At 43.5% G+C, this 112,721-nt stretch overlaps 2 protein-coding genes across 2 annotated transcripts in view; one reads left to right on the top strand and one right to left on the bottom strand.

The window, feature by feature from the left end:
* Window positions 1-5,078, bottom strand: part of si:dkey-56m19.5 (uncharacterized) — a 10,922-nt gene extending 5,844 nt beyond the window's left edge. Inside the window, exon 1 of the mRNA XM_048546187.2 lies at window positions 4,893-5,078. Coding sequence (XP_048402144.1) covers window positions 4,893-4,983 — 91 coding nt within the window. The 5' untranslated portion in view covers window positions 4,984-5,078. The remainder of the gene's footprint in view (window positions 1-4,892) is intronic.
* A 26,374-nt stretch (window positions 5,079-31,452) lies between these two features.
* dync1li2 (dynein, cytoplasmic 1, light intermediate chain 2) lies at window positions 31,453-111,754 on the top strand. Its single transcript, XM_048546279.2, has 13 exons — window positions 31,453-31,585; window positions 34,048-34,121; window positions 34,628-34,744; window positions 51,852-52,082; window positions 69,717-69,883; window positions 77,319-77,412; window positions 79,546-79,681; window positions 80,031-80,142; window positions 81,818-81,877; window positions 85,521-85,562; window positions 94,159-94,261; window positions 108,645-108,764; window positions 111,330-111,754. The coding sequence occupies exons 1-13, from the start codon at window positions 31,500-31,502 to the stop codon at window positions 111,437-111,439; spliced, it is 1,452 nt and encodes a 483-aa protein (XP_048402236.1). The 5' UTR covers window positions 31,453-31,499; the 3' UTR covers window positions 111,440-111,754.
* Window positions 111,755-112,721: the final 967 nt, after the last annotated feature.

Raw genomic sequence — 112,721 nt, 5'->3', positions numbered from 1 at the left:
CAAAGTTGAAGTCAGCTCACTAGTTCAAAAATATATAGTTGTTTCATCTGAAATAGCCCTTTGCTCTGCACATCAGTAAATAAGCTGATTAGTACCACTGTGGGTCTGTTGGCAAATAGTGGTCAGCTATTAATGCAGATTTAATTTGAACTCCTCTTTTCCAAGTGGTATCAAGTTTATAGACTTCAGTATCATACAGGGATGAGGTCCACATCACTATAAATGGCATTTGTGATTTAACATTAAACTAAGGTCCCATGAGAAGATCAAGCAGTGACATGGAGACATTTCTAGTTAGTGAAGTGTTGCTGTATGTTCAGACTGCCATATAGAAGGCCACTCAAAGAAAAACAAAGACCATCAGCTGAGACCACAATCCTAAGAAGGGCAGAATTCTATTTGACTGAACTTGAATTCACTCATGGCTAGCAATAAAATTCAGACACTCCTTGTCTTTTAGACACACATTGGGTATCAGCAAGGCAATCATTGTGCAGGCCTCATTTCCCTAAGGTGGCATCTCTTGAATTGCTGAGTTTGTACAGGTACAAAAGTTAGGAAGGTATAGTTTGCTAGGGAACACTGATAGTTCCAAATCAGGAATGATGCAAAGGGAAGATTGGAGATGGATGCTTCTATGCATCTGCTGCCCTTACCCTTCTGAGGGGAAAGGAGGGTTGGCAATGAATGGGTAGAGGTGGTGGTAGTCATGAGCAAGGCACAAGGCAGTGACAGAACAGGCTACACGCCTTGGCTGTTCACCTCCAATGGCCTGCAGCTCACCCAATCAGGAGCATCCTTTAGGTCAAGGGAAACAGGTACTTGAAGACAGGAGAAAGTGGAACAACAAGGAAGACCAGTGGATCTGCTGCCAGGTGGTGGCAGCCAGGATGTTAAAAGGCAGTGGGCTAGTGGCATTATGTTCTGAATGTGAGTTTGCTCACTGAGCTGGAAGGTTAGTTTTCAGATGTTTCGTCACCATAATGAAACGTCTAGCTCAGCGAGCAAGCTCACATCCAGAACCTCAACTTGAGCTACAAATCTTCTCAAAACTCGCTAGTGGCATTATCATTGGATTGTTAATCCAGAGACCCAGATAATGTTCTGGGTTTGAGTCCTGCCACAGGATGTAGTAGAATTTGAATTTATTGAGTTAGGAATTAAGAATCTAATGACCCTGAATCTATTGTCAGGAAAACCAATCTGGTTCACTAATGTTCTGAGTGTAAGGGGTCTGCCATCCTTACCTGGTCTACATGTGACTCCAGACCCACAGCAGTGTGAATGCCTGAACTGCCCTCTGGGCAATTAATGCTGCCTGGTCAGTGACACCCTCATCCCTGCAGGAGGGAAGAAAGAATTTAGGTGACACCCCACCTACTATCACATTTTGATCAAGGCAGACCAATACCTGATCAGGTGAGTGCTGGATGCCTAGCAATTGAACTGTGGCAATCATTGAACTGCTAAGTCCATGGGAGGTCATACAACCACATCTGGATTTTGTAATAGCTAGGTTATCAACTTCTTCCCCACTGAAAGGGCACAGGTCCCAAACAAAGAGGGCTAGAATGGGAACAAAGGTCAAAAGGCACTTGTTATTCCTTCAAGGAAGTTATCCCTGCACACCACTACATCAGTAGGAAATAAGCAGCTTCAAGGGCACTGAGTTGAACTGATTTAATGCACTAAGTGTAGGCAATAGAAGAAGTGTGAAGTATTTCTTAAAGCGATTGTATGGTGTTGATATCCAAGACCATCAGGGCGACTAGTTGATTAGCTACTGGAAGCCAACATACAGGTGTACCAGCAATTAGAGAGGTGGTAATAGCCTTGACTACAGGACAATTGGAGCACAACAGGGAGGGGTGTGGCTACTTGCCATTAGAGCTTGGTGAGGCTAATTGTGGAGCAATGTGAAAAAAGGGACTTAGCCGAGAACAAAAAAGTTCAAAGTTTGTGGTAGGACAGCCTAGGTGAGATTAAGGAGCACTAACTCAGTATTCTCTGGAGTTCAAGGCAAGGCAACGTTATTAAAAATATTCTGTGCTCAAACATGGTAGAAGAACGTACTGAAGGTGACTAGTGCCAGGGACAATTTTAAAAAGATCAGCATTAAAACAGATGAACTGTATCTTCCTTCGTGAGGGCAGAGTCTGGAGTTGTCTGCCCAAGGAAACAGCAAAAATTAGTCATGAGACTGACTGAAAGATAGCGATAAGATAAATTCTAAGTACAAGATCAACTAGAAATCAAGTTCAGTGGGAGAGTAGTGGGCCACAGTGCCTACTCAACTGAAGTTAGTACACACGTCTGCTACTATTGACAACATTCACAAAAGCTTCCTCAAGACATGATGATCTAGAGGGCCAAGGTCAGTAGATACATGAGAACTTCCAGAATGTTCCCCAAGCCACCCATCAGCCAAGTGGAAATACCACTTCCTTCAGTCATTAGGGACTAGTCCTGGAACTCCTTCCTAAGGAAGTGGTGGGTTAAGCTGCAGCACATTGGACTAGAGTTGTTCAAGTCAGCTCACCAACAACCCTTTTCTCAAGTGAATTAGAACACAAAGTGTACATAAAGTGCTCAGGAAGGATCACGACTTAAAATGTTAATTTTTTTTCTTCAGATGCTGCCAGACGCACTGAGCTTTTCCAGTAGCGTTCTGTTTCTGTTCCCTATTTACAGCGGCCACAGAGTTCTGCGTTTTTATTAAAAACCCCTACTGCCTTAAGTAAATTGGTGCAAGGAAACACCTCCCACAGATTAGATTCAGGGAGTTTTCCCACAGTTTGTTCCCCCTTAAACCAAGCTTCCCCTCCCCCAAAACAAAGCCCTAACACTATTTTTTCTGAAAATTTCCATTTACAAACACTCCATCAAGCCTATTAAAAAGGTTTTAGGCAATTAAAACGGGAACAAAGACCAGTGGAAGTGACTGAATTAAATAAGTCGCCAGCCATTCAGCACATTTGCAAATTCATTGTCAGCACTGGTCTCGCCTCATCCATCACCGATTTGGTTTTTTTTGGGGGGGGGGGGGGGAAAGAAGAGAAGAGTGATCTAAACTCGGACGCATTTGCTGTCCTCCCGTTCCAGCGGAGAGCCGGGTTTAAAAACCGTACGACTCATACTCCAGTCTCTCCTAATGCACTTAAACCAAATGTACAACCGAGTGCCCCGACCAATCAACAGACATTTCTTACACCCGAACTCGGCGGCACGAAGCCTTATTCCGAATTTGTAAAGTAGTGATTTTAGAGCAGATTTAGTGCTTTATATTCAGCGTTAAGCCTTTAGGGACTTCCAATATTAAAGAGTGGACAAAAACCATAAAGCAGAGTGCGGGCGGTGGAGGCGCGTGACAGCCCTCCCTCCCGTCTCCCCACCACCTTCGCCTGCCCCACCCCAACCACATTTCTCACCTCCCCCCACCTATCTACCCCTTCCCAAGGGAGCCCCAGCTGGTATGGGTAAAGCACGGAGTATGGCAGGGAGGGGGTCCACCGGCAGCAAGGAGCTGCATTCTTTACCCACCGCCCCCACCCCGGGGTAGGGGCGGGATGTGAAGCATTTACAAACAGCCCTGACCCTCGCTGCCCGGAGCGGTTCGCTATACAAGTCCCCAACATGAAGCAGGTGGTTGTGGGGGGAAAGAGGGAGGGAAGAAAAGAAACTGGACTCCAAACAGCCACCACACCCTGGACCCTAACCCCAGGAAGCAGCTCACTGAGCTCCCGGGACTAGGACACAGACTCCTTACTCCTGCCACTGGAGATTCCCAGCTATTCCAACTGCTAATAAAATCCACCCCCAAAAATCCAACAAGCACAAGCAAGCGATCGCTGACTTTAACAGAGAGAACAGCTCCAGTTCTCCCTGAGCCACATGGTGGTGTGTTGGGGGGGGGGGGGGGGGGGAGAGAGGAGAAAGGTTGATGTCTCTGCCCCCCCCCCTCCAAACACGGACCTGGGATCACGTGCCCTCTCCTGGGGGGGGGGGGGGAGGAGAGAAGAAATAAGATTTCCCAGCCCACTCTCCCCTTGGGTATGGATCAGCTCCTGCCCGGGCTGCAGCGCCGGCTCTCTCATCCACCACCCCACCCTGTCCGGGGGGGGGGGGGGGGGGGGAAGAAAAGAGAGAAAAAGGAAGCTGGGAGACGCCTGAGCGGTGTGTCTCCGTTAGAGTCACAACCAGCACCACACCTCTCTCTCCCCCCCCCCCCCCCCCAAAACACACACCTCAACCAACTCCCAAATCCAACCGGGACATGAGCATCATTCCCGGGACTGAGGTTTGGGGGGGGGGGGGTGAGGAGAGAAAACGGGACAAGATGTGGGGGGGGGGGGGGGGGCGCGAAGAAAAGGAATTTTTAGTGATTCTGATTTGTATCAAGTAAGAAAGTCCGGAAATCTTGAGGGTGGTCGGGACGACATTCCTGGGAACCCACTGGATCCCAGAGCCCCACTTAACCGGGACGGCTAGGAGGGAAAGGCTGGTTCGGGGGGGGGGGGGGGGGGGGGAGGGAAAGGCTGGTTCGGGGGGGGCGGAGGCGTGCAAAGCTTTTAAAACGGGGGGAGGAGGTGGATAACGGGGACACGCAGTTTCTCTGTCTCCCCCACCGCCCCGGGTTAGTGACCGGGCACCGAGAGAACAAAGAAAACGCAAACCCAGACCCCAGTCCCAGCACCTTCACCACCCCCCCCCCCCCCCCAAAAAACACCGCACACTCTCAGTTACTGTTTCAAACCGCCCAGGCTCTGAGCAGGGCGAGCCCCCCCACCCAAACCTCACTAACATGTCACTAAAACTCAAACTCCCCGCCCGCGGTGGGCCGAGATGAGGCTCGGGCCGTGCCGCCTCCCCTGGTTGAAGGGCCGCGCACCTACCGGCGTTGGGCTCCGGCGCCCGACAGCAGCACAGCGAACTCCTCCACTCAGCCCAACGGCTCTGTAGCGACTGAGAACTAGGGCGGGACATCAGTGAGTCTCTTCCCCAGCCCACAGCCCTCCCCTTATTTATTCCAGGGGCACGCACTGGCCCCTTCACTTTCTCATTGTCTCCCCGTGAGGCGGCTTGTCCTAGCCATTACCACACTGCATTCAACCGAAACCTTGTCTACACCTCATTGGAGCTAAAACATTACCCCCCCCCCCCGACATTGAAAACGGTGGATCGGTTTTCTCCGGGCTCCTGGCCAAAACGAATGGGAACGGGGGAGGCCTTTCAGCCCATCCACCTTATCCACACCCACTACCCCACAGGTAATCAGGACCCTGAATCATACCTGGTTGTTGGAGGTTAGTCATCTGGGCTGCAGTTTACTTATTTCCTCATCAGCCACGGGGATTACTGAGGTGGCCCAGCAGTTATTGCCCTGTCCCTAGATGGAGGTGAGCTGCCTTCCTGAACCACTGCAATCCATGTGCTGTGAGTTGACCCACAATGTCCTGACACAGGAAATGCCTGTGACAGTGAAGGAACAGTGATCTATTTCCAGGACAGGATACTGAGTAGTTTGGAAGGGAACTTGGAGGTGGGGTGGCATATCTGCTGCCCTTGTTCTTCCACATAGTAGTGGTCTTCCTCAGGTAGTGTCCTCGGCCCAACTATCTTCAGCTGCTTCATCAATGACCTTCCCTCCATCATAAGGTCAGAAATGGGGATGTTCACGGATGATTGCACAATGTTTCAGCACCATTTGCAACTCCTTGGATACTGAAGTAGTCCGTGTTCACATGCCAACAAGATCTGGACAATATCCAGGCCTGGGCTGACAAATGGCAAGTAACACTCACACCACACAAATACCAGGCTATGACCATCACCACCAAGAGACTATCTAATCTTTACCCTTGACATTCAATGGTGTTAGTATCACCAAATCCTTAACTATCAACATCCTGGGAGTTATTGACCAGAAACTGAACTAGATTTGCCAAATAGACACAACAGCTATAAGAGCAGGTCAGAGGTTACGAATGCTGTGATCAGTAACTGACTTCCTGACTCCCTGAAGCCTGTCCACTCTCTGTTTGTGGGAGCTTGCTGTGGACATATAGGTTACTCAGTTTCCCATATTATATCAATGACCACATTTCAATGTTGCTTTACTGTTTGTGAGCTGATCTGGGACCCACTGAGGTTACGAATGACTCTGCAGAAATGCAAGACCTTTCTTCTCATTATGGAATTGGGAGCTTTGTTGAAGAAACACGTTGTTGAAGTTTTCATTTCTGCACTCAACAGGACAAGGGCAAGAATGACAAATTCTGACAAAAAAGATGTATACTACAGTACAAATAGGTGCTCATAGGTTGGGAAAATTTCTTGCTTGGTAAGTTGTTGTCATGGAGAAAGTAATGGGGACCTGCGGGCTTCCTATTGCTTCTATGTATTTCAAAAGAAGGCACAAAGTTTGAATAGAGATAATGGGAACTGCAGATGCTGGAGAATCCGAGATAGCAAAGTGTAGAGCTGGATGAGCACAGCAGGCCAAGCAGCATCTCAGGATGCTGCTTGGCCTGCTGTGTTCATCCAGCTCCACAGTTTGCTATCAAGGTTTAAATAGGTTCCTTTTCTTTACAGAGAACATGTTTTGTGGATGATGACATGTTGCTTCTAGCAAGTTAGCCACATTACCAAGTTGATTGATTTATACTAAATTGGTTGCTAGGGTATGTATTAGCACATTCAGGATTGATCAGCAGTTGGTGTCCAACCGTGGGATCATATTGAACAGTAAAATGTTTTGTTTTGGGTTACAACATTTAAAAGGCACCTGGATGGGTACATGAATGGGGGCACGTTTCGGGGGAAATGGGCCAAATGCTGGCAAATGGCACTAGATTAATTTAGGCTATCTGGTCGGCATGGAATAGTTGGACCGAAGGGTCTGTTTCTGTGCTGTATGTGTCCATGACTCTAACTGAAACGACAGGCTGTTTGATTCAATCAGCCAATTGCACGGATGTAGGGCACCTGACACATGAGAGTATCACAGAAATACACACACCGCATTGCTCAGTTGTATGGCAGGCAGACGTTTTGCAAAGATGGTAACATCCTATGCTATTGCTTTTAGCAGTGTGTAACAACTTGTTTAATCTACAGTTCAAAGTTTTGAAAGACTTTGTCATTACCAGTCTTAGGTGAACTGGGCATTTATCATTTCCAAATTTGTTGGAGTTTGACTGTTTTCCAAGTGCAACAAACTTGTTGTGGGCTGGAGCAGAGAACTTATGAAGATTTTTCAGCCAGGATGTTGAAAAATAAGGATTTATTGCAGATACAGAGTGCACCAAAGGAATATGCTCAAGCCTTGCACCTTTAGTGAGTTACCCATGAGCTTGGGGAGTCTCTAATTCCCTGTTGCTTTCTCCATAGTCAGTCAGAGTCAACTCTATAACCAAACCACCTCTCCTGGACTACATTGTTGTGATTGTTTGAAATTTGGCATTCTTGCACTTGTCCTGATGGGTGTAAATAAAAATCTTTGGCAACATGGCTCTCTTTTCAAATGTATTCAGGAAGCGAAGCTATACCAGATGGTATTATTCCCTCTCATCCAAACCAAATTGCCAATATTTGTCAGAGTGTCAGTGCTGAGGGAGTGCAGCACAGTCAGAGGGTCAGTGCTGTGGTTGTGTCGCACTGTTGGAGGGTCAGTACTGAAGGTGTGCCACACTGTCGGAGGGTCAGTGCTGAGCGAGTGCCGCACTGTCGGAGGGTCAGTACTGAGGATGTGCCACACTGTCGGAGGATCAGTACTGAGGGAGTGCTGCACTGTCAGGGGGTCAATACTGTGGTTGTGTTGCACTGTTAGAGGGTCAGTACTGAGGGTGTGCCACACTATCGGAGGGTCAGTACTGAGAATTACTGCACTGTTGGAGGATCAGTACTGAGGGAGCGCTGGCTCTCAGAGGATCAGTACTGATGGAGTGCCGCACTGTCGGAGAGTCGGTGCTGATGGAGTGCCCCACTGTCGGAGGGTCAGTACTGAGGGAGTGCCACACACACACACAAGCTTACACACACATATATAAAGCTATGGGGTGAATTTGCATTTGCAGATTTGTAACTGCAGATACGTTGTATTTTGATCAAAAAGCACAATATTTGTAGACAGTCAATGTAGCATTTTATAAATTCCTACTTTGGAAATAAAACTAGTCTGCCTTCCAGTTGACACACATCCAGATTCTAAACAAGGTCTCACACCTAAAAGCTTTGTCTGACCTGGGATATCACCTCTGGTATACAGAGGAAACTGATAAAACCTTAAGCTATCTCACAGCAGTGACTTGAAAGAAATTTCGGAACTTGCATATTTTTCCTTTCTAATTGTTTAAAGATTTAACAGCCATCTTTGGTTTGTTCAACGCCACATCAGTTCTACAGCTCTTTGATCTTTTGCATATAAATTCTGTATCTGATACCAGCTTTCTCACTGACACCTGAAGAAGGAGTAAGACACTGAGAGCTTGTGTCTTTAAATAAACCTGTTGGACTGTAACCTGGTGCTGTGTGATTTTTGACCTTGTCCACCCCAGTGCAACACTGGCACCTCTTCGTCATTTCTGAGGAAGGGTCACTGGACCCAAAACATTAACTGATTTTTCCTTCACAGATGCTATCAGACCTGCTGAGCTTTTCCAGCAGCTACTGTTTTTGTACTTCCACATCAGGCTGTTGTGAAAGCCCACACAACCACTACTTCAATGGAGAACCAGGGAATTCTCTTTGGTGTCCTCCAGTGTCTAAACCCTCAACACAAAACATGCTCACCGTCACCTTGTCAAGAGCAACAGGAAATCAATGGGGACCCAGTCAGTGACACCCATGAGCGAAGTTTAAGAAGTCACCTTGCTATGAGTCACCATACTGCCCGTGTGTTCTTGCTGTATGAGTTAGCTGCGCAAGACTCCTTCCATTTCAGAATGCTTCCCACTGCCTGTGAAGCGCATGAGGAACGTGCAAAGGTGCAACTGAAATGTACGTCTTTCTTTCTCCTAATGAGTGTGATCATTTTTAGTGTGGGCCAGTCTCTACAATATAGATTAACTGTACAAACAAGTGGTTAAAAGATAGCTGAGCTGATAATGTAATGGGCTGCCGGCTAATGTTCTGCCTATGAGTCGTGTCAGGTTTCAGTCTGTATGAGAGTCACCTTCTGGAGGGGTGTGAATAGATTTATTTAAACAATCTGTAAAGCTTCTCACTAAGCTTTGATGTTCTAATGACATTCCCTCCTGTCTCAACAGCACAGCTACTCTGCATCTTTCTGTGTGTCTTTTATTACTTAGTTCCCTCAATTTTCCTGGAAAATCCTGACTGTTTTTAGGGAGTGCGTTGTATGGTGGCCTCTCACCGTCTAATTATTGCTTAAATTCTATGAGTGAAAGAAAATGGAGTATTTACATAGCACCTTTTGTGACCTCAGGATGCCCTGACGTTTTACAGCCTATGAAAGTGATTTTTTTATAGCACAGTGTCCAAGTTACTGTAGGATACACCACAGCCAATTGACACACAGCGAGCCCTGCACAAACAGCCATGATGCAGTAGCTGGGTAGTCTGTATTTTCTGATGGTGTTTGGAGGATTCATGTTGGCAAGGAGAATAGTGAGAAGCTCTCTCCCAAACATGGGCCTTGACACAATTTGAAAGATGGCGTTTCTGGCAGTGCAGCATGTCACTAGGCAACCCCAAATCTCACAACTTCTCAACCTTCCCAACTCCATCAGGTTTCCTATCAGCTAAACAATGTTCATACAATTACAAATAGATGTGAAGAATGTAACGATTGAGGCAAACTTTAAATGTTTTTTTGATACAGTCACAAGAACTGATAAGCAAGCTTGGCAAATGTTTGCCAAGACCAGTTATTTGAGAATGAGATTATGCAATCCATATCTCCATATTCCACTGTTAATCTCCACTTCCCACTGCCTCCCTTTCTCAAGCCCAAGGACAGATCACTAGATCAGAGTGGGAGACATGAATACTTCCACACCTTCCTCTTCTGCCCCGTGGCCAGTCTCTCTTTCCTCACTAATACCGTTGAATGCATCGTTCCCCCGTAGTCAGAAACCCAAAGTGCTGGCGAAGATCAGCAGGTCTGGCAGCATCTGTGGAGAGAAATCAGAGTTGACATTTCGACTCCAGTGACCCTTCCTCAGAACTCCACAGATGCTGCAAAACCTGCTGAGGTCTTCCCACAATTTTCATTTGTGTTTCTGATTTCCAGTATCCACAGTTCTTTCGCTTTCCTTTTGTTCCTTCTGTACTCAATACCCACCTTTCCCTCAACTCCGTGTCTGAATCCCTCTGCTCGCCTGGACAGTTATTGCTGGGTCCTCTAGGAAGTTCCCTTCAACCCCACTCCCATTTCTCACGGTTTGCTCTCCCTCAGTGACCTCTCTGAGGCACACTGTTAGCTTTCACATGAACATTGATATCATTCCCTTGCCACCACCTCTCTCAACTTTTAAAAATTTACTTGTGGGATGTGGGCATCACTGGCTGGGCCAGCATTTATTGTCCATCCTTAATTGCCCTTGAGAAGCTGGTGGTAAGCTGCTTTCTCGAACTGTGGCTGTCCATGTACTATAGGTAGATCCTCAATGCCCTTAGGGAGGGAATTTCAAGATTTTGACCCAATGACATTGAAGGAACGGCGATATACTTCCAAGCCAGGATGGTGAGTGGCTTGGAGGGGAACGTGCAGGGGGTGCTCTTCCCATGTATCTGCTGCCTTTGTCCTTCTAGATGAAAGTGGTCGTCGGTTTGGAAGGTGCTGTCTGAGGATCTTTGGTGAATTTCTGCCATGCATCTTGTAGATAGTACACACTGCTGCTACTGAGTGTGGGTGATGGATGGAGTGAATGCTTGTGGATGAAATGCCAATCAAGTTTCTTGAGTGTTGCTGGAGCTGCACCATCCAGGCAAGTGAGGAGTATTCCATCACACTCCTGACCTGTGCCTGGTAGATGGTGGACAGGCTTTGGGAAGTAGGGAGGCGAGTTACTTGACCCAGTATTCCGAGCCACTAACCTGCTCTTGTAGCCATTGTGTTTATTTGGTGAGTGCAGTTGAGTTTCTGGTTAATGATAACCCCAGAATGTTGATAGTGGGGTTTCAGTGATGGTAACACCATTATATGTCAAGAGGCAGCAGTTAGATTGTCTCTTATTGATGTTGGTCATAGCCTGGCATTTGTGTGGCACAAATGTTACTTCTCCACTGCTTCCTCAATTCTCAGACTGTGTCCCCACCGTCCAGGGATAGATCAACTGGAATTTCCTCCAATTAAATATTGGGAAGGTCTGAACCAATTGTTTTCAGTCTCCACCACTCTCTCCCTCACCACTGATTCCATCACGCTCCCTGACAGTGGTCTGGGGCTAAATTAGACCAATCACAAAGCTACTCACCCACCTCCACACACACACACATACCTCCACACACACACACACACACACACACACACACAGTCACATGTACACGCACACTTGTAGACACACACATACAGAGACAAACACACAGTCACATACACAGAGACAAATACACACACAGACACACACATACACACACACACACATATTGGCATTTACACATTGCGCACTCACAAGTACACACATGCACAGACACTTGTGCACACACATAGGCCCCCACATATACACTTACACATGCACATCCACACAGATGCACATGCACACACTCACACACACATGGACACGGACTGAGAAATGGGTACAAAGGGACCCAAAGACACACAGAAGATAGACATTCAGACATAGAGGTAGACACAAGCGCATATACAAATAGACCATCATACAGATACAGACTTACCCACAGACATAAACACACACATACACAGAGACAAATGCAGGCACCCACAGATAGACAGACCGAGAGACAGAGACAGACACAAATACACACAGATAGACAGAGACAGACATAGACATAGATAGAGAGACACATACAAACTGAGACAGATACTGGTGCATGCAGATGGGTGCACAGAATGGCAGAGACAGAAACAGATACATACAGATACACACAGAGACAGATACATACAGATACACACAGAGACAGAGACAGATACATACAGATACACACAGAGACAGATACACACAGAGACAGAGACAGATACATACAGATACACACAGAAACAGATACATACAGATACACACAGAGACAGATACATACAGATACACACAGAGACAGACAGAGATACACACAGATACACACAGAGACAGACACAGATACACACAGAGACAGAGACATACAGATATACACAGAGACGGACACAGATACATACAGAGACAGACACATACAGATACACACAGACACAGATACACACAAAGTCAGAGACAGATACACACAGAGACAGATTAACACAGAGACAGAGACAGACACATACAGATACACACAGAGACACATACAGATACACACAGACACAGATACACACAAAGTCAGAGACAGATACACACAGAGACAGATTAACACAGAGACAGAGACAGACACATACAGATACACACAGAGACACATACAGATACACACAGACACAGAGACACATACAGATACACACAGATACACAAAGAGACAGAGACAGACACAGATAAACACAAACAAACAGATGTAGGGAAAAGTAAACACAGTGAACATTTAGAATATTGTGTCTAACTGCAACAAAAGATACAAAGACGTTAATTAGTGATTGCTGAAGTGAAAGCTCAGTTGGCATGTAGCTTTAGCCTGGTACAGATGTCTTCGGGGCTTTAGGGCAGACAGACATATGGCTTGTGCAGTTGGCACACTCCTCCAGAGGCATGAGTCTAGGCTAGGAGCAGTGAGGGCACAGCTGGCTGTGTACCTGCCCCTCCCCTCACAGAGAGCTGGTCATTGCCAATAAGCCAGTCAGCCTGCCGATATCTCACTGCACTCAGGATGCTGCTGTTGTTTCAGATCAGGGAGTTAGGAGGAAGTCAGACATAAGCTGTTTACACACACTCCAGACCCCAAGAGTCTGGAGGAGAGTTCTCGAGAACCACACAATGGTTTCGGAACCTGCTGCTTTGTTGTATCAATGAAGGTTTCAGTCTCCCAGCCTGAGAACTGAGCAGATACTGAGCTGAAATTAGTCTGGGGCGGTTAACCCTGCAAACAGGAGACACAGAGCAGGAACCAGCAGTTGGGAGGAATTGGGAAAAATTGATCATGCAAAAGGATGTGTCTGACAATCGCACAACTTTCTGGTCATCAACATAGAACCAGGAGTAGGCCATTCAGCCCATTGACACAACCCCACCATTCAATATGATAATAGCTGATCAAACAACAACATTGACCTGTATTGATCGAGCACTGTGGTTACAATAAAACATCCTAAGGTGCTTCACAGAAGCATTAAAAGGAAGTTGAGACCCACAGCTAAATTTTAGCAGAACTTAGCCAGGTGTCAATGGTGTTGAGGTTTGGTAAAGATTTCTCTCTGACAGACCAAGTGAGATTCTCACACTGTTTTTCACGGCTTGCCTCATTACCAAACCTCCGTAGCGCCATGCTCATCCCTCTCCCCAGCCTTAACACCCCTCACTCCACGAAGGTGTGCTCGCCACCTGCTGGTAACCCCTGGGATTGCCAGCGCTGCTGGAAGGTTTTAACCTTCAGCTGAGCACCCGGCCAAGCGCTGGCAATCTGGCACAGTCCTTCACTGGGAACCGAGTGGGAGGGCAACCACAAACAAACACTCACCCAGGCACATAGTGGCATGGCTGACAGTACTGTGAAAGCATTTTCTGTAATATTTATAGAGATGGATGAACCACAAGAGAGGCCGGTTGTATTTTAATGACTTCTCAAAGATATGTCCCAGAGGTCCATTTGTATTTTTGTGAATGGTGCAGACCTGCAGCTTAGCTGAGGGGTTTCAGGAAGTTCTCTCCTTGCAGTGACAGAAAATAAAAATCGGCTCCATTTCATTTCAAAAAGTGCCCATTTCATGTTTACACTCCATTATTGGACCCATACTGTGTCAGTTTGTCATTCAAGTCAGAGATCAATACATGTTTTATTGGGTCAAGTTATCAAGGAATGTGTATTTATCAGTGTGGAGCTGGATGAACACAGCAGGCCAAGCAGCATCAGAGGAGCAGGAAAGCTCAGAAATTGAGATCCGCTTCTGCCGCAGACCATCGCCTATTCCTAATTCCTTCCCCTCTGCCGCATCTGCTCCAAGGATGACGCATTCCACTCCCATACATCTCAGTTGTCCTCATTTTTCAAGGACCGCAACATCCCCCCCCACAGTGGTCGTTGAACGCCCTCGACCATGTCTCCCGCTTTTCCCACAACACATCTCTCACACTCCATTCCCGCAATAACAGCCAAAACAGAATCCCCCTTGTTCTTACATACCAACCCACAAACCTCCAGGTATAACACATCATCCTCCGACACTTCCGCCGTCTGCAATCTGACCCCACCACCCAAGACATTTTTCCATCCCCACCCTTGTCTGCTTTTTGGAGAGATCACTCCATCCGTGACTCCCTTGTTTGCTCCACACTCCCCTCCAACCCCACCACACCCGGCACTTTTCCCTGCAACCGCAGGAAATGCTACACTTGCCCCCACACCTCCTCCCTCACCCCCATCCCAGGCCCCAAGATGACTTTCCACATTAAGCAGAGGTTCACCTGCATATCTGCCAATGTGGTATACTGCATCCACTGTACCCATTGTGGCCTCCTCTACATTGGGGAAACCAAGTGGAGGCTTGGGGACCGCTTCGCAGAACACCTACGCTTGGTTCGCAATGAACAACTGCACCTCCCAGTCGCAAACCATTTCAACTCCCCCTCCCATTGCTTAGACGACATGTCCATCATGGGCCTCCTGCAGTGCCACAATGATGCTACTCGAAGGTTGCAGGAACAGCAACCTCATATTCTACTTGGGAACCCTGCAGCCCAATGGTATCAATGTGGACTTCACCAGCTTCAAAATCTCCCCTTCCCTCACCGCATCCCAAAACCAGCCCAGCTCATCCCTGCCTCCATAACCCTGTCCTTCCTCCACCTATCCCCCCCTCCCTCCTCAAGCCCCACCCCCATCTCCTACCTACTAACCTCATCCCGCCCCCTTGACCTGTCAGTCCTCCCTGGACTGATCTGTCCCCTCCCTAACTCGACACATTTACTGGCTGTAACCCCACATCTTTGACCTGTCTGTCTCCTCTCCACCTATCTTCTCCTCTATCCATCTTCCATCCACGTCCCCCATCTCCCTATTTATTTCAGAACCCCCTTCCCCTCCCCCATTTCTGATGAAGCGTCTCGGCCCGAAACGTCAGCTTCCCTGCTCCAATGATGCTGCTTGGCCTGCTGTGTTCATCCAGCTCCACACCTTGTTATCTCTAAAACTGTGAAAGCTTGTGATTTGAAATAAACCTGTTTGGACTATAACCTGGTGTCATGTGGTTTCTGACTTTGTCCACCCCCGTCCGACACCAGCACCTCCACATCATGTGTTGTGTTTGTTGATCTCAGCCCATTAACGTTAGGTTTCTATTTCATCCCACTTTCTGCTGATTATCAATCGATTCTAACCAGTAACGTCAAACAGAAACAGAGTGACATAGATTTTCTTTCTGTGGCAAGCTTATTGAGTACATCAATCCAATAGAGAGTTTGTTGACAATATCAAACCACAACAGGAATTGAGGTAGAAGCTCAGGAGGTCTCGCAGTTTCTTGTGAAGAGAGAAAACAGAGTTAAAGTTCTGAGCCCAATTTTGGAGAAGGGTCGTTGGACCTGAAACATTAACTCTGCTGCTCTCCCGACAAATGCCGCTTAGTTTAGCCAGCAATTTCTGTAATTAATTGTTATATTAACAGATTCAATGTTGCTCTCTGAATAACATTTTTTGCTGTACAAACTATGCTTAATAAAGTGATCAAACACTCAAAGAAACAACATTTTATTTTTATGTACGATATCTTGCGTCATAATATAATCAACCATTAACTGAATTATTTTTCAGTGTCTTACATCATAATATGATCAACTTTCCACATTCCTCCTTGTGAAAGAAAGAAATTACAGCTCATTTTCTCCTGTTTCCGAGACAGCGAAGTGTTGTTTGATTTACATCTTTTCCTTTTCATTCCCAATGCTTTGCTCTGTAAACCGAAGGGTCTAGGCCTGAAACGTCAGCTTTTGTGCTCCTGAGATGCTGCTGGGCCTGCTGTGTTCATCCAGCCACACACTTTGTTATCTTGGTGTTGATCAAACTCTGGTTTTCGGATTTCAAACTTTGAAATAAATTCACAGCAAAATTCTCGAAGGTAAAAGGCAAAGATTCAAATCAGTCAAGATGTGGGGGATTGTTTTGCTACTCCATTCCGACGCACAAGCACCCAGGAAAGGAAGGAAGTCGAGACAGGAGGGGAGGCAGATCATGAATTACAGGTTTTGGTAAATCCAGCGATACATAGCAGCCAGCTCATGGGAGGTCCAGTAATAGTTTCCATTGTGAAGAAGCCCAGAAACTATAGATTTCTCTCCAGGCAGGATTCTGGAGGCAGAAATGGAGGGTCCAGCTCAGTCCACAGTCCTGCTTTCCCTCTTGGGGGTCAAACAGCAACTGACTTAGAATATCAGAATAGTACATTTGAGGAAATCAATCAGTCTTGATTGCAAACATGTAACAAAAACACACATTTCAGGTGAGTGGGCTAACTGCCAAGTTGCCAAACTAAGTCTAGCTTTACCTCCCTCATTAGAGGTTCCATGGTGAGGTGATGAGGTATCTATAAAAGCATTTTTGTTCATTTTAATACAATAGAACTTGCTGTTTTCCTTTGTCCAGAGTAGACTATAAGCAGGTTGGTCATTTTTTATCCTTGGTGTTAGCATTAGCTGGAATGTCTATGTAATACAAGGTGTTCCAAAACTTCCGAAAATACAATAATGTATTTAGCCTCAGCCATTTTATACATCGGTCAAATTGTCCATCTTTTAAAAGAAACAGAACTCAAGCATGAAAATATAGAACAGAATAGTTTTATTTTAGATTTCTCTGACCATGACATATTTTTAATTACAAAGCCATCCAAACAAATAATGAATTTTCTATGATAACAAGGTGTAGAGCTGGATGAACACAGCAGGCCAAGCAGCACCAGAGGAGCAGGAAAGCTGACGTTTCGGGCCTAGGCCCTTCGTCTGATGATGAGGGTCTAGGCCCAAAACATAAGCTTTCCTGCTCCTCTGATGCTGCTTGGCCTGCTGTGTTCATCCAGCTCTACACCTTATTATCTCAGATTCTCCAACATCTGCAGTTCATACTATGTCTGATGAATTTTCCATATTCTTTACACAGGACGTCCAATAATTTGTCAGGACAAACATCTCCCTTTGGAAAACAGTGTGACATGTGGAGATTTGTGTCAACTCATTTTATTTTAGAAATTGAATTTCTTTCCAATCTTCACAATAGCAAGGTCAATTCTCAACATTGACCGAAAGAGAACCGTTATCCAAATAAACCTTAATGGGCACTTTTTTTCAGAGAGCCCTCATATTGGATTTCCTTCAGAATATTAGACAAGTACGCACCCAAATCTAATCCAGTTTTTCAGTAGCAAAGGTACTTTTAACTACTCTTCTTATTTTCTCACTTTCCCAGGCTAAAGTGTAAAATGTATTATTCTTTCTGACAAAGAATATGATAAACCTTGACATACTACAGTATCCATCCGGAAGATTGTCATGTGAAGCATCACTGAAAATCACTATTTTCATATCTTCTGGATCATCTGAATCTGGAAATGTGACAGCACATATATCAGAACTAAATTTCTTCAATTTTTTTTTGCTCCAGAACCTCCTCAACTGTAACATGTTTTAACATAGTTCCACATGCTGAATGTCAGACCCAACACTGGGTCAACTTTGAGTAGACAATTCATTCCACTACCCACAGGTTCAAACTTCCACAGGTCTGTTTCCAGCTTCAGTGCAGGATCCTCATTCTGTGAGGAGTTGGTCCTGTTTCTTGAGATGTGATTTACATATTCTGAGACTTGTTCTGCTTGATATTTTATCTTACATATTTAAAGTCCAAAGATTGAATACCAATCGTCAACAATTTTTTTTATCTGTCATACATCACTCAAATTCTGCAGAACTTCCCACAGAAAATTCTCAACATGCATCATAAAGATGCCTGATAGTTTATCCTGTGAAACCAATAACAAAATGCTCGGTCTACTTTTAACTGCTTGCAATCTGCTTTCAAGAGGAAAAAACAGCTGAGAAGTGCCATGGTCCTGATGTATAATTTAACCCATAGTCACAATTATTAAATTTGCATGAGTTCCCTTCAATATTGCCAACTTATTACAAATCTTCAAAAATAAATTCCCTTTGTAATTTTTCCATTTTTGAAAATGTAGTTTTAATTTAAAAAATGATTTATACTAACAGGAAAATATTGCTAAAGGAGCCAAGAAAATCTTTAATTTTGTTTGATGGTGGGATGTGGGCATCACTGGCTGGCCAGTGTTTATAACCCATCCCTCATTGCCCTTGAGAAGGTGGTGGTGAGCTGCCTTCTTGAACTGCTGCAGTCCAAGGTTGATCCACAATACAAATAGGGAGGGAATTCCAGGATTTTCACCCAGCAACAGTGACAGAATGGTGATATATTTCCAAGTCCAAAGTGGTGGCGTTCCCATGTATTTCCTGTCTTTGTCCTTCTAGATGGTAGAGTTGTGGGTTTAGAAGATGCAGTCTGAGGAGTCTTGGTGAATTTTCATAGTGCATCTTGTAGATAGTACACATTGCAGCTACAGGAGGGAGAGGATGCTTGTGGATGTGGTGCCAATCAAGCAGCTGCTTTGTCCTGGATGGTGTCAAACATCTTGAGTGTTGTTGGGGCTGCACCCATCCAGGCAAGTGGGGAGTGTTCCATCAGGCTCCTGACTTGTGCCTTGTAGATGGTGGGCAGGCTTTGAGCAGTCAGGGGGTGAGTTACTTGCTGCAGTATTCCCAGCCTCTGACCTGCTCTCATTGCCACCATGTTTACGTGGTGGGTCCAGTTGAGTTTCTGATGAATGGTAACCCCCAGGATGTTAAGAGTGGGGTATTCAATGATGGTAACAGTATTGAATGTCAAGAGGTGGTGGTTAGATTGTCTCTTATTGGAGATGGTCATAGCCTGACATTTAAGTGACACAAATGTAACTTGTCAGTTGTCAGCCCAAGCCTGGATATTGTCCAGATCTTGTTGCATTTGGATATGAACCATTTCAGTATCTGAGGAGTAACAAATGGTGCTGAACATTGTGTAATCTTTGGCGAACATCCCCACTTCTGACCTTATGATGGAGGGAAGGTCATTGATGAAACAGCTGAAGATGGTTGGGCCAAGATCACTCCCCTGAGCAACTCCTGCAGAGATGTCCTGGAGCTGAGACGACTGACCTCCGACAACCACAACCATCTTCCTATGTGTCAGGTATGACTCCAACCACAAGAGAGTTTGCCCCTGATACCCATTGATTCCAGTTTTGCCAGGGCTCCTTGACACTCCGTCAAGTGCAGCCTTGATGTCAAGGGCTGTCACTCTCACCTCACTCTGGAATTCATCTCTTTTGTCCATGTTTGAACCAAGGCTGTAACGAGGTCAGAAGCTGAGTGGCCCTGGTGGAACCCAAACTGGGCGTCACTGAGCAGGTTATTGCTGAGCAGGGGCTGCTGGATAGCGCTGTTACTGACACCTTCCATCACTTTACTGATGTTCGAAAGGAGACTGATGGGGCGGTAATTGGCCGGTTGGATGTGCCCTGCTCTTTGTGTACAGGACATGCTTGGGCAATTTTCCACATTGTCGGGTAGGTACCATGTTGTAACTGTACTGGAACAGCTTGGCTGGGGGAGTGGCAAGTTCTGGAGCACAAGTCTTCAGTTCCATTGCTGGGATGTTGTCAGGGCCCATAGCCTTTGCAGAATCCAGTGCCTCCAACCGTTTCTTGATATCACGTGGAATGAATGGAATTGGCTGAAGACTGTTATCTGTGATGGTGGGTGTAATTGGAGAAGGCCGAGATGGATCATTCTCTTGCCTTCTGTGCTGAGTTCTTCCATCACTGAGGTTGGGGATATTTGTGGAGCCTCCTCCTCCAGTGAATTGTTTAATTGTCCACCACCATTCTCCCAAAATGCAATTGACCATAAGATAAGGCCATAAGCCCACAAGGCGCAGGAGCAGAAGAAGATGTTTCGGCCCATTCAATGATGTTAGGACCGATCTATTACTTCACAACTCCACCTTCCTGCCTCTTCCCCATAACCCTCAATTCCACTCCTTATTAAAAATCTGCCTACTCCAACTTGTATTACACAGGACAACCCAACATTTACACCAAATGCTTGCCTAATCTTCTGGACTGATGCCTTGGGCTCTTTCTGGGTTTATGGATTTACGGGTTCACTTGATCTGAAACATTAATTCTGATTTCTCTCCACAGATGCTGCCACACCTGCTGAGCTTTTTCAGCAATTTCTGTTTTTGTTGCAGCATCTACAGCCCTCTGTGGTAAATAATTCCACATATTCATTTCCCTCTGAGAGAAAAAAATTACTTCTCATTTCTGTCTGAATGTGTGACCTCTTACTCTGAGATGATGCCCTTAGTCTAATACCTTCCCACAAGGGGTAACAGCATCTCCAGTGACTCTGTCATACCCTCTAAGAATCTTATATGTTTCGGTAAGGTCTCCTCTCATTCTTCCAATCTCCAATGAGCACAAGCCAACCTTATCATAAGATGTCCTTCTACACCGAGCATCAACCAAGTGTACCTTCTCTGAACAACCTGCAATGCTAGACTATCTTTCCTTAGATAAGGGGACTGAAACTATTCCAGCTGTGGTCTGTCTAGTGCCATGCACAGTTTTAGCAAAACCTGCCCACTTTCAAATTCCATTCCCTTTTTAAATAATGACCAACATTTTATTTGCCTACTGGGCTGTAAATACTGGAATGAAAACAGAAATTGCTGGAAAAGCTCAGCAGAACCTGGCAGAACTTGGATGGTATCTTTTTAAGATTCATGAACAAGGACTCCCAAATCTCACCATTCTGTAACTGTTTGCAATCTTCCTCCATTTAAATAATATTCAGCTCCTCCATACTTCCTGTCAATATGCACAACCTCACATTTCCCCAGCTTCTCCTCCATCTGCTAAGTTTTTTTCTCATTTACGTAACATTTCAATATCCGTCCGTCATCGTTATGGACTGTAGCCCAACCACTTATAGAATTCCACACATGGAATGCCTCCATCAAGGCAGATGTTATTTTACTTCTTTCTAAATTAATTGTTGGCGAATTCTCCCCCATTTTCAGTGAGGAACTTATCTAGTGACCCCAGCATCATGCCTTTCCATTCTTCAGTGTTTTACACAGAATTGTTTTTCCTCTGCTTGCTCTATGTTGTTGTGGATTGCAGAATCTTGTTGCAATTTACAAATTGCAAGATACATTTTTTTCCTTGTAACATCCCTTCAAATTTATTGCTGTAATATCATAGAAGGTTTTTGTTGTTGAGAGACACGCTGTGAGCTGTTATAGCATTTTTTTCTAAACACAGTTATCACTAATCTCTGATAAATGTAACGTACTTATCTTCCCATCCAGTGCCAATGTATCCATGAAACAATTAATCTGTTTTTTCCCTATAGATTCCTATCTTCTGATGCAATTAATACTTCTTTAATAGAGATAACAAGGTGTGTGGAGCTGGATGAACACAGCAGGCCAAGCAGCATCAGACGAGCAGGAAAGCTGACGTTTCGGGACAAGACCCTTCTTCAGATTCTCCAGCATCTGCAGTTCCTACTATCTCCACAACACTTTGTTAATGTTTTAATTAGAGGCATTAGATCTTGTTAAAGGAATACAATAACATCCAGTCTGCATAAACTTTAAATCTACTGCCTTAGAAACTATTGCCTTGCCGTCTTCCATGTACAGTTTCATGTGAAACTTTTCATGGACAGCCTGTTCCACAGTACAAGTATTTTACATGACATTACATCTCTGGTGATGAATGGGATTACTCCAGCTTTGGACGGCACAGTGGCTCAATGGTTAGCACTGCTGCCTCACAGCACCAGGGACCCAGGTTCGATTCCACCCTTGGGCAACAGTCTGTGTGGAGTCTGCACATACTCCTGTGTGCCTGTGTGGGTTTCCTCTGGGTGCTCTGGTTTCCTCCCACAGCCCAAAGATGTGCAGGTTAGACGGACTGGCCATGCTAAATTGTCCATAGTCTCCAGAGATGTGCAGGGTGGGTGGATTAGCCATGGGATATGCAGGGATAAAGCAGAGGGGGTGGGTCTGGATGTGGTGCTCAATGGAGTGTCAGCGTGGACTTGATGGGCCGATTGGCTACTCCCCCTCTCTCAGGATTTGATTTCACAGTGATCCACTGGTGTTTTCGTTGACTTTAGTGTGTGGTCACACACAAAGCCTGAAGCATGTAGAACTTTCAAATTCCTTAACCTTACTTCAGTCCTCATTATTTAAAGATCTTAAATGGTTCACAGGGGTGATTCTCAAACAAGATCTAACACAAAACCCGAAGGGGCGATATTGGGACAGGTGACCAAAAGCTTGGTCAAAGTCACATATTTTAAGGAATGATATAAAGTGTGAGGAAGAAGCAAAGGTTTGAAGAGTGAACTCCAGAGCTTGGGGCTGTTCACTGTTGACTCCTTGATGTCATGGCACCGTCCACAAGTCCCAGCATCTCGTGCCCCTCGGGTGGACGTTATTCACGTCTGAAGGCGAGTGATCGCAGGCTCCTCATCAACAATCTGAACCCAGCAATGCCCAATCCATCTAGCCCCTGCCTTCACCATTTATAAACTTTCTAGAATTCCTCTCCTAATCAAATCCTCTGACAACCTCATCTTTTCTGGTCTCTGTGAGTTCTGCCAGATCTACGGGCTCAGAAGTGTTCAGCAAAGGTTTACAAGGAAGTTGCCAGGTTTGGAGGGTTTGAGCTACAGGGAGAGGCTGAATAGACTGGGGATATTTTCCTGGGAGCGTCAGAGGCTGAGGGGTGACCCTATAGAGGTTTATAAAACCATGAGAGGCTTGGATAGGGTGACTAGCCAAGGTCTTTCCCCAGAATGAGGCAGTCTGAAACTTGAGGGCATTGCTTTAAAGTGAGAGGGGAAAGATTTGAAAGGGACCTGAAGGGCAACTTTTTCATGCAGAGGGTGGTCCGTGTGTGGAATGAGCTGCCAAAGTAAGTGGTGGAGGCTGGTACAATTATAACATTTAAAAGGCATCTGGATGTGTAAATGAATAGGAAGGGTTTAGAGGGAAATGCTGGCAAATGGGACTAGATTTATTTAGGATATCTGGTCAGCATGGATGTGTTGGACCAAAGGGTTGGTTTCCATTCTGTATATCTTTGACACTAACTGCCCACAATCCCTGCACTCTTCAGTCAAGGCCTCCATACGACCCCTACCCGACTGTTTAGCACTTGAATGCCCCATTTGAGCCACGACACCTGGTCAGGTGAACACTGGCCGGTGAATTTTAAGGTTTCTGACAGGTGCTCCATAACTGTGCTTCTTTCTGAAAATCTGACTCCAGTTAAGACCAGGAGTCTATCCTCATTGAACATTTTGGCATGCTCCAACAATTTAGGAATTAGCAATCTCCAAGTGGATTTTTTTGTAATCTTGCACATACTTTATATTCTTCTATTTTATATATATCCCACATAGTTTTCTATAGAGTATCCATTCTGATTTTACGAAGTTTATCATGCCTCATATCTATTTAATAGGTCATTTCCTAATATATTTTGCCCATAAACTTTGATTGAATTTCCAAACCTTCCACAGTGACAAATTTTGAGCCTCTAGCTCCAAACATTTTTATGTCTTATACAAAAACAGGAGTTGCTGGAGAAACTCAGCTGGTCTAGCATCATCTGTGGAGAAGGTGGTGTGGTGGCTCAGTAGTTAGTACAGCTGCCTCACAGGCCCAGGGACCTGGGTTTGATTCCAGCCTGTCTGAGTAGAGTTTACACATTCTTCCTGTGTCTGCGTGCGTTTCCTCCCAGAGTCCAATGATGTGCAGGCTAAGTGAATTTTCCAGGGGAAATGCAGGGTTATTGGGTGGGCTAGTCTTCAGAGGGTTGATTTAATTGATAGGATGTGATTGCATTGAAATTATTCTAAGTTATAAGTTATTCAAAGGGATAGACAGGGTGGATGCTGGTAAGTTGTCATCACTGTTTGGAGAGTCCAGAACCAGGAAGCACCATTTAAAAACGGAGATGCCATTTAGGTCTGAGATGTGGGGAAGTTGTTTTATGTAGAAGACTGCGGTCACCAGACAATCAGATGGGTTTGTACAGTAATTAATCAGAGATAGCAAGAACTGCAGAAGCTGGAGTCAGAAACAACAGTGCGGAGCTGGAAGAACTGAGCAGGCCAGGCAGCATCAGAGGAACAGGAAAGTTAATGGTTTGGGTCGGGATCCTTCTTCAGAAATGGGAATGGAGAAGGGAGCTGGGAAATAAATAGAGGAGCGGTGGGGCTTGGGGTGGTACATGGGATGATTGTTAATTTTGTTGATGTTAGTTTTGTGGTCACCATAACTAATGCTAGCTTTATATTCCACATTTATTCTTTGAATTTAAATTCCCCCAGCTGCTGCAGAGGGATTTGAACCCATATCCCCAGGATATTAGGGGTTTACTAGTCACTAGGGGGTCACCATCTATATTCCAAATTGTTCCTTAAGGGAACATTCAGCTGAGAGTTGCTCCACAGTGACACTGCAGGGCAGTTGTGGAATTGCAATAAATTGGTCATTGCTGCAGTTCAGTAAAGAACCAGAGGTGTCACTGAGGAGCCCGAGGTTGGTACTAAAGAACAAAACAAAGTTGCTGGAAAAGCTCAGCAGGTCTGGGAGCATCCATTAAGAAAAAGACAGAGTTAATGTTTTGGGTCAAGAGCCCCTTCCTCAGAACATTTCTTGTATTGATGGAGAGCACCCTCCTCCTCTCTCCCTTCAGATATCTTGGTGGCTATCATGGACTTCCACATTGGCTTATCACTGTACTTGACAAGGTACTGCATTGATTTCCTGTAGTCATGTGCAGTTGCAATAATCTCTACCATTGTTACTGCCTTCCAATAGTCCATGAGACACAGGAGCAGAAGTAGTCCATTCAGCCCATTGGATCTACTCTACCATTCAATGAGATCCTGGTTGATCTGACAACTTTCCCCATAACCCTTCATTCCATGACCCATTAAAAATCTTTCTATTTCAACCCTGAAGATAGTCAATGGCCCAGTGAGTGACAACCTTTGCAGAATATAATTCCACAAATTCACAAAACTCTGAGCGAGAGAAATTCTTCCTCATTCCAGTCATAAGTATGCAACTCCTTATTCTGAGATTATGGCCCTGGTCTTTGAAATTTTAGTGAGTGCAAGCCCAATTTCCTCAATCTCTCCTCATCAGAGAGCCCCTCCATTCAAAAACAGAAATTGCTGGAGAAGTTCAGCAGGTCTGGCAGCATTTGTGGAGAGAAAGCAAAACTAATGTTTCCAGTGCAGTGACCCTATTACAGAACTTGTAACAACCTGACTTCTGAAGAAGGGTCCAGGCCTGAAATGTCAGCTCTCCTGCTCCTCTGATGCCGCCTGGCCTGCTGTATTCATCCAGCTCCACACCTTGTTATAACAACTTACTGCACCTTTTCTGAAGTGTTTCTAATGCCAGTATATTTTTCCTTAGCTAAGGGGTCTGAAACTTCACAGTATTCCAGCTGTGGTCTCATTTGCTTTGAAATAAAAGTCAACATTCCATTTGCCTTCTGTAGCTTTTGTGATTCACGGACAAGGACTGACAAAGCCCTCTGTTCTGTAGCTTTATGCAGTCTTTGTCCATCTCAATAATATTCAGCTCCTCTATTCTTCCTGCCAAAGTGTATAACCCTGCATTTCCCCACATTATATCCCACCCGCCAAGTTTATTTCCAGCTGTTTGACCAGTCTATATCCCTCTCAGACTGTTTGAGTCATTCTCAATGCTTGCCTTCCCACATAAGATGGCAGCAGAGTAGTGTTTCTGAGCCAGGAGGTTGCCCGCTCTGTCCATTTTTCATTTCTGTAATTTTACTCTTTCTGTCCTCTTGTTATTTTCTTCTCTTTTTTGTTTTACTTAGCCCTTGGTGAAGAACTCAGTGTCGGTGTCAGCGTTGGTGGTGATGAGTGGGCCCAGCAGCATGGACTTAGGGCAGCGATGGTGGAGGTAAATTTGGGTTCCTGGTGACTTCTGTTGAGGCAAGGCCCAGTGCCAGCTCAACACCTAGTTCAGGCTTCGTATGAGGAAGGAGGTTCTGGGAGGCCGCAGCAGTGGAGTGGATCTGGCCGTTCCTCGTGACCGTTTTGTCAGCAGCTGAAGATGAGGCCTTTCAGCGTTCTTGGCAGGGAGAGAGCAGGCCTGGCCTCCTGAGCGCGTGCGGCCACTCCTTAGGGAGCTCGTGATGGTAGTGATTGTGGGTCCAAAGGTGAGTGAGGGAACCAAAGCAGGGCATCTTCAACGCTGGGTGGGCCCAGAGCAGGGCTTGAGGTGCTAGCAGCAGCATTGGCTTTCAGCAGCACATTGGCCTTCGCAGTCAGGTTAAGGCGATGCGGTAGGCCCAAACTGATAGTCCGGATGCATCGACAGGAGCGGCGGTTGCTTCCGTGGTGGTGTGGGAGGCCCAGTGTGAGGACTCCTGGAATGGACTGTGTGGGGAAGGCATGGCAAAGAAGAGGAGATCGAGAACCTGTATGAAGTGCGATCCCAGCGTGGCTAAGCACTTTCGAAAGACTCCAATGTTTGACTTTTAGCTTTATTTATTACTTTGCTACTTAATACTAAGAATTAATGTTTAACTTTTAACTTTGTTCTATCTTTCTACCTGGTTCTTAAGATTCTGTACCTAGGAACTTGTACCATAGATGATCCGTCGTGTGGCAACATTATACACATTTTACTGAACTCTTGTACTTGAGTATATGTGACAGTAAAATATAAATCTAAAAGAATCTAAGTCTATTTTGCATCATCTGCAAACTTGCCTATAAATTTCTTTTCTCATCCAAGTCCTGAATAATGTTGTAAGTAATTGCAGCTCCAGGACTTGGCCTACTCCAGTAGCTGCAGATTACCATCTGAATGTTGGATACAGTTACTGTCATGGAACCATTGGGTCATCTACTTCATAGCAGGAGACTGTTTGGCCCACTGAGTACATGCTGACTCCCACAGTGCAATCCTACTCCAGAGGAGCAGACACATGTGATTCATAGCTATTTATGATCCTGGTCCCATCTCATTTTGCAGCACAATCAAAATAAAAATATTGCATTTATAAAGCACCTTATAGAAAATTACGACCCCTCAAAACTTTACAAGCTGACCAACAAAAACAGAAGCTAGCTGTAAGAAGACAGAGGGTGGTAGTTGATGGGAAACGTTCATCCTGAAGTTCAGTTACTAGTGGTGTATCGCAAGGATCTGTTTTGGGGCCACTGCCCCAAATGACCTGGATGAGGGAGTAGGAGAATGGGTTAGTAAATGTGCAGATGACACTAAAGTCGGTGGAGTGGTGGATAGTTTGGAAGGATGTTGCAGGTTACAGAGGGACATAGATAAGCTGCAGAGCTGGTCTGAGAGCTGGCAAATGGAGTTTAATGCGGTAAAGTGTGAGGTGATTCACTTTGGAAGGAGTAACAGGAATACAGAGTACTAATGGTAAGATTCTTGGTAGTGTGGATAAGCAGAGAGATCTCAGTGTCCATGTGCATAGATCTCTGACAGCTGCCACCCAGGTTGATAGGGTTGTTAAGAAGGTGTACGGTATGTTAGGTTTTATTGGTAGAGGGATTGAGTTTCGGAATCATGAGGTCATGTTGCAGCTGTACAAAACTCTGGTGCGGCCGCACTTGGAGTATTGCGTACAGTTCTGGTCACCGCATTATAAGAAGGATGTGGAAGCTTTGGAAAGGGTGCAGAGGAGATTTACCAGGATGTTGCCTGGTATGGAGGGAAGGTCTTATGAGGAAAGGCTGAAGGACTTGAGACTGTTTTCGTTAGAGAGAAGAAGGTTAAGAGGCGACTTAATAGAGACATACAAGATAATCAGAGGATTAGATAGGGTGGACAGTGAGAGCCTTTTGCCTCGGATGGTGTTGGCTAGCACAAGGGAACATAGCTTTAAATTGAGGGGTGATAGATGTAGGACAGATGTCAGAGGTAGGTCCTTTACTCAGAGAGTAGTAGTAAGGGCGTGGAGTTCCCTGCCTGCAACGGTAGTAGACTCACCAACTTCAAGGACATTTAAATGGTCATTGGATAAACATATGGATGATAATGGAATAGTGTACGCTAGATGGGCTTCAGTTTGGTTTCACAGGTCGGCACGACATCAAGGGCCGAAGAGCCTGTACTGCGCTGTAGTGTTCTATGTTCTAAGTTGCTGGAAAAGTTCAGCAGGTCTGGCAGCATCTGTGAAATAAAAATCAGAGTTAATTCACCTTACCCAAAACATTAACCCCTGATTTTTTTTCTTCACAGATGCTGCCAGACCTGCTGAGCTTTTCCAGCAACTTCTGATTTTGTTCCTGATTTAGAGCAGTCGTAATTCTTTCAGTTTTTACAAGCTGGCCTGTCTCCACTGGCTGAACTACCATTAACAGTAAGGATAGAATCTCAACGGCACTGGTGTGGGGTTGGGGGATGATAAGGAGGATGGGAGGAGCTGCCGATTGATTTGAGCAAACACTGAAACACCAGAATACAGATGCCCATGTGAAAGCCTGTTGGTTTGGTGCACAAGTCAGATCAGTCTCAGGCCTGCGACTTTCGCTGACACAGCTAAATCCATCAGTGTGTTACCGGACCAGTCTCACCTTGACTGCATTTCCCTACATTGTATAGAACTACCTCCAACCTTGAGAAGTGACTTTAAGGGAGAGAGAAAGGTTTAGTGAAGGAATTCCAGAACTCGGCAGCCGAAAGCTTAACGACCAACTGTGGAGCAATTAAAACCAGGCAGGCAGAGGAGGCCATGATTAAAGAGGGCAGGGATCGCAGATAGTTTTAGGGCTGGAAGAGGTCACAGAGACCAGAAAAGATGAACGTGTCAGAGGATTTGATTAGGAGGAGAATGATATAAATGCTGAGGACAGGGCCAAATTGATTGGGCAATGCTGAAATCAGGTTGCTGATGAGGATTCTGCAATCACTTGCCTTCAGACACCCAAGGGGCACGAGGTGCTGGGACTTGTGGACGGTGCCATGACAACAAGGAGTCAACAGCGAAGGGCCCCAAGCTCCGGAGTTCACTTTTTAAAACTTTGCTTCTTCCTCACACTTTACATCATTCCTTAAAATGTATCGCTTTGACCAAGCATTTGGTCACCTGTCCTAATAGCTCCCCTTAGGGTTTTGTGTTATATCTTGTTTTGAGAATCACTGATGTGAAACAAGTTTTTGATTAATCATAACCTAATTAACAACCTAAATAAGGGTAGGGTATCTTATGTGAAAGGGTTGGACAGGTTCAGATTTACTTGTGGGACATGGACATCACTGGCTGGGTTGCATTTACTGCAGAAACCAGAGGAACTCCTGCAGGGGTGTCTTGGAACTGAGATGACTGACCTCATACAACCACAACCATCTTCCAACCTGTGGAGCAATTTTCCCTTGATTCCTATTGACCCCAGTTCCCTCAGGGCTTCTTGATGAGCAGCATGAACAGGAAAAGGATACTTCCACTTATGGAAGAATTTAAAACTGTTTAAAAATAAGGATCACCCATTTAAGATGAAGATGATGTAAAACTTTTTTTTAAATCACAGTGGGTCGTGAGTCCTTGGAACTCTTCCTGAAAATGTGGTGAAAGTCTTGAATGTTTTAAATGGCAGAAGTAGACAGATTGTTATTAAGCAAGGGATAAAAGGTCACATGGGGATAGGTCAAAACGCAGAGTGATCAGCTGAGGCATGCTGTTATTTAATGGCAGAGCAGGCTCAAGGGGCTACTACTCCTAAGTGCAGATATATAGTTGCATTTCTTGAGGAGTGGACAGTGTTGACAAGGGCAACGTTTATGCCTATTCCAACTGTCCTGGAATGATCATGAGTCGCCTTCCTGAACCAGGGGTGGTTTGGTTCAGCATTTGGACATCCAGCAGTTTTTCCGCCTCTCCACCTATCTTCTCCTCTATCCATCTTCGATCTGCCTCCTCCTCTCCCCCTATTTATTTCAGAACCCTCTCCCCATCTCCCTTTTCTGATGAAGGGTCTAGGCCCGAAACGTCAGCTTTTGTGCTCCTGAGATGCTGCTTGGCCTGCTGTGTTCATCCAGCCCCACACTTTGTTATCTTGGATTCTCCAGCATCCGCAGTTCCCATCATCTCTGATCACAATATCTACACTGGTCCCATGCCCCTGCACATTACCCGTAACCTTGAAATGTGCGATACTGTTTAAGATTCGTAAAGATTTCCCGCCGACACTGCCCACTTAAGTGATACACAGGACGGAGACGAGGAGACATTTCTTCACCCAAAGAGTGGTGAGCCTCTGGAATTCATTCGCACAGGAAGCAGTTGATGCCAAAACATTGCATGTGTTCAAGAGGTGACGAGATACAGCACTCGGGGCGAATGGGACGAAAGATTACGGGGAGAAAACAGAACTAGGCTCGCGTTGGAAGATCAGCCATGATCGTGCGGAATGATGGAGCAGGTTCAAAGGACTGAATGGCCTCCAATAACTATGTTCTACGTTTCCATTCTAGGTCCTGTCACGTCATCCGTATACGTCACATCTGCATGACGTAATCGCACTGCCCTTTGCGAATGGCGTCACTCGACATGACGTCACCGACACCCTCACAAGTGGTCCTGTCGCCTCAGCCACTGCCCAAACAACTGCCGAACAAAAATAACAGCTGCCACCGACGCCCAGGCAACACAAGGCGTCTCTTTAAACAATAAATCATTTTAAACATAATAAAATGTGAGGCTGGATGAACACAGCAGGCCAAGCAGCATCTCAGGAGCACAAATTGTCGGGAGCAGCGGGAAAGCTGCAGTCCATGACCTCATCGGAGAACCACGTGATCTCCCACCACCTCCACCCCCCGAGGCCGACCTCAACACCTGCCTGGATTACTGTCAGAAAAACAAAACAAATATTAACCGACATCACAGACTTCCGGAAATGAATTAAAATTGAACTGCGATTCCATGCGCAGCCTCGTTTTTCTCCTACGGTGTAGGTGAACAGGCGGGAGCCGGGGTCTCCTCCACACCCATGGGGCGGGGACCTGCCGGCGCCGGGCGGGTGACGTCATTGATCCGGGGCTCGGTGGCCAAGATGGCGCCTGTGGGGGAGAGGAAGGTTCTGGGCGGAGCGGCTGAGGGGCAGGAGGCGGCCGAAGAGGATGAGGGCCACAACCTCTGGTAGGTGTGGAGTGAGAGTAGGACGGATACTCTGTCTGTATCCTTTTTCTCTCCGGGAAGGCGCCCGGAGGGGGGTTGGTGGGCATCCTCCCTAACACCCGGGCGGGCGGGCCCTTCTCCGTCCCTCCCTCCCTTTTCCTCTCGGTCTATTTCCCTGGAGAGGCGGGCCGCGGGCGGGCGGGTTTTGTTTTTAATTTATGTATCTCCCCCTCAGCCTCCAAAGAAGTCTCTGTTTTGGTTTCTAATAACAGCCACCTTTATTTATACAATGCTTTGAACTCTGTCTGCTTTCCCCCCCTCCCCTTACCCTCCCTTCCGCTCCCACTGAAGGAAAACCCTCTGCAGGGACATCAGAAAACAAAACCCAACTCTGAGCCATGTTCCATGTCCCAAAAGCTTGGTCAAAGAGGCAGATTTTCGGGGGCTTTCTTAAAGCAGGGAAAGTAATAGAATGTAGGGGCCAGGAGAAGAGCCAATACAACTGGGGATGCTGGTGACCTGAATTAAATGAGCTACCCCCTTTTGCCTCCTTCCCCTGTGCACTCTCTCTCTCCCCCCCCCCCCCCCCCCTGCCACTGCAGTGGCAGTATCCCAGCCTCTGGGGCAGGAGGCCCAGGTTCAGCCCCACCTGTTCCAGATTTGTGTCATCACATGTCGGTGGCTCAGTGGCTAGCTCTGCTTCATCACAGTGCCAGGAGTCCAGGTTTAAAACATAGAACAGTACAGCGCAGAACAGGCCCTTCGGCCCTCGATGTTGCGCTGACCTGTGAACTAATCTAAGCCCAAACCCCTACGCTATCCCATCATCATCCATATGCTTATCCAAGGACTGTTTAAATGCCCCTAATGTGGCTGAGGTAACTACATTGGCAGGCAGGGTGTTCCACACCCTTACCACTCTCCGAGTAAACAACCTGCCTCTGACATCTGTCTTGAATTTATCATCCCTCAATTTGTAGCTATGCCCCCTCATACAAGCTAACGTCGTCATCCTAGGAAAAAGTCTGTCACTGTCCACCCTATCTAATCCTCTGATCATCTTGTATGTCTCCATTAAATCCCCTCTCAGCCGCCTTCTCTCCAATGAGAACAGACCCAAGTCCCTCAGCCTTTCCTCACAAGAGCTTCGCTCCGGACCAGGCAACATCCTGGTAAATCTCCTCTACACCTTTTCCAGTGTTTCCACATCCTTCCTGTAATGGGGTGACAAGAACTGCATGCAATATTCCAAGTGAGGCTGCAGTAGAGTTTTGTACAGTTGCAGCATGACATCACGGCTCCAGAACTCAATCCCTCTACCAATAAAACCTAACACACTGTATGCCTTCTTAACAGCACCATCAACCCGGGTGGCAGCTTTCAGGGATCTATGAACATGGACACCAAGATCCCTCTGCGCATCCACACTACCAAGAATCTTTCCGTTGACCGGGTATTCTGCCTTCCTGTTATTCTTCCCAAAATGAATCACCTCATTTATCCGCATTGAACTCCATTTGCCACTTTTCAGCTGAATTCTGCAGTTTATCCTAGTCTCCCTGCAACATTCTTCCACACTGTCCACCACTCCACCAACATTAGCGTCATCTGCAAACTTACTAACCCATCCACCTATGCTTGTGTCCAAGTCATTTATACAAATGACAAACAGCAGTGGTCCCAAAACAGATCCTTGAGCCACACCACTAGTAACTGGCTGAATATTTTCCATCAATCACCACTTTTTGCCTTACAGCCAATTTCTAATCCAAACTGCTAAATCTCCCTCAATCCCATGCCTCTGTATTTTCTCCAATAGCCTACCATGTGGAACCTTATGAAAGACTTTACTGAAGTCCATGTACACCACGTCAACTGCCCTTCCCTCATCCACATGCTTTGTTACCTTCTCAAAAAACTCAGAGGTTTGTGAGACAGGACCTGCCTTTGACGAATCAATGTTGATTATCTCCAATCAAATTGCTGCTTGCTAGATGATTATAAATCCTATCACCTATAATCCTTTCCAAAACTTTTCCTACAACAGACGTAAGCCTCACAGGGAAATAATTACCTGGGTCATTTCTACTGCCCTTCTTGAACAAGGGCACAACATTTGCAATCCTCCAGTCCTCTGGTACTAAACCTGTAGACAATGAGGACTCAAAGATCAAGGCCAAAGGCTCCGCCAAAGGTTTGATTCCTTGGAGTTTGCACGTTCTCCCCGTGTCCGCGTGGGTTTCCTCCCACAGCCCAAAGATGTACAGGCTAGGTGGATTTTCCATGCTAAATTGCCCATTGTATTCAGGGCTGTGTAGATTAGGTGGGTTATAGGGAAATGGCTCTGGGTGGGATGCTGTGAAGGTCGGTGTGGACTTGCTGGGCTAAAGAGCCGAATTCCCCACTGTAGGGATTCTATGATTGTTGACCAGGTTGAATTATAAAAAGTCTACTTTCTGCTGATGTCTCTTTTGTGTCCGCAGGACATCGATCCTGAGTGAAGTGTCTACCCGCTCTCGATCCAAATTACCCACTGGGAAAAACATCCTTGTATTAGGTAAGTGTGTGACAAATGGAATAATGTGAAATAATTGTAATGTGCCGAATATTAAAGTTTCTGCTTTATGGGTCTGAAGATATTTTGTCCTGTCACAATACGAATCAGTTGCCTCCATTTCTGTGAATGATAACTGCAAATGCTTGCAGTTAAGAGCAAATGATGTTACAAGATGGGTTACTGTCCCTTAAAACAGTAGCTTTTCTTTAAAGGCATAATTTTAGTACTGTATATGTAATTAAAGTGGACACTTTTTGAAATATGTAATCATTGCCTTCTGTAATTAGAAACAAATGCTGTAAAAATTCAGATCTGGCAACTTCAAGGGAGGGAGAAGCAGGATCCAATATAACTTTTTTGAAACTTTTGTGCCTTATGCATTGGGCAGGGCTGTCTGTATCAGCCGGCTGGATTTTTTTTGCAGTTCCTGCAGTTTGTTTATTGCTTCTGTAATGCAGCTACTGATTTTGTCAGTGTCTGCTAATGAATACTAATTCTCTCTGTAGGTGAAGATGGCTCAGGCAAGACAACACTCATGGCGAAACTCCAGGGTGCAGAGCACTACAAGAAAGGGAGGGGATTGGAGTATTTGTACCTAAATATACACGATGAAGACAGAGATGGTCAGTGAGTCATCAGTAAAAACAGCATAATGATTGTATATGTGTCTGTGTGTCGAGTTTTGCTGTGATATGCGAGGGGTTGGGTTAGAAACACATTACAGTAGAATTTGATCTGGTGTGTGATGTCTTTCTACCACGTGTTAATTTCTTGTGATTTAACTTTTTTATTTTGGTTCAGTGAAGTGAGTATTTAAATACTGAAATTGTGGGTTGACCTGATGGTTGAAAGGTGTTGAGTTTTTATTGTAAATCACTATTGGGAAAACTGTAATTGAAGTGGTTTTCCTACCTTACTCGACCTCTCCTATGTCCTGCCCACCAACCCACTGTGGCTCAACAAATATGGTCTTACAAGCGGCTAAACCAAGTTTACCTGTAGGAGGACCTGAGGATGGCTCAGTGGTTAGCCCTGAGTGGTTAGCTTCACAGCACCAAGGACCCAAGTTCAATTCTATCCTCTGGTGACTGTTTATATGGCGTTCGTACATTCTCCCTGTGTCTGTGTGGGGTTCCTCCAGTGCTCCAATTTCCTCCAACGGTGTGCAGGCAAGATGGCTTAGCTGTGCTATATTGCCCATAGGGTTAGGGGTGTGCAGGCAAGGTAGATTAGCCATGGGAAATGCAGAGTTACAGGGATAGGATAGGGGGGTGAGTCTGAGTGGAATGCTTTTTCAGAGGGTTGGTATGGGCTTGATGAGCCAAATGGCCTACTATCACACTAGGGATTTTGAGTGAAACCAGGCTTTCCTGACATGTAAACTGTTGAAATATACTTGTTAAGCCACCTGGAGAAGCTTGCAAATAACGGTTATCCTTTAAAGTTCGTATGTTTTGGAGGTACAGCTAGAAAATCAGTGATTAGACCATAAGAGAACCAGTGATGAACCAACTGATTAAATTTTTGTTTTTTAATTGTGTCACATAGATTTTTGTTTTGGAGTGGCGACGAAAGTGGTTTATGTCTTTTTTGGAGGTGGTAAAGTTTGGAATTAGAGGGAAATGGGTACAAACCAATGAGAAACCTGGAATGATATGTACTCATTGTCATGAGAGCTTTGTTATTTTCCAATTTTGTTTACTGTTTCAAACTTAATTCTGTTTTGACTTTTCCCCTGTACCAAGCATGGGCATATTTTTTTCAGTGCCACCACTTGTTGTGAAAAGTGAGATTGTTTGTTTGTCATTGCCAAGATTAATAGTAACAAATTTTGGGGCAGAGCCTTAGATGGTGAATAGTTTTCTGGAATAAATGTCCAGGATCTCTGAGTCACTCACCATGCATTCTTACGCAAGCCCATAAAAGATGGAAGGTTTGATTCCCACTGAGTTGATTTTAATGGTTCGAGTGGTCTCTGTATCTGTGGATTGAGAATATTCTTGGTTGTTACTGGAAAGTTGTCCACGTTTGTTTGTGTTTGTTGGTGAGATCCTATCTCTAATTCCGTTACAACATGATACTGCTGTCAGGTCATGTGACCTGAAAACATGCTGATTGTGGAATTGGACAGCAGGAAGAATCAGTCCCTCTGGGTGGCAAAGAGGTCATTCAAATTAATATGCAACATAAAACTTATGAAAGTATGATATCGCTGTGGACGTTGCCTCAAAGTAATGCTGATGGAAATCTGTTCCAGGCCCCTGACTTTTCTTTCATTTGTTCAGAAACTAGAGTTGGCTGCATCAATATATCCCGTGAACCTGGTTATGGGAGATGGTAGAGTCATTGTGGAATTGTATACTACTTCAAAGTTTTTTTTCCTAACGTTATCTTAAGTTCTTTGCGGTATTTTATTTCAGTATGTTTTAATTCATTCATGACTCCTAAAAATGATTATACCTGCTAAAGAACCAGGAGATAAAGTGGGACATAATTGAGTTTGGATTGACATATAGGCACCCACAGTAAAAATCAGGCTAGAATATAGTCAAAATGGCTTATTTATAGAATAGATCAGGTCCTGTACACAAGTGCAGTACTTCAGGATATAATTTAGTGTGTGCATTTCTGATGAAACGATGCTTTAAAGGATGATCTGATTTTGGCTAAGATTGAGGTATTTGCTGCGTCTTTGCATAGTTGAGGTGGACGTGAAAGATTCGGAATGGTTAGTTCTGGCCAATGAAACAGAGCTTCTGACTCCATATCCTCTCCACTAAAAAGGCAGCCTATATTGATTTACACAACATTGTGTACTTGGCAAAGTGTGAAGCTGCATGAACACAGCAGGCCAAGCAGCATCTTAGGAGTACAAAAGCTGACGTTTCGGACCTAGACCCGTCATCAGAAAAGGGGGGATGGGGACAGGATTCTGAAATAAATAGGGAGAAAGGGGGAGGCGGACTGAAGATGGATAGAGGAGAAGATAGGTGGAGTGGAAAGTATGGGTGGGGAGGTAGGAAGGGCAGTTCCCATTATCTCTGATCACATTGTGTACTTTAAGTTCCTGTTTCAAGGCTTCTGCTAAAAACTTCAAGCATTCCTCAGTCACCTGCAGATTCATTGAGGACTTTTCAGCCAGTGCGCGCTCTAAAGTTGAGCTCATCTGAAACTCTGGTCCTGTGTCCTGCCCTACTTGCATACCATGCCACATGAGTCCTCATTGGCATTGGCTGCTGATCTCTCCACGCCCTCATGTAACATTCTGTTTTGTTTAGATCACTTCAAGGCCTAAGCCCTGCTAATTTATAAGCTCTTGCAGCAGTGTAAAAGCCTTGGGCCAGTACGTTCCAGCAAGCGCTATCCTGACTTAAATGCAAAGAACAAAGAAAGTTACAGCACAGGAACAGGCCCTTCGGCCCTCCAAGCCTGTGCCAATCCAGATCCTCTATCTAAACCTGTTGCTTATTTTCCAAGGATCTGTATCCCTCTGCCTGCCCATTCATGTATCTTTCTAGATGCATCTTAAGTGATGCTAACGTGTCTGTGTCTACCACCTCCGCTGGCAACCCCTTCCAGGCACCCACCACCCTCTACGTAAAGAGCTTTCCACGCATATCTCCCTTAAACTTTTCTCCCCTCACCTTGAAATCGTGACCCCTAGTAATTGAGTCCCCCACTCTGGGGGAAAAAGCTTCTTGCTATCCACCCTGTCTATACATCTCATAAATTTATAGACCTCAATCAGGTCACCCCTCAACCTCTGTCTTCCTAACATAAATAATCCTAGTCTACTCAACCTCTCTTCATAGCTAGCCCCCTCCATACCAGGCAACATCCTAGTGAACCTCCTCTGCACCCTCTCTAAAGCATCCACATTCTTTGGTAATGTGGCCACCAGAACTGTATGTAGTATTCCAAATGTGGCTGAACCAAAGTCCTGTACAACTGCAACATGACCTGCCAACTCTTGTACTCAATACCCCATCCGACGAATGAAAGAATATCGTATGCCTTGTTGGCCACTCTATCGACCGGCATTGCCACCTTCAGTGTACAATGGACCTGAACACCCAAATTTCTCTGCGTCAGTTTTCCCCATGGTTTTTTCATTTACTGTATAGTTTGCTCTTGATTTCGATCTTCCAAAATGCATCACCTTGCGTTTGCCTGGATTGAACTCCATCTGCCATTTCACCGCCCAACTCTCCAATCGGTCTGTATTCTGCTGCATTCTCCGACAGTCCCTGTATCTATCACTATCTGTCACTCCACCAGTCTTAGTGTCATCTGCAAACTTGCTAATCAGACCATCTATCCTTCCTCCAGATCCTTTTATGTATATCACAAACAACAGTGGTCCCAACATGGATCACTGTGGAACACTACTGGCCACAGTTCTCCATTTTGAAAAACTCCCTTGCACTACAATTCTGTTTGCTGTTGCCTAACCAATTCTCTATCCATCTAGCTAGTACACCCTGGATGCCATGCAACTTCACTTTCTCCATCAGCCTACCAGGGGTAACCTTAACAAACACCTTACTGAAGTCCATGTATATGACATCTACAGCCCTTCCCTCATCCATCAACTTTGTCACTTCCTCAAAGAATTCTATCAAGTTGGTAAGACATGACCTTCTTTGTGCAAAACTGTGCTGTCTATCATCTGCCTCATCTCCTTTTCATCTTGTCTCACACTCAATGCTTTTCCTTAAAATATCCCTGGCAAAATTAATGGACCTATCATCCTCTTGCTTTCACTGAGTGTCCATCTATTTCTGTTACACCTCTAAAATACTTGGGGCTTATTTTGTGATGTAAGTGTCACTTCTACTTCATGGTATTAATTTAACAGTTAAATAACCATATTCAGCTTATCTTGCCTACTTTAAAAGACTTAGGTAATTCCACTGTTAGGTATCTCTTTTCCTGTACTGCCTTCAAAATTGTACTATTTACTTGGATGCAGTATACAGTGACCTCATTTCCTGGTGCATTCCAAACAGTCTCCAGAGCCTGTACTTAATTTGTGTCCTGGTAGTGTACATGCACAATTCTTTGAAGGTGACAGGATGAGTTGAAAGGCTCCTTAAAGGTATTCACTTTAGGTGTGGAATACAAATCAAGAAAACTGGTGAATGTTGACAAAAATCTACCCTCCGCTGGAGCCTTGTCTCCAGTTCTGGACCTTGTGTTTTCACAAGAATTTCAGGGCTTAGAGTGCACATTGGAAACAGAGAAACAAAGAAACCTACAGCACAGGAACAGGCCCTTCGGCCCTCCAAGCCTGCACCGATCAAGACCCTCTGTCTAACCTGTCATCTTATTTTCTAACGGTCTGTGTCTATTTGCTCCCTGCCCATCCATGTACCTGTCCAGATGTATCTTAAAAGACGCTAACGTGTCTGCGTCTACCACCACCGCTGACAACGTGTTCCAGGCGCCCATCACTCTCTGTGTAAAGAACTTTCCACTCATATCTCCCTTAAACTTTCCACCTCTCACTTTGAAAGATTGATCGCTTGGAGATTGATCAAATGCGACTGGGCTGTGTGCAAAGACTCCAGAAGCCTGAGATAGTAAGAACTGCTGATGCTGGAGTCAGGTAACAACGTGGAGCTGGAAGAACACAGTAGGCCAGGTAGCATCAGAGGAGCAGGGAAGTTGACATTTTGTGTTGGGACCCTTCTTCAGACATGGGAAAGGGGATGGAGCTCAGAAATAAATAGATGGAGGAAGGATGGGGAAGGTAGGTGGGATTATGATAGGTGAGTGCAGGTAGAGTGGTAGGGATTGGTCAGTGAGGTGGGAGGAGCAGATAGGTGGGAGTGAAGATGGACAGGTTGTGTTAGTTCAAGAAGGCACAGATGGGAGGCAGTGTTGGTCGTGGGATGAGGCCAGGAGTGGGGAGATTTTGAAACTGGTAAAATCCACATTTTAGGCCATGGGCTCCCAAGGTGAAATATGGTACCTCCAGGTTGCAGGTGGCATCACTGACACTGGAGGAGTTGTTCCTGTCAAGTACTTTGTAATGGCTTACTAATGTAGTTGTCAAATAGTTGCAATTTTTTGAGTACATTATTAATAGTAAAGAAATAATTTGGAGTTTCAGCTGCCAGAGTGAGAGAGAGTTTGATCTGACCAGATACTGAAGCCTGGCTTTGTTGCAATTCCCCTGATTGCTGTTGCCGTTTAAAGAAAAGTTTTCCACTGGCTCCAGAGACATCATTTGTACATTGAGGGTTGCTTTTAAGCTGTTGAACATTTAGTCTGGTGTCCTTTTAAGCATCCTATTTTTATATCATCCTTTTTCTTGCTCCATGCTACTCTTTGCCAACAGCATCCAAAAAATGTCAGGTTTTGCATATGGGATGACAACACACCCACTACCATTATCAACCTTTCCACTGGCTAAGTTGTCTGACTTCTTGTCTGATATCCAATCCTGGATGAGCAGAAATTTTCTCCAACTGTTTGTGGGAAGACCAAAGTTGCTCCCCTGAGAACAGACTCTTTTCCTTCACCCAGCAGTCTGTGACTGAACTAGACTTTTCATAATCCTTCTATCATGTTTAATCTTGAGATGAGTTCTGACCACTATTCCATATGGTATTACTTATTTCTACTTCTTAATGTCACCCAACAATACTCTACCTTAGATAATGGGAACTGCAGATGCTGGAGAATCCAAGATAATAAAGTGTGAAGCTGGATGAACACAGCAGGCCAAGCAGCATCTCCAGGAGCACAAAAGCTGACGTTTCGGGCCTAGACCCTTCTTCAGAGAGGGAGATGGGGTGAGGGTTCTGGAATAAATAGGGAGAGAGGGGGAGGCGGACTGAAGATGGAGAGAAAAGAAGATTGGTGGAGAGGAGAGTATAGGTGGGGAGGGAGGGGATAGGTCAGTCCAGGGAAGACGGCCAGGTCAAGGAGGTGGGATGAGGTTAGTAGGTGGGAAATGGAGGTGCGGCTTGGGGTGGGAGGAAGAGATGGGTGAGAGGAAGAACAGGTTAGGGAGGCAGAGACAGGCTGGGCCGGTTTTGGGATGCAGTGGGGGGATGGGAGATTTTGAAGCTGGTGAAGTCCACATTGATACCATTGGGCTGCAGAGTTCCCAAGCGGAATAGGAGTTGCTGTTCCTGCAACCTTTGGGTGGCATCATTGTGGCACTGCAGGAGGCCCATGATGGACATGTCATCTAAAGAATGGGAGGGGGAGTTGAAATGGTTTGCAACTGGGAGGTGCAGTTGTTTATTGCGAACTGAGCGGAGGTGTTCTGCAAAGCGGTCCCCAAGCCTCCGCTTGGTTTCCCCAATGTAGAGGAAGCCATGCCGGGTACAGTGGATACAGTATACCACATTGGCAGATGTGCAGGTGAACCTCTGATTAATGTGGAAAGTCATTTTAGGGCCTGGGATGGGGGTGAGGGAGGAGGTGTGGGGGCAAGTGAAGCACTTCCTGCGGTTGCAGGGGAAGATGCCGGGTGTGGTGGGGTTGGAGGGCAGTGTGGAGCGAACAAGGGAGTCACGGAGAGAGTGGTCTCTCCGGAAGGCAGACAAGGGTGGGGATGGAAAAATGTCTGGGTGGTGGAGTCGGATTGTAGATGGCGGAAGTGTCGGAGGATGGTGCGTTGTATCCGGAGGTTGGTGGGGTGGTGTGTGAGAACGAGGGGGATCCTCTTTGGGCAGTTATGGTGGGGGCGGGGTGCGAGGGATGTGTTGCGGGAGATGCGGTCAAGGGCGTTCTCAACCACTGAGGGTGGGAAAGTTGTGGTCCTTGAAGAACTTGGACATCTGGGATGTGCGGGAGTGGAACGCCTCATCCTGGGAGCAGATGCAGCAGAGGCAGAGGAATTGTGAATAGGGGATGGAATTTTTGCAGGAGGGTGGGTGGGAGGTGGTGTATTCTAGGTAGCTGTGGGAGTCGGTGCGCTTCAAATTGACATCAGTTACAAGCTGGTTGCCTGAGATGGTGACTGAGGGGTCCAGGAAGGTGAGGAATGTTTTGGAGATGGCCCAGGTGACCTTGAGGTTGGGGTGGAAGGTGTTGAAGTGGATGAACTGTTCGAGTTCCTCTGGGGAGCAAGATGCGGCTCCGATACATTCATCAATGTAACGGAGGAAGAGGTGGGGTTTGGGGCCTGTGTAGGTGTGGAAGAGGGACTGTTCCACGTAACCTGTGAAGAGGCAGGCATAGCTGGGGCCCATGCGGGTGCCCATGACCACCCCCTTTGTCAGTAGGAAGTGGGAGGAATCGAAAGAGAAGCTGTTGAGGGTGAGGGCGAGTTTGGCTAGGCGGATGAGGGTGTCAGTGCAGGGGGACTGGTCGGGCCTGCGGGACAGGAAGAAACAGTGCTGTCATGAGCTGCAGCCTTGACTTTTCCATCATTCCACCCTCATCCAAAACTTGGGCTAAGACTTGCTTGTAGAAATGTGGAGTTGAAATATGGCACACGTGACTAAACCCCACCTTTGAGCTCTTGCCCTGTAGTTTATAGAACATCAAGTATATCTCAACTAGTGGTGAGCCTTCTGAAGAAGGGTCACTGGACTCAAATCATTAATTGTGATTCACTGTCCACAGATGCTGCCAGACCTGCTGACGTTCTCTAGCAATTTCTGCCTGAGATGCTGAGAAGATGTTTTCACTCGTGAGGGAATCTCGAACTAGGGAATATAGCTCCATCTGAGTTAATATTTTAAAACTGAGATGCAAAAGAATATCTTTTCCCAGAATGTGGGAAATATCTGAAATTCTGTACCCCGGAATGTTGTAGGGCAAGGGCACAAGTGGCTAAAGAGGATGTAGGTAGATTTTTGAAATATTGAGGTTGGGAAGGGTATGAGGAGCTGACACAACACGAGTTGAGGCAGGTCAGCCATGATCTTGCAGAATTGCCCACATGCTCACATTTATTTAATGTTCTTACGTCCTCCAATGTTCAGTGAATGTTTACTAGGTGGGTTTTGACACAGGAAGCCCGTTGAATTGTCTGTCTGGATACTCACCATCCTATCTTCCATGCTGGCTGAAGCTGTTTCTTAAACACAGTGGTTACTTATGCATTCTCCCTTTTCGGCAGCCTTTGACCTTGTGTGATCCAAATCCTTTAAAACACGCATTTTCTTAATTATCAGGTGTTTGGGAAAGTATATGGTGGAATTTTGCAAAGTAAAGCTTTATATTTTTGAGGAACTGCAGTAATATTGAGTTGAAACAGCGCTGACATACAGCCCTCATTTAAACTGGATCCTCAGTACTTTGTCATATTGTCTCTCTCCTTTTAGGCATATGTTCTGTATGTGCAAAGTTAACTACTATATAATATTATCGTGTACATTTGTGAAAGAGACTCTATTTTTGATTATTTGACTTTATAATATCCTTCCAAGCAATGCACTTTGACAGCTTGTTGAGATTTTTTGGTATGCAGCAATGAATTGATTAATTGGAATTTTTTGATATTGTTGTTGATATCAAGTGTTGCCTGAGAACTTTCTACCTGTATATCAATAGTGATGTGTGATCTTTATTCACCAGATCAGGCATGTAAAATCTTACCCTTTTGAAGTAAAGCATCTGGATGTTTGACCTGTAGCTTTCAGTTAAATGTCAGCTACAAACTATGAACGAGTTTAGATTTGAACAAAAGAAAAATTAGATTTTCTAATCCACATCATGGAACCATGCAATCTTAGGAAATAGTCAGTCTTCTGTAAATGGGTTAAACCTATGGGTCTCAAAGCTCAGCAGATCTGGCAGCATCTGTGAAGAAAAAAATCAGTTAATGTTTCAGCCCTGGTGAGGAAGGGTCACCAGACTTGAAACGTTAACTCTGATTTCTCTTCTTCACAAATGCTGCCAGATCTGCTGAGCTTTTTGAGCAACTTCTGATTTTGTTTCTGATTTACAGCATCCATAGTTCGTTTGGTTTTTATTTATGTGTAAGAAATTCATTCTTGTGCTCTCCAGAACAGCCTTCTGAACAGATGTTGCTCTTGAAGTTCATCTAATGAAAAATAGATTTTATTTGAGGGGAACGTAGGTTAGGTTATTTTATTTTTGGATTAGGGTTATTCCACGGCACAACATTGTGGGCCGAAGGGCCTGTACTGTGCTGCACTTTTCTATGTTCTATGTTCTAATAATTCATGTATGTCTGTCAGTATTACATTAGTCCTTCATCATTGCATCTTAAAGACACTGCCTACATGCTCAATTTTGACGGACACAGCACTTTCTGGAAATGCGCGTACAATGAGCCATTTCATTTTAGTGTTTATATCCTTAAATTCTACAGATATGAGCTCCAATCCCATCCATCATGAGGGGAAACCAAATTGAGGAATAAAATTTCTGTTATGTAGCACTATCAATCTACTAGTACTGAGATTCTGGAAAGAAGAGAGTGGCCTATTTTAATTCTCTTTCGTAATGCCAATTGTAGTCATAAAAAGTGTCTCAGCCCAACATTCACTTGCCGCCTCTGGTCACAGAACTTGCGTATCTGGATAGATAATTGGTTTACTGAAAAGTTGTCACAGTAGCAGGTGTTGAATTGTGATGAGAATACAAATAAAAAAAAGTAACAGTTTCTAACTGTTATTTACTATCATTAAAATGAAAAAAAAAGCCAATTAAAGATATTTTCAGGTACAAATGCAAATTTGCAAGTCTGCTTAATTAACACAATAAGATTGAAGTGCTACTCACTACAGTGCATCCATCGGTTAATTAATATCATGTTGAGTTTATTCATTACTTAAATGCTATTTAGAAGCCTTATTAAGTAGAGATTAAGCTATCTCCTGGTATAGTTCTATATCTTTGTAGAATGGTATGTTTTAATTTCTTCATGCAATTATGTGGTTGCGGCAAGAGGTGTAATGATCCCTCGTGACAGTAATGGGCTTGTACCATGCAGTCGTCTTGCGACTTACAGTGATGGGCTGTTTTGGTTAAACTGACTTAGTTGTTAGTGTCAGCTTCACAGTTTTGGCTGGGTGCTGAATGACTGTTTGACATGCCTTGCACTTTGGGGCTTGGAAAAATCAACAGTAGCCAGGCATTTGTGCTGACTGAATCCAGCACAGAATGGAACATGTGGTACAGGGCAACCTGACTCCATCGTGTTTGCAAGAGGGTTACAGGGCTGCAGAAAAACAAAATTGGATGAATATGTTTATCTGACGAAGGGCCAGTTGCCTTCAAAAGAAACTTAAATTAGTAACTGAGGACTAGAGTTGCTGGTTCCTAATGGCTCAGTAAAGCTGTGTTTTTTTTAACGTCAAAAGGTATTTTAAAAATCGGGAGGGCAATCATAATTTATATGTGGATATCTTTCCTTTTATAACAAATAAATTTTAGTAAATTCCAGGGTTTTTCTGTTACATTCTATCTGAAAGTTGTGAGCAATTCAGCTATTCTGTGAAGAATTAATTCTAACATCAGTCTTAAACTTACTATTATCTAGCATTTCGCCCCATTTTCCTTTAATATTTTGGGCAAAGTTTGCCTTTAAATATCATGATGCCTCCAATCCTTCCAGTCTGAAAAATGTTAAATCTCTCCACCGTTTTTCCTTCCAACTCATTTTTCAGTGGTGCTATCTGCACCTTATATGGGATTTAGGAATCTTTTTGGTGCTTTGGGAATTACGTTCTTTCAATGAAGATAACCTTGCAACGTCCTTGATGACGACCTGTTTTTATTGGGTTTGAAGCAAATTTTGAATTTGTCATTCAGCCTGCTAACTCAAATCATGTTCAAATATATGATTGTCAGGAACTATTAATGCATGGTGCCAGTGGAGATCATGCCTGCACTCTGATCTGCTTTTAACATTTTTGGTGTCCTTTTCTATTTACTGTAACCATGATGTCTTGCAATGGCACTTTTTCATCTTGAGTCATTCTTATCTACGTAACTGCTAATGTATAAACTTTTCCTTTATTCCTTCAGGGAATGTGAGCTTTGCTGGCTAAGACAGCATTTATTGCCTATTCTTAACTACCCTTGAGAATGTGGTGGTGAGCTGCCAGCTTAAACCACTATGGCCCATTTTTGTGTAGGTAATCCAATATGCTCATAAGCAGTTACAGGAATTTGACCCTGTGGTAGTGCAGGAATGGTGGTATGTTTCCAAGTCACCATTGTGAGTGGCTTGGAAAGAAACTTGCAGGTAGTGATGTTCCTGTGTATTTGTTGTCCTTGCCTTTTTCCTTGTAGCAGTAGTTTGGAAAGCACTTTAAGGGAGCTTTGGTGAATTTTTGCAGTGCATCTTGTGGATAGTAGTAGCAGTACATACTGTTGGAGGAAGTGGATGCTTGTGAATGTGGTGCCAATTAAGCTGGCTGCTTTGTCCTAAATAGTGTTGAGCTTCTGGAATGTTGTTGGTGCTGCACTCATCCAGGGAAGTGGTCAGTATTCCATCACGCTCTCTTGATTTGTGCCTTGTAGATGGTGGACGGGCTCTGGGGATTCAAGAGCTGAGTTACTTAGTTCAGGCTTCTTGGTCTCTGATATGCTCTTGTAGCTAAATTATTTGTGTGGTTAATTCATTTGTTTTTGGTCAATGGTTGTTGCAAGATTTTGGTAGAAACTGTGGATAGAACTTGGACATCAATTTGAACTTAAACAGTCGAACAACCCAGAGCATTTCACAGACCATTATTGTGTACAATCTGGCAATTATCGTCAATGAACCAAGATTCGGTTGAATGTAGGCTTTCGGCGTCACTTGAGTGGAGGAGAGATGAACCGTAGGATCCCTACCGTGCAGAAAGAGGCCATTCAGCTCATCATGAATGCACCGACCCTCCAGAGAGCATCCCACCCTCGCCTTATTACCTTTCATTCACCATGACACCTAGCCTGGATGCTACAGGGCAATTTAGCCTGGCCAATCCACCCTAACCTGCACGTCTTTGGATTGTGGGAGGGAACCTGGCAGAAATGTGCAAAATCCACTCAGTCACTCACCCAAGGCTGGAATCAGTTTTGGTCCCTGGCATTGTAAGGCATCAGTGCTAACACTGAGCCACTGTGCCGGCCTGAGTGGAAAGTTCTACAAATTCTAAAACTGAGGTTCTGAAAAGTTTGAAGTCATAGCTACCAATGACAGGCAAAGGAAGTTGTGAAAGACCAAGACGCTGGAATTGGAGAATTTGTAGAGCTGGACGTGGCAGCAGCAAGTGTTTTGCATGCTGTTTATTGGAGCCATGACATTCTGGGCCGACATGTAAACATGCAACTTCATTAGTATGAAGTTATGAAAATGCAATAAGGTGTCAGAACCAGGACTGACAGCAACCCTTCCCCATTCAAAATAAACCACCTACTTGACAGCTGAGAGGTGCCAGTGTAATGTACATGCTGTCAATTCAGCTTGCATCAGGTAGTTTATTTCAGGATCTGTATCTTTTGGTATGTCTAGATTCAAGTGCTACATTATGTACTCGTTTTATCTATTCTGCTTTTAAGGATTAAGGTCTGCTTAGCGTTCCACCATCTGCAGGCGCTGCTATTTTCGTTAACATTTTAGAAAATGCTCATTATAAATGTTTAGCATTCAACTGTAATTAGAGAGGCGTCAAGAATGCATCAGCCCTTAGAGGTGTAGAGAAAGGATCACTGGACAGATTTTGAAAGTTGGAAATCCGAGGGTCAAGAAGCACAATTTTAAGTTGGATCATGACTGTAGACAAGAAAATGCGTATTGGTGAAAGCTAAGCCTACAAATGATATTGTCAAAAAAAAATTGACTGTGAAATGTTCCTGGAATGGCCAGTATTCCAAATTGCTCTTGGAATTGACTTGTGAAAGGGTAGTGAAGACAAGCTGTGCCAGTGGCTCCTTTGATTGGAGTAGGAGAGGGGGAAGAAATCTGTTTCCCTATTTTGTAAGCTTATGATTTCAGTGTATATGAATTTTTTGTCTATGTTGAATTCCATGTCTCCAGTGTCAAGTCTGTATCTATTCCAAACACGCCAATCCAACATATCGAATTACCCTTCCCACACTTGTGTAATGGAATGCAGTAGGATAGAAATCATGTCAGTGAGTTGGTGGATAATAGGAAGCTCAGGCATTCCTTCATGTCTGGCTATTAACTCTCAAACAGGCCACAGTATGTGGCAACGTTAAAAGGCTTAATGTAATTCATAAATCTCAAAGTGTTTGTGTTTATTTCCAGCATTGTTGATAGGAGAGAATCCCTAAGGTTTTGGAGTAGATTTGTAGTTCGGATTGTGGATGTTATAGTTAGTTGGCTCGCTGAACTGGTTCATTGTTTCGCAGACATTTCATTACCACCAATTTGACTGGGACAAACAAAGCAGAGACAAGCACAGGAATTCCTAGAAGCATGGTACTCCACGAAGAAAGTAATCAACAAACACTTAAAGCTTGACCTCATATACACTCCACTGTGAAGGAAAACCGGAAATGAGGTGACCCAGTTCAATGGACTCCAGAGTTCAAATAACAGGCGAGAAAACACAACGGCACTTCATCGGAGGCTGTACTGACGTTGATATCCAGCAGGGTAATGAAATATCTGCGAAACAACGAACCAGCTCAGCAAGCTAACCAACTACAACAGGAGAAAATCCCTTTTGCAACTTGTGCACAAACTACAGTAGGTGACTCCATACTCAAATGATGGAAGAGCTGTATCACTTGAAACTTATTGTAAGAGCTCAGGTGTTATTTTTGGAGAACACAATCTACTTATGTTTTTCAAACTTACCTCTTGAAAGTAGCTGAGATTTTTCTTAAATCTTAATTTTTGTCTTGCATCCACTTCTGAATAGCCTGTTTCCAAGCTGTATAAACTCTGCAATTCATTTCAGTAGTAGTTAGCTTTGGGTTGCAAAATGGCAGGATTATTTGCTTTTTGTGTTGAGGGACAGAACAGACATCGGCATAAAGTGAGGCTTTACAGATTAATGATGCCCCCCCCACTCCCAACCAATGCCCCCATTGTGTCAAGCAGTATTTTTGTTGGATTGGGCAGCTCAGTGGTTAGCACTGCTACTTCACAGCATCAGGGACCCAGGTTTGATTTCAGCCTCCGGTGACTGACTGGAGTTTTCACATCCTCCCCTTGCCTGCATGGGTTTCTGCTGAGGTGCTCCAGTTTCCTTCCATAGTCCAAAGGTGTGCAGGTTAAGTTGATTGGCCACACTAAATTCCCCATAGTCTCCAGGGATGTGTAGGTTAGGTGCATTAGCCACGGGAAATGCACGGTTACAAGGATAGGATAGGGGAACACTTCTGGAACGGATGCCCCTCACAGGGTCAGTGTGGACTTGTTGGGCCAAAGGGCATGTTTCCATGCTGTGGGGTTCTGTGAATCTATGATAAGATGTCTGGAATTAAGAATCTAATTGGATTCAAATGCCACCATCTGCCATGGCGGCATTTGAACTCATGTCCCCATAATGTTGTCTGGATCCCTTGGTTAACAATCCAGTGATAATACCACTAGGCCGTTGCCTCCCCAGTGGGGAAGATGGGGGGAGGAGGAGGAGGGGTTTAGGGAGGGAAGCCTAGAGCTCAGACTTCAGCCGTTAAAGACTGTGCTGCTCATGGTAGAGCAGTAAAAATCAAAACATCAGACTTAGAATATGCCCCTTAGTAATGAACAAATTCATCACGAACATCCCAGGTTTGAGATTAGATCTGTCGTGAGAACAGTATTTGATGGTTGCATGTGGATTTAATGTTGAATATGTTCATGAATAGTTCACACTTTGAGTCAGTTCTATTGCTGTAAAATAGTTACTTGACACAATTGTGATGTCCTCTAAATTAGAATAGCAAATTGATACACTCTGCCCAGACTGAAGTGGGGAGTGGCCATCTTGGTCTCTTTGGCATTGTAACCAAGCATGTTTCAACTTGTAAACACTCCAGATTGGAATAGAACCTAGTTATGCCATTGTGTGTGATTTTTATGGTGTTGATCCAATGCAGACCATTTTTTTCACATTGACTAAGATTGAAATCTGTATTTTGCTTTGTTTAAAGAAAAGTCTATGGAAGGGTGCGAATTCATTTTGAAATGCTGTACTCCAGTCCTCCTCAAAGTTTTTGAATTTGCTAATGTCAGCAACTCTGATCATGAACGAGAATTCAAGCATTAAGACTTTGGTAACTCCCATACACAACATGTTTCACCTCCCTCAATGTAATGCTCCCTCCTTCCCCTTAGGTTACTGTATTCAAGTCAATGGGTGTAATTTGAGCAACTGATGTCCTGGTTATATACTTGCCCCTCAGAAAACTGAGCTGTATTTCAACTGAGGATATATTAGCATTGCTGTTAACACTCCCTGTGAATCTGGAGAAATATACCCAATAGGAAAGCCTTTTCTGAGGCACATATGTTGTCACCCTTGCTACCACTCTTTTCCTCCAAAGATGCCACTTTTCTCAGTATCTTCAGGAGTTAATCCCACAGCACTCCTGCAACAAGCCAGTGATAGCCTGACAAAGTGGGGAACCAGCAGTAAAAATGTGTGCAATGATAAGGAGTAAGTCATATGATCCCTCTAATATGTTGCATGGCTGGGATCTTTGATCTCAGCTGCATTTTACTGCCCTAGCCACATTTCACCTTAATTTTTTTTAAGCATATAAGATTAATTCAAGCCAATAAATTACCAATGTTAAGAGTAATTATTAATTTATGAATGTTTAAAAATGTGTGTGTAGATTTTGATTGATACTTAGTCTCTTCCACTATGATGTTAAATCATAGCTGATCTTAACTTAAATTCATTTTATGCCTTGTCTAACGAAAGGCTAAAGTTCTGTTTGCTTTGTTTAATTGACCCCCCCCCCCCAACTCGAGCTTCAACAGATGTTTGGGCAGAGAGTGTTGTAGACTTGCACGTTTTTTGAATTAGGATGAGTTTCCTGACATCACCCCTGAATGACCTGGCTCTAATTTTCAATGTTCATAAAATCATAGAATCCCTCCAGTATGGAAGCAGGCCTTTTGGCCCATCAAGTCCAGACCGACGCTCCGACGAGCATCCTATCCAGACGCACCAACTACCCTATCCATGCATTTCCCACCGTAGACACAATAGGCAATTTAGCATGGCCCATCCACCTAAACTGCACATCTTTTGAGCTGTGGGAGGAAACCCATGCAGACATGGAGAACATGCACACTCCCAAGGCTGGAATTGAACCCGGATCTCTGGTACTGAGAGGCAGTAGTGCTAACCACTCTGCCAACGTGCCGCTGGGCTTTTTCAATCAAGGAAATATTTCTTCTACTACTGCCTTTCCTTAATCATCTCAAAGGCATGTAAAATGAATGTTGAGTAGTTGGCAATGGTGGGGTGGTGGTGAATTTACTCAACAAGCAGTCAAGAGGTGTCTTATTCTTGAGATATGTGCTCAAATCCTACCATGACAGCTGGGGATAATAATGATGGCCAGGTAGCTACTGAAGTTTTGTAAAAACATTATTTGTTCCTAGGGTGTGGGTGTCACTGGCTAGATCAGCATTTATTGTGTATCCCAAATTGCCTTAGAGGAGATTGTGGTGAGCTGCTTTCTTTAAGCATTGCAGCCCATGTGATACAGTGACACTAGCAGTGCTGTTAGGAATAGAATTCCAGAATTCTGATCTAGCGTCAGTGAAGGAACAGTGATTTAGTTCCATAACCTAATCTGTATGAATAATCCTAACTGTGTGTCTCTCCACAGATCACACACGATGTAATGTATGGATTCTAGATGGTGAGCTGTATCACAAAGGCCTTCTTAAGTTTGCGGTTTCTGCGGACAACTTGAAGAACACGTTGGCGGTCTTTGTGGCAGACATGGCCAGGCCTTGGACGATCATGGATTCTTTGCAGAAATGGGCCAGTGTCTTGCAAGAGCACATCGACAAACTGAAAATCCCACCTGAAGAAATGAGGGAACTGGAACAGAAATGTGAGTATTTTTTTTAATTGGTGTGGATTAGTTAAAAGTTTAGTTCAATTAGTTTCCCTGTTTTGAATGGGGATGCATTGGAATAAATGTTGCCATGCTATGTTCTAGCTCAGGTGGTGTGTTTTGCAACAGTGTTTAAGGCTAATCGCATCCAGTATTGATTTGGAGCCGTTCTTTCTATTAATAACTTTGTTTGTGACTACTTATAATGTGGTCCAGCTTCTGATGTGATCTCAGCTGCACTGATTGGTTTTGTTAACCTGGGTAGATTGGGTTACTTCAGAAATTCTGAAAAGTAATCTCCAGAAAGGTCAAAGAGATTTTTGCTTTGTTGGATTAAGTTTCTGATTTTGATTTGAGAGAGACAGCTAAAACAACAAACAAAGATAACAGCTGGAATTGTTCTGGAGGATCTTGACTTGATGTCATCCTATCTAGTTTTGACATCTTGCAGAGAAAGAGAGCCACAGTACATCAGGAAATACTGGTATCCTGCCTATTCTCCCAGAAGATCAGAAGAACCAGGTGTAGGAGTAGGCCATGGCCCTTCAAACCCTCAGCCATTCAGCAAGATCAGGCTGATTTTTTTTTTTGTGGCCCCAGCTCCACTTACCTACTATCTCACCATAACCGTTAATTTTTTTGAACAGTAAAGGAATTATCTATCTTAACTTTAAAAACATTCAATGTGGTAGCTTCAACTACTGCACTGGGTAGGGAGTTCCACAGATTCACAACCCTTTGCATGAAGAAGTTCCTCCTCAATTCAGTCCTATATCTACTCTCTCCTCTCCCCCCCCCAGTTTTTGAGGCTATATTCTAATTGCGGCCCACAGTGGAAGCATCCTGTCTGGTTCTGTCTTCTCTATTCCCTTCAAAATTTTAAGTTTCTACAAGATTCCCCCCCCCCCCCCGCCACCCCCAGAGTTCTTATTCTGTTTGTGTTTTAGATCGAATGCACTGAACTTTGCAAATGGATGATTTCACGTTCTTCAAAGATGGAGTTGTTTTCAATTCTACAGTGTTCTATTACTTGTTTAATGGTGTTGCTGGAGCTTAAGATTCATTGCCACGAGGGCATGGGTCAGCCTGGTACTTATGGTAGTGTGTCAGTGCAGGAGTTGAAATCCTGCTGTTGCAAGTTGCGGAATTAAATTCCGGAAGAGTTTGTGGGCTCATCGCCAAGAGATACAAAAAAACAATCTTGTCTCAAATATCTGTGGAAACCTACAGTAGACCCTGCTTTTGGCGTTGAGGTCAGGGCATGCTGAAGCCCAAACCCAAAGCTCCTCTGTCACAGCTCCTCGCATGTTAACTTTATTAACTTTGGATTTTGGGAGCTGGTTGATGCCGAGTGCTTTTTGGCTTCTGGAATCTGGCCCCAAAACCGAACCAAAGCAAATGTCACCTTTTGCTGGCTGATTGCAAAAGCTCTACATTCTTCATATAGGAAGCATAATTGTGTTAGAGAAATAAACTTTTTCCAACTTTACCAGCTTTACCCCTATATATAATGGTTCCACACTTCAACTGATAACATCATAGCGTGATAACAATGTGGCCGTGTGCATATTTATTAACTTGGGAATGGCCTCATGGGAATAGATGTTTCGACTCCAGCTTTCCACTCGGTGACTAATTTCCCTAGATCTGAAATCAAAAATACTTTGGTTTCCTGCCTGAAAAATCCCTAGCAGTTAGAATCATTGAACCCCCTACAGTGTGGAAACAGGCTGTATGGTCCATTGAGTCTACAACTGCCCCTCTGAAGGGCTCCCACCCAGACCTACTCACTACTGTAGCCCTGTAAGCTAGCATTTCCAATGGCTAACCCACCTAGCATGCACACCCCTGGACACTATGGGCAGTTTACCATGACCAGTCCACCAGACCTGCGCATCTTTGTGGACTGTGGGAATAAACTGGAGTACCTGGAGGAAACCCAAACGGACATTGAGAGAATGTGCAAACAGTCACCTGAGGCTTGGAATCAAACTGGGTCCCTGTGTCACTGTGCTGCCCATTTTCAGAGGTTACAGAGGCATTTGCAGAAAGTGACTCTTGTGCTGACCATGTTGCTTTGACAGCTGACTGAAATAAATAGACTGTATGAATTAAAGATGCAGCTTAATTTCAATTCCACACAATACTGTTCTAAAGGGAACTTCTTTAGCCATGCTGTCAGTCTGTATGTTTCTGGCTACTTTTGCACTATCACATCCCAAGATAACCAAAGGCCACAAGGTATTTTTTGGCTCAGTGGTAGCGTCCCTACTTCAGTACAGATTGATCAAAATATCTAGCCCAAGGTTTCTTCCTATTGGCATTTGAAAATTTGTAAGATGTAGTCTTTTTTTGAAACAGGTTGTGGTAATGTCTTGGTGTTATGTGCATTCACTTGAACCCTGTTGAATGAACCACTGTGTTGTAAATTAGTGGCCACTTTATTTTGGAGATGGTTATTTTTGTGCAGATGTAGCATCTAATTATAAATGGTTGTTAAAACCAACATTTTGTATCAGAGATAATAGGAACTGCAGATGCGAGAGAATCTGAAATAACAAGGTGTAGAGCTGGATGAACACAGCAGGCCGAGCAGGAAAGCTGACGTTTCGGGCCTAGGCCCTTCACGAAGAAGGCTCTAGGCCCAAAACGTCAGCTTTCCTGCTCCTAAGAGGCTGTTTAGCCTGCTGTGTTCATCCAGCTCTCCTCCTTGTTATCTGTAATTAATTTTGTTTTTTAGGGAACCTGACATCTCCCCTCATTCTCTATTTGTTTATATCATGTGTATGTGGCCATCTGGGCAATATTACTTACTTTGAACAAGACATTGACAACAGATAGAATGGTTATACCATGACTTGCTTTTGCCGGTGTAAAGGCATTTTAGAATTTGGTTCATTTGTGGCTAGAATCTGACTGAAATTTAGGCAAATGATAACAAACAACAGGTTCTTGCTGGATTGTACAGATCTGTCTTAGATTCACAGCTCTTAGAGCATGGACAGAGGCTCTTCAGCTCACTGTGCCCATGCCAACTATCAAACATCTATATTTTTTAATCCCACTTTCTGACACTTGGCCCAGAGCCTTGTATGCATTAAAAACTGAAAGAACTGCAGATGCTGTAAATCAACCAAAAACAGAAGTAAAGCAGTTCTGGCAGCATCTGTGGAGAAAAAAGTCAGTTAATGTTTCAGATCTGGTGACCCTTCCTCAGAACTGGTGTTTCAAGTGTTGGTCTGAATTGTCCTATAACCACACATCAACGAATACCAGTCACGTTTGGACATAGAGCAGTTTTTCCGCCGCCTTTGCCTCCACGCTTACTAGTTCAACCGGTAGCCTAACCCTCCCTCCACTGACCCCTTCACCCACCTCCAACACAAGTCCTCCTCCTGGACACCACCCCCAGGCCTCCTACCCTCCCTCGACCTCTTCATCTCCAACTGACGTCGAGATATTAACCGCCTCAACCTCTCCACCCCTCTCACCCACTTCTCCCCTGCAGAATGGGCAGCCCTCCGCTCCAACCCCAACCTCACCATCAAACCCGCAGACAAGGGAGGCGTAGTGGTAGTATGGCACACTGACCTCTACGTCGCCGAGGCCAAAAGCCAACTCTCCAACACCACCTCCTACTGCCCCCTCGATCATGACCCCACCCCCGAGCACCAAACCATCATCTCCAACACCATCCATGACCTCATCACCTCAGGGGACCTCCCACCCACAGCCTCCGACCTCATTGTTCCCCAACCCCGCACGGCCCGTTTCTATCTCCTTCCCAAAATCCACAAACCTGCCTGCCCTGGTCGACCCATTGTCTCAGCCTGTTCCTGCCCCACCGAACTCATCTCCACCTATCTGGACTCCAATTTCTCCCCTTTGGTCCAGGAACTCCCTACCTACGTCCGTGACACCACCCAAACCCTCCATCTCCTCCAGCCTTCCAATTCCCTGGCCCCCAACAGCTCATTTTCACCATAGACATCCAGTCCCCATACACCTGTATTCCTCATACAGATGGCCTCAAGGCCCTCCGCTTCTTCCTGTCCCTCAGGCTCGACCAGTCCCCCTCCACTGACACCCTCATCCGCCTAGCCGAACTTGTCCTCACCCTCAACAACTTCTCTTTCGATTCCTCCCACCCCCTACTGACAAAGGGGGTGGCCATGGGCGCACACATGGGCCCCAGCTCTGCCTGCCTCTTCACAGGTTACGTGGGACAGTCCCTCTTCCACACCTACACAGGCCCCAAACCTCACCTCTTCGTCGATTACATTGATGAATGTATCGGAGCCGCATCTTGCTCCCCAGAGGAACTCGAACAGTTCATCCACTTCAACACCTTCCACCCCAACCTCAAGTTCACCTGGGCCATCTCCAACACATTCCACACCTTCCTGGACCCCTCAGTCACCATCTCAGGCAACCAGCTTGTAACTGATGTCCATTTCAAGCGCACCGACTCCCACAGCTACCTAGAATACACCACCTCCCACCCCCCCTCCTGCAGAAATTCCATCCCCTATTCACAATTCCTCTGCCTCTGCCGCATCTGCTCCCAGGATGAGGCGTTCCACTCCCGCACATCCCAGATGTCCAAGTTCTTCAAGGACCACAACTTTCCCACCCTCAGTGGTTGAGAACGCCCTTGACCGCATCTCCCGCAACACATCCCTCGCACCCCGCCCCCACCATAACTGCCCAAAGAGGATCCCCCTCGTTCTCACACACCACCCCACCAACCTCCGGATACAACGCACCATCCTCCGACACTTCCGCCATCTACAATCCGACTCCACCACCCAGACATTTTTCCATCCCCAACCTTGTCTGCCTTCCAGAGAGACCACTCTCTCCGTGACTCCCTTGTTCGCTCCACACTGCCCTCCAACCCCACCACACCCGGCACCTTCCCCTGCAACCGCAGGAAGTGCTACACTTGCCCCCACACCACCTCCCTCACCCCCATCCCAGACCCCAAAATGACTTTCCACATTAATCAGAGGTTCACCTGCACATCTGCCAATGTGGTATACTGTATCCATTGTACCCGGTGTGGCTTCCTCTACATGGGGGAAACCAAGCGGAGGCTTGGGGACTGCTTTGCAGAACACCTCCGCTCGGTTTGCAATAAACAACTACACCTCCCAGTTGCAAACCATTTAAACTTCCCCTCCCATTCTTTAGATGACATGTCCATCGTGGGCCTCCTGCAGTGCCACAAGGATGCCACCTGAAGGTTGCAGGAACAGCAACTCATATTCCGCTTGGGAACCCTGCAGCTCAATGGTATCAATGTGGACTTCACCAGCTTCAAAATCTCCCCTTCCCCCACCGCATCCCAAAACCCTCCCAGCTCGTCCCCTCCCCCCACTGCATCCCAAAACCAGCCCAGCCTGTCTCTGCCTCCCTAACCTGTTCTTCCTTTCACCCATCCCTTCCTCCCACCTCAAGCCGTACCTCCATTTCCTACCTACTAACCTCATCCCACCTCCTTGACCTGTCCATCTTCCCTGGACTGACCTATCCCCTCCCTACCTCTGCACCTATCATCTTTTCTCTCCATCTTCAGCCTGCCTCCCCCTCTCTCCCTATTTATTCTAGAACCCTCTCCCCATCCCCCACTCTGAATGATCTAGGCCCGAAACGTCAGCTTTTGTGCTCCTGTGATGCTGCTTGGCCTGCTGTGTTCATCCAGCTCCACACTTTGTTTTTAAATGCTGTTGTTTGTTTAAAGTTAGTGTTGGAGAAATTTTGCTTGTGGCTACATCGCCATTCTTTTATCAGTGAATAGCCTTTACAAAAGATGCGAAGGTCATTTTTATTCATGACCCGTGTGTTCCCAGGCTAGTGACATCAATAGAAATTGATGACTAGCCACAGATGTGGTTCCAGTGAATCTGTTTCAGCCACGTGAACTGATTTAACAAAATAGCACCTGACTGCAATTCGGGTAAATTCGCATCACATGAGTATTTACTTTAAAAAATCAGCCACCTTTCAGTAATCAAGGAAATAAAACAAAAACATTTCAGAGATAATGGGAACTGCAGATGCTGGAGAATCCAAGATAACAGTGTGGAGCTGGATGAACACAGCAGGCCAAGCATTATCTTAGGAGCGCTCTTGTTCGCATCTTACCATTTGACCAAGTGACACCAAAGAAGTTTCAAGTTCACAGACCTTTGACCTTTTGAGTAATGAGAACATTCTTTTACTCCTTGCAATTCTGATGAAGTAGAAAGATGTGATTAACCATACCTAGATTCCATGCGACAAATGTCTATGTTAGACAATATGGTCCCAAGTCATATACCTTCTGTTTTGAATATATGAGAGAGCGATACAGTGCGATAGGTCTCTGAACATGCACTGTATAGTACATGGTATCAGTCCATTAATCAACCCCACTTCCTTGATTTTTCCCGTGTCAAAATGACAACGTGGGATGCACTTCAAAGGACTTAATTAGAGTGCTAGGAGATATCATGATAATCACTATAAATGCAAGTCATTCTTCCTTTCTTTTTGTCTCTTCCCATCTATTCACCTTGAGACAGTTGAGGCACAGTACTTTGTCAATACTTCCAGCTTTTGTCCAGCATCTTGTAATATGTTAATCAAATTTCAATGTTTTGCACATAAATTAAGGTACAGTCTTAATTTTTGCACCATGTTGAGGTAGATGAGCAATATATCTGTCTCTCATTTGGTTATGCTTGATTGAGCAGAGAACATTAGCTACATGGTCAAGAGAATTCAGTGCTGCACGAATAATGCTGTGGGATCTGTAAAAGACACCACAAACTGTATGAATTGAGATGTAAGCTATGTTTCAGTGATTGAACTTTGTGTCAGATGGTTGTTGGTTTGTCCTGGAGACTTGAACTCGTGACTAAAGCTTTTACTTGCCAATACTGAGGGAATGCTGCAGAGTGCTACATTACTCTGATGAGAAGTTAAACATCGGGCCCTAAGGATGGATGTAAAAGATTTCATGGCATGACTTGAAGAAAGTTGGAGAATTTGTCTGTGTGTTCTGTGCAGTATTTATCTCTTCAGCAATAGATTATGTGGGGAGGGGTTTCAGATTTTCACAATTCTTTGTGTAAAGCATGTTTCCTGAATGGCCTGTCTCCAACTTGAACCAAATGCTCAATTGTTCCGGACTATCTCTCCATCCACAGAGGAAGTCATCCTCCCGTCGTGCTCCTTCAACTTCCCATTTGTTTATGAGATATGGACTTGCCTGTCTCGGGCAGCATTTATTGCCCATCACTGGTTATCCGTAAGAAGAAGGTGGTGAGCTGCTGCCTTGAACCACTGCAGTTCGTTGGTGTAGGTAGACCCACAATGCTGATAGGATGTTCCAGGATTTTGACCCAGCAACACCAGGAACAGTGATATTTTTCCATATTAGGACAACACATGGTGTTGGTGATGGAGGAAGTGAATCTTTATGCTTGTGGTACCACTCAAGCTGGCTACATTTTCCTGGAAGATATTGAACTTCTCCAGTTGCATTGATCCAGACATTGTGGAGTATTCCGTAAACTTTTAGGCTCCCAACCTCCTGCTACTTTTCTCTGCCTTCTGCTTTTCCTCTGAACGCATAAACCGGTACTGGATTACAAACTAGTAAGTTCTAGGAGCTCCCAATACCTAGACCAGCCGATCAAGAGACATTCCAGGTAACCGGAATAATTTCTCTGTTTGACCTCAGACTTGGCAGCTGAGTGTATTTATTCAAAATCTATGCATCTTTGGACAGTATTCCAGACACCAAGTCAGTGTCTTTTCTTCCCGCATGCTGCTGACCCAAATGCCTGTGATACTGAGGGAGTGATGAAGCCATTGTAGCACTTCATACAAAGGTCAGGTAATTGACTCTAGGGGTCAACATCATGGCTAGTGTCCTAGCAAACTGCCCCTAGGATTATCCATAGCATTGCAGAATTACCCCTTGTGGACTTTTTTTTTGAGTATTTGTGGCCTACGTTTTGGTGCCTTCCCCTGGAAGGCATTGGGGATGGATGAGTAATCAGTTGCATTTATTCTTACTAATTGCTATGCCGGCAGGTTTTAAACTTTTTAGCAGCAGACGAGCCACTGCAAATTCAGGAAATCACTCGCAATGTATACAAGAGTATGTTGGTTTTCCCAAGACTTTGATGAAAGAATTTACGAGCAGCAGGGTCAGCACAGGTTCCCATCACCCTAGGGTGATTGTTTGATATCGGGAGTGGGTACGCATCCCGTTTTACTCCACGATGAGCTCATGCATCGTAAACAAAGCTTGTATTCTTGAATGCAATGTGTGGCTGCCAAAAAGATTACATCATATGCAGTCTTTGCTACAGAATGTCTAATCCTTTGCATGGACAGATTACCATCTGAATGAAAGCTAGAAACAGATTTACATTTTTCTTTGTCAAAATGAGACGTGATGGGTAGTGCAGCATGTTCATGCTCACCACTTGGACACTGGTATGAGATAGTCTCTTTGAGTTTTTTTTTGTCCTTTCTGAAGGCATTGACTTTTTGGGGATGGATCTGATATATTCACTTTCTATTTTTAAATGCCCTCATGCAAACTCAGGTATGCTTAATTTCTTTCATTTGTTTCAGATACTTTTTATAGTCACCTGATAAAGCAGGCAGCATAGTGATCTATCAACTTTCTCCCATTTCCTTTTGTCGCTTATTATCTTTCCTTTGTTTAAAGCCCTTCAACATGATTTGGAAACTGCGGGACAGTGAGCAAGAGTGCAAACCCTTGCTTCTTTTCCCCATTCCCCATAAGGCTAGAGAACACAGGTGTGCTCCTGAGATGCTGCTTGGCCTGCTGTGTTCATCCAGCTTCACACTTTATTATCCTTGTTCTCTTTTGTTCACTTGAGTGGTCAGTATAACTCGAACAGATGAAGGATCTAATCTGAAACAACTTACCAATTGGACCATCATCACAGCACTGATATCCTAAACCTTCATGACAGTGTCATAGTTCAGGAAGAAGGATAGCTAACTTCTAAAGATATTAAATGGTGTATATAAATACATAGACTTTTATACTTTTAAAAATTTCCCACTGAATCCTCAAAGATGCATTGCTTTTGCCTCTCCAAGCACAGTCTCCGAAGCAGATTGTGTGGTTGTTTCTTGCATGTTTTCTGCAGATTGTTGATGGGATGTGATGTAATTAAGCTACGCACTGATACTGCTTTCAATGTTTGCTCTTTCTGAAACTAAAAATAGCGTGGATTCTAGTAGCTGTCATTGGCCGTTCATAGTATTTTAAGAATTAAACAGCCTATTGAAGGCAGTGTATCATGAAACAATGGCTGGCATCTGAGTGGTTCCAAGCCAGTTTCCAAGTTAGAAAATGGAGCAGATACAACAGAATGTTGATGAGACTTTAGTCCACTGCTCAGTTTGTTTTGCTGTTGTCACAGAGACCAGGACCTTTCAAATACTATCCAACTCAAATAGCAGGAGAACAGTATAAATATTCAACTTTTATAAGCTGTTCTGAAAATACCCTGACAAAACAAAAAGTGATAGGCAGGAGTGATAAGCAAAGTAAAATTGTTCAGAGAAATGTGCTTTGAAAATTCTTAAAATTTTCAATTTATCGTGAACTGAATGTAACAGTATAATAAAGAACATGGGTTCACATTTCACTCATGTCAGGAATTACTTTACACAAAAAATGATCAGCACTAGGTGATACTACTCGTATAAGGAAAAGTGTTGAATTAGGAGCTGTTATGAGAGGAGTTAGAGTCTTTGGTATAACTATCTTCCTGATCAGTGATTTATGAAATTTGACAATGACCACGTATCCACTGATCTATTTAGAGGCTTGGGTGGAAATTCATAGACTATCATTTATTTATGAAAGTGAACACAACTGATTAAACTGCATCTGAATTAGCACCCAGAGCAAGAGACCAACAAGGCAGTGTCTAAACCTGTGATGGTTACTGTAGACCCAGACTAATCTTGGTTAAGTTTGTTAAGCATAATGACCAAATATGAGATTATTGTAAAGTGATGTTGACACTGAAGTGAAGATGGTTTGCTTGTTAATAGAGCTGTTGTAGAGAGTTTTTCTTTAGAAAGTGAGGTTAAAAATGATGAAAAAGTCCAATCCCTCCTGATTACAACAGTGCCAAATATGTACGAGAAATTTAATGGAAACCTGTTGCTGGTAATTTTCATTGTTAAAACTAAATTTGCAGCTTGCTGGTTATATTTCAGAATAACTTCACATGGCAGTCTATCTACATAAGTTGCCCACGTAGGTTTTTAGATTCAAAACTCTAAGATAAGTAAATAACTTACCAGAAGCAATTGTAGGTTTCTAAATTTATATACCAACTGTCATGTACCAGCAGTGACCCACAGATAGAAAAGAGATGGAAAGATTTGGCTAACCTGCTTGGTACTGTTTGGGGGAAGACCACTGCCAGAACATAAGACCAACTACAGTATGTTCCGCATTCAAGTGCACATGCAAGAGAGGACATTGGATCAAATATTTTATCTGTTGGATAACATTTGCAACACTGTCAAATTTCTTAAGTCCTATGCCGGTGATTAAGGATGTTTAGTTTAAATATATTAATGTCACTTTGAGTTTGGATTTTAGACCGACGACATTCTGAGTGGCGGTCTGTCTATGTAAAGGGGATTAATGATGAGCTAGGTTGGTCTTTTGGTACCATCGTTTTAATGTGCTGGAGGGCAAATGACCGAATGTTTCCTAGAGTGTTAATGGAAGTTCGCTTACATTTTTGGGTTCATGGAAGGAGAGAGAAAAAAGGCAATTTTTAAAAACTGGTTAAAAGCTCCTGAATTCAGTTTGAAAGTGTCCTTTTGAAGTCATAGAATCACAGAATTTTGTAAAACAGAAGCATGTTTGACCCATGTCTGTACCAGCTCCAAAAGGCTAGTCCCATTCTCTAGCCCTACCTCCATAACCCACTAAGTTCATTCCTATCAAATGTGTATCCAGCTGTCCCTTGAAACTCTAGTTGAATGCAAGGAAAAATGTTTCCTAGAAAATGGAGTTTGTTCAGCACCATTAAGGGAATAAGTTATCTCAGAATGTCCAGACCAGGTGTGTTTGGTTAGAAATTTGCAATTGTTTATTCAAAGCTGAGAAGGTCCAAGATCTCAGTTGTGGCAGTTAAAGGAAAAAATTATGTAACTTGCTGGATCGGAACTGGAAAACTGCAGTTAAATCATGTGACGAGGATGAGGAGTAAATGGGATTTTATTTTCAGATTTTTGAAATCTTCTAAGCTATGTTATATGTAGTTCGCTTGGCTTGTTTTGTTTTTCTTTACTTTGTATAAAAAAACTTCCATTGTTAAAACTAAATTTGCAGCTTGCTGGTTATATTTCAGAGAAAGACTGCCTTGTGAAGTTAAGAAACAAACAAATGTGATCAGTCAAGCTAAATTTCATTCTGGTTTCTGTCTTATTCAGTAACAACAACAGCCCTAGATTATCTACTCAGAACCTGGTGTGGATTCTGAGATATCGGCAAGGTGCCAACTCCGCTAAATTGACAGGTTGTGACTTAAGTAAGCCTTCAGCGATTATTGTTTTAAGTCAACTTGTTCAGACATGTTGTGACACACTTCCAGCACAGGTGGGATATGAACCCAGATCTTCTGACCGAGGTAGGGACATACCACAGTGCCAAAGACCCTTGGCCCTTCAGCAATTGTAACGCGGTATAGTCAGCCTGATCTCTCTTATAGATTGTACACCCTTCATTTTTTTTGTTCTTTGACTGCAAAACCTGGTCATCTACATGATAGTTTGGACTTGGCCAGAAATCAAACTAACACACAATACTGAGTCTGTGAAATGGGAAGTAACAGATCTAATTACAGAGGAGGTTGAAAGGAAGTGACTTGATATGTTGATATAGCAGTTTGATTTACGAGCCTGTTGCGTCTATTTCTTGTTTCATTGGATGAACCAGAACACAACCTCTGGCCATTGGCAACTGAGAGTAATTCAATTGTGTGCTTTTAATTTGAAGAATATTTGAAAAGTATTGGTAGTTTGGTGCTAATGCTAGGGTATGGAGGCACTTCATGCAGGGAATTAATTTGCTTTGCAGTGATTGCCATCTAGACTAATGAAACAGTCTTAGACAGCATCAGCAGAATCCTGTGAACAATAAGGTGAATGAAGTTCACCTAAACAAGTGAAAGTAAATGAAAATTTAAGCAAATGAGGCGTGAGAGCTACCATAGTAACAGCTGTGATAATGCAAAGTTGTGGGAATGCTGCACTCAGATCATTATTTGGGTACTCGGTGTGTAAGCCTTAATCATGCCTTAGGCTTGGACGTACAAGCGATTTCAAAACTTCAGGAATAGTTGCTATCCAAGCTCTCCTAGTTCAGCTACGACACTAGCATCAATCAAACTGGTGATGTGGAAGAATGCCCAGGCATGTCCAGTTCATATGAGAATGCAAACTATTGGGTCTGTTATCAATCGCCACATCAATCTAATCTCATACAGTAGCAAAATGATGGAAAGCATTGCCAGCAGAACTGTTTAGTGGCATTTAGTTTGTAATTTGCTCAACAGTGCTTTATTTGAGTTCTGGTAGGGTCACAGCTTCAGACTATGGTGCATAGTCCTTGGAGGGGCGGCACGGTGGCTCAGTGGTTAGCACTGCAGCCTCACAGTACCAGGGACCCCTCGGGTGACTGTGCAAACTCCACACAGACATTCTCCCTGTGTCTGCATGGGTTTCCTCTGGGTGCTTGGGTTTCCTCCCACAGTCCAAAGATGTGCAAGCTAGGTGGATCGGCCATGTTAAATTGCCTGTAGTGTTCAGGGGTGTGTCGGTTATGGGGGAATGGGTCTGGGTGAGATGCTTCAAGGGGTGGTGTGGACTTGTTGGGCCAAAGGGTCTGTTTCCACACTATAGGGAATCTAATCAATCAAAGCTAGGAGCTGAATTTCTGGGACCTGAGTCACTGCCTTTGATACCAAGTCAGCATTTGACTGAGTGTGGCATCAAGTGGCCTCAGCAAAATTGAGGTCAAGTGGGGATTGGGGAAATGAGTCTTCTGGTTGAAGTCGCACCTAGCATCAAGGAAGGTGATGTGTTATTAGAGGCCAGTGAGCTATGTCCAAGGACAGTGCTGCATGAGTACCTCAGCGTTGTCATTGGTCCATTGCATAGTCAATGACTTCTCAATCATAAGGTCAGGAATTAGGATGTTTGCTGAAGGCAACTGAGACACTCCTCTGTAGTTGGTGTGATCAGACTTGTTTCATTTGAATTCAGTCGCAATTGTAGGATTCCTGAGATGCCCTGGCATGTAGTCTTCTCCTGGAAAATAAAGTTGAGTAGCCTTGTGCACCATACGTTACAATTTTGTCAGGGATTCCATCTGTTGTTTTTTCAATTCCAGTGGATTTCTCAACTTCAATCCAAATCAGTGACACTGAAACTCAATCAGTTGGAAGATTGAGGTATTCATGTTGCAGAATGTACCTATAAATGGCAAAGCAAAGTCCTGTTGTTGCTTTTTACTTGGCTTCTTAAACCAAAGCACAGTAAAATGTAAACCCCTCTAGAAATTTAAAATAAAATCCCTGTTGATTTTATTGGAGAAGCCTGCTTGTTTGCTGTGGAAGATTGTTGCTAGGTCAGAAACTGAAACAACAATATCAGTTTTCCGAGTGTACCCATTTATAGAATTACTTGGGTTGGAGTAGAGAATATGTATATATAACTGCACTTGGGACTGCGGTGTTGTTGATAAAAGTCCAAGCTGATATCATTATTGACACTGGCTAAATAAAGGCACACCCCAGTTATGTGTCATGTTGTAAGGGGAATTTTCCTTCCCTATTGTATGACACAGTGAAACCATGTTCTATAACATGCATGTCTCTGCATTCCTCGGCGTTTGCTTGGGCTGTTACATATTTTGTGACTACCCTGAATGTGGTTTCAAGCTTGATTTATGGTCTTTTATATAACAAAAAAGCAAGCAGTGCTCGTTTCATTTTCAAACCATGTATGTATTTTTTTTGGTTTCTTGCCTCCTGCCACTCCTTCCAAACTGGCATCAGTGTGTGCACAGATTGGCCACTGCATGGTGTAATGTAACACCCATTAAGTAACTTCCAGAAAGCAAAAAAAGTGAAGGATAGGTCCAGATCCTAGTCTTTACATGCTTGAACACAAATTGAAGGAACTAGCAATGATATTGCAATCGATGTGCCACGAGCAGCTTCTAAGAATTGTGAGATAAGGAGTTCTTCAGCCTCTGATACTAATGAATATGTCCCATCAGGAAGGGAATGTTGGATTATTGGGTGTTTGTTGGTGGTTGGGCTGTGTAAACTTAAGTAGTAATTAACTGCTGCTGTTCAAGGGTTGCATCATTTGTGTTAGTTTGAAAAATAAAAAATTTCCGCACAGCAGCACTTAGCCATATTATTGTTAGGGGCAATGTGAGTGTTTCTCAGTAGTTTGTGGTCCAGATTGTGCAAGAATAATGCTGGTTTATAGGCCCTCGGCTGTCTTTGTTAAGAGCCAAAAACACTTATATAGGGGTTAACTTCCCATGTGCCAAGCCAGCTTCAAATTGAAAATGCTTTGGCATTAAGTTTTAGATGTCCTTCCTTTTTCTTCTGGTTTTGATGTTGAGGCGGCACAGTGTTTAGCACTGCTGCCACACAGCACCAGTGACCTAAGTTCAATTCAACCCTTGGGCGACTGTCTGCGTGGAGTTTGTGTGTTCTCCCCATGTCTGCATGGGTTTCCTGAAGGTGTTCCTTTAGTATCTGGGAATGTGCAAGTTAAGTGGGTTAGCAATGGCTAAAAACCCCATTCAGGTGGGGGATATGGGTCTGGGTCGGATGTTGTTTGGAGGTTTGATGAAAACCTGATGGACCAAATGGCCTGTTTTTGCACTGTAGGGTTTCTGTGATTCCACTGTTCTGCATTCATCTGTCTTTGTGATGTTGTTTGTTTCTAGTTTGTGTGTAAATGAAATGGAAACCCACGCTGTTCCAAATGTACTGAAAACAAAAAACACTAGGAATTACAGTGAGTCAGGCGGCATCCATGGAGAGAGGAAACTTTCTCATCCAGGAATCCACCCTCCCCGACTGTTGCATAAATCGTTGCACCCTCCACACTTCACATCAGCTCTGAAGAGTCATCAGGACTCAACGTTAACATGTTCTTTTTCCATGGATGTTGCCTGACAAATGTGTCTAATTCCCACCTGCTGTCTCTGTGGCACTTCTTTCCCAAGATTTGTAACAGAAGACATACAAAATTGTGAAATCAGAACACAGCAGGTCAGGCAGCATCTGTTCTTCATTTCAGGTCATAGTTGAAACAGCTCCACAAAGTATCCTGTTAACAAATTGCCCTTTATTTATGTGCACGGTACATGACACTGACCCAGCTAGCTCAGAACTGGCTCCTAGAGTGAACAGAACTCCTGACACTCTTCCTGTTTATATCTGTCAGCCAGGACTCGCTGATTGGATCAGGTTAATGGCCTCAATCAGGGAACTCATATTCTGAGATCCACCAGGCTGACCTCATTGAATAATTACAGTAGTCTTTTCCTGGAGCCATGGGTACAAAAGAGGTAGCATGGTGCTACAGAAGCCTTAAATTAAACATCAAGCTGTCCATCTTTATGTTCATAAGACATTGTCTGCGATTTTGTTAAAGCTTGACCATTTAGATATTTTCAGAGGTGGGGTTGCTACCACTGCACTACGAGAACCCCTGAGCTTGACTTTATACTTTTGTCTAATAAACCCGTTCAGAGATGTTATGTCCCACCTCTGGATCTAGTGGGACCTGAACATAGGCCTGGTTCAGAGGTAGGGATAGTACCACAACACAGCAAAAAGCCCCAAATACCTGTTCCTCCTTTTGGTACTTTTTAAAGCAAGGTGTTCAGAGATGTTACGATGCACGTCTGAAGCAGGTGAGACTTGAACGTGGACCTCCTGGCTCAGGAGTAGGGACATTACCACTGCACCATGAGGCCTCAGCTTGACTGTTTACACTTCAGTCCCATTGACCATGGGTGAAGGACACAGAAGAGAGAACCTCCAGTAGAAATGGAGGACGAAGGAAACAGGAGGTGGCAAAGGAGAGAGGAAGCTGTAAGAATGGGGTGAGGGGAGGGAAGAGAAAGGAGGTTGTAAGCGGAAGAGATAAATTTTAAACCTGTCAGCAAAGAAATACTCAGCGAACTAAGAGAATGAATTGCTTAAAATCTCTGTTTTAAGGCTTCAAACAATCAGGAGCTACCATATGGAGCAAAGTACAATGGATGTTGTTAAACTTATCTGATGTCCATGATACAGTGAAAAGGGTTCATTTTTAAATTCCTTGTTATAATCTTCATGTTTGTGTATGTAGTGGTAACTGATTAGCTGTCAGCAATCCAGAAGGTGTTAATGGTATTGAGTTTTTTATTTTGTATACATTAGCCGATTTATGCCTTTTTGTCTTTTGCCATTTTAAATACTATAGTGACTATAAAATTAATGCCTGCCTTGTGAGTTGTGGCTTAGTGTTGATGGAGGATTAATAATGATTGAGCATTTTGATAAATTATTCCAATGATGCTTTTGTGTGAATCTCAATATCTCAAGTGTTGGCTCAAATATAGAAGATATTTCTACTGTATGACTGTACCTTCTAATAAGTGAGTTGGTGAGAATAAAAAAACTCCTTAAAATCAAAAGTAGCCCATGAGCAAATTTCAAGAACAGCTCTCAAATAAATACATATTTTGACTCATGACAATTATTGTGTTGCATTTGTCAGCGTGAATTATCTGCTTAAATCTGGCGTGGAACTTTAACCCGGAAACCTCTAGCTTAGAGGAAAGAGAGTGTAATCGAGTTGAGTCAAACTGACTTGTATGAAGGCTGTGGAAGAATAAGTTCAAGTTTGGTGCAGGTAGTTTGAGCATTGTTGAAGTTAACCAACTTCCCTGGAGAGAAAATAATTGATCTATGATTCAGGAAATGACTGGAATATGTATTGTTTGTCAAGTCATATCTATGGTCAAGATTGAGTGCTTTGTGCTCTGGGTGTATCCAAAACATGACATCTGTGAAAACTGAAAAATCAAAAATTCTTTTTTAAAAAAATTTCAGTGGTCTGTGACTAGCTTCTTACATTGTAGCTAGATTTCACAGCTCAACCAATAAACTTGCTGGAGGCTGTGGATTTTTTTTTAGATGGCTCAAGTAGCAAGTACATAACTTCAGACAATATTAGAAATTTCATAATCTTAACGAAAGATTAGAAAGAATAGCCTTTTCCCTTCTGGACAGTGAAAATATGGAATAGCCCACTGGCGGTGAGTGACATTGCTTCAAAAAAAGCCACACACCACAAAGGAACAGCTTGTGTGATTGTTGAGGTGTATCTTTTTTGAATCATGAAGGAGAAGAGGGAAATGACATCCTGGATTGGAAGGAGATAATAGAAAGCTGGCAACTGATTTGAAATGGACTGAGGAATTAATGATCCAAATGTTGTTTCCTTGCACCTAATTTTGCTCCTCTTGTGTCATTTTGTATCCAGTGGTGAAGGAATTCCAGGAGTATGTGGAGCCTGAGGAAGGATCTCATGGCTCCCCGCAGAGGAGAGCTCCAGTGTCTGGTCAGGAAGATGAGGAGGTGGTTCTGCCACTGGGTGAGAATGTACTGACGCACAATCTGGGCATTCCGGTACTGGTGGTCTGCACTAAGGTAGGATTGTATTCCATCAGGCTCAGCATTGCAAAAACGAATCTCAATGTCCTGTTGTTTATAAACTGAGTTGCGTTGGAGCTTATTTAAAGTCTTGTAGCAGCTGGAGTTCTGCTGCTCAAATACGTTTCTTTTGCAAGGGTACTTTTTGATTTTGTACAAAAGTGAGGCTTGTACTCGTAATTTAGACAAAGAAAGTCCCTGGTTTATTCTTGTTTATTGACCTTTGAGCCGGCTGTGGGCTCAGTGCCTTAAACAAATATTAAGTGTGTGTATTTACTAATGGGGGGAGCGGGGGGAGGGGGTGTTGTGCCAGGTCTTGCTTTAACTCCCAGATTTGTGTCTCGCCTAAAGACCATTGCCCATGAAGCACAACTCCATTCTGTCTTCAAGAGGATGGTAAATCTCCCAGATGACATACAGTCAGGGGATAAACAAGGACATTTCTGTCAAATGGGTGCACAAATCTGGAATGTCACTACTGCTCCTATTCTCTCTCAAGGTGCATATTATTGCAGTTCTCTGTGTTGATGTTCACTGTTGCTATTCTGTAATCCAAGAAATTTCTGATCTAACAACAACATAGGGCTATGCTAACGATGAGGACTGCACTAGGTCAAGAAGGCCTGCTACCACTACCGTCAGTCAACTATGGATGGCAGTGTGAAGCCATATCCTCCTGAAAGATTTGAAAAAAGATGTGTTGCTTTTTACCATGTGTGGGAAGATGTATGAGGGCAAAATGAATGTGTTGAACTGCATTTGATTGATTTTGACAATGTGTGTGGATTAAACCATTACGTAAATACTGTGGCTACAAAGACCAGTTCCGAGGCCCGGAAACTTGGAGTGTGTCACTCACCACCTGACACCCCATTGCCTGACGACCATTCACAAGGCACAAGTCAGGAGTGTAATGGAATAATATCTACTGGACTGGATGAGTGAAAAAGTGAAAGGCACCATAGTTCCAGAGAGAGAAATAACTGGCAGTTAATTTAACCTGAGAGTTGCCATGTCTTGGGTGAGGGCCAGGTGGAGAAGCTGGGGCCTTCGCAGTGACCCCAGCTGTTGCAGGAATTAAACTGATGCTTTTAGAGACATTCTATATCATAAACTGTCAAGCTGACAGTGAACAGAGCCCCAGTGCAGCTGCAGTAACACTAAAGAAGCTCAACGCTATCCAGGTTACAGTACTCGCTTCATCAAACCCTGTCCACCACTTTCAACACTCATTTTGTTCACCACCAGTAATAGTGTTGGAACAGTGTGTTGTACAAGATGCACTGCAGTAATTCACCGTGGGTCCTTTTGCCAGCACCTTTCAGATCAATGACTTCTACCACCTGGAAGGACAATGGCAGCAGGTGCACGAGAACATGACTCACCTGCACATTTCCTTCCCAGCCCCCCATTATCCTGACTTGTAACTACATCCAGTTCTTTCCCTGTTCTTGAGTTCAATTCCTGTAACCCCTTTCTAATTATACTACACTCCAAGGATTGTAGCAGTTCAAGAAAGCAACTCGCCACTACCACCTTTTCCAGGGCACTGAGGAGGAGCAATTAATCCTGGTCCAACCAGCAACATCCAAATTCAAAAACTGGAAAAATACTGGTTATCAGTGTCCTCGCCCATCATCCTTGCTAACTTAAAAGTTGGCAGTAATGACCATTAAATATCAGTATCCCCATTCATGTCTCCCAGATTCTTTTTTTCACTTGCTGCCAACCAAAAGTGGGTTTTTTGGGATTTGGAGTGGGGGCGGGTAATGAACACCGGGGTGCAATGGTGATGCAGCTTGCTGTATGAAGACATGTTACAGGGTGATTCGGAGAGAAAACACTGAACAACTTCAGTTCTTACTATTCCTAACCTGGAACTTTGTAATTGCACAGCTCCTTCAAGTGCGGTCAGCTAACTCTGCACGATCCCAATCCCAAAACATACCTGACAATAGCTCAGTGTGATGAAGGGCCTTGTATTTCAATAATGGGAAAAATTACAGTGAGAGTTAGAGTAGCTAGTGATTAGCAATAAGTTTGAATAAGTAATTTGGTTGGAATCTGCTGATGCTTCAAGATTTTCCATCCAGCATTGCTGTTGCTAGCTGTGTCACCAGAACAGCTTGATTCAATTATTAACATTGCTAGATCTCCTAAAGCTCTGCTATATTTAAAATTGCTGGCGTGGGTTTATAGCTGAGTCACAGTGTACATGTCATTTCAACCAAGCAGGCACATTCCTTGGAGTCAATTGTTGAAGGAACATCATGGAGGATTTTTACACCCCCCACCCCCAACACCCCGTTCAACTTTAGTATTTCTTGAACTTTGAGAAGCCAATAAAAGTAAAAGGCATATATTTCATAAACCTACTGTATATGTAGTTCTGCATTCAACAGGTATGGATGGACCAGAGATACTTTTCCTGTCATTAATGGTGAAATAATGTGTATGTGCAGATTTAAACATTGTATGCTCACATTATATAAGCTGTTCTTTATTCACTCATTGGATGTGGTAACACTGTCTGGGCCAGCATTAGTTGCCTATCCCTACTTGCTTTTGGGAAGGTAGTGGTGAGCTCCATTCTTGAACCATTGCAATCCACATGCTATAGATAAACACACAATGTCTTCAGGGAGGGAATTCCAGGATTTTGACCCAGTGACAATGAATATTTCCAAATGAGTGGCTTATAGGTGGTGTCCCATGTATCTGCTGCCCTTGTCCTTCTCAATGGCAGAGTTTGTGGGCTTGGAAAGTCCTCTCTAAGGTTCTTTGAATTTTTGCAGTGCATCTTGTAGATGATACACGCTGCTGCTGTTGAGCAGCAGTGGTGGAGGGAATGAATGTTTGTGGATGTAGTGCCAATCAAATGGGTTGCTTTGTCCTGGACAGTGTCGAGCTTCTTGTATGTCATAAGAGCTGCACCCATCCAGGCAAGTGGGGAGGGAGTATTTCATCACACTCCTGTCTTGAGCCTGCTAGTTGCAGGAGGAGGAGTCCTATGGTGAATTCCTCACCAAAATATTCCTACGCTTTGACCTGCACTCATGGTCACTATGTTTATGTGGTGAGTCCAGTTTAGCTTCTGGTCAGTAGTACCCCCAGTATGTTGAGCAGTTTGATTGCATGGTGCTTGAGGGAAGCTAGTCCTGATACTGTTTCCTGTGTTGGCATATCTCTTACACCCTGATTTTTTTCCCAGAGCTTTATTGGACTTGGCATTTGTTCCCTATGTTAACCCTTTTTATTGTCCATTTGGCTTAACATAAGATTTTCAGACTCTTAAACTACAACGATGGACATGTGAAGTTTATTTTCTCATGTACTGCAGTCTCACTGCTACATTTTATTAATTATTTGTATATGGACCAAGGGGAGCCAGAGAATGCAAATCTGGACGGTAGTTATTGTATGTAGGATATGATTTGGTGATTCAGTTATGCCACTATAAGCACAAACTTTTAGATGGGATATATTTGTGTTGTGCACAATAAATAGCTGATAATGTAAATTTGGAAAGGTTGGCTTCAACTGTCTTTTGAAATATGACTTGTCTCCACCTGCTAATCAGCAGCATTTTCCAGCAGCTGCTCCTGAAACAGTGATCAGAAGTCTGAATGTTTGCTGATTTTTTTTTTTTCCCCTACCTCCAAATGGGCTTTCTGCCCTTAACTCTGGCGTGCACGCTTGTCATAGTGGCTTACATGCCGCTGCAGCAGAAATCTGATTACAAAATGAGCCTGGAATCTTCAGCTATTAATCAGTGCCAGGGCCTGTGATTAGTCACAGGGCGTATGTGCAGACATAGACCAACTCATGCTATTGCTATATTGTGAACACTTAGTCTAATGGTGACACCTTCTGGCAAAGATCAACTACTGCATTAAAAGAGAAAGCAAGAACTGCCATTGCTGGAGTTACAGAGAAAACAGTTTGGAGCTGGAGGAACACAGCAGGCCAGTCGGCATCAGAGGAGCAGGAAAGCTGATGTTTCGGGTCAGGACCTTTCTTCTGAAAACTTTCTGAAGCAGGGCCCTGACCCGACACATCAACTTTTCTGCTCCTCATTGGTGCATTAGAATGCTGCTTTGAAGAGAGCACAAGAAGGAGCCTGTCCAAGCTTGTCCTCCATGTGCACTAATTCTAATCCCAGTTAATGCTCCATTTCTAAATCCCTTTATTCTCTTTCTTTCAATTTAGCTAATCTGTGTTTAAATGATGACATGGTCTCTGCATTGGCTGTACACTTTGCTATTTCCATCTCAATATCTTCATTGTTTGGAAACGCTGGAACCTGCACACACTAACTCTTGCACTCTGGGCATTTGTTTGTCAGTTATGGGAAATAACTTAGATAGTGGGTGACTGAAGCCACCTGCGTTAAACTGCCAGTTCTGCCCCTTTTCCTGCCTGCTTTCTGATGCTAAACCTGCTGTTTAGAACCGTGATGTCATACTTTATTATGAAGTGTGCCCCAGGCCACATCTCTGCACCATCACAAAGATTATTTCCAATTTGGTTATTCAGTCCCATTTCATCCCTACCTCATCTTACTTGCTGTCAAAATATTTATCCATGCTGATAAAGTTTTACTATTTTGATGAGCTATTGGCTAGTTTCCCTTGATCTTCAGATTTTCTAAAACTCTTCTGTCTAAGCCCTTACTTAAACAAGGTTTCATCACCCATTGTTCATTGACCTAAATTAGGTCAAAATCAGCAACATTTAGACCAGATGTTCCCATCCCTCAAGAGTAAGAGACTGGGTGCACCCTGCAAATTGTGCAGTGTCACCCTTCAAAACTCTTGGTATGCTGATTCTGGAAATTGTCAGTAAAGTTTGAGCTTCTGACCATGAATTCCCTGCTCCTTGGGATCCTACGCAAAAGACTCCAGCACTGAGCTAGAGACTTGATTACTGGAAACGTTAGGCCGAAAAGTCCTAGCTTAAATACTGGTTAACTGACCGGCCCAGACTCCATGCCCAACCTTACTCACATTGATTATCCCAAACCAACCTTTCTGTCTGATGTCCTCCGCCTCCCTCCCCCGCCAAAAAAAACCATACTCTTTCCTGATCAGAGTTCCTGGCTGTAACATCCCTAACTCCCTGGGTTAAAATTGGTTAAAGGTTTCATTTTGTAGTGCAGTCAGTGCTATTGCTATGTTCTGAATATTTGGTACCATTTTCCCTTCGTAAACAACTCCCTTTGAGCAAAAGAAAAACCAAAAAATACTGTGGATGCTGTAAATCAGGAACAAAAACAAAAGTTGCTGGAAAAGCTCAGCAGGTCTGGCAGCATCTTTGAAGAAAAATCAGAGTTAGCGTTTCGGGTCCGGTGACCCTTCCTCAGAGCTGATGGTAGCTGGGAAAATGTCAGTTTATATGCAGAAAATAACAAGGGATGGGGTAGAGAGTAAACGATAGGTAGAGCCCAAAGAGAGAGAAGAGCAGTTGGATAGACAAAGGAGTTGATAACGATTTGGCTGGGAGGGTGAATAGTTGTTAATGCAGACTGTTAGTGACTAACAATATGTAGTGTGTAATGGCAGGCTATTATGAGGCCCAGTGAGTGCGTAGGGAGCTAGCACATGGGAGAGTTTAGGCCCTAAAATTATTGATCTCGATATTTTGAGCAAGTTGAGTTAAACCGTCCTCTGCAATCTTCACACTGGATTTGTTACTTTAACCCCAGTCAGGATCGGAAGCATAATGACACATTATATTGAAAATTGCAACACTGAAATGGCTACACGGCATAACAATCCATGCAGTGTATGTGGTCCATAAAACCTGTTCCTGCTGCAGTTGATTTAACACCCACTGCATTGCTGCTTCTTTTGGTCCTTCGTGTACTTGACCAGTTTACTCTTCGATGCCTTTGGGCAAATGCTTTGGCCACTTGTGGTAGGAGAAGGTTCCAGATTATCACCACCTTCCAGGGACTGATTCCCGTTCGGACCACATGTGAAGATTTGTTTCCAAGAGCAAAGTATGGAGAGAGATGGACATTTCAAACCAGATAATAAACACTGCATCAGCTGTGAGAGCAGCCTCCTCAAAGACAGTCCCTTCATGCATAGGGTTTGTGCCAAAGCTCATTAAGTCATCTCCCTTACCTTGCCCTTCAAACCTCATTAGAAAAGAAGTATCTTTCGTGACTTTTGATTTCTCGTACTGGAGGATTTGATACTGGTTCTCTCATGAAAGGCAGTGCAAATGGGAATCATCTTTCTTTGAGAATCACAAAGACGCACCGCCCTTCACCCAACCCTTGTTCCTGCATTTCCATTCCATTGCTTTACATCGAAGTTCTTTCTTTACTGCACAAAAACTGATCATTCACATTGAGTTAAATTTCATCTACTGTGCGTCAGTCAGTTTCTCCAGCCTTGAAGTATGCCTGAAGTCCGTTCTGCCCTCCTCATGATCTGTTGGATTTGAGCTTTGAGTTTCCTGCAAGCTTTGAAATCATGCTCAGTATACCTAAGTCAGGTCAATAATATATATATCACGCCTTATTATTTATCCTGGTAATAGCCCTTGGAGAACACTTGGCGGTACTTAAACTAGTCTGAAAATCAGCCATTTACCACTGCCTCCTGGTTTGTGCCTTTGTTAGTTTGTATCCTTCACTGTCACCAGCCCTTTAATTCCATGCTCTCCACTTTGCTAACAGGACTGTTACGTGTTGCATTGTCCAAAAGTTTTTGTGAAAGTTCATACGCACAAAATCATTTACACAGCAAGGAGATTATCCAGAGCACTCAGGGAATGTAATTGGTGAGGACTAGAGTACCCTGGCTAGAATTTTGATGATTATTAGAAGACTGAGAGAGTCTAAGCTCTCAGTTATGAGTGGTCGAAGCAAAAGTTATCACAGCTCAGAGTAGGAACTGAGAAAGCAGTAAAGTCAAACCTGCAGTTTTGATACAGAAAAAATTTCTTTGGACTTTTCAGTAGGCATGATGGTATTTGGGAGTACATGGGATTCTGTGCTGCTGTGTTTTCAAATCTTTCAAACTGTTGCATGTAGATAGCTTTATTTGTTTTATTGTTTAAATCAAGACTACCTTCCTTAATTTCAGACCAGATATCATTCAGGAATGTGACTTATTTAGTAGTAACAACAATTCAGACCATAATATACTGTCCCTGCTTTGTATGAAATGAGTTCTGAGTCAGGTATATTAGAGATCTGTAAGACTTGAAGGTCTGTATTTTGGGGCTTCTAATCTTGTCTATCAACATGCTTGTTTCTTGTCTCTCTTCCTCCACGTAATCGAAGCAAAGAAGTGTTTTGATTCCCAGGTGTGTAAATTGGCTGTACTTGTATATTATGTTTGCTAGATTCTGCTGGTGTTCATTCGTGCTACTTAATTGCATTATGTACTCATTTCTCCTTTTTTATTCCCCTTTGCAGTGTGATGCAGTCAGTGTACTAGAGAAGGAACACGATTACAGAGACGAGCACTTTGATTTCATTCAGTCACACATTCGCCGATTCTGCTTACAGTGTATCCTTCAGCAAATTAAAAATGAGTGCTGCTGTAGTAAAGTGTGCTGAGTCTACTCTTCTCCATATCGGGTGGCTGTCTTTGTGAGCTTCTCGCACCACCTGTTTGATATGAAAATCAGAAAGCGCAGATGTGAAATAAGTTTCATTTTTCCTTGTCTGTCCTTGCTGTGCCATATTTGCTACAGACATGGGTAGAAGCTTTTTCTTTCGCTGTATTGGAGTTGGCACTATCCTATGAATACCAGAAACTGTAGATGAATGTGGACTTGTTCTTTTGCTAGTCGCCTCTTCCTTTTTTCCAAGGCCTTGAAGAAATTTTGCACACTTGTGGTTTACTGATTACTTCCAGAAATCAATTCCGCACCAGTAAGAAACAGGTGTTGGCCATTTGGCCCCTCGAGTCAGCTTTGCTTTTTAATAAGTTTTTGGCTGATCTGTTGGGGAACCTCAAATCCATGCTCTCACCTACCCTGATAACCTCTTGGTTAACAAAAATTTATTCACTTCTGTCTTAAAACTATTCAAAGACCCTGCTTCCACCACCTTTCATGAAGACTACCAATCACACTCAAGCCTGTGTGAAAGGGAGTCACAGTGGTTAGCACTGTTGCCTCACAGTGCCAGGGACCCGGGTTCACTTCCAGCCTCGGGTGACTGTCTGTGTGGAGTTTGCACATTCTCCCTGTGTCTGCGTGGGTTTCCTGCCACTGTCCAAAGACGTGCAAGTTAGGTGGATTGGCCATGCTAAATTGCTCGTAGTATTCATGGAGGTGTAGATTAGGTGCATTATAGGGAGATGGATCTGGGTGGGATGCTTTGAGGTTCAGTGTGGACTTGTTGGGCCAAAGGGCCTGTTTCCACACTGTAGGGATTCTATGATTCTCTGCTTCTATGAAAGAAAATTCGCCCTGTCTCTGCTTTAAATGGGTCACCGCTAATTTTTAGAGCATCCTAGTTTCTCTCTGAAGAGGGAATATCTGATCCCCTGTGTCATGCATTGCTCTGCTTAGATCCCTCCTGCATCTGAGTGCTCTGCAGTCTCTTACCATTTAGATAATTTATTCTTCCAGTCAAAATGGGCTGTTTTTATGTTTTCCCACTATCGACTCCAGATCTTTGCCTGTTTATTTAATCTGTTATCTTTTATAAACAACTTGTGTCCTCTTCCCAACTTACTTCTCTTCCTCTCTTCATGTCAAAAGCAAATTTGACAACCATGCTCTTCATCCAAGGTATTGATACAAATTGTAAACATTCAAGGTCCCAGCAATCATACCTGTGACAAGGTACTCATTGCATTTTGACAATCTGAAATCAAAACACTTATGCCAATTTTGATATTATACAGTGCTCTCACGTCTGTGAAGAGATCTTTCCTGCTTTATCCTGGCAATTCTACTGGCTGATTCAGGTACAAGGCCAGTCTTGTGGAGTTAGCTGACCTTAGCCAAGACTTTGTGGAGAGGACTGGGTTAGGAAGGGGAAATTCCAGACAGTATTTTCATTCCTGATTGCCCTCCTTGTTAAATAGCTCCCTGATGGCCACTGCCAAGGTTGATAGTAGATGAACTAATGAATGCTGACGGGGAGAGACACCAGCTGGCAGTCTGCACCTGTGGATCCGAGACAGTTGGGGATAGGAAGGGTGTAGATGGGATGGAGAAGGAAACCACTTTTAAAATAATTCCTAAGGGGGAAGGGCAGAAAACATAACAGATGTTAGTTTGAAACAGGCGTACAGCATTGAATTGAATGGCGTCTGTTGGTTTAAATGTGACTAGAAGCGCAGGCATGCCGTTGTAAACTAACTCTGAGCTTGGGGCACTTAGGATTAATTCCATTCAGTGATTCTCATGTATTGCTTCAAATAATTAATGTCATAACACTGGTTGCTACTCCCAGCACTTCGTTTTAAAGCACTCAAGTTCTTGAAATTTTTATGTAATTTGCTTTTTTTTCCAGTGTCCCTTGGGGTAATGGTTTAACTGCAAATGTAAAACCAAGAACAAGAGGCTAATAGTTATAATTTATTTTGAGCGTCCTGGTTCAAAACTGGGGCAAGATATTGTCCCTGCCGTGACTGGATCAAGCATAATTCCCAGTCAAATAGTTTCCTTAATCAGCCTTTCAGATGGTGCTGCCTTGATTTACACATCAATAAAAGAAGAGAAGAATGTTGATCTCTTGTATAAATATCTTGTCCACAAAATGTATGATTTCCAGTTTACCACACCTGCCTTAGTGGTGGAGAAAGATGCAGTTTTTATGTGAGTATCTCACCTGACTTAATGTACTTCAGAATTATGCAAATATACCAGGAAGAATATAATTGCTATGTGTCTCTTAAAATAATATTGATTGGGTGCAAGCATATCTTGCAGTCTTGAAGCCACTCCTTTATAAGCATTCTGTATTGCCAGCAGATCTTTAGCGTTAATTGACAGAGAGCTGGAGGTTCTGCTGAAATGTGGTGGAGCTGTTTGCCATATCCATATATTGATGTTTGATATTGCTTTCCTTGTAAAATTGCACATTCTCTGACTTAGCTTGAGCAACAATTGATTTTAAGTGCATCAGCTATGGTATTCCACCATTGCTTTCTTTTGTATTTTTCAGCCCTGCAGGATGGGACAAAGATAAGAAAATTGCTATTTTACATGAGAATTTTGCAACGGTCAAACAAGATGATGCCTATGAGGATATAATCGGGAAACCCCTAGTCAAAAAGGTAATGTAGTTAATAAGCTGTACCTGCGTTCGCTTTGCTATATTGCTTGAATAACGGTTCATTGTTTTCTGCTCCTGAAGGCAATAGCTTGTGATCAGAAACCCTCAATCCCACCAGCCAACTGTCAATCAAGCTGCCCACTGAGTCTAATTAGCTGGGCTCCCATTACAGAAGAATATTCAGTAGGTGAGATGCTGTAGAGTCGCCCATGTCCCAGCTTAGATTGTAATGTGTTGGGGGAATGAGGGGAGGAACAGGGTTTAAAGTAAACTATATATAGAATACTAATAGAGTATGGAGCACATGGTTACAAATGGTGACTGACATTGGATCAATTGCAGCTATAAAAGAAGTGTGTTAGGTAACCACTTGGAAATTTGCAAATGATACATGGAAAGATATGGAGAATGTGGCCCAAGAACTAAACTAGGGATTGCAATGAGGAAAAAAATTGATGGATTTAATCATTCTAAATAAAACAAATTGGGGAGGAACATTTTGGGTTAGGGGCAGGGGGAATGATTTTATGGCTGACTTTCTACTAATTCACCACCAGTTTCATCAAATTCCACCTCAATGCACTTTGATTAGAACCAAAGTCACAGCATGCTAAAATTCACTTTAGCACCCATTTTATTAAAAAAAAAGGAGCATTGCATTTTCTGATGATTGTCCAGTCACTGGTGCAGAAAGGTGCATTAAAGTGAATGTGGAATCATAACTGGATGAATTTAATTGTGATTCATGTCATTGTTAAGTAGCTCACTATCATTATTGAGACTTTTAGCAAAATTTTCTGTCTTTTCTCTTTCCCTTACCATCGCTAACATTTTTATAATAAAGCTGAAAGTTTTTAAGGAAAATGGGGGAAGAAAAATGCACTTTTCTCTTCCCAAGATCTCTTTTTCCTTACACTAATCACTGTCCAAGAGATTAATCTTCTAATTCCAGGAGGATTGAGCTCTGACACAAAGAGTGGCCTTTTAGAAAGTTACTAACATCTAAATTAGCTTAGCTTAAGTTTTGGGGACCTCATTTAGAGTAGAGTGTTCAGTTCTGGACACTACAACAAGAAAGATCTGTTGTAGAGCAGGTACACCAGATTGATGATAACTACAAGTATTCAGTTATGGAGACAGATTGCATTGACAAAGCTTGTGTTTCTTTGAGTGTAGTAGATTTGAGTGATTTAATTGAAGTCTTAAGGATGATTAAGAAATTTGACCAGATAGATCGAGAAATGGTATAATTTCCTCTACTTGATCGGGGAAATCTGACCAAAATGTGAAACTTAAAATGAGAGTTTGGCTATTCAGAGGTGATGTAAAGAAGCAGTTCTTTATAAAAATCTGAAACTCTTCTATCAGCCCCTTTTCAAAGAAAAACTATTCAGACTGAAGTTTGATTGAAGACTTCAAAGCTGAGCTTGCTGGTTTTTCTTTATTTGACAGGGTTATGAAGAGTTACAGAACCAAGGTAGTAAATTAAGTTAAGATATAAATCAGCCATCATCCGATAATGTTTCGAAGCAGGCCCCAGAGGCTGGCTGGCTTTTCTCATATTTGATCCTCTGGCCCAGCAAGAGCTGACCACTTGAAGGAAAAAAGATGCATGTTGCTGTTTTCTTTGTGCTGTCAATACTTTAATTTTCATCTGAGATTGTGCCTTTTTCCAGCCTGTCCATGACAAAGAAGTGGCTGCAGAGGATGAGCAAGTCTTCCTCATGAAGCAACAGGTAAGGCTATGACGTTGGGAGAGTTTGGGGTCGCCCCTTCTTTATTATTACTCCTCCTCCTGCCTTAGAACATGCTGTATCTTGGGAGCTGTGAATGTTCTTCCAGTGCTCTTGGTTTTGATCTAGGAAGGGTGGGCTTTGTTGTTCTCAATGGGTGAAATTGCAGACTTCTAACTTCCTGGATATCATTGTTAATATCACTCTTTTAACACTTTTTTTAAAAGTAGCTGTATTTTAATCATGTTTTCATTTTTAAAAGCACACTGTAATTCAGATTGACTGGCATCTGTAGTATTTCAAAGGCACGACTGGCTGATCTGCACACTGTTAACTTGAGGTCAAAAATCTGCAGCTAGTATCTTGCACCAAATTTTGTGCATTTGTTATCCTTATGCCCCTTGTGTTTTCTGAGCTACTTTGACTCCTGGTTAAGTTAAGGCTTGTTTTAAAATTTTTATTCCTGAGTCCTTCCTTGTTCTACTCCCCGATCTTTACACTTCTGAAATTCCGACCCCTTGTGCATTTGACATCTAAATCACACTATCGTTAATGACCGTGTCTTCAACAGCGTAGGCTTGAACTGTTCTCCCTAAACCTCTCCATCCCTGTACCCCATCTCCTCCTTCTTAAAATGCCTTTGAAAACCTGCCTCTTCAGTTCAGGACTTGGTCACTGGCTCCAATATCACCTTCTGTAAAGTCATTCATTGCCTTATAATTCTCCTGTGACTCGCCTTGGAGAACTTTGCTTCAAGGTGCTTTATAAATGCTTTGTGTTATAGGCTTCTCTGACATTATTTTCTCTATTTACAGTCCTGTTTTCTGTCTCCTCAGTCCCAGCAGCAGATCTCTAGCCCAGTGCTAGAAAGGAATTGTTTTGAGACTGTTGTTTGGTATAAAGCAGCCTGATTTTCAATGATAAAGAGGTGACTCTCAGACCTGAACATCAGAGCTAGCATGAACTCTACTTTCAAATTTACCAAAATTGACTCTTAGCGAACCATTGACAAAGGGTACTAGCAGATTGGGGTATACGAGGGATTTGGTAATAAATAATTAGTGCCACACTAATTCTGAAAATAATGTCAACATGAGAAAAAGATCCTCCCTGCAAATCCTACAATTTTGAAGTAATTTCTTGTAGAACCTTAATGACATAGCTTCCACTGGATAGAGAATTCCAAAGAATTCACTACCTTGCATGAAGAACTTCCAAGTTATCTCATTTATAAGGCCTTTGCCTTATCCTGACCTTGTGTTCCTTGGCTCTAGACTCACCAATTCGGGGAAACATCATATTTACATCGCCTTGTAAGGGAATTATAAGTTTCTATGTGATCACCTTTCCTCCTTCAAACCTCTAGAGAATACTGGTCCGATTTCCTCAGCCTCTTCTCATTGGACCGTCCCTCCACCCCAGAGATTAATCTGGTGCATGTCAGTTGCTCTCACTTTAGGAACATAGAAATTAGGAATGGGAATAGTCGATTCAGCCCAATCCACCTTCAGCACGGTCATGGCCGATCTTACCCTGGTCTCAAGTCCGCTTTCCTGTCTATTCCGTATCCACTTTCATGGCATGTGTATAATTCTTTATACAAGGAGACCAACACTGTACACAACAAGGCTGTCTATAACTGCAGCAAGACATCTTTATATTCAAAGCTCCTTGCATTGAAGACCAGCCGCCTTAAAAGTTATTTGCTGCACCTGCTTGCTAGCATTTCGTGACTTGTGAACAAGAACATCCACCTCCCTTTGGACAATAAAATTTTGTAATTGGTGCCATTTAAGATGCATTCTGCTTTCCTGTATTTTTCAACTAGAGTGGATAATGTCATTTTTGACTATTCATTTTAGCTTTTCGAGTCAGCTTGAAACCTCCTTGTATTTTCTGAAAAACTTGTATTTCCATCTAGTTTGTCTTAAAAATTGGAAATAATTAATTATGTCCAAATCATTAATTTAGATTTTGAACAGTTGTGGTCCCAGTACTGATCCCTGCAGTAGTCATGGGACCTCTTTCCAGTCTTGTCTTTGAAATTCCTGTCTGAACTGTGTATTTAGAAAATAGATTCTTGGTGACCAAATCTTGTGTTTGCCGTTTTGTAGAAGCTAGTGTTGGGAAGCTTTCTTGAACTGAGGCGCCCCGGGGTCTGTGTTTTGAGAGGTTATTTCATAGAGATGTTAGGAGATAATCAGATTGTGTGATCACACCATACTTAGCAACGTTCCTCTTCTTGACTTTGAAATGCTGCTCACTTAGTAGCACTCTGGCCTCAGTGCTGTACTGTTGGAGGTGCCACTTTTAGCTGACACTTTGAACTGAGGCCTTATCTTACATGTTCAGATGGGTGTAAAAGACCTTGATGGTTTAGATTGAAGAAGATCAGGGAATTCAGTGTCCTTGTCAGTAATTGTCACATAGTCAGCATCACAGTGACAGATTGTCTAATGGCTAATTTTACTACAGCTCAAGTCAGATTCCAGGATGAAATCTGGCTTGATAGATTGTGTGTCTTTGTTTTAGATGACGTGGGTGTCCATCACTGTATTATAGCCCTATGAGCCCAATGTTATAAAAAGTTGCCCAGTTATGTCCTCCACACAAATAGCAGGCCCAGTCCAACCCAAATAGCAATCTAGTCATTTACTATAAATAATTAGCGAAGTGACAGAAGGGGTCATCAACAATACTATAAGAACACTCGTTTGGTCATAACCTGCTCACTGACATTGTTTGGGGCTCACTGATCTCATTACAGCCTCATCTCATTACAGCCTTAGTCCAAACATGGATTCAAAAACTAAACTGCACTGGTGTCAGATGAGACTGACTGCCCTTGACATCAAGATCCTGTTTTGATTGCATGAAGCTGGATTTCACACTGTGTATCCTCGGCCTGTACATCTCCTGCTTCATCATTGACCTTTAGTCATAAGGTCAGAAATAGGGATGTTTGCTGCACATTGTTGAGCACTATTTGAATCTTCAGACACTGAAGCAGCAAAACTTGGACAATACCTAGACTTGAGCTCACAAGTTGCAAGTAACAATCATGCTTGAAAATGCCTGGCAATGATGATCTCCAATGAGAGAATCTGGCCATTACCTGTTGACATTTAGTGGTATGACTATTGCTGAATCCCTTACTATCAATATCCTGCGGGTTAGCATTGACCAGAAACTGAATAGGACTAGCCATATACAGATGTGTTGGCATAGTTATAGTGTCATTGACTGGTAATTCAGAAACCTTGGTAAATACTCTGAATTGATTATTTGCCCTCTACATCCTGGGTCATGGATTGTTGGTTCAGTGACATGACCACTACCCCACTATTCTCTATTATGGTTTTGAACTTGACAGTGATTCATATCACCAACTAAAATAGATGAAATAGTTATTTATTGCTCTTTCCTCTGTCATACTCTCTACAAATCCAAATTTGCAACATGGGCTTGTGCAGAACAGTTGCTGACTTTTGGCGATCTTCATAACATTTTGAAGTTTAGCTTTTGCAGGAATGCAGGTTGATATTGTTGATTTGAAAGCTCAGTAAGGTTTGTAGTTTCTTGCTATGGTAAAGATGGTATTTACCTTTCAGATGTATTCTAACACTGCTTACCCCTTGTCTTGCAGTCTCTTCTTGCCAAACAACCTGCCACTCCTTCAAGACCTGCCGTAAGTCTAAGAAAAGAGAACTTGCACTGTCTGAAATGAAAATTTGTTTACTTTTTGAAAATCAAAAATGGCTTTGTCTTCCTCTGGATGGTCCCAATATCGCAATACAAAATATGCCACTCTGCATATGAGCGGTATGCCTAAAGATGCCTGTATAGTGTCCTGCTTTATAGTTTGGAGGCCAGTATTTGAGAGTTCCTTGATCATGCCAGCAGACTTCTGAGCAAGACCCTTTAGTCCCTAGTGCAAGCAAAAGACTCAGATTTTGTCCAATGTGTGCAGGAGGGTTTTTTTGACACAGTATGTCGAAGGGCTGACGAGGGGAGGCCACACTGGATCTGGTAATTGGTAATGAAGTCTGGTAGGTGAGCACTTTGGAGAGAGTGACCATAATTCGGTTATGTTTAGTTTATTGATGGAAAGGGATAGGAACATGCCACAGGGCAAGAGTTATAGACGGGGGAAGGGCAATTATAATGCGATTAGGCAAGACTTAGGAGGCATAGAATGGGTTAGCAAAATGCAGGGGATGGGGACAATCAAAATGTGGAGCTGGTTTAAGGCACACATGTTGCGTGTCCTTGATAGGTGTATCCCTGTCAGGCAGGGAGGAAGCGAATAAGGTGGTAAGGGAACCGTGGTTTACTAAAGAAAATGTATCTCTTGTTAAGCGGAAGAGGGAGGCTTATGTGACGATGAGACGAAATGGTTCAGGTGAGGCGATGGAGAGTTACAGATTAGCTAGGAAGGATCTAAAGAGAGAGTTAAGAAGAGCAAGAGGGGGACATGAGTAGTCATTAGCAGGTGGAATAAAGGAGAATCCCAAAGCTTTCTTATAGGTATGTGAGGAATAAGAGGATGACGAGGGTAGGAATAGGGCCAGTCAAAGACAAGTGGGAAGTTGTGTGTGGACCCTGTGGAGATTGGAGAGGTGCTAAATGATTATTTCTCATATGTTTTCACTGAGGAACAGGAGAATATTGTAGAGGAGACGACTGAGCTATGGGCTACTAGAATTGAAAGGATTAAGGTTAGTAAGGAGGAGGTGTTATCAATTCTAGAAGGTGTGAAAGTAGATAAATCCCCTGGACTGGATGGGATTTTTGAGGATTCTCTGGGAAGCTAGGGAGGAGGTGGCCTTGATCTTTGAGTCCTCATTGTCTACAGGTTTAGCACCACAGGACTGGAGGACTGTAAATGTGCCCTTGTTCAAGAGGGGCAGTAGGGATGACCCAGGTAATTATAGACCTGTGAGCCTTAAGTCTGTTGTAGGAAAAGGTTTGGAAAGGATTATAAGAAATTGGATTTATAATAATCTAGCAAGCAACAATTTGATTGGAGATGGTCAACATGGATTCGTCAAGGGCAGGTCATGTCTCACAAACCTCATTGAGTTTTTTGAGAAGGTGACAAAGCATGTGGATGAGGGTAGGGCAGTTGATGTGGTGTACATGGACTTCACTAAAGCCTTTGATAAGGTTCCACATGGTAGGCTATTGGAGAAAACATAGAGGCACGGGATTGACGGAGATTTGGCAGTTTGGCTTAGGAACTGGTTTTCTGTAAGAAGGCAATGAGTGGTGGTCGATGGAAAATATTCAGCCTGGAGCCAGGTCACTAGTGATGTGCCTCAAGGATCTGTTTTGGGACCACTGCTGTTTGTCATTTTTATAAATGACTTCGACGCAGGCATAGGTGGATGGGTTAGTAAGTTTGCAGATGACACTAAAGTCGGTTGAGTGGTGGACAGTGTGGAAGAATGTTGCAGATTCACTTTGGGAAGAATAATAGGAAGGCAGAATACTGGGTCAATGGAAAGTATGGATGTGCATGTACGTAGGTCCCTGAAAGTTGCCACCCAGGTTGATAAGAAGGCGTACGGTGTGTTAGGTTTTATTGGTAGACGGATTGAGATCAGGAGCCGTGATGTCATGCTGCAACTGTACAAAATGCTAGTGCGGCCTCGCTTGGAATATTGCGTGCAGTTTTGGTCGCCCCATTACAGAAAGGATGTGGAAGCATTGGAAAAGGTGCAGAGGAGATTTACCAGGATGTTGCTTGGTCTGGAGTGCAGGCCCTATGAAGAAAGGCTGAGGGACTTGGGTCTGTTCTCATTGGAGAGAAGAAGGCTGAGAGGGGATTTAATAGAGACGTACAAGATGATCAGAGGATTAGATAGGGTGGCCAGTGAGAGTCTTTTTCAGAGGATGACGACTTCAGCTTGTACCGGGGGTGTAGATTTAGGACAGATGTCAGAGGCAGGTTCTTTATTCAGAGAGTGGTAAGGGCGTGGAACACCCTGCCTGCCAATGTAGTTAACTCAGCCACATTAGGGGCATTTAAACAGTCCCTGGATAAGCAAATGGATGATGATGGGATAGTGTAGGGGGAGGGGCTTAGATTAGTTCACAGGTCGGCGCAACATTGAGGGCCGAAGGGCCTGTTCTGCGCTGTATTGTTCTATCAGCCCAAGTGCTGGAAGCTGGTCAAGGAATCCTGGACTCGAACAGGTGCAAGAGGAAAGCAGACCAATTTGCGCTCTCATTTCTTGTGCGGATGGTAGTAGAGGCAAAGTTGTAGCTGTTCTGTACAGCAGAGCTGACTGCTCACATTGCTGCAAGAGTATGAATGTCAGGTGCATAGGCAAGGAGAGGATCCATGTTCATAATGCAGAGCAGTTAGATACAGCTCCAGCATCAGGGGAATTAATGTGCAGCTAGCACCATGAAGTTATTCTACCCATGAACCTTTCTCAGTTGGTCATGTGCCTGGAGTTGGTGGGAAACATACAGAAGATTCATTTTAGCAACAATGTGAAAGCTGTTTGAGCTATTGCTGAACAAGGGTTTCGGTCCATCAGTGATAATGGGAACTGCAGATGCTGGAGAATCCAAGATAACAAAGTGTGAAGCTGGATGAGCACAGGAGCACAAAAGCTGACGTTTTGGGCCTAGACCCTCCTTCAGAGAGGGGGATGGCGAGAGGGAACTGGAATAAACAGGGAGAGAGGGGGAGGCGGACCGAAGATGGAGAGAAAACAAGATAGGTAGAGAGGAGAGTATAGGTGAGGAGGTAGGGATGGGATAGGTCAGCCCAGGGAAGATGGACAGGTCAAGGAGGCCGCATGAGGTGGTAGGTAGGAAATGGAGGTGCGGCTTGAGGTGGGAGGAAGGGATGGGTGAGAGGAAGAACAGGTTAGGGAGGCGGGGACAGGCTGGGCTGGTTTTGGGATGCAGTGAGGGGAGGGGAAGAACTGGGCTGGTTTTGGAATGCAACATATCATCCTCCGACACTTCCGCCATCTACAATCCGACCCCACCACCCAAGCTATTTTTCCATCCCCACCCTTGTCTGCCTTCCAGAGAGGCCACTCTCTCTGCGACTCCCTTGTCCGGTCCACACTGCCCTCCAACCCCACCACACCCGGCACCTTCCCCTGCAACCGCAGGAAGTGCTACACTTGCCCCCACACCACCTCCCTCACCCCTATCCCAGGCCCCAAGATGACCTTCCATATCAAGCAGGTGTTCACCTGCACATCTGCCAACGTGGTATATTGTATCTGTTGTACCCGGTGTGGCCTCCTGTACATTGGGGAAACCAAGCGGAGGCTTGGGAACTGCTTTGCAGAGCACCTCCGCTCAGTTTGCAACAAACAACTGCACCTCCCAGTTGCGAACCATTTCAACTCCCCCTCCCATTCCTCAGACGACATGTCCATCATGGGCCTCCTGCAGTGCCACAATGATGCCACCCGAAGGTTGCAAGAACAGCAACTCCTATTCCGCTTGGGAACCCTGCAGCCCAATAGTATCAATGTGGACTTCACAAGCTTCAAAATCTCCCCTTCTGCCACTGCATCCCAAAACCAGCCCAGCCTGTCTCTGCTTCCCTAACCTGTTCTTCCTGTCACCCATCCCTTCCTCCCACCTCAAGCTGCACCTTCATTTCCTACCTACCACCTCATCCCGCCTCCTTGACCTGTCCATCTTCCCTGGACTGACCTATCCCCTCCCTACCTCCTCACCTATACTCTCCTCTCTACCTATCTTGTTTTCTCTCCATCTTCGGTTTGCCTCCCCCTCTCTCCCTGTTTGTTCCAGTTCCCTCTCCCCATCCCCCTCTCTGAAGAAGGGTCTAGGCCCCAAACGTCAGCTTTTGTGCTCCTGAGATGCTGCTTGGCCTTTCGGTCCATCGTACTGCTTAAGAGTGTTCCAATCCTGTTGTTCCATCTTTGTCTCATTACACCAACATAGATGCTAACTCACTAGCCACCTCCTTTTTAAGATCCTAGGGTGAAGTTGCATTCAGACCTCCATCAGCTTTGCTTCCTCTTGCTCGAGATTATAATTTTTCCAAGTTCCTTTCTGTCTTCCACTTCCTGATTTACAACTATTACTGGAATGTTTTTGAATCTTTATTCATTAATGGGATGAGGGTGTCACTGATCAGGCAGCATTTACTGCCCATCCCTAATTGCCCAGAGGGCAGTTGAGAGTGCACCACATTGCAGAGGGCCTGGAGTCACATGTAGGCCATCCAGGTAAGGACAGCAGTTTCTTTCCCTAAAGGACATTAATGAACCAGATGAGTTTTTCTGACAATCAACAATAGGTTCATGGTCATCATTGGGCTCTAACTCGAGATATTTTATTAAATTCAAATTTCATCATCTTCCATGACAGGATTCACACCTGTGTGTGTCCCCAGAACTTTATCTGGGTCTCTTGATTTACAGTCCAGCAATAATCCCAGTAGGCCAGATAATCCTCTATAATGATGCCAGGAATGAAGAATCTGTTTATTTTGTTAGCCATTTCCTTATTATCTACAATTAATTGCATATTTTTACTCCAGGATCAACACTCAATTTATTTTTTCCTTTCTAAATGCTTGTTCAAACTCCCTTTAATCTGGTTTTACATTTATAGCTTTCCCTCCTGAGTCTATTTTTTTCTTGCTTAACATTTTAGTTATTTTCTTCTGTTCTTCATCGTAACACATTGCAGCAGAAATTAGGCCATTCAGCCCACTGAGTCTGCTGCACCATTCACTCATGGCTGATGCGTTCCTCAACCCCATTCTCCCACTTTCTTCTTGTAATCCTTGATCCCCTTGATAATCAAGAACCTAAGTATCTCTGTCTTAAATGTACTCAATGACCTGGCTTCCACAGCCTTCTGTGGCAGTGAATTCCATAGATTCACTACTCTCTGGCTGAAGTAGTTTCTCCTTATCTCCGTTCTAAGAGGTCTTCCCTTTACTCTAAGTCTCTGCCCTCGGTCCTAGTCTCTCCTAAAAATGGAAGCATCTTCCCAACATCCACTCTGCCCAGGCCATTCAGTATTTTGTAGATTTCGATTAGATCCCCCCCATATCCTTCTAAACTCCAATGAGAATAGTCCCAGAAATCTCAAATGTTCCTCATGTGTTAAGCTTCTCATTCCTGGGACCATTCTCATGAACGTCCTCTGAACCCACTCCAGGGCCAGTACATCCTCCCTGAGATATGGGGCCCAAAACTGCACACTCCAAATGTGGTCTGACCAGGGCCTTATTAAGCCTCAGTAGTACATCCCGCTTTTATATTCAAGTTCTCTCACAATGAATGCCAACATTGCATTTTGCCTTCTTTACTACTGACTCAACTGCAATTTTACCTTGAGAGAGTCCTGGACTAGAACTTCCAAGTCTCTCTCCACTTCAGACTTCTGAATGTTCTTCCCATTTAGAAAATAGTCCATGCTTCTATTCTTCTAACCAAAGTGCAAGATCTCACATTCCCTGGTCAGAATATACTCATCCTTGTGCAGTTGTATATGTTTTTCTTGAGCTTGATGCTTTCCCTTAATACCTGTAGTTGACTATGGATGGTGGGTCTTCCCCTTGGAATTTTTTTCATAATAGAAATGTACATTTAAGTATTTTGAAAAATCCCCTTGAATGCCTACTATTGCATCTGTCTCAATCTGTGCTATAGTTTAACATCCCAGTTTATTTCAACTTGCTCAGCATTCATGACCACACAGTCATCCTTTGTATAGATTTAAAATGAGTTTTAGATCTAGCTTCTGCCTTTTCAAGCTGGATGTAAAATTCATTCAGACTGTGGTTGTTGCTTTCAAGGAGTGCCTTTACTGTGAGGTTACTATTCCTGTTACATCACATCTAATAAGTCACCTGTGATTATTGTTGTGACTATATCACAAGCACCTAGTATTTCTTGTATACTTTGTCCCACATTCTGGTCACTGTCAGAGGATCTGTGCACTACTCCACCTAGTAATGACTTTCCCCTACTAGTCCTCATTTTGATCCAAACCTGTTTTACACCTTGATCTCTTGAACCAAGGTCAGTCATCTGTAACCACTGCACAGGTGCTGTCCATGATCCATCGTACTACCCTTCCATTTTTCCTACCTACCTACCTATCCTCTTTGTCATTTACCCCTCAATATTTAGGACCCAGTCCTTGTCATCTTTTAACCAAGCCTACATAATGAGATTTATTTACTTCAATGTGTGCTATCAATTTGTTTACTGTTGTAATGAATGCTACACCCGTTTAAATGCAGAGCCTTTAGTATTTTTTTGTTAACCTTTGTAATCTTCCGGTCTTCTTGGTGTACCCTAGGTATTTTTGATCTCTCTTGCCATCTTTTGATCCTCATTTCCCATGTTAATATTTCCTTCTCTTACTTTGTCACTACTCTTTGATATATAACGTAATTCTACGTTCGATCCCTTGCACGCTCTCACTTTCTCCAGTGGGCCACAAAACAATCCATTATGCTTGCATTTTGAACCATACATTCATGTCTAATTTTATGTGACCCGAAGAAGACTCTAGGCCTGAAACATCAGCCTTCCTGTTCCTCTGCTGCTTGGCCTGCTGTGTTCATCTAGCTCTACACCTTGTTATCTCTGGCATACAAATTAGCACAGATAATAATGCTGCAGAAAATGGTGTCAGTCTCCCTAACTGTACTATCCTGTCCTCCTACCGTATTCCTTGTTGCTTCTACTTGAATGGCCCCTGTACCACAGTGCTATGCATCAATGAGCGCCCCCTCCCCACCCCCAAAAAACTTCAAAACAATCTGAGACAACTGCAAACATATTGGACAGTTCCAGAGACTGGCATTCCCATGCCCTGTCCTCCGAGACCCCTTACCTGCTTTATCCTGTTACACCGTCCTGTCCCTAGCCGGATCAGAGACTTAGTTCAAAGTGGTGTCACTGTCTCTTTGGTACAGAGAACATCCCCTCCATGAAGCACCACTGTGTCTGTAGTTCAGTCTCGAGCTCATTAAACTCTGAACCAAAGATGTTCAGACTTCAAATATCCACTGCAACAGTTTGCCCTGGATCACAGTGGCATCCAGGAGCTCCCACGTGTTGCGGCCTTGACACACCACCAGTACGGTCATCATGAATGAGTTTTAATTAACTGTTACTTATGTTGTGGCTGATTAATTTTACTAAAAATTTGTGAATTTTCTTAAAATTTAAGAATAGAAAAGTTCTTAAACACTTACTAGAGACATTCAATAGCCAGTTCCTTTCCCTGTTGTAGAGCGAGAAACAATTCCACTGGTCCCAGTAGACAGTTTTTGTCTCGACATGTCAGCAGGTCTTTTTCTAACCATCTGTTTTAGGTGATGCTGTCTGCCTTGGGTCCTCCTTTCACCCACTCCTCTTGATGCTGCTACCTCTGTTTCAGGATCTGCTACTCTGGCTGATGTTGTTTGCCTATCAGAGACCTCGACTGGCCTCCATTTAAATATGAAGAAAAATGAGAATATAATGCAATATGGCCAGACTCCTTTTGTGTGCGCGCTGTTGTTTGAGGGATAGACTTTGGCACAAGATTGAATCTGCTTTCTCCATGTGTACCTGAGAAAGCCGATAGAGGGCGTCTATTTCATAACTCATCCAGAACACAGCATTTTTATCAATGCAACAATCCCTCAGTATGACACCCATCATTTGTTGGAGTAAGAGCATATTGAACTCTTCACTGCCATCTTATGGTCAGAGATTAAACTCTTGATCAGAAAGGAAGTTGGCAGACAAACTGAGCAGATGTTAAAATCTGGCAAAGAAGGGCTACGAGATACACGTTTGAATTTTTTTTTGAGAAGTTCTGCATTCTAGCAAAATTTAAAAGTTACAAGCTAATTTTAAAGTAAGTTCACTGTAAGGATAGTAAAAACAGATTCAGCAGTAAGTTTGAAATGAATTAGGTATAAGGTTAAAAAAAAGGACCATTATTCAAAGCAGTGGGGCAATAGGAGTGGAGTGAATACTCAGCTGGCTGACAAACAAATGGGGCTGACTGATATTTGTCTGCTCTGTAATTGTGTGGTCTGCCAGTCAGACTGAACTGAATGGCCATTTTTGTGTGTTCTGGGTTTGGTCTGTTCCTGGACATAACAAGGAAAAGGAGCTGCTTGTATTTTCAGGCTAATTCAATAAACCACATGTGGGGAACTCTTGCCCTATGCGAGCAATATGATTGTGTTCATGTTCTACATTTTGCAAATACATTAATATATTTAAGGTCAACATGAATGATACTGTGATTGCTCTTAGGATTCTCCAAGGCAACCAGGTGGCTCTCCCAGGACCCCAAGACAACCAGGTGGAACAAACATGGTGACTGCGGTCCCACCCATCACATCGGGAACTCCAAAAGGTGTGTTATAAGGTGCAAGTAATTTAATGAGTCTTGGTCCACCTCCTGTGAGATGCAAAATGATTGTTTTTTTGATATTTTTAGAAATTTATTTGGTATCAGGTTCATAAAAGACATGTTAATCTCTGCAATTGTATAGCAGCTTTCTTGAGTACCAGGCTTGCTGAAGTGTTTTACAACCAGTAATGCAGAGTAGCCCTGTTGTAATATAGGAAATTGGCAACCTACTTGCACTCGGGAAGATATCTCAAACCTGAAGTATCATCATAAATTTTTATATTGATTGTGGGATAAGTATTTGCTTCGTTACAAAGATATATTCTCAGCTCCTCTTCAAAATGGTGGCACATAAGAGAGCAGGTATTTATTCAAATAAATACCTCCCCGAAGCAACAGCATTTCCAAAGGTTAACACTTCATTAAGTTTGTATGATGAAGGAAGAATGATGTAGGTTGAAGGGTCTAGGCCCAAAACGTCAGCTTTTGTGCTCCTGAGATGCTGCTTGGCCTGTTGTGTTCATCCAGCCCCACACTTTGTTATCTTGGATTCTCCAGCATCTGCAGTTCCCATTATCACTTCATTAAGTTTGTATGCCTAGATTTTGTGTTCCTGTTTTTGGAGAGGGACTTGGAGCCACTCCTTTGCATTTGAGGTGGCAGTGCTGCCCACTGAGCCACAGCTGGCACAATGAAGTATTGAGCAAAGAGAATGACGATCAGCCCACTGGTAAAAAACCAACAAAATAATTTGAAACTTTTGCCTTGTGTTCATCTGATATTCACAAGAATACCATTGTAAAGGATAAACAGCATTTTATGAGGAAAGCATTGACAGTTGTATTTTTACAACAGCGATTAATTTCCCTGCTACCAAATGACGATAGTACTCCATACTGTTATTCAGTGAATTTCTTCCCTCATTGCCATCCCAACCAGAACCACAATGGATCATAAGGGGTTTCAACTTCTGTTTTCTGGGACATCCAGGGATGACCAATAATTGTGGCAACCTCCACATTTTGCTGTTGTAAAAATAATTGTCCAACTAATTCATTCAAGGACAGTGACCAGTATTCACTGCATAATTTCCCAAAATTTCAGTTCCTCTTTTCATTTTGATTGTTTTCAAATTTATTTATGCCATCTGTTGCACCCCAGCCCTTACATCAATTATTCTAAAGTTCTCTTGACCTTCTCCATTTGTCCTTTTTTAGTAGGATATTAGCCCTTCCCAGAGCTTCAGTTCACTTGCACTCCCTTGTGTTCACCCGCAGTTCTCTTTCCATTGAGCGCATTGGCGACTGGCTCATTGATATGCTTAAGGCTGAGTTGACTTTTGATCTTCAAGGGAGTTGTGGGATATGAGGACAAGACAAGAAAGTAGAATCCAAGTCAGGTCAGCCATGATCGTGTTGATTGGCAGAGCAGGCTTGTGGGACTGAATGAACTAATGCTACTCTCATTTCCAGTGATCTGATTTGTGCTGAGAATTTCTTTCTAAGTTCCTGATCTTTGCATTCTGCTTATTCCTTTCTTTTCTAGTGTTTTCTACATAATTTTTATAATCCTAATCTTTAACCAGTATGTCTTGGTCACAGCTCCTGGTGAAGTTTAAAGTTGAGATTTGTGTTTTTAAGGTGACGTATTCAGGTTAACATGAATGCATTTGACATGTCAAAAAACTCTAACTCCACATGGGTTGGCTTGTAGGTGGATGAAGATTTAAGCTCCGAAAGGAACAGGTGTTTAGATTTTGCTGCTTATGGCAAGTTGTGTAATAAAGGTTTCTAATTAATAAAAGGTAGAAATGTTACATTTTAAAACCTCCTTTTAAACTAATGTGACGTGGGTTGGGTACCAAATGAGGTGGTTAGTGGACAGTAAGGAGGTAGTAACTACACCCTGTAAAGAACTAGATAATGAAGTCAGTGTGACTAAGGGGAAGAGTAGGCAGAGAGCAGATGATGAACGCAAAGGGACAGGTGGTATGGAGTGCATTTGTTTCAATGCGAGAAGTGTAGTAGGTAAGGCAAATGAGCTTAGGGCTTGGATTAGTACCTGGGAGTATGATGTTATTGCTATTACTGAGACTTGGTTGAGGGAAGGGCATGATTGGCAACTAAATATCCCAGGATATAGATGCTTCAGGCGGGATAGAGAGGGAGGTAAAAGGGGTGGAGGAGTTGCATTACTGGTTGAAGAGGATATCACAGCTGTGCTGAAGGAGGGCACTGTGGAGGACTCGAGCAGTGACGCAATATGGGCAGAGCTCAGAAATAGGAAGGATGCGGTAATAATGTTAGGGCTGTGCTACATGCCTCCCAACAGTGAATGTGAGATAGAAGCAAAGATATGTAGGCAGATTTATGGAAAGATGTAGGAGCAACAGTGAGATGGTGATGGGAGATTTTAATTTTCCCAACTTTGACTGGGATTCACTTAGTGTTAGGGGATTAGATGGAGCAGAATTTGTAAGGGACATCCAGGAAGGTTTTATAGAACAGTATGTAAACTCTGGAAGGGGCCATACTGGACCTGGTGTTGGGGAATGAGCCCAGCCAGGTGGTTGAAGTTTCAGTAGGGGATTACTTTGGGAATAGCGATCACAATGCTGTAAGTTTTACAGTACAGATGGACAAAGACAAGAGTGGCCCTAAAGGAAGAGTGCTAAATTGGGGGAAGGCCAACTATAGCAAAATTTGGCAGGAGCTGGGGAATGTGGATCAGGAGCAGCTGTTTGAGGGTAAATCCACATTAGGTAAATGAGAGGCTTTTAAAGAGAGGTTGATTAGAGTGCAGGACTGACCTGTCCCTGTGAAAATGAGGGATAGAAAGGGCAATATTAGGGAACCATGGATGACAGATGAAATTGAGAGACTAGCAAAGAGGGAAAAGGAAGCATACATAAGATCTAGGCAACTGAAAACAGATGAAGCTTTGGAAGAATATTGGGAAAGTAGGACCAATCTGAAGAGAGGAATTAAGAGGGCTAAAAGGGCTCAAGAAATATCTTTACCAAACAGGGTTAAGGAAAACCCCAAAGCCTTTTATTTGTACGTAAGGAGCAAAAGGGTAACAAGAGAAAGGGTTGGCCCACTCAAGGACCAAGGGAAGTTATGGGAGGAGTCAGGGAAAATGAGTGAGATTCTTAATGAGTACTTTGCATCTGTATTCACCAAGGAGAGGGAGATGACGGATGTTAAGATTCGGGATAGATGTTTGATTACTCCAGGTCAAGTTGGCATGGGGGTGGGGGCGCGGGGGAGTGTTGGGTATTCTTAAAAAGCCTTAGGGTGTGGACAAGTCCCCAGGTCTGGATAGGATCTATCCAGGTTACTGAGGGAAGCAAGAGAGGAAGTAGCTGGGACTTTAACAGATATCATTGCAGCATCCTTGCACACAGGTGAGGTCCCAGAGGACTGGCGAATTGTTAATGTTGTCTCCTTGTTTAAGAAGGGTAGCAGGGTTAATCCAGGTAATTATAGACCAGTGAGCCTGATGTCAGTGGTGGGGAAGATGCTGAGGGATAGGATCTATTTATATTTGGAAGAAAATGGGCTTATTAGTGATAGGCAGCATGGATTTGTGCAGGGTAGGTCATGTCTTAGCAACTTGATAGAATTCTTTGAGGAAGTGACAAAGTTGACAGATGAGGTAAGGGCTGTAGATGTCATATACGTGGACTTCAGTAAGGTGTTTGATAAGGTTCTCCATGGTAGGCTGACGGAGAAAGTGAAGTCGTGTGGGGTCCAGGGTGTACCAGCTGAATGGATAGAGAACTGGCCGGGCAACAGGGAACGGAAGGGAGTTCCTCAAAATGGAGAACTGTGACCAGTGGTGTTCCACAGAGATCCGTGTTGGGACCACTGTTGGTTGTGATTTACATAAATGGTCTGGAAGAAGGTATAGGTGGTCTGATCAGCAAGTTTGCAGATGACATGAAGATTGGTGGAGTATCAGATAGTGAAGGAGACTGTCGAAGAATGCAGCAGAATATAGATTGGTGAATTGGGTGGAGAAATGGCAGATGGCGTTCAATCCAGGCAAATGCGAGGTGATGCATTTTGGAGGATCCAATTCAAGAGTGAACTATATGGTAAATGGAAAAGCCCTGGGGAAAATTGATGAACAGAGAGATCTGGGTGTTCAGGTCCATTGTACCCTGTAGGTGGCAATGCAGGTCGATAGTGGTCAAGAAGGCATACGGCATGCTTACATTCATCGGGCGGGGTATTGAGTACAAGAGTTGGCAGGTCGTGTTGCAGTTGTATAGGACTTTGGTTCGACCACATTTGGAATACTGTGTGCGGTTCCGGTTACCACATTACCAAAAGGATGTGGATGCTTTGGAGAGGGTGCAGAGGAGGTTCACCAGGATGTTGCGTGGTATGGAGGGTGCTAGCTATGAAGAGAGGTTGAGTAGATTAGGATTATTTACATTAGAAAGACAGAGGTTGGGGGGGGAGGAACCTCCATTGAGATCTACAAAACCATGAGAGGTATAGACAGGGTGGATAGCAAGAAGCTTTTTTTCCAGTGTGGGGGACTCAATTACTAGCGGTCACAATTTCAAGGTGAGAGGGGAAAAGTTTAAGGGAGATACGCATGGAAAGTTCTTTACGCAGAGGGCGGTGGGTGCCTGGAATGCATTGCCAGTGAAGGTGGTAGACGTGGGCATGATAGCATCATTTAAGATGTATCTAGACAGATACATGAATGGGCAGGGAGCAGAGGGATACAGGTCCTTGGAAAATAGGCGATCGCTTTAGATAGAGGATCTGGATCGGCGCAGGCTTGGAAGGCTGAAGGGCCTGTTTCGGTGCTGTAATTTTCTTTGTTCTTAAGCTTTGTGGTCAGTTACTTGAACTTTCTGCTGTAAATTCTCTCAATTACTAAAAATAGTTCCCTGCAAGGACTTTGCTTTCTTAAAGAACCATTAAGACGTGCCACACTGAGCTATTGTCAGACGTGACTGAATTTGGTCAGGATGGTGTCTTTGCTTCCAGTGTATTTAGACTGATGGTATCTATAATACTGCATCCAGTGTGCACTTAATTGTGGTTAAGTTACTTGCAAGTCCGCTAGTGCAGTTTATCTAATTTAGATCAGATTTCACTTGCGAAGCGTGGCAGAATGGCTCTTTGTAAGCTTTAATGGCCAAATGAAAACTTGACTGTCTCTGAATTGGTAGTAATTATCTCTCAATCTCAGCTGTTGTAGAGCTTAAAATCAATGACATTTTTTCAGCTGCAGTTAGGCAGCTGGACACTGGGGGGCCCCCCCTCTTGTCTTTTTAAACAACAGTAAAACCTGGTTCAGAGGAAAGGGACATTTTTGGTCTCATTCAGGAATATGAATCCTGTTGCCAACTCATTTCTGTTCTAGACTTCCACCTGACTGGGCAGACAAGGACAGTGCTTCCGACAATATTGTCCTCCCGGTGTAAAGCACTGGTCTGTCGACCTAGATTAAACATCGAAGATATAGCTTAATTTACAGGTGCTGCCAACTGAATTGTACTCAAACCTTGGCAGTTCTGTTCTGGCTAGTAGGTTTCTTTATCGTAAACTGCCTGTTGCCTCAGTAATGATCTTACTCTTAAAAATTCAAAGTGCAAAAGGCATTGGGAAGAGGATGTGACTTGGAGATTAAGTGGATCTTCAACTCCCCACAGCGCTGTATCAAAGAAATTTGGGGGATATTTCAATCATTGACATAATCCAAACGTGCAAAATGATTGTCAGAGCTAATAGAGCACAAACCTAAAGAAATAGAATGGAATCAAGCAAAGTTGTGCTTTGGCTATACAAAGCCCCGGTTAGACTGCACGTGGAATTTACGGTGAGCAGTCCTGCTAATCATCCTTTAGGAAGGATATGTCGGTCTTAGTGTGAGTGCACTATTAGTTTACCAGAATGATACCTGGACTCAGTTAAATTTAGAGGTGTGTTTGCGCAATGAAATTATATCCTTCAAAATTAACGGATTAAGCTGTGATTTAATTAATTTTCTCAAGGTATGAGAGAAATTCCAAGGGACTGACCAAATGTGGTTCACTCAAAGATAGTATCAAACTTGATGAATAAACAAATAATCTCACAAGGATGCATGGCAGGAGATATTTATAAACGAAATCTAATATAGAAATTGAGTCTGGGAATTAAGTAACAAAGTTTAGATGGTAGATGAATTGAACAAGTATTTTGCAGCAGTCTTCACTGTAGAGATATAGTACCATTCCACGAATAGCTGAAAATCAGAAACTTAGGGGAAGGAGGAATTCAGAAATTACAATCAAGTGGAGCTTTAATCAGGCCTCCTGACTCAGATAGGGACACCACCACTATGTCACAAGAACCCAGGAAAGATGTTGAGTTATTATTGAAAACTTTACAGTAAGGCTGTTGAAGTTCATGTGGAGTTGACCTGGTTTTGTGAAAGGAAAATTCCTTTTTAAACAGGCTGTTGGAGTACTTTGAGAAGATAATGTGCTGTAGGTAAAAGAGAACGGGTGGAGATGCTGTATCTGCATTTCCAGAGGCATTTGATAAGGTGCCTTATCAGGTCATTGTGACAAATACCAGGTTGCCTTGTAGGAGTTAATGTATTGACTTAATATTCAGAAAACTGACTAGCTGGCAGAAACAGGTAGTAATCATAAATGGGTCATTTTCAGCTGGCAAGTTGTGATGAGTGGTATACCACAGGGACCAGTGCTGGCTGAATATACAGAAGGTATGTTTGCTAAATTAGCTGATCTGTCAAAGACAGGTGGCAAAGTAAGTTGTGAACAGGACATAATGAGGCCTCAAAGGGATATGGATGGTTTGAGCGAGCAAAGATCTGGCAAATAGAGTACAATGTGGGAAAATATGAAATTATCCGTTTCAACAGGAAGAATTTAAAAAAAACTTGTTAGCAAAACGGTGAGAGATTGCAGAGCCCTGAGTTGCAGTTGGATTTGTTGAAATGAATGAATCACAAAGGGTTAGTATGCAAATACAGTAAATAATTAAGAAGGCTAATTGCTAGCTTTATTGCAAAAGAAATTGAATACAAAAGTTGGAAGGTTCTGCTTCAGTTTTACAAGGCATTGGTGAGACCACACGTGGAGTATTGTGTGAAGTATTAGTATCTTAAAGAATGATGTAAATGCATTGGAGGCCCTACAGAGAATGTTCATGAGATTAATAATACATGGATTGTCTAATAAGGAAACGTTGCATGACTTAGACGTGTTTCCACTGGAGTTTAGAAGAGTAGGAGGTGACTTGATCGAAACATACAGGGAAAGGGTGGGTCTACTCAAGGACAGAAGAGGGAATTTATCCGTGGAGCCAGAGGAAGTTGATGAGGTCCTTAATGAATACTTTGGCATTCACAAAGGAAAAGGACATGGTGGATGATGAGTTTTGGAAGAGATATGTTGTGATGAACTGGGGCGTGTCAGTAATTTTTTTAAAAAAGCTGTTGTGTTTTGTGTTTCAGAAAAGCATTAAGATAGACAGGTCCCCAGGACCTGATAGAATCTGTCCCAGAGTGCTGAGGGATGCAGTTGAGGGAATTGCTGGGGCCTTATATGTAGTCATTGTGTCACAGGCATGCTCCCAGAGGACTGGAGAATAGTCGACATTGCTCCCTTTTTAAGAGGGGCAACAGGGATAATTCAGGGAATTACAGGCTGGTAAGCCTTATGTCATTGCTGGAAAAGATTCTTAAGGAAGGGATTTATTCACATTTGAGAAAAATATGGACTTGTTAATGACAGGTAGCATGGCTTTGTGCGGGGAAGGTCGTATCTCTCAAACTTGAAGTTTTTTGAGGAAATGACAGAGGACTGAGCGCAAGGCATTGGATGTTGTCTGTATGTTATTTAGCAAGGCCTTTGATAAGGTTCCTCAGGGCAGACTGATACAAAAGGTGAAGTCACATGGGATCCGTGGTGAACTGATAGGATGGATACAGAACTGGTTTAGTGATAGAAGACAGTAGCAGTGGAAGGGAGTTTTTCTGATTGGAGATCTGTGATCATTGGTGTTCTGAAGGGATCAACGCTGGGACCCTTGTAATATATGGAGGAGAATGTAGGTGGCCAGATTAGTAAATTGGCAGACAACACAGATTGGGGGAGCTGCAGATAGTGAGGATACAACCGGATACAGATCAGGTGGAGACTTGGAGAGGTCACAGAGTTGAATCTAGATAAATGCAATGTGATGCATTTTGGAAGATCTAATGCAGGAGGGAAGTATAGAGTAAATGGCAGAATCCTTAGCACTAACATAGAGGGATCCAGCTGTATACGTCCTTAGTTCACTGAAAGTGGCTACAGAAGTGGTTAAGGTGGACAGGAAGGCCCATGGCATGCTTGCCTTCATTAATCAGGGCATAGACTATTTTAAAAATTGACAAGCCATGTTGTAGCTGTGTAGAACTTTAGTTAGGCCACATTTAGAGCATTTAGTTGCCACTCGACCAGAAGGATTGGAGGCTTTAGAGATGGTATCGAAATAATTTACCAGGATATTACTGAATTGGAGGGTATTTGCTCTGAGGAGAGATTGGATAAACATTGTTTGTTTTCTCTTGAACATTGGAGGATGAGGGGTGACCTGCATTTACAAACTTGAGGCATTGATCGAATGGATTGAGTCTTTTTCCCAGAGTAGGGGTGTCAAATGCAATTAGACATTTGGTTTAAGGTTAAGAGGGAAAATTTTAAGAAGATGCAAGAGGAAAATTCTTTACACATGAAACATTTTAGGATGTTTTTCCCTGTTCAAGGTGAAATGCAGATTATTGAATGCTCCTCAATGTGTTGGGTTACAGTCCCATTGGTGATACCTCATCCAAAAGATCACACCTCAGCTTTGATTCAAGGCAATGAGTTCCATTGACCTTTCAGGCCAATTTGGGTTTGGTTAGGGTGGAGCAAAAGTTGTAATCAACTTGACGCCAGCTTGGTCATTGAATGACCAAAAGCTAATGTTTGAACCTACTTTTCTGCGGCAGGAGTCACTGGTTTGTTACTGGGGAAGTGGGAAGTTATTTAACCTTGATTGGAGCAGCAACTACTGAGGCCCTGCGAGAGACAAGGTAGCACAGCACTGTCTAGACATGAGGACTGGACAATCTTGTCTACTTCTCTACTGCAGCTGCTCCACTGACATTGAGTTGCTTGAGTGAAACAGTGCACCCAAGTTATTAAAGTTTGTTAAGAAAACTTGGATCCAGGCAGTTACGGCTGGATTTTCTGTTTGTATTTAATTGTCAAATGATTATCATGTTCAGTGTCCCGTATCTATGCTTTTCCTACCGACTAAGAGACGGGAGGCCTATCAATTCCTCGAGCCATTCAATTCAGTAATGATTCATCTGTATCTTAATACTCGAACCTTGTCTAATAAAAATCCTAGATAACAAAGTGTGGGGCTGGATGAACACAGCAGGCCAAGCAGCATCTTAGGAACACAAAAGCTGATGTTTTGGGCCTAGACCCTTTATCAGAAAAGGGTCTAGGCCCGAAACGCCAGCTTTTGTGCTCCTAAGATGCTGTTTGGCCTGCTGTGTTCATCCAGCCCCACACTTTGCTATCTTGGGAACTGCAGATGCTGGAGAATCCATTATCTCTAATAAAAAATCCTATCATTTTTAACTGATTCTCCCACCCTGCCCTACTACAAGTCCTTTTTATTATGGGGTTGGGGAAAGGGGGTGGGAGAGGGAGAGACACTAACATTGCAATTATTTGTCCTTGTCCTGGATCCTCCCCCACAGAAATATTTTTTCCTGATCCACTTTATCAAATCCTTAATCATCTTAAAGCACCTCGATTAGATAGGCCCTTAATCTTTAATACTCCAGGAAACACAAGCCTTTTCTATGCAACCTGCTCTAATTCAACCATGTAAATCTGTTACCACTTGGCTAAATGTGCCACACTCCCTTCAGACATGATTTAGTTTGAGATATGGTACAGAGTCTGGACCCAGCAATTCAGCTGGAACTGAAGCAGAGCATTAAATGGAGCATAGCTTTCACCCCCCCAGTCATTTCTTTAGGGAGTTGGCAAATAGTCATTTTTTGGCTTTAATAACTAATAACTAACATTTATATGTATGAAACCCATTGTTTGATATCTTGTTGTAAGATGTGTACATTATACAATGATTCAAGAATGAAGACCAGAGAATGTTTCTCCACACATCCCCTCCCCTCCATCGTTAGTCATGCATACTCCTCACTTTTTGTTTATTTTTTCTGTTTTTATCATAGAACATATGGTAAGAACCCACACCCAAAGAGTTGCGGATAATGGGAACTGCAGATGCTGGAGAATTCCAAGATAATAAAATGTGAGGCTGGATGAACACAGCAGGCCAAGCAGCATCTCAGGAGCACAAAAGCTGATGTTTCGGGCCTAGACCCTTCATCAGAGAGAGGGATGGGGTGAGGGGTTCTGAAATAAATAGGAAGAGAGGGGGAGGCGGACCGAAGATGGAGAGTAAAGAAGATAGGTGGAGAGAGTATAGGTGGGGAGGTAGGGAGGGGATAGGTCAGTCCAGGGAAGACGGACAGGTCAAGGAGGTGGGATGAGGTTAGTAGGTAGATGGAGGTGCGGCTTGGGGTTGGAGGAAGGGATGGGTGAGAGGAAGAACCGGTTAGGGAGGCAGAGACAGGTTGGACTGGTTTTGGGATGCAGTGGGTGGGGGGGAAGAGCTGGGCTGGTTGTGTGGTGCAGTGGGGGGAGGGGACGAACTGGGCTGGTTTAGGGATGCAGTAGGGGAAGGGGAAATTTTGAAGCTGGTGAAGTCCACATTGATACCATTGGGCTGCAGGGTTCCCAGGCGGAATATGAGTTGCTGTTCCTGCAACCTTCGGGTGGCATCATTGTGGCACTGCAGGAGGCCCATGATGGACATGTCATCTAAAGAATGGGAGGGGGAGTGGAAATGGTTTGCGACTGGGAGGTGCAGTTGTTTGTTGCGAACTGAGCGGAGGTGTTCTGCAAAGCGGTCTCCAAGCCAAAGAGTTGGGTTTTGCTGTGCCCAAATTGACTGCAGATTCATAGGAATATATCCTAATAGCAGTGAGTGTAGCCAAAGTGGTTCAAGAGGGTAACTTGCTACCACCTATTCAAGGGCAATTAATGCTGACTTTGCCAATAACACCTGTATCCCATTAACAAATTTAAAAATGTATTTGACATGCTGTAGAAGTTCAAGTATTACATTAAATGCAAGTTTTGACCTTGTTAGATTGTATCCTTGGAACTTGAACAAGTGAAGGATGTTGAGCTGTGGTAGCTAGTTTGATGGGAACTGGTTCACCTACTGCTCTTGTACATTGTACCTTTTCTGGAGAAAACCAGCGAGTGTTTCTGACTTGTAAACCTCTGTTAGTTGCCCTGGAATGCAGTCTGCAGGTGTATTTAACCTGTAGCAAAGTTGGAACAGGTAGTCTTAGAACCTGTTGAGCCAACACAGTTTACAAATACCATGCTCTGTATTAGGGAAAAACAAAGAAATGGGAGGAGACGGGAAAAAGAATAACAAGGATGATACTGGAATTAAGGAGCTGTAACTATCTCAAAAGGTTTGATCCACTTTTCTCTAGAAAGGAAAAACCAGAAGGGAAACTTGACCAAATCTCAGAATTGTTATAGCACTGAAGACCATTCAGACCAATATGTCTGCACCACCTCTCCAAATCACAACTTTTAATGCTATTCTGATGCCTTGGTCCATAACATCAGTGTTCCTTTTCAGCTAAGTCAAATACATTCCAACCCTTAACCACTCAGTGTATGGAAAGGGTTTTCTTCCTTTAATCAATCTCTGCCTTTTTGTTCATGATCCTTTCACAAGTAGAAACAACTCTGCTGCCTGGATCCCGTGTGATTTTAAACCTCTATTCCTCTGACCCTTCTTCAAGGAAAACATTCCTAACTTCTTCTAACTTTGTCATGCCTGGAACCATCTTTTGTTTTTTTTTCACATTCTTCCCAAAAGGATTCACAGTGTGTAAGAGTGGTGTGGGATGTGTTGTTATTGGTAAACAGAAGTATTTATAGTTAGGAGGTGATCAAAAATCAAAGGTAGTCACTAATGAATCAGAGGGAAGTCCAGAGAAACTATTTTACACACTGATGTGATCTTGCCACAGTGTGGAGCGGATGCATTTAAAGGGCCATTCAGTAAGCTTTTGAGAGTACAAGAGTAAGAAGGGTAATGCTGATAAGGTGAGTCAAAGTAAGATTCGTGTGAACATAAACATTAGCACAGACCATTTGGACTGAACGGCCTGTTTGTGCTGTAAAGTCTGTTGCGCTTTCCTGGCATTTTGTCACTGGTCATTGACAGTTCTGAAAAAAGGTCCCAATCCAAAATGTCAACTTTCCTACTCTGATACTGTCTGACTACCTGTGTTTCCCAGCTCCACATTGTGTTGACCCTGATCATTGGTGTTGTTTGGTCAGTTTGATTGTGTTCCAACTTACGAGTTGGCAGGAGATGAAATGTGAAACTGTCCTGTGTATATGATAGCTACTTTGAGTATTGCAGTTTTTTCATAATCTGTGACCGAGCCCTGGAGATCCAGCTCTCGGTTGCTTGTTTTGTTTAAAGGTGATGTTTTTTAATTTTAAAAGAACTATTTGCTAGTTTACGACACCATAGGAAAATCTGTATTACTTGTGGGAAATATTTTTGCCAAAAATGATCCTTTGAACAGGAATGATTTCCTGCAGGCTACCCAGTGAAATCAAATTCATGCTTTATTAAGTTGTGCAATTTCTGTCCTTGCATACACGATCATTCTGCAAAAAGTACCACTGTGTTTTCCTTATATTCTGTAAAATGCTGGATCTGGTCAGTAGCTCTCAGCATTTGAAAGATCTTCCTCCTTTACTTGACCTCAGTAAGTATCAGATGATCTCCAAATATTGCTCTGTCGTTGTCCTGCTATCATCCAAACAAAAACAAGAAACAAGAATTAAATTTGGAGTAGCATAGGGGTATACAGTGTTGTTAGTGAAAGGATAAACTTAAATTTCAAAATGCACGACATTGTGGTTCACCTTTTAACTGAATTAGACCCAGCAAACAAAAGTTCCTTAGCACTTTCCAAACCTGTGATTCCGCCATTGAGAAGGACAAGGGCAGCAGATATGTGGGAAGACCACCCCTCCAAGTTTGTACCCTCACCCTCAAATCACTCTCCACTCTTCTGGTGTCACTAGGTCCAAATCTCTGAACACCCTCCCTAATGACATTAACAGTTTACCTTCTCTGAATAGACTTCAGTTCAGAAAACTGCTTACCAGCCTCCCCTTGGGGACAACCCGAGATGGGCAATCAATGCTGACCCAGCCAGCAAATAAAAAATATCACTCCATTGTACTTTCCCAGTATGTACGGATATGCACTGGTAGGAAAATGGCCGTCCTTGTGATTTTGTTTATTCTTTCATGGTAGCGAGTTTTGAGAGGATTTGTAGCTCAGGTTGAGGTTCTGGATGTGAGTTTGCTCGCTGAGCTGGAAGGTTCGTTTTCAGATGTTTCGTCACCTTTCTAGGTAACATCATCAGTGAGCCTCCGGTGAAGCGCTGGTGTTATGTCCCGCTTTCTATTTATCTGTTTAGGTTTCCTTGGGTTGGTGATGTCATTTCCTGCATTGGTGATGTCACTTCCTGTTCTTTTTCTCAGAGGATGGTAGATGGGCTCCAAATCAATGTGTTTGTTGATGGAGTTCCGGTTGGAATGCCGTGCTTCTAGGAATTCTCGTGCGAGTCTCTGTTTGGCTTGTCCTAGGATGGATGTATTGTCCCAATCAAAGTGGTGTCCTTCCTCATCTGTATGTAAGGATACTAGTGATAGTGGATCATGTCGTTTTGTGGCTAGTTGATGTTCATGTATCCTGGTGGCTAGCTTTCTGCCTGTTTGTCCAATGTAGTGTTTGTCACAGTTCTTGCAAGGTATTTTGTAAATGATGTTCGTTTTGCTTGTTGTCTGTATAGGGTCTTTTAATTCTTTCATGGGATGTGGGTGTTACTGTAGGCCAGCATTTATTGCTCATCTTTCATTGTTCCTGGGAAAGTGGTGGTGAGCTGAGTGATATAGCTGTTTCTTCTAGCATTATAGATATCAAGTTCCAGAATTTTGATTCAGTCACTTTCTCATGTTGCAGATTGTTTGTTTGTGTTTTTTTACTTTCAGTTCATTAGTGGTATTTCTTATGTTCAGTTCCCGGTGCATCCATCTGTTCCCCTCCACCTGTCAAACTGGGAGATGGTTGCAGAAAATGTTACTCAGTCAGCAGTGAATGAGTTCCAGGTTCCTTTGAATGCATTGAGACTGAGCAGGTCTGACAATTTCTGTTTTCAGGTCCTGCTGCTGCAAATGAAGGAGTGCTGGCAAACTTCTTCAACAGTTTATTGAGTAAAAAGACAGGTTCTCCTGGGAGTCCTGGAGCTGGCGGAGTACCGAATACAGCCAAAAAGTCAGGTAAGCCCTTACCAACAATCAGATCCAGCAAGGCTGGAAGTGGCTCTTTCAATAGCATTGTTATCACTAAGATTTGTCAGGTATCCGAAGGAGCTAGTGGTGCTGGTGAAAGACATTTTCATGGAAAGCAATCATCAGTGTTTGTAAGCATGGGACAATTGAGAGTAGTGAATTCAGGCTGACCTCTGAACCTTGGAGACTAGAAAGGTTTTGTAAATAATGCTTTGTTTATCGAGTTAACTGATCACTCAGTGACAGCTAATTGTGATCTTCCATGAGTGGGTATGACATAGAGGCCATTCAATCCATTGTGCTTATGCTGGCTGTCTGCAAGAACAACTTGCTTATTTCCATTCCTGTTCTTTATCCTCATGGATCTGCATTTATTTTTCTTTAATTATCCCTTTGAATATTCCACAAATTCGGGCAGTCCATTCCAGATCTTAACCGATCTCTGTTAAAGACTTGCTTTTCTTCATGTCAGCATTGTCCTTGACTGGGGCTTTCTGCCCTTGACTGCACACTGACAGCAGGAGTTGTTGTACATGCGTGTCCACGTGCTGGGTGGGTATCAGAATAATCATCTATGGCCCCCATGGGAAACATCTGTATACTGATCGCTTGTGAGAGTTACTGGAGGTTGACCAATCGCTGCTTATAACATGTTGCCAACAGAGTTGTTATGGAATGTTTAGTCCAGAAAGCCTGATGAAGAAGGAAAGAACTGGAGCCAGTCTTTGCACAGTTTTATGAATGTTTATTTGCAGAAATATACATTATGAGCGTGCTCCTCCTCACTTCATTGCCCAAAGTTGATTCCTTGTCATGGGAGCATTAATGAATTCCCAGTTAGTGCCCACCACCATGTACAATTCAATGCAAATACTGTATTCCCAAAGTCCTCTGGTGTCTCAGCAGCTGAACTCTAACCCAAGAAGCCAAAACTGCTCCCATTCAATCATCAGGCCTCAGCTTCACACTAAAACTCAGCCACATTTAATTAGTAACTAATGGGAAAGATGAGCCCTTCAGCCGTACTTTTGGACAGGAGCAAGGCAATTCCTCTCTGCAGGCAGAATGATGCAGAAAGACTCAGTGAAAATAAACATAATCATTGGAGTCTTGCCCATTATTTTCCAATTATACTTCGGGAGCAATTTTGGATTATTGGGATAGAGTCCAGCTGCTGAGATACCACATGGCTTCGGGAATCTGTTTCCAAGATTGTTTTGTTGTTGATGGGGAAAATCAGATTAATTCATTTGTCAGGTGCAGTGTGCTTAGGAATTCCCAAAATCTTTGTATCAATCAGGCCATGACCAGCCAGTCAGTTCCCTTTGGAGTTGTTTGGAATTTCCTGGAATTCTTTGGAGCAGAGATCCTGGAGCTTCAGGCTGTTTGAAAAGTAACCAGACACACTTACTAAAGGAATTTACTACAAGCTGGCCAAGGGGCGTTGTCCTGATACTTTATACTCCTACTTTCCAAATAATTTCACAGCAGATTTTTGAAACCTCTTCCCCCATCCTGGGGCTAGCTAAGCAAAGAAAAGAAGTCATGCCTTTATTTGCCAAGCTTTCGTAGCCTAGGCTCTCGGCAGAAACAAGCAAGCAAACCTGTATTCTGCTAGTCTTGGTGGTGTGGTACTGTAGCACACAGCCCCTTCCAGGTGAAAGTCATGGGTTCAATTCTGCAGTCCAGACATTATGCAAAAATGAAATTGAGGCTGACATTCCAGTATATTACAGACTAAGTTCAGCAATGTAAGTGGTGTCACCCTCTAGCTGAGACATTAAAGTCGCAGTCTTGTGTTTGCAGTCCTGGGTTGAGGTATTTTTATGCCATGCTGAAAGATTTCCCTGGTACCCTACTTAAATATTTATCCTTCAACTATCCTTGCTTGGGGGAATTAAAAACCTGTTTGTTTCACTTTACTGGGAGTTTGCTATGTGCAAATTGACGGTCACATTTTTTTGACATTACAATAGGAACTGAATTTCAAAAGTATTTTGGCCATAAAACATTGTATTCTTTTTGCTCTTTGCTGCTTGCATGAACTCAAAGCCAGATTGAGTCCATCTCCATATTTCTGCAGTTCAGTCTCTATACATCATTGTTATGCAGTGGATCCTAATTCCACAAGGTATTGATGCTGATTGGGTGCTACCAACAAAATCAAACATATCCATGTCCCATCCATGCCCTGTGCTTTAGTTTTCTTCCTCCTAGTGCACATTCTGTTTGCTATTTCCCACTTCCTGTCTTGTTCTCCTGACCCTCTGGTAATGTCTTCTATATAATACAGGAAAGGGAAATGAAATCAGAATCCACAGTGACTTCAGAAGGAGATTGTAAAGAACTAAAAAAATTGCAGCAGAAAGAGTAGGGGAATCAAACTAATTGAATAGCACTGGCATGATGGGCTGCCTGATTCTGTACTGTAGACTAGGAGGAAAAACTGGAAAAGAGATTGGTGACAGAGTTTACAGGTTGGACAGTTAGCCTGTTTTAACGCAGTATTTTGTGGTGGTTTTAAATTGACATTTTCTGATTTTTAATTTATAGGACAAAAGCCGGTTTTAACAGATGTTCAAGCAGAGCTGGACAGGATGTCTCGAAAACCGGATTCTGTAGTCACAGCAAACAACTCTCCTCCAACAGAGAATGAAGCCTAAAAGCTGCAAGAGACACTGTATAATATAATATTTAAAAACAAAAGACCAAATTAGACAATTGTATCATTCGAGTGAGGGCCAGCAGATGTCTAATGCGGCAGCCGCTATCAGTTTTAGTTTGGGGGTGGGGGGAACATGAGGCATTAACTTGTAAAATGACTTGTGGCAGGGTAGGTGTGTGCATTCCAGAAATGTAAATAGCCTCTGCCTGACAACACCTTAATCAAAAAATAATTGTTTTATCAGAAAGATTAAGGGCGAATAAAATCTTTAGTTGACTGGCAAAGTAAAGTGTGTGTTACTGGGGGTTTGAGAGAATGTGAGGGGAGGAGGCAGGTGGCTATCAGTACGGCTTGCTTAGGTTACAATTCTTAGGCAGAGGGGCGCAACACGATTTTGGAATCAGCGACTGAGATTGGTAGTAACTTCTGCACTCTTATTCCCCTTTTCCCATTGACTGCATGTACATGAGATGGGCAGTGAGGCACACCAAGCAGTCTCAGTCAGTTTGTAATCTGCGGAGTCAGGTATTGGAACAAAGGACCAAGTTGGTGCAGGAAGTGTAACCACTAACAGTGACAGGTCACAGTGTGGGCAGAGGAGAAGTAGGTTCAAGCAAGAGGAGGTGGCATGAAGAAGAGGGAATATTTAGACTCATTGGATGTTCTGTTAATAATTGGAAGGTACAAGTGTGAAACTGTTTATACTTAGGAACGGTTCAAATTAATCAGGGTTTGAGGTTGACCGGGGAAGTGACTCTTAAAATCATGAAATTATCAAACACGATAGATATTGTATCTTTGAATTTAAAAGGCTTTTAGAATGTTTAGAAGGCACTTTGAATAATTAGTTATTGAAGTCATAGAGTGGGGCGAGAAACCTGCTGGAAACAAGTGCCTGACACAATCACTATGCAGGTGTTATAGTAAGCGCCCAGCTCAAAACATGCACTATAGCACAAGCGGTCAGTCACTTCATGGTGTTTTATTTTTATTAAAACTTAATTTAAAGGTTGTTTTATCCAGTATTGGAAAGTTTTTTTTTTAGTTATATTCTTTCTGATAGCTCCTGCCTTCCTTGAATTGTGGTGAGTTAGGCCAACATTAACAAAAAGGAAACCCCCCCCCCCCCCCACCCCAAAATCCCCATCCCCATCCCCATCCCTCCCACTAAAGGTTGTATGAGAAAAAGATCATTCCGTTGTTTAGCTGCAATTAATGAAATGGCACATTATTTCTGAGTGTAAACACTACTCAATGTAAAGTATTTTTATCGCATTGCA

This window comes from Stegostoma tigrinum, chromosome 16 (genome assembly GCF_030684315.1).
Source record: "Stegostoma tigrinum isolate sSteTig4 chromosome 16, sSteTig4.hap1, whole genome shotgun sequence".
Classification (NCBI taxonomy): domain Eukaryota; kingdom Metazoa; phylum Chordata; class Chondrichthyes; order Orectolobiformes; family Stegostomatidae; genus Stegostoma; species Stegostoma tigrinum.
This window is presented reverse-complemented; position numbering and strand designations above follow the sequence as displayed.

Excerpts from the sequence above, each read along its gene's own strand:
- dync1li2 (XM_048546279.2), top strand. The coding sequence starts at position 31,500 with ATGGCGCCTGTGGGGGAGAGGAAGGTTCTGGGCGGAGCGGCTGAGGGG. Across the intron at positions 80,143-81,817 it reads GGAAACCCCTAGTCAAAAAG|CCTGTCCATGACAAAGAAGT; the intron begins GTAATGTAGTTA and ends GCCTTTTTCCAG. Across the intron at positions 81,878-85,520 it reads TCTTCCTCATGAAGCAACAG|TCTCTTCTTGCCAAACAACC; the intron begins GTAAGGCTATGA and ends CTTGTCTTGCAG.